Raw genomic sequence first — 144,179 nt, 5'->3', positions numbered from 1 at the left:
CACCTTTACAAAGATGATCGATTATGTTTTTGATATCTGCATGATTTTCTCTGATGAAAGAATGATTGAAAAATCTTCTGTGCATTCTTTTACTCTTCCAGAGTTCTATAAACCATGTACAAGTATTTTGTATGTGTACAAATTAGGACAAATATCATCATCAATAATTTGGTTTAATAGTATAACTGCCTTGCCAAGTTGCTGTCTGTCGCATAATGCGTGTAACAATATATTGTAAGTTTCAATATTTGGATCCAAATTCTTGAACATATCTTGTAAAAGATTCATGGCTCCATCTAATCTTTTATTCTTGCAATAACCACTAATCAAGATATTGTAACTCCAAACATTTGGAACAAAACGTCTTTCAAACACGAGACTTTTAAATAATCTAATTGCCTCATCAAGATGCTGGTTTTTGCACACGAAATCTAAAATGATATTATAAGTGGTTACATTAGGGAATGGTTGACCGCAATAATGCATTTCATTAACAATCTCCCTTGCAGACGAGATTCTACCAGCTTTGCACAAGCCATCAACTAGAGTATTGTAAGTTACAATGTTTGGAACTATGTTCTTACGAAACATATCTTTCATCAAATTCCTGGCCTCATCCACTCTGTTAATCTTGCAATAACCTTTAATCAAGATGTTATAACTCCAAACATCAGGCACAACACCCCTTTCAATTACCATATCAAATAAGTTTCTTGCCTCATCAACTTTATTGTTCAAACAATATCCATTCATCAAAATTGTGTAAGTAATAATGTTTGGTTGTTGGCCCCTTAGAATCATCACATCGCACAAATCGTGGGCTTGTAATAGCATCTCTTCTTTGCATAATGCATCAATTATTATGTTAAAGGTATACACATCTAGGCTGATGTCTTTAACAAAAATCTCATTCAGCAATAATCCAGCTTCTTTCCATTGGCCCGCATGACAAAAACCATATATTAATGAAGTGTAAGTAACAATATCAGGGGAAATTCCTCGACCAAGCATATTAAAATATAAATCCAGTGCATCATTCAAAAGTCCATCTTTGCACAAACCATCAACAACAATATTGTACATTACAAGATTCGGCTTAACAAACTGACCCTCCATTTTCCAAAGCCTTTGAAGAGCAACTCTTGTTTCTCCAGACTTGCACAGTCCATTGATTAAAGTTCCGTACATAACTTCATCAAACCAAAATCCTTTTGCAACTATTTTACCATAAATGTAGAGTGCATCCAAAATCTTACCATTAAGACACAACCCCTTCATTAGTGTAGTAAAAGTTACAGCACTTGGCTTAAAACCCCACTTAACAAACTTGCTCATTACCGAGAGTGCAAAACCCATCTGACCTGCATGGCCATAACAATTGATCATGATGTTCAAAGTAACACTAAATGGTAGGATGCCCTTTGACTCCATATGGGTATAAAGATGAATAGCCGTGGCATAATACTTCATCTTTACAATCGTTCCCAAGATTTTGGTCAATTCCACAATCGATGGCTGCGGATGCATATCAACCTTGCAATTAAATAAAGCTACAGCATCTTCAACATTATCAAATTTGTAAGCGTCTCGTGATGGAAGTGGTTGTGAATGAAGAAGACATAGCCTTGTACGGTAGGCATATGGCATAAAAGCAAGTAAGTTCGATGATGGCAGAAGAAAGCGATGGAGTTTAAGGATTGCATACCTCGTTGCATACAACATATCCTCTTAACATAAAAAATGATGATACTTCACAAAACACAATTCTCCACTCTATGATTATCAGTATTGCCTGAAACCGTTTAGCTACCTTAAGAATGAAGAAGACGACTTTAGATATTTAATACAATACAACTTTCATATTTGTATTAAGAATGTTTTAGCGCAACAACTACAATTCATTGATCTCAATAGAAATTAAAAGCTAAGTAGTTGCCACAAACAAGTAAATAAATATCAAAGAAAACTCAAAATTAGCACCTTAAAGCGAGAACAGCAGAAGCAGAGGCAAAGTGGCGGACGCAGCAATGGTGAAATCGAAAGCGGAAGCAGAACACGGAAAAGAGAGAACTGAGAAGAGTTGCAAAATCGAACTGGAGAGGCATGTTATTGTTAGGGTTCTGTTTCACAATTGGTTTTTTTTTTTTCATTTTAAATATTTTATAATCATGCTAGTCACTCAAATTAATTACTAATATAAAATATATACTAAAATATAAAATATATATTAAAAATAAGTTAAATCACTTATATTTTTATAAAAAATTGTATGATAACTGATTTTAGTATATAAATAATATTTTAGTATAATATATTTTTCTAAATATTACATGACATTTTCAAATCTCTTCTATTTCAAAATTTTTAATAATTCAACCCAATGTTCTGAAAACCAGTTCGAACCGGAAACTATTAGCAAACACGGTTCGGACCAAGGTTAGGAAAACCGGACCGGTCATCAAACCGCTCTAGCTACTAGTTCACTGGTTCTTTGATCCAACCGGTTCAACTGGAAAAACCGTTTCAGAATAAAATAATAAATAAATTATAAATAAACATCATAAATTATCCCTAAATTAATTCAAAACAGCAGCATAACAAATAATCACGCCTAAATTAATTCAAAACAGCAGCTTAACAAATCACTAATCACAAATCACTTATCACAAATTCAAAATTCAAAACACTCGGTGCCATAAGTCCATAACAAAACAGCAGCATAAGTGCATAACAACAACAGCAGCTTAACAAGTCACTAATCAATAATCACAAATTCCAAACTCAAATCAATAGCATTACAAAAGACTCGAGCAATCACAAATCACAAATTCAACCTCAAATCCTTGAAACAGAGTAACACAGGCTCAACTTTTCACTAACCTCAAATAAGTAAATTAGTAATCACAAATTCCAAACTCAAATCAGTAGCATTACAAAAGACCCAAGAAATCACAAATCACAAATTCAACCTCAAATCCCTGAAACAGAGTAACACAGACTCAACTTTCCACTAACCCCAAATCAGTAACCAATAATCATCAACAAGACCATATCTGAATTCCGCCTACAGCATTCCGCAATAAACAAACCAAAACATTAACCAATAATCACAAAACACTAAACCTTCACCCAGCAATTACAAACAAACAAAGCTAGCAATTACAAACATTAGCACATTATAAAACATTCCAAAACACTAAACCTTCACCCAGAAAAACCAGCAATTACAAAACAAAGCCATCGGTAAATTTGAACAAAAAAATTAAGAGCCATCAGCAACTAGTAATTACAAAACAGCGCCATCAGTAAATTTGGACAAAAATTTCAGACTAAATCAGTAAATTTGAAACAAGAGTTGGAAGAAGATGCTAAAAAAATAAGTCAGCATCATCAGGAGGTGCAGTTACTACAGGAGGAGATTAAAGAACACTTTGAGGCTGGCTCTCATACAACTCTCACTGTGACAGAAATGGCAGAGAAGATTGAGGAGCTGGTCAACAAAGTGGTCAGCTTAGAATCCGCTGTTTCCTCATAGTCAGCTCTTGTAGCGAGATGGAAAGCACAAACTGATGAACTTAATGCTCTTATTAAAGTTCTTGAATGTGATAACAGTAAAACAAGTTAATGCTTTTATTAAAGTTTTTGACAAAAATTTCAGACTAAATCCAGCAATTACAAAACAGTAAAACACTAAATCAGACTAACAGAGCCAGCCATCCGTAAATTTGAAAAAAAAATTTACAGCCATCAGCAACCAGCAAATACAAGACAGATCCATCAGCAACAAGCAATTACAGAAGATTACAAGAAAAATGGAACCACCATGATTGAACAACAATTTCAGAACTTCAAAAGAAGAAGCGGAGGCCACTAACCTTCGACGGACGGCAACAGGCGAGACGACGGCAAGTGGCGACCCGACGGCGAGCTACTCCAAGCCACGAACAGAGAAGCCAACGAAGATGAAGACAGACGTGCTGAGCTATCTGGGTTCTGCAAAACGGGGAAGAGGAAGAAGCGACGGCGCTGAGGACCTGGGGACGGCGGCGGCGCTGAGGAGCTTGGGACGGCGGCGGTGCTGAGGAGCTTGGGACAGCGGCGGAAATGAGCGGCTAGGGTTTTGCACTTTCAATTTGCTTCAGGTAGGTTTTGCACTTTCAATTTGCTTCAGGTCTCGCTCTCAGGGAGTGCACGTTGGGGGAAAACCGGGGTCTGTAATCTGTATTTCAATTTTTTTTTTTTTCAAATAAACAAAACAATGTTGTTTTATCCGAACCGGCCTTACCGGTTCGGTTCAACCGGCTGGTTCTGGGCCAATTCAGTAATTTTCAAGCAATTCTCTCTCTAGTGGTTATAGACAGTGGACCGGATTGTTTTTATCATCGGTTTCTGATTAAACCGATTTTCTTCCCAGAACCTTGATTGAATTATTAAAAATTTTGAAATAGAAGAGATTTGAAAATGTCATGTAATATTTAGAAAAATATATTATACTAAAATATTATTTATATACTAAAATCAGTTATCATATAATTTTATATAAAAGTATAAGTGATTTAACTTATCTTTTATATATTTTTTATATTTTAATATATATTTTATATTAATAATTAATTTGAGTAACTAGCATGATTATAAAATATTTAAAATGAAAAAAAAAACAATTGTAAAACAAAATCCTAACAATAACATGCCTCTCCAATTCAATTCTACAACTCTTCTCAGTTTTCTATTTTCCGTGTTCTACTTCCGCTTTCGCTTTCGGTTTCACCATTGTTGCCTTCGCCACTTTGTCTCTACTTTTGCTGTTCTCGCTTTAAGGTGCTAATTTTGCGTATTCTTTTATTTTTATTTATTTGTTTGTGGCAACTACTTAGCTTTTAATTTCTATTCAAACCAATGAATTGTAGTTGTTGCTAAGGGTGTTCATGGTTCAGTTTTTTCATAAACTGAACTGAAACTGTACTAAATCATTTTAAATGATTTAGAAACTGAACTAAACTACTTTATCATATAAAAAACTGATTTAACAATACAGTACACCAGTTTAAACCAGTTCATAAAAATAAAATCAGTTTTAATTGAAAAAATCAGTATAAACTGGTTTATAGGCTAAAACTAGTTTTAATTTTTAACATATAAAAAATTAGTTTTTAGGGCAAAACACTAAAATAAGCCAAGGGGAAGAAATTTTTACGTAAATCCGCCAAACCAAAATTTAGTTCATGAATCAACCAATGCATGTTTATATGTAGTTCGAATCAATTAGATTCGAACTCAGTCTACACATAATTCGAATCATATTGCTTCGAATTATACACAAAAGTCACACACACTAATTCGAATCAACTTGATTCGAATTACACACATAAAATAATTCGAATCAAGTTGATTCGAATTACATCCTGATTTATTAAAAAAATTAATAATTTATTAAAAATTTATTAAAAAATAATAATTTAAAATAAAAAATATATTTTTTATTTCATGCATTAAAAAAAATCTAACAAAATATTTAATTACGAGACTTTTTTTAAATATTAATGAGCTATCAATTCAAATTTCATAAAATACTCTTTTGTCCATTTTTAATAGCTCATGAATATTTTTTAATAAATTTTTTTAAATTATATGGTGAAATATTACATGATTCGAATTACGCATGGAAAGTTCAATCACTCTGATTCGAATTATACGGTGAGCAATTCGAATTCTATACAATACTCTTCTGCCCATTCTTGATAGCTCATGAATATTTTTTAATAAATTTATTTTAATTATATAAACCACAAAAAAATAATGCAAAATAATTTAAAAAATGACTTAAAAAATATTAGGAATACTATAAAAATTTGTAATGTTCTAATGATTTAGGTAAATACATGCATGTACACAAATTTTAAATAAAATACTCTAGATAGTCAATAATAATTTAAAAATTAAAGAAAATATTTTATTCCATCCAAAATAATTAAAAAATATATTTTATTCTATACAAAATAATTTAAAAAAATGGCTTAAAAATGTTACGAGTACTATAAAAGTTTGTAATATTCTAGTGATTTAGGTAAATACATGATAAAAATATATTTTCTTTAATTTCTAAATTATTAATGTCCTAAGTCATTGCAAATTTTTATAGTACTCCTAACATCTTTTAAGCCATTTTTAAATTATTTTGCATAGAATAAAATATTTTTTGTGGTATAATTAAAATAAATTTATTAAAAAGTATTCATGAGCTATCAAGAATGGACAGAAGAGTATTGTATAGAATTCGAATTGCTCACCATATAATTCGAATCAGAGTGATTGAACTTTCCATGCGTAATTCGAATCATGTAATATCTCACCATATAATTTAAAAAAATTTATTAAAAAATATTCATGAGCTATTACAAATGGACAAAAGAGTATTGTATGGAATTTGAATTGATAGCTCATTAATATTTAAAAAAAGTCTCGTAATTAAATATTTTGTTAGATTTTTTTTAATACATGAAATAGAATATATATTTTTTTAATTTTAAATTATTATTTTTTAATAAATTTTTTAATAAATTATTAATTTTTTTAATAAATCAGGGTGTAATTCGAATCAACTTGATTCGAATTATTGTATGTGTGTAATTCGAATCAAGTTGATTCGAATTAGTGTGTGTGAGTTTTGGGTATAATTCGAAGCAATATGATTCGAATTATGTGTAGATTGAGTTCGAATCTAGTTGATTCGAACTACATATAAACATGCATTGGTTCATTCATGAAATAAATTTTAGTTTGGCGGATTTGCGTAAAAATTTCTTTCCCTTGGCTTATTTTAGTGTTTTGCCCTAGTTTTTACATTTTCTCTCTCTCCCCTTCTCTCTCCCACTCTCTCTCTCTCCTCCTCTCCCCCTCTCCCTCTCTCCCTCTCCCTATTCTCTCTCTCTCCCTCTCTCTTTCTCCTTCCCTTCTCCCTCTCTCCTCTCTCCTCTCTCTCTCTCTCTTCTTCTCTCCCTCCTTTCTCTCTTTCCTTCTTTCCCCCTCCTCTCTCTATCTCCCTTCTCTCCCTCTCTCTCCTTCCCCTCTTCCTCTCTCTCTTCTTCTCTCCCTCACTCCCCCTATTTTCTCTCTCTCCCTCCTCTCTCTTTTCCTTTTCTCTCTCTCCTCCTTCCCCTCTTTCTCCCCTCCCCTCTCTTTGTCTTCCTCTCTCTCTCCTTCTCTCCCTCTCTCTCCCCCTCCTCTCTCCCCCCTCTCTCTCTCCCTTTTCTCCCTTTCTATCCCTTTCTCTTATTCTCTCTCTCCCCTATCCCTCTCTCTCTCTCCCTCTCTCTCTTTTCCTCTCCCACTCCTCTCTCTCTTTCTCTCCCTATCTCCTTCTCTCTTTCTCTCTCTCCCTCTCTCTCTTAACATATATAAAATTAGATTTTACATTCTCTTTCTTTCCCTCTCTCTCCTTCTCTCCCTCTCTCTCCTTGTCCTCTCTCTCCCTTTCCCTCTCTCTCTCCCTTTCTCTCTTTTCTTCCCATCTTCCTCTCTTTCTCTTCTTCTCTCCCTTTCTCCTCCTCTTTTCTCTCTCTCTCTCCTTATCTCCCTTTCTCTCTCTCCTTCCCCTCTATCTCTTCCTCTTCTCTCTCTCCTTTTTTCTGCCCCTCCCCTCTCTTTTTCTTCCTCTCTCTCCCTTTTCCTTTTCTCTCTCTCCTTATCTCTCTCTCTCCCCCTCCCCCTCTTTCTCCCCCTCCCTTTTCTTTCTCTCTCCCTTTTTTCCCTCTCTATCCCTTTCTCTCATTCTCTCTCTCCCCTATCCCTCTTCCTCTCTATCTCTCTCTCCCTCTCTCTCCTTTCCTCTCCTCCTCCTCTCGCCCTCTCTCTCTTTCTCTCTCACTTTCTCTCCCTCTCTCTCTTCCTCTCTCTCTCTCCTTGCGCTCTTTCTCCCCCTCCCTTCTCTTTCTTCCTCTCTCTCTTCCTCCCCTCTCTCTCTTTTCCCTATCTATCCTCCTTCCTTTTTTCTCTTTTCTCTCTCTTTTTCTCTCTTATTTTGGAAAAAAGAGGGAGAGAGAGAGAAGAGGGATATAGAGTGAGAGAAGGCTGAGAGAGAAAGAGAAAAGAGAGAAAAGAAGGGGAGAAAAAGGAGAAAGAGAGAGAAGATGAAAGAGAAAGAAGGGAAGGGGAGAGAGAGGAATAAGAGAGAGAAAAAGAGAAAAGTGAAAAAGGAGAGAGAGAGAGAGAGAGAGAGGAGAGAGAGAAACAAAAGGGGAAAGAGAGGAAAAAGAGGGAGAGAGAGAGAGAGAGAGAGAAGGGGGAAGGAAGGGGAGCGAGGGAGAGGGGAGAAAAAGGAAAGAGAGCGAGAGGAAGAAAGAGGGGAAGGAGAGAGAGAGCGAGAGGATGGAGAGGAGAGAGAGAAAGAAAAAGGGAGAGAGAGATGAAGGAAGGGGGAGAGAGGGAGAGGGGGAAAAGGAGAGAGAGAGAGAGAGAGGAAGAAAGATGGGAGGGGGAAAGAGAGAGAGAGGAGGGAGAGGAGAGAGAGAGAAAGAAAGGGGAAGAGAGGAAAAGGAGGGAGGGAGAGAGAGAGGAAGAGAAACGGGAATGAGAGGGAGAGAGAGAGAGAGAGAGAAAGAGAGAGAAGGGAGAGAAGGAAGAAAGGGGAAAGAGAGAGAAGGGAGAGAGGAGGGGGAGAAAGAGGAGAGAGAGAGAAAAGGGAGAGAGAGAGAGAAAGAGTATGTAAAAACTAATTTTGGAGTTTAAATAAAACAAGTTTTAATTTGGTTTAAAACTAAACTAAATCATAAAAACTGGTTTTTAATAAACTAGTTTTCATAAAAATTATGGTTTCAGTTCAGTTTTTTATTTAAAAAATTAGTTTATTTAAAATAGTTTCAGTTCAGTTTCAATTCAGTTGAGTGAAACCAGTTTTTTGCACTAAAACATTCTTAATACGAATAGGAAAGTTGATTTATATTAAATATCTAAAGTCGTCTTCTTCATTCTTAAGGTAGCTAAACGGTTTCAGGCAATACTGATAATCATAGAGTGGAGAATTGTGTTTCGTGAAGTATCATCAGTTTTTATGTTAAGAGGACATGTTGTTTGCAACGCAGTATGCATCCCTAAACTCCATCGCTTTCTTCTGCCATCATCGAACTTACTTGCTTTTATGCCATATGCCCACCGTACAAGGCTATGTCTTCTTCATTCATAGCCGCTTCCATCACGAGATACTTACAAATTTGATAATCTTGAAGATGCTGTAGCTTTATTTAATTGCAAGGTTGATATGCATCCGCAGCCATCGATTGTGGAATTAACCAAAATCTTGGGAACGATTGTAAAGATGAAGTATTATGCCACGACTATTCATCTTTATACCTAGATGGAGTCAAAGGGCATTCTACCATTTAGTATTACTTTGAACATCTTGATCAATTGTTATGGCCATGCAGGTCAGATGGGTTTTGCACTCTTGGTAATAAGCAAGTTTGTATAGGGTTTTAAGCCAAGTGCGGTAATTTTTACTACACTAATGAAGGGGTTGTATCTTAATGGTAAGATTTTGGATGCACTCTACATTTATGGTAAAATAGTTGCAAAAGGATTTTGGTTTGATGAAGTTATGTACGAAACCTTAATCAATGGGCTGTGTAAGTCTGGAGAAACAAGAGTTGCTCTCCAAAGGCTTTGGAAAATGGAGGGTCAGTTTGTTAAGGCAAATCTTGTAATGTACAATATTGTTGTTGATGGTTTGTGCAAAGGTGGACTTTTGAATGATGCACTGGATTTATATTTTAATATGCTTGGTCGAGGAATTTCCCCTGATATTGTTACTTACACTTCAATAATATATGGTTTTTGTTATGTGAGCCAATAGAAAGAAGCTGGATTATTGCTGAATGAGATTTTTGTTAAAGACATCAGCCTAGATGTGTATACCTTTAACATAATAATTGATGCATTATGCAAAGAAGAGATGCTATTACAAGTCCACGATTTGTGCGATGTGATGATTCTAAGGGGCCAGCAACCAAACATTATTACTTACACAATTTTGATAAATGGATATTGTTTGAACAATAAAGTTGATGAGGCAAGAAAATTATTTGATATGGTAATTGAAAGGGGGGTTGTGCTTGATGTTTGGAGTTATAACATCTTGATTAAAGGTTATTGCAAGATTAACAGAGTGGATGAGGCCATGAATTTGAGGAAAGATATGTTTCTTAAGAACATAGTTTCAAACATTGTAACTTACAATTCTCTAGTTGATAGCTTGTGCAAAGCTGGTAGAATCTCGTCTGCATGGGAGATTGTTAATGAAATGCATTATTGCGGTCAACCATTCCTTGATGTAAACACTTATAATATCCTTTTAGATTTCGTGTGCAAAAACCAGCATCTTGATGAGGCAATTGCATTATTTAAAAGTCTCATCTATGAAAGAAGTTTTGTTCCAAATATTTGGAGTTACAATATCTTGATTAGTGGTTATTACAAGAATAAAAGATTTGATGAAGCCATGAAGCTTTTCCTATATATGTGTTCCAAGAATTTGGATCCAAATATTGAAACTTACAATATATTGTTACATGCATTATACGACAGGCAGCAACTTGGCAAGGCAATTATACTATTAAACCAAATTGTTGATGATGATATTTGTCCTAATTTGTACACATACAAAATACTTATATATGGTTTATAGAACTCTGGAAGAGTAGAAGAATGCACAGAAGATTTTTCAATCATTTTTTCATCAGAGGAAATCATGCATATGTCAAAAACATAATCGATCATCTTTGTAAAGGTGGATTATCAGAATAGGGAAGCCCTTGATTTTACAATGGGAAGACAACTAAAACCTCTCTAATGTTGTCACTTATAGATAAAAGAAAAAGAATGAGGCACAAACTTTTCTGGAAATGATCATTAGATGCATGGCAAGGAATAAGGTCAGTTGTTTTAATTTCCAAGTTAATTTCTGAAGTGACCTACATGGTTCGAAAATGCTTTTTCTTTTGGCCTTAGGTATTGGACTAGCTGTTTCAATTGATTAGTTAGTTCTAAGTTGGAAAATGTTTTCAATTTCTAAGTTGATTTCTGAAGTTACCTACATAAGCCTTTTAATTAGATTATTTTCAACATACAAAAAAGCATTCTTACTGTTAAAAGATAAACTTGCAGATACCTAAGAATTGGAAAAGTGGCATATAGTTCTTTCGACCACAACATTTTTGTTGAGGCGGCAGTGATGGAGACTTTACCTGTTGAGTCACAATTGAGTAGTTAGTTCTTTTTTCTTCACTAAACTTGTTCCATTTCTCATTGTTTGGTGATAATGCCAGTCGTTTGGTTACTTCAATTTTGTCTAATGTACCAAGCACGAAAAAGTCCTCTGATTCATCCTTTATGATTTCCCTCACATCATTGGTGCGCAAACTGAGTACACAAGAGGCAGAAACAACTTACTCCGGTAAAAAAATCCCAGGAATGCTGAATTTGTTGGCAATGTGGATTGTATATGGCAAACACGTATCAGAAACTATGCAGCTCGGCAGCGGCACCAACTCTTTGAAAAGCTTCTCCACCGGTTCCCATAAAAATGCTTGTCGCATTCAACAAATTAATGGTATTGCCAAGTGAAGGTAACATATCAAAATTCTCACACCCTTCTGGCAAACCAGCCTCTTGATGTGGAAATTGATGATAAATTAATCAAATCTGATAACTGGATTCATTTTAACGAGCAAAGGTTTGGGGTTTATGTGATTCTTGCTGCATTTTGTGGGGTTGTGACTACCGTGACAACAACACTCTGCTGAAGCAGTATTTTTTGCAATGTCCATCACTGGAATCATGTGGCCAGGTGCCACTAATAGGAACACAACGAAATGGAGATGTGGTGTTATAGAATCCATTTTTGTTTTGGTGGATATCTTCACTGGGTTTAGTCCACTGAATTTGGGTGGGTTTAATTCGTTTACTTATGTGACATTTATAACTAACATTCCTTTCTTGGTATGTGTGTCTGCTTTATTATTCACCACACTTTATTTATATTATTTATATTATTTATAAACAAATTTGCCCGGGATAAACACAATCTCTTAAACATTTTTCAATTGCTTGTCGAAATAAGTGGCAGCAGCGAGTTTATTATTTGTATTCCAATGAGCTGATTGAGGGAAGAATTGGACCTATCAACCTTTTCAAGAGTTATATCTTGATGAGGATTAAGGCATATCTACTGCAAAAAAAAATAGAGATAACACACTTTTTTATAACATCAGTATATTTCTGCATAAGCTTATTCAGCTTTTGTCGTCCCTTCTTCAACTTTCTAATTGATGAATAACTCATACTGTCATCCTTTCTTTCCTAAAATAAGGCTTGTATGTATTATGTAATGTGAGCTTTCATTTTCATCCTTTGTAATGTGTCCAACCATTTGGATTAAGACAATCACATTGGAAAAGAAGACGAGGGCGGATTGAGTTGTCTTCACGTCCTAAAGTACTTTGTCTGCTCCACCGCCTCTCGATTCATCACCACTTCAATTATAGTTGAGTGCTCTATGATGATTTTATTACCCAATTTTGATAATCTTCAGATCAAAGATCAAATCAAATACTATTTAGGATTTGAGCTTAATATAATTAGTTGAGATTCTAGGATTTATCGTTTTAACTACATACATAAATTATTTTACACATTAATTATTTTTAAATTACATATAAAAATGGATTAATATTTAATAAGCAAGATCATTCTTGGATTCCAAGTGCAAACCGCATATTATACATTGAAGAACCCTATAGTCAAATATTTGGATATTCCAAACACACAAAGCAAAAATTAAGCATACTAAAAACTCTCACACATTTGCAATTACATTGTTTGCCATTAGTTTGGAAAATCATATTATCATATACCTCCCATTTTTTTATTTAAAATTTCTTGGATAAATACAGTCAAGTTACTATGAGAAGATCCACCTTCTTCTATAGATCTTTTAGCTATTTCCGCTAACTTTCTTATCCTTTCTCTTTTTCTTCACATTCACCATTATTCTCATCCATTAACTCCTCTATTACTATTTTAATATCCTCTTTCTTAGCCAGTTCACCAACCTCCTCCTCCTTCCCCCAAGCAGTAGGACTTTTCACACCAACCATCACTCCAACTTTTAGTACTTTGACAACTAGTTTTTCATTCAGAAACTGGTCTGCGAATAACGGCCACGTCAGCATCGGCATGCTGGTGCATATAGCTTTCAAAGTAGAGTTCCAGCCACAGTGTGTCAAGAACCCTCCACTTGAAGGATGTGACAGTATTAGTAGATGAGGAGCCTAACCTCGAATTATAAGACTCTTACCTTTGATTCTTTCTTCAAAACCATCTTCCTTAATCCACTTTTCTAGCGCCTCTAATTGATTCCCTTCTCTAATTACCCAAATGAAGGGTCTTATAGATTCTTCTAGGGCTAAACCAATCTCAATCAATTGAATTGTAGTTACATTACTTAAGCTTCCAAGGCATGCATAAATCACACTCTTTGGCTTTTGAGAATCAGGCCAATTTTGATGCTTCCACTCTTCAACTGAAACATTATTTCCTCTTTGAACCTTCTTCAACTGATCCTTGTTGATCAGTGACACCGGACCAACACACCACACTTTATCCTTTTTAACCTTCTTGTACATTCTTTCATATTCAAGCTCCAATTCTTGAAACGAATTCATGATTACTCCAAAAGAATCACTTTCAACTGCATAAATCTCTTCACCAAACCTGCTCCAATTCTCGTCCACCTGTGCCCGTACCTGCGATTTAGTGACTTCAATTTCATCCGGTAAATCCGGTATAACGAAGTACTCTGTTTCATCCTCAACACTATTCCTCACATTACTTGTATGCAAAGTGTTTCGTCCAGAGTATGCTTCCGAAGTATGGTCAGCGTCACGACAGTGAGAGGATTCGGAAGCGTTCTCCTGCGAACCTTTGACCTCGGCGTAGACCCTGCAAAAAGGACTCCGATGCTTAAGTCAATTACGAGAATAACAAACTTAAAAGCAATAACGTTAAGAAAATGAAACTGGGAAGTGATGAGTAGGTGGTGATTGCCCTGTATATCCTGTTTTGGCGAGTTAAGCTCGTCTGGTTAAATAAGTTGGACCTCGAGTAATGCTCGGTGCTGTTGTTAGTAGGATTTGATTTCGAAATTCTGTTACACAAGGATCTCGGTATGATTTGAATTAATGGGTTTATTCTCGGTTGTATGGTTTGTTTGTCGAAGATATTGGAAGATTTGGCCGAGGATATCGGTGAGGTACACAGCCGCCAAGCTCGGCATGAGGAACATGTTGAGCTTTTCTATATCTTCGGCCTGTTTGTTTTTGGAGTTTTAATGTGGATGTATTGCCTGGGTAGCCCCCAAGCTTAACGTGTTTCTCTTGCTAAGCTGCTTTGGGCCTAGATAATTGGGCTTTGCGCAAACTATGTTTTGTTTTTGTGTGTTGTTGGTGTTTGTGTTTTTTTTTTTTTCGTAGGCGGGAAGTGGGGAGACGCCAGTTGTGATTAATGGGGAAGTGGGAGGGTTACGTGGAGTAATGTGTCGAAGTAACTCCTTGTCCCCTTATCCGTTAGGCTTCTGCGAGTTTGGTTTTTGTTTTTGAGTAGCAAGATGAGTAAGAAAGGTAACTTTCTTTCATTTTTCGTTTGTCTTTTTCGTTACTGTTTGTAGTTAGTTTGCATGGGTAAGAAGAGAGTTGATGTGGATGAAAATGACCCTTATGGCTGGGTTGATAGCGACGATAAGTCACGGGCTTCAGTGTTCAGTAGTTCTGATATGCTGTCGCAGTTGAACAATGCGAGGTGGGTCACGGGTGGAGACAGTTTGAGGGTTAGGTTCTTGCCTTGCGAGAAGAGTGATAGGGTGTGTGAGAAAAGGGGTGACTGGGCATACTTTTACATGTATACTTGCTTGTTGACGGAATTGAGTGTTCGCTTTCCCTTTACTAATTTTGAATGTGGTGTGTTATCTCTGTTAAATTGTGCTCCCACGCAGCTTCACCCTAATTCGTGGGCTTTTGTTCGTGCCTTTGAGTGTCTTATGGAGTATCTGGATTGTTATCCTTCCCTTGGGGTGTTCTTTTCGCTATTTCAAGCGAAGGGTGTTTGGAAGGGTGGCTGGGTGAACTTAAGTAGTCACCCTAGACGAGCTATCTTTAGCCTGTACAAGTCCTCTTTTAAGGATTTCAAAGAGTTTTTTGTGAAGGTTTAGATTTTTGAAAAGTGTTATCCTTTTTATCTTGATGCTATGATGGAAGAGAGGTTTCCGATTTTCTGGTCTCCTGATCCTCGGCAGGTTTTAGAGTGCGAGGATAGGGTGAAGAGTGAGGATTATCTTATCGGTTTTCTTATGTCTGCTATGTCGTCCTCCGAGCTTTTGTCTATTCAGGCCTTGCTGAGGCTCGAGGGGGATAGGGAGGCTTTAGATGAATATCTAGGTATGCCTTTTGTTGGTTTTCTCATGTTAATATTTTCAAGAGTTATCTGATTTTGTTGGTTGTTTTTGCTAGGTGAAAAGGCTTCAACTTTAACTACTGCTAATTTGAAGGCTTTCGTTTCTAAGGCTAAGAAGAAGGAAAAAGAAGGATCTTCAACAAATGTGGGAAAAGAGGGTGGGGGTTCTGTTGGTCAGGAGATTCCTCTTAAGAGGAAAAGAGGTGGGGGACCTTCAAAGGTGGTGGATCTGACCGGGGTGAAGGAGGATAATGCTGTCTTTACGGCAGAGGAGATTGAGTCTACCTACCAGAGTCAACTTGTCCTTCATGGTTATAGGGATGGGCCGAGTAACTCTATATGGTCGGCTTCGTTTTCGTTCATGGCAGTGGCTGATGAGTTCGCCCAGGTTGATGCTGATGTGAAGACGATTCATGATGCTGGGAAGATAGGAGTCGCACGTTATCTGCAGGTTTGCTTTACTTGTGGTGTTAGTTCTTTTGTTTTACTTGATTTGAGTATTGATTGACGACCTTTGTTATTTTAGGTCATGGGTGCTTGTTTGCTATCGATTGGGCGCACCTTTGAATTGGACGCTATCTTAGATGCAGATAATGTGGCTGCTGTGAAGAAGCTTAAGGAATCATTGCAGGAGAGGGATTCAAAGATTGAGAAATTAAGGGCTGAGGTAAAGAATGTGAAGAAGGCTTCTGAAACTGAAGTTGTTAAGCTGAAGGGTGACTTGGAGGCAAATGTTACCGAGCTGGTGGGATTGAAGGCAAGAGTTGCCGAGCTTGAAGAGGAAGTTTTGACTGCCTTTACTCTTGGCTTTGATCGGGCTGTAGCTCAGATTGGTGTTGTCGCTCCGGATGCTGATGTGAGTTTGCTTGATGTAACAAAAATTGTAAGCAATGGTCGCCTCATGGATGATGGTACCCTGCCTGAGAATCAGGGTGAAAGTGAATCAGTGGAGAAGGGAGCAGATTAGAGGACTGCTTTGGTAATTTATTTTGTTTAATTGGACTTAGATATTTTGTACCCGTATAGGGAGTTTGATGTTTTGATTGTAGATGTGCGCACATTATCTCAGTATTTGACACTATTAATGTAGTGGTTATGATAATTAGATATTCTGGCTAGAAGTGTATATTTGATTATTTCTATTGAGTACATGACTGATATGGGGTGGGGGACCTCATTAAAACCTCTCCAAGAAAAACCCTTGTTTTTTGGAAAAACCTTGTGAGTAGGAAAAAGAGTGTCTCCCGATGTCCATATCTTCTTATGATAAGTAGGATTTAAGAGATGATACATTCCATATTCCAGGGATGTCATTTCCTTGTAATGTTTGAAGTTTGTATGCTCCGTTGCCGAGGACTTTTGTTATTCTGTAAGGACTTTCCCATGTTGTGGCGAGCTTTCCGTGTGCTTGTGGTTTCCTTGCCTCCTCTGTTTGTCTTAAGACGAGGTCCTCCTCTGCGAAAGACCTGGATTTGACCATTTTGTTGTATTTCCTTCTTATTATGTTTTGCATTGCCTTGTGTCTTATCTCGGCCTTGTATCTGTCTTCCTCTATTGTATCCAGTTCTATTTGTCTGACGTCATCATTGTTTGGTGCCGAGGTTTCTTTTGCTCTTGCTGATGTTAAGGCGATTTCGACTGGGATCATTGCGTCGGCGCCGTAAACGAGTCGGTAGGGGGTCTCCTTGGTGGTTGTTTGTTTCATTGTGTTGTAAATCCACAATATTTCTGGGATCAACTCTGCCCACTCTCCTTTAGCTTCGCCGAGTTTTTTCTTGAGTGCCATAAGAATTACCTTGTTAGCTGCCTCGGTGAGTCCGTTTGTTTGCGGGTGTTCCACTGATGAAAAATGATGCTTAATTTTGAAACCCTGCAAAAATTCTGCCAGGCTTTGATCGGTAAACTGCCGACTATTGTCAGTTATAATGGCATGTGGTATGCCGAAACGACAAATGATGTTTTTCCAAAGAAAAGCTCGGACTTTTTCAGCCCCTATTTTTGCTAGAGGTGTGGCTTCTATCCATTTCGAAAAATAATCAATTGCTACAAGTAAATATTTTACCTGCTCGGGAGCTTTGGGGAATGGGCCGAGAATATCAAGCCCCCATTTATAAAACGGCCAGCTTACCTCCGAGCTATGTAGGTTCTTGGCTGGGTTGTGTATTGATGGTGCGTGCTTTTGGCAGCTGTCGCATCTTCTTACCTTTTCAATGCAATCACTCTTCATTGTTGGCCAATAGTAGCCCGCTCTGGCGACCTTAGATGCCAGGCTTATTCCTCCAATGTGGTTACCGCATACTCCTTCGTGGGTTTCATCCATGGCAATCTTAGCTTCATCCGTGCTTAGACATCTTAGTAGTGGTTGGGAGAAGCCTCTCTTGTATAAATCGGTTCCTATCAATGTGAAAGATGTTGCTCACCTTTTAAATGCCCGTTCGTCCTTGATGGTTGTTGGTATGGTTCCAGTTTGTAGGTATTGCTTGTATGGTGTTCGCCAGTCTTGTTCCTGTGAGATAGAAAATATTCTTTTGCCAAAGCTCGGTTCAGCGAGGGTTAGCTGAGATATAACAGAATCATGCGTACTCTTCCTAGTTGTTGCTAGTTTTGATAAAGCATCTGCTCGGGTGTTTTGTTCCTGAGCTATATGTGTGATTTGTATGGAAGTGAAGTGAGGTATGAGTTCTCTTACCAGTGTGTGATATTTTTCTAACAATTGGTCCTTTACCTGAAAATTCCCGGTCACCTGCTGTACCACCAGTTGTGAGTCGCAATATACCTGTAGGTGTGTTATGTTTAGGGATTGTGCAAGTCGAAGGCTGGCGAGTAAGGCTTCGTACTCGGCTTGGTTGTTACTTGTTTGAAATGAGAATTTGATTGACTGTTCTGCTTGGAGGTCGGATTTGTCTGTTAAGTATACTCCTGCCCCCGATCCTTCTGAGTTTGAAGCCCCATCTACGTAGAGCTCCCATGTGTGTTCATGATCTGCTTGGTCTGTTAACTCGGCTACAAAATCTGCCAAGAATTGTGCCCTTACTGTCGTCCTCGGCTCGTATGTTATGTCAAATTCAGATAATTCTATCGACCATTTGGTGAGTCTTCCTGAGACCTCGGGTCGGGTAAGAATCTATCGCAAGGGCTGATTTGTTCTAACGATGACTTTATTGCTTTGGAAGTAATGCCTTAATCTTCTTGCTGTAAGTATCAGTGCATACGCTAGTTTCTCCATCGGTGGATATCTGAGTTTGGCATTTTGCAATGTTTTACTAACGAAGTAGACTGGTTCCTGCTTATCCTTTATCTCCGTGGCGAGTACTGAACTGATAGCCTTTGGAGATACTGACAAGTATAACAGTAGTGGCTTCTCGGGGTTCAGCTTCTGTAAGATCGGTGGGGACGAGATTATGGGCTTCAATTTCTGAAAAGCTGTTTCACACTCCGTATTCCAGTTAAACTTTGTTTGCCTTTTTAGTATGTTGAAAAAATGCTGAGAATGTGTTGATACACTTGGTAGGAATCGAGAAAGTGTGGCCAGCCTTCCATTTAGTCTCTGGACCTCCTTTACTGTTTGGGGATGTCTCATGTTAATGATTGCTTCACATTTTTCAGAATTTGCCTCGATGCCTCTTGATGTCAGCATGAAGCCTAAGAACTTCCCCCCTTAACTCCAAAGGCGCACTTCTTCGGGTTGAGTCGCATGTTGTGTTTCCTTAACTGACCGAACACTTTTTCTAGGTCGGCATCATGGGTGTGCTCTTGTTGACTTTTGACGACCATGTCGTCAACATATGCCTCCAGATTTTTCCCTATTTGTTTGTTGAAGACTTTGTCCATGAGGCGTTGGTAGGTAGCCCCTGCATTCTTAAGGCCAAAAGGCATAACAGTATAACAGTAATTTTCCAGTTCAGTTATGAAAGCTGTCTTATCCTTATCTTTTGGATGCATTAATATCTGATTGTAGCCAGAATATGCATCTAAAAAACTTAAAACATTATATCCTGATGCATTATCTACCAATTTATCTATGCATGGGAGTGGATAGGCATCCTTGGGGCATGCTTTGTTCAAGTTAGTGAAATCTACGCACATTCGCCACTTACCTGAGGCCTTTCTTACCATAACCACGTTTGATAGCCACGTTGTGAATCGGAGCTCTTCTATGAATCCTGGTCGGAGGAGCTTCTGGGTTTCCTCGAGACATGCTGCGCGCTTCTCGTCTCCCATGTTTCGTTTCTTTTGGGAGACAGGTCGTGCCCTTGGATCAATTTGCAATTTGTGGCATATGAGGTTCGGGTCAATGTCGGGCATATCTGCTGGTGTCCAGGCAAAGAGATCGGCATTTCGCCGAAGTAGGCTTGTTATCTTTTATTTTGTTCCTGAAAGGAGAGAAGAGCTGATGTGAGTGTAGTGGTTAACATTGTTATCCAATTGTACCTTTTCAAGCTCGTCTATTTGTGCTGGCTTGTCATGGAGATCTCCTCGTGGATCGAGCTTGGCAATGCCCGATATGTTAGCGACGTTGTATGTGCTTTGGGTTGGCCTAGGTCTTTGCCGGATATCTGTTCTGATTTTCAAGCTTTCATTGTAACACCTGCGAGCTTCAATGTGGTCAGAATGTATGGTGGCTATTTGGTTCTCTTGTACCTGGAATTTGACACATAAATGAAGCGTGGAAACAATGGCACCAAAAGAATTTAGAAAAGGTCTACCCAAAATAATATTGTATGGGCTAATGCAATCGACTACGAGGAACTGCACGTCCTTGGTTTTGCTCATGGGATGTTCGCCTAAGGTCGTCTTTAGCCAAATGCTACCGAGAATTGACACGCGCTCCCCTGAAAATCCGATCAACTCCCCCGTAGAGGGTAGCAGGTTTCGTTCGCTGAGCTTCATTTTTTTGAAAGTTGAATAAAAAAGGACGCCGGCACTACTACCGGGGTCGAGGAGGGCTTTCTTCACTAGGAGGTCCCCTGCTTGAATGGAGATCATTACGGGGTTGTCCAGATTATCTGAGTTGGTTTGACAGTCTGACTGTTTGAAATATATGTTAGGTATTCTCGGTTTGGCTGTCGATACATCGGCCGTTCGCTGGAGTGTTAGCATATCCCTGTATCGTTGCTTTCGCGCTGAACTGGTTTCACCTCCGCTTGCGAATCCCCCAGAGATGCAATTGATGATTCCCCTGGTCGGTGGGGGTTGGGCTCCGGCTTTATCCAAGGTGTGCGAAGCTCGCTCTTGGCGTCGATCGCTAGGGGTCGTCGGAGGTCCCCCTTGTTTTGCTACTGATGTACTTGTCTAGGTGCCCTTGTCTTGCTAGTCTTTCCAAGAGGTCCTTTGTGACTACACATTCATCAGTGGTGTGGCCGAACTTCTGATGAAAGGCGCAGCGTTTGGATTTGTCCACATAACGTTGGTCTTGGTATGAGCCGGCTCTGCTCGGTGGCTTTATCAGTTTGTTATGTAGTATCTCCTTGATGATGTCTTCTCTCCTGGCATTGAATCTGGTGTACGAGTCATATTTGGGTGTTAGCCTGAAGGGCTTCTTAGTGTCTTTGGCAGTTGGCCTATCCTCGTCCCTTTTGTTCGGCTGCCTTTCACTCCTCCGATTTTCTTGTAATTCTTCTATTTCGATTTGCCCAGTCGCTTTTTCTCGAAACTCCTCCAATGTCTTTGGCTTTGCTACTGCTATTGCTTCTTGGAATTTCCCTGGGCGCAAACCACTCTTTATGGCGTGTAGTTTGACTTCTGGATTAAGGTCAAGGATCTCCATAGCCGTCGTCGTGAAGCGAGTCATATAGTCCTTCAGGCTCTCGTGCGTTCCTTGTTTGATAGTACTGAGATAGTCTGAGTCTCGTACGTAAATCTTGGAGGCCGCAAACTGATTAATAAAGAGCTTGGAGAAGTCGTCGAAACTCGTTATTGAACCTGCAGGCAAATTAGAAAACCACAACAGCGCAGCACCATCCAAAAAAGTAGGAAAAGAACGACATAATATGAGATCGGAGTCACTATTGAGGAACATCATAGACTCAAATTTAGTAACATGAATCTTGGGATCTCCGATCCCTTTATAAGGTACCAGCGTCATAGGAAGCATGAAGTTTTGAGGCATCTTAAAGCTCATAATTTCTTCAGAAAAGGGGTTAGCTCGCCCCATCCCGGTCTTCAGGGTTTTCTCCTCCGTTTTGGCATTGGACTCTGATTGGTGTTCGTCTTGCTGATCAGTGTTTACTTCTTTGTTGACGTTTTTCCTTTCACCTTTATTCTGCAAGGTGGCTAATAGCTCAGCCATTCGCTGATTTTCTGCGAGTAATGCCGCGTTTACTGCCACAAGGTCGGGACCGGCATGCTGATGGGTGCCCGATTGATCCGTCATGCTTCAGTTCCTGAAAAAATAAGAAAGAGCACAAGGTGTATGGGGTTACACTTGAAAATGAAGAAAAAATTGGGCCCCACGGTGAGCGCCAATTGTTCCGTCCAGAGTATGCTTCCGAAGTATGGTCGGCGTCACGACAGTGAGAGGATTCGGAAGCATTCTCCTGCGAACCTTTGACCTCGGCGTGGACCCTGCAAAAAGGACTCCGACGCTCAAGTCAATTACGAGAATAACAAACTTAAAAGCAATAACGTTAAGAAAATGAAACTGGGAAGTGATGAGTAGGTGGTGATTGCCCTGTATATCCTGTTTTGGCGAGTTAAGCTCGTCTGGTTAAATAGGTTGGACCTCGAGTAATGCTCGGTTCTGTTGTTAGTAGGATTTGATTTTGAAATTCTGTTACACAAGGATCTCGGTATGATTTGAATTAATGGGTTTATTCTCGGTTGTATGGTTTGTTTGCCGAAGATATTGGAAGATTTGGCCAAGAATATCAGTGAGGTACACAAAGCATCATAACACATTAAACAGAAGCAACTAACTCCAGCAAAAGAAACCCTTGGAATCTTGAATTTCTTAGCGACGTGGATCGTGTACGGTAGATTCATATTGGAGACTATGCAGCATGCCGGCGGCGACAACTCTTTGAAGATCTTTTCCACCGGTTCCTTAGAAGACTTGCTGCGTTGAAAAAATTGAAAGCATTGCCAAGTGAATGAAGCATGTCAAGATTCTCACATCCTTCTGGCAAGCCGGTTTCTTGATATGGAAACTGAAGCTGGATTTGTCGAATCTGGTAACCGGAATGAATGTAGCGAGCGAAGGTTGATGTGAATCTTGCTGCGTTTTGCGGGGTTGTGATAATCGTGACAATAATATTGTTATTGTGCTGAAGTAATAACTTTGCTAATGAATACGTTTTTTTAAAAAATATTTTTATTAAAAAATCAAATTATTTGTTTTTTTTAAAGCCAATAATTTGTGCCTATCAAAAATATAAAAAAAAGTAAATATAAAAAAATTCAATTTAAACTTACACTATATCTATTATCAGTTATGCTACGCATACAAGTTTTTTTGGCTTACAAGTCTTACAAGTTGAGCCAAACCCAACGTCACCCACAAAAGCGTGTTAACACGCGCATCACGTTTCCAAAGCGCTCCTTCACCATTATGAACGACTCTTCTTCTTCTTCCTCGATGAAAACCACAACTGTCTTTTTTTCTTCGCGTTTCTCCTTCTCCTCCTCTTCTTCCTTCTTCTTCTCCTTTTTTTTGTGTTTCTCCTCCTTTCTCTTCGCGTGTTTCATCTTCATCGTTGTGTTTCTCCTTCTTCTTCTTTTTATTTTGCAACATTATATATTTTTTCTTTTTTGTTTGATTTTTTCCTCCTAAAAAGAATTATGAGAATATGAAATAAGAAGATGAAGAAGAAGAAACAGCAGAAGATAAGGAGGAGGAATATGAAGAGTTCTGAATTATGCAGAACTTATCAGAATAAAAATACACCAAAATATCCTCGTGTTACCCCCAAATATCTTCGTTTTACACCCAAATTTACTACAAATACAGAAATGAGTTATGCTACGTGTACACTAAAATCAGCCACCAAAGTATACTAGAATACAAATATACATTGAAAATAAATTAAAGCGCACATGTATTTATACACAAATATATTGGTGGCTGATTTTAGTGTACAAATAGTATTTTTGTACAAAAAATGTTTCCTCTAATGCTGCATTTTTTCTTCTTCTTCTTTTCCTTATTTCTTTCTTTCTTTTAGTTAAATGAATGTAAGTTCATCCTCTTCCAAGTAATTTTGCAGCATTATGTGTTTCTTCTTCTTCTTTGTTTGATTTTTTTATTTTTATTCTTGTTAAGAGAGTAAAACATGAAAAAACTTGAGAAGGTAAAACAAAAAGAAAAAGATGAATAAGAAAAAAAGAAGAAAATAGTGATGATGATGAAAAAAAAAGAAGCAGCAGCAACAGAAGATGATGATGATGAAGAAGAAGAGTTCTGAATTATGCAGAACTTATTAGAATAAAAATACACCCAAATATATTCGTTTTACACCCAAATATCTTCATTTTACACCCAAATTTGCCGCAAATACAGAAATGAGTCGTGCACACTAAAATCAACCACCAAAATCAGCTACCAGTATAAAATACATACTGGAATACAAATATACATTGAAAATAAATTAAAGTACACATGTATTTATACACAAATACATTGGTGGCTGATTTTAGTGTACCAATAGCATTTTTGTACGGAAAAATATTTTTTCTAATGCTGTACTTTTTTTCTTCTTCTTTTTTTCCTTATTTCTTTCTTTCTTTTAGTTAAATGAATGTAAATTCATCATCTTCCAAGTAATTTTACAGCATTATGTGTTTCTTCTTCTTTATTTGATTTTTTTGGTTTTTATTCTTGTTAAGATAGTAAAACAAGAAGAAACTTGAGAAGGTAAAACAAAAAAGAAAAGATGAATAAAAGAAAAAAGAAGAAGAAGATAGTGATGATGATAAAAAAAGAAGCAGAAGAGGAAGAGTTTTAAGTTATGCAGAACTTATCAAAATAAAAATACACCCAAAATTCTTACAAATATACCCAAATATCTTCGTCTTATACCCAAATATTTTCGTGTTACACCCAAATTTGCTGCAAATACAGAAAAATATTTCCTCTAATGCTACATTTTTTCTTCTGAATTGAACCACACCTCAACCACTTGATTTTTCAAAACAATATAAAAATTTTTGATTTCCCTACTTCAAATCCAGCTGAGAGATTTGTCTTCTCAGTCGGAGATATTTTCAATTTCCATTTTTTCTCTATGCTACATGTAATCAATTGATTCTTAATTTCGTTTTCCTTTTTATTTGTGCTCCGAACTCTTATAAAAAAAACCTACAGCCTTCGCATAATCCTTGTAGAATTTTACAGCATTTTCAAGGGTGTTAAAGGTCATCCTAATCTTGGATACAAACTGCTCATCAACACCATAGATTTGCTGCGAAATATACCTAAATTACACCATGTTAAAACAAGCATAAACTATAGAATGCAAATACAACTATAAAACCATAATAAAAAATAACAAAAATCAGATTCATGAATCATTAATAAACAGAAACTAAAACAATTCAACTAAAACAATAAGGCAATTTACCCTCAGTGAGATAAAAAGTCATAAACTGTAAATATACCCAAACTTTCCTGAAATACACCTAAATATTCTTGATTTACACTCCTGATATAAAATATAGAAAATTCATCAGAACTAGTACATTAAATTCAATTCAAACAAGGAACAATGAACAACAAATTTCACAGACAAAGTTCACGCATTATTCAGCTACATAATCATAAACTACTAACTGGATTCAAATTTAGATTCAATTATTAACTAGAATTAAACCACACCTCAGAAACTTCATTGAATTCAAATTCAAAATCCACTTCGCACTGGTTTAACTGATAATCTGAAGTTGAATCATTCATTATCTTCAAAACAATTTCAGAGCTTGATTTCAGAAACAATGGAAAACAAGAAAAATGAAGAAAGAGAACAGAGAGAAAAACTTACGTAAACAGCAAAGGAGAAGGGAAAGAGAAACGCACGAAAGAGATCGAAGAGAGAAGGCAAGAAAACACAGAAGGAATTCATAAAAAGAAACGAAATCCTTTCGAAAAAGGAAGTTATATATTCGCGCGTTGATTGATTGAAAAATCTGTTAAAAATGCGCGTGAAATATACGTGCCATAAGAGGCGTTTTAGGGATTAAGAATTTTCAAGACTTATATAACTTGTATAGAAAAAAGGCTTGTACGTGGAGATTAATTCATCTATTATTTTATTCAAACTTTTGATAATCAATTTAAAACTTACCTTTAATAATTAATACTACATCTAATAGTATCATGACAAACTACGATGTTACCCTTCTCTCTATCCGTCATGATGATTACCATCACCATCCATCATAGTTAAATTATTTGTAGTTTTATAAAAAAAATTTAATTGTTTTTTATGGTTTAAAAATTTTAAATTAAATATCTATATTAAATTAAAACCAATTAGATCATTTTTAATTATATTTTGTTGAAAAATATTTTTTTAAATATTATTTCTCTATTTGACGTAAAATAAATTATGATTCATTAAGTTTTCCAAGGGACCAGAGAGATTCATGCACCTTAGCCAAACTTGTACATTGTTCAAGATCAAGATATTCTAGATTTAAGATCCTTGAAAAATCTGGCGTAGTTTCCAATTTTGTACAACCTGAAAGATGTAGAACTATAAGAGAACTTAACTTGCATTCATCACTGCCAAAGTTGAGGGTAACCAAACTACTACAATTCCGCAAATTCAAGTAAACAAGTCGTGCAAGAAGGCCAATTGAAGGGTGAACATGTTGTAGTTTTGTGCATCCTGAAAGATCTAATCGCTTAAGACTTGTGCACCATTCAAAATTTGGAGTTTCTATAAGCTTTTTCGAGTTGCTCAAATCTAATATTGTCAGGCGAACAAATATCTGTGAAATAGAACAACGATCAGCAAGTCAGTTTGTTAAATCAAAGCTTTAAAATCTCCACCAACGAATCAGTTTTCTACCAAAATTTTTTATTTTTTTAAGAGAGAAAGAAAAACTTTCGACCATCAATATATAATAAGGCTTAAAATACTATACTATTTTCTTGTCATAATCGCATTAGTTTAAATAAAACTTTGGTGGGTGATTAGAAAAAATTGCTTATAATGTAAAGGAAGTATTTTTTACAAATTAAAATATATTTTGAAAATAAAATTTGGTTACATTTACTCATGTAGGACAATGAAATTTGGTTACATTGACAATGAAATTTGAACTTCTAAAAATCTAGAGTAATTTAATATTAATATTTTAATTATTCCAGTAAAAAAGTTTAATTATTCTGCTGTAAAAATTATTTTGTAGTTTATTATTCTACTAAACATCTAGAAAACATATATAAATATACACAACTACATGATAGTGGATTTCTAATGTTCAGAAAATATTTTTGAAAAAACAAGACGTTAAAAAATGCTTTTGACATTGTTCATAAACCTGATTTGAATAAAAAATATTCTTCCGTTTCAAATATAACGATTTACTAACATTTCAAAAGAAAGGATTAGTTTTAAACTGAAAAATAATCTATAACAAGTAATTCGTTTTGTATTCAGTAAATAAAATATATCATGTACTTATATTAATAGTTTTTTTAAAAATTGAGTACTTTTAAAAGTAATTAAAAAATATTTTTTAAAGTTAATTTTTTATTAAAATAAAAAAATCTAGTATAATCTTATATATTAATAAATATTTAAATTTATTTTAATATTTATATCTATTATGATTTTTTTAAAATTTTAATAATTATTTTACTAAATTTAATTATTATTATTATTTATACTTATTAAAAATATTTTTTAGTTTAATTTATTAAACATACATATTACAATTTTTAAAAAAATTATCTCTTAAAATTTAACTTTAATAAGCTACCTTAAAAAAATAGTACTTTTATCAATCCTACCCTTAGCGTAAGAAAATAGAACGATAATTTTTTTTCTCACAACCAAGGTATATATCAACCATTAAATATGGTATTTAATTTGTCATTGACTCGTAAAAGTGAAATAACTTGTCCAAAATTTAAAATTTCTTCCCATCTAAACATAAAATTCAGAAGTTTCAATCCATGATTAAGGAAAGATGAGTCCTTTTGGACATTTAAATCCCACCTATAAAAAGCCTATCTATTCTATCTATTCTATTATATAAAAATCAGATGTCTGCATTTAATGATGAAACTGACGTGGCATGCTTCAGAGAGTGTTTTCCAATTTAATTGTTTTAATTTTATAAAGCAAATCAATTATAACTAATTAATGATATCAATTAATTAATTTGATTAGACATTCAAATCTTACAATTTATTATCATTTATATAAATTGATTAATTATAATTAATTGTATAAATTAATTAATTTAGATAATTATATTAATTATTTGATTTGATTTTATTAGAGTAAATATCATATTATTTCAGTAAATAATAAATATGATAACGAAATATATGAATTAATTTAATTAGTTTATTTTTTTCAATATCATCTATTTATACGAGATCATAATGTGTTTTTTACTCATTTGTTTTCTTTTCTCTTTTTCTCTCTCTCTTGTGTTTAGGGTACAATTTTTGTAATTTATTTAATTTTTATTTCTTTTATCTTTACTTATACATTTTATTTTTTATATTTTTTAAATATTTTTGTCTATTTTAGTTGCTCATTATTAGGCACATATTTTTTTTCTTCTGGCTTTTGATTAACAAAAGAGATATATATTTTTTACGGTATTTTTGAATAATCTTACTATAATTTTGTTTTGTAATATTCTCTTTTATCATGTGTATTTCATGTATTTAAGGAGTTGGCTTAAAGTTATAATATGATATATAAACTTATAGTATGATTTATAGCATGCTAAAATATTAGGACATTATCGTATAGATATTTTTGGATTTGTCCATTAAATTCAATCACATAGGATCTTAAAAATTATGTAATTATGTAATTATTTATTTTTTCATATAATTATTGTATTGGTCATTTACATTAGTGAAACTATTTTTATTATTAATATTTATAAATATACTATTATCTGTATAATTAATTGAATTATCTTATTCATTTAAGTTTAATTCTATTGAATTAATTATTTGAAGTGTGATCGCTACTTTTATTTTTAAAGATTTTTTTAAATATTATTTAACAATTATAATAATATAATAATAGTTAAAAAAAGGCAAATCAAAAAATTTTTTGATGTGAAAATAAGGCAAAAAGAATAAATTTATTTAATAACTTTTTCAGAATATATATATATATATATATATATAGATAATTATTGTAAGGGGTCAAAAACTCTAACCATTATTAAGAATAAATGATCATTATAAAAACAATGCCAATTTAAATGATATATAAATAAACCATGCGAAACATAATGTACAATTTAAAAGGGTTACTTATGAAAGAATATAGTTTATAACTTTTTTTTTACTATTTATTTAAAAAACAATCATAATTACTTAACAATCTTTATTTTTTAAATTCACTATATATATATATATGTGCAATTTTACTCTTTTTTTATAAAAATCTACTTGTGATGCTAATTATTCTAATGAATTCATCTAAAGTTTAATTATTCTGTTGGTCCCTTTAGTTTTACAAAATATTTAATTAGGTTTCTGTACTTTTTTTTATTTTTAATTGAGTCCTTGCACCAATTTTTTTTAGTTGGGTCTTTACACCTTTTTTTTTTATTTGGATCCCTGCACCAAATGTTTTTTAGTTAGGTCCTTATAAAATTAAGCTAATTACTGCCAAGAGGGACCTAATTGAAAAAAAATGGTGGAGGGACTCAATTAAAAGGAAAAAAATATAGGACCTAATTGAAAATTTCGCAAAACTATAGAGATTAACAGAATAATTAAACCTTCATTTCATTTAATTTATTATCTTATTATTTTATACATATAAAATAAAGGTTTGATTATTTTGTTGGTCCTTATAGTTTTGCAAAATTTTTAATTAGTTTCCTATACTTTTTTCCCTTTTAATTGAGTCCTTGCACCAAATTTTTTTTAATTCGGTCTCTATACTTTTTTTTTATTTGGGTCCTTGCACCATTTTTTTAATTGGGTCTCTATATAATTAAACCAATTACTACAAAAAAGAACCTAATTGAAAAAAAAATTGGTGCAAAGACCAAATTAAAAGGAAAAAAAGTATAGGGACCTAATTGAAAATTTTGCGAAACTATTGAGACCAATAAAGTAATTAAACCTAAAATAAAATGAGTATTAATTAATTGATAATTAAATAAAACGAGTATTAATTATTGAAAAAATAACGAGTTTATATTACGTATTAATTAATTGATACTTAAATAAATTAATTAAACTGGTCACATATATTTTTAATTATTCTCTTATTAATACGATCCAGTAAATAAAACGGATATTAATCATTGTAGTTAATGAATATTTATTATTTTTAAATAAATTCATTAAATTCATTTAAAAATATCAAAGGATTCCAATTCTATATGCTACGATTTTATTTTGTTATTAATGTATATATACTTCTATATTATATATTCTACGATTCCTATATTCTCAGATAATATTTTTAATTTTTTTTATTTTAATTTATTATTTTTAGTCATTAGAATTGATTGTTTATAGTCATAAATTCAATTTCTTTAATTTAATAATTCAACAATATATTTTAATTATATATAATTAGAATGTATTTTTTATCTCTTTCTTCTCTATTTTGTGCTTGAATGTAATGTTTGTAATTTTTTTATTTTTGTTTTTTCTATCTTAATTTTGCTATTTTTTTTTTATTTTGTTTTATATCAATTTTTTTTATGTATTTTGATTAACAGATTATTTTATTTAAAGACATTTTAAAAATATTTTTATAAAAGTTGATTAATAGGTTCTTTTTCAAAAAAAATTCTTGAAATTTGTTTAATGAGATTGTATTTTAATTTTTTTTATCTTTTATATTCATTGATTATATTAATCTTCCATTACAATATATTTTTTTATTCCACACATTATTTATTTTACCTTCTTTTACTTCTTTTAATTGTTCTCTTTATTTTATTTTTAATTTTTTATTTTATTTTTACTCCTCATATATAAATTTATTATAATTCATCACATGTATGTTCTTTTTGAATTTAAGTAATTTATTTAATATTTAACCACTTATTTTTTATTAATATTATTATATATATATATATATATAATATGATATTAATGTGATCGATATTATAACAATGTGATATTTTTTAATTTAATGCGATATTAGCCATTATTATAAATATGAAAATTTTGACTTATTTAGTGTTTAATCACTTATTCTCGATTAATATTGTTATAACAATGATACATGTGACTTTATGAGAATGATATAGCTTAAACTTTAGTTATCTAAGAATTTACTAAATGGCTAGAGTAATTTCAGGTCATGAACTAACAAATGCTAGCAATTAAAATGATAAAAAAGACCATCCAAATGGATATCGGATTACTTGCAATATAATTTAGAATTAAATGGGGATTTGTAAAAATTTTACGGTCTCCCTGTTCACGTGAAATAGAGTGGGATGGGGACATAAGTACCCTTTTTAAGAGATCCATTAAATCCACGCAAATATAATTAGTAATCTTATTTTCTGTCTCTAATTTAAACTCTTTTTTTTTCTTTTAAAGTCATCCTTAACCTTGATTTTGTATCTACTATTCCTCTAACTCACTTTTTATGTCTTTTAAGTTTGTTACTATGTCGTTCAGTCTCGCCCTAAAATATTATATTATGTTATTATATTGGAAGATGTTTTTATATTTTTTTTGAAATGTTACTTTTTATAATGAATATATTATGAGTTGTGTTGAATTATATATATTGAATGGATTATTTTATTATTATAATATTACAATTTTTTTGTTAATTTTTAAAAAAATTTCAAAGAATATCTATAGATAATTGTGGTATTTGCATTCGGTAAGTAGATAATTAAATAGGGGGACTTGCGATGAAAATCGAGAGCGGACGAGGGATATTTTTTTTTTAAATGGGAGTGAAGGACGGGAAAAGGAGTCCGCCTGCCCACACGAGTATCTATTACTATATCTAACTAAAAACGGAAATTCAATTTGAGCCGATTTGAGATAGGACACGTGAACTTTATCTGCATTGAATTTTTTTGTGTGACTATCTACATTGAGTTTTAAGACAATGAACCTAATTCGGATTTAGAATCCTAACAATAGACCTAGGTTGATCTTACTCATTTGAGTTAATATTTTGAGTCGTTGCTGTAATAAATATTATACTATTAAATATGATTATATTTAGTATATATAAAAGATAGGTATACTTACAGTAGATTTTATAATCAAACAAAAAAAATTCTAATTATCTTTTTTTATTATTTTAAATATTATTTACTATCTTAATGAAAAAGTGAATAATAATAATCACTTACATAATTAAAATAGATCATCCTAATATATACATGACACTACATATATCAAAGATTATTATATGTGATAAATTATTTCTTTATTTTTTTAAAGATAATTTATATGTAAATCAACTAATCTTTATAACATACGATGTATTGCATAATTTTTCTCCTCTTAATATAGATAAATTAATAAATTTAATATACAAAATATAATTTATAGTATTTAACATAAGAAATAAATAACTTAAGCCATTATCTAAGACAATAAATATAATACCTACATATTTATTAGTATTAAAAAATATACAAATAATATAAACATGATTTTTTTGGTAGCAAAGTAATAATAAAGGTTATTAATTAAATTAATGACATAACAAAAAATTATGAATAATTTCTTAAATAATAATAAAAATAAGATCACTATTTTTACATATTACAAAATTTATAAAAAAAATTTAGACAATAAATCAATTCTCAATAAATTATAGATTAGCTCTGTTAAAAAAATTAAATTATATGTTAGATATTATTATTTGTATACTAATATATATGTATTATCGATTATTAAGTTATAATTGATTTCTAACTCAATTTTTGGTAATTAAAATTTAAAATGATTGAAATTATTAAATGTTGAATATTTTGTACCTAACTAATTTTATTTTTGTTATTAAAATTTTTAAAAAGATGAGTTGTTAATTAATTTTGAATTTAAATTTAAGTTTAAATTTGTGTAAGAAAATATTTTGAATTGTTTTCACTAACTGGAATTAATTTTGAAATAAAAAATTATTTTGTACATCATATTATAAGATAATATAGTTATTCATTTTTTTAATGGAAATTATTGCCAAATAAAATGATATAAAAATAGAAAAAAATATATTTAGCAATCTAGGAATAATAATTTATTTTTCAATAGAATAAATTATATATTGAATAACAAAATTTATTATAGTTTCTTTTTACACAAACTAATATTCAATGATGGTATTTTGATAATATTACCAAGAAATATTAATCAATCTAATACCTTTTTTAATGACATAAGTTTATAAGTTTAGAAGTTTAAAAATTATGCCATAAAATATAAAATTTTAATGCATATTGTTTGACTTCTTGAATGAATATGATACTAATAAATAAAACTGTCACAGTTAAATTTCAATAAAGGCAAATCTTTATAAGTATTACTATCATCAATAAGAATTGTTCTACTTTCAAGACAAATACTGTTACGGTCTGGCCCAAGCTACGTACAGGTCGGCCCGACCCATCGAGAACCCGACCCGAACGGTCAAGCTCTCAGCATTCGCCACGACACCTGGACACGCGTCCTCACATTCCCCCAGCACAGCTGGGGGGAATCTTCGTGGAAAGTGGGCTCGTCCCCTCTGGGCCCACCTCTGACAAGTATAAATGGGGAAGGACCTGCCCTTCCCAAGGTACGTCATATCCTTTCACCTAACCATTTTGCCCGCCTGCACATCGCTGACTTGAGCGTCGGAGTGTTTTTGCAGGTGGCACCCCCCTCATTCTCTCTCTGCAACAAGTGCTCGGCTACTCGGCAAACCCAATTCCAGTACGACCAAAGCAAGGGCGTCCTCACTCCCTCACCTACTCACCCGATCTGTCCGGAAACCGACTACCGAACATTGGCGCCGTCTGTGGGGAATTCGACCTAAATGGAAGTCGCGCTGGGTCCCGGAGACCAGGCCCGAGCAGCCGGAGCGGAGGGGGCAGCTTCCGTCGCCTCGCTAAGGGGGCGGCGGAGGTCCTCCCAACAACACGCGAGAACACGGCCATTCGGGGGAACGGGCGGCGATAGCGCCATAATAATGCAGGAGCTACGCCACAGGGTCCAGAACCTAGAACGACAGCTGGCCGACCGGGAGCGGGATGGACGAACTACCGATCCCAGCTACACCCCGTCTCCTGGAAGCGAGGAGGAAGACTCTCACCGAAGCCGCCCGCGGCGTACATCCATATCCCGAACGGAAGCGGAGAGCACGCGGGAGGAGTCTCCCATACCGAGAAGACGAAATGACACAATCATCTACTCCCGCGGCAGACTAACCCGCCGAGCGGCAAGAGGTCGCGAAGACGGGGAAGGGAGATCCGAGAAAACACGACAACCTGTGATAATGGGCGTCACCCCATTCCACCGATCTATCCTCGAGGTCCGGTTGCCGAAACACTTCGACAAACCAACGGACATGAGGTACGACGGAACTCAAGACCCTCTAGAACACCTCACGGCCTTTGAGGCCAGGATGAATCTGGAGGGAGTGGGGGACGAAGTAAGATGCCGCGCCTTCCCGGTAACCTTAGCAGGGCCAGCGATCAGATGGTTTAACGGCCTCCCGCAAGGTTCCATCTACAGTTTCTCGGACATCAGCCGTGCATTCCTGGCCCAATTTACAACACGGATAGCGAAGGCCAAGCACCCTATCAACCTTCTAGGGGTAACCCAGAGACAAGGAGAACCGATCAGGAGGTACCTAGATCGGTTCAACGACGAATGCCTGGAAATCGATGGCTTAACCGACTCGGTGGCCAGTCTTTGCCTGACAAACGGCCTCCTCAACGAGAACTTCCGAAAACACCTTACCACGAAACCGGTTTGGACAATGCATGAAATCCAGACGGTGGCCAAGGAGTACATAAACGACGAGGAAGTCAGCCGAGTTGTGGCCGCCAACAAACGGCAGCCCAGCTACAATCAAGCCCGGCAACAGGGCAATGGGGAAAGGCCAAAGGGACAAACCAGGGAATAGGCGCTGAGTAAGGCACCAAGGACATTCCCCCGAGTCGAAAAATTCACCAACTACACTCCGCTCAATCTCCCCATCGTGGAAGTCTACCAACAAATAGCCGAGAAAGGAATCCTGCCGAATCCCCGACCACTCAAAGACCGCACCGGAGGGAACAAGAACCTTTATTGTGACTACCACAAGGGTTACGGTCACCTAACGCAGGATTGTTTCGACCTGAAGGATGCATTGGAACAAGCGATAAGGGAAGGTAAACTAGCGGCCTTCTCCCACCTAATCAGAGAGCCAAGGAGGCGCTACCGCGACCAAGATGAGGAAGGCAAAACCCGTTCGGCAAAAAGGCGACAAGAGCCAGAAGGTGGAGAACACGGCCTCACCGTGATAAACGTAGTGACGGCCAAAAACGCCGCACCAAGATCCAAATCCGCACATAAGAAGGACGCCAAGATATTGTCGATCTCCTCCTCGTCGACGCGAAACTCTAAGAAGCCTCCGTTCATTTCTTTCGGCCCAGAAGACCAATGGTTCGACGACGTCCCGGAAAACCCACCCATGGTCATAACGGCCAGAGTAGGGACCGGTCTCGTCAAACGCATCCTTGTTGACACGGGAGCAGATTCAAACATCATGTTCCGCAACGTGTTTGATGCGCTGGGATTAAAGGATGCCGATCTGACGACTCACCAACACGGGGTAATTGGATTGGGCGACCACTTCATCAAACCGGATGGAATAATATCCCTGCCAATCTCAGTAGGGCAATCCCAGGGCAGGAGATCGGCGATGGCCGAGTTCGTGATCCTCCGAGACTCCACCGCCTATAATATCATTCTGGGAAGAAAAACGATCAATGATTTCGAAGCCATAATCAACACAAAGCTGCTGATCATGAAATTCGTTACCGATGACGGATCCATAGGGTCCATAAGGGGAGACCTTGAGACGGCGGTCGCTTGCGACAATGCCAGCCTCTCCCTCAGAAAGAAGTCTAAGGAGGCGTCCGGTGTGTTCCTAGCCGACCTGGATGCCAGAGTAGACGACAAGCCTAGACCGGAACCAGAAGGGGATCTGGAGAAGTTCAGAATCGGTGACGAAGAGGGAAGATTCACATTCGTTAACAAAAACCTCCCACACGAGTTGAAGGAGCCTTTGGTCGAAATGATAAGAGCCAACAGGGACTTATTTGCTTGGACTCCAGCCGACATGCCGGGCATAGACCCAAAGATCATCTCGCATCATCTAGCCGTCAAGGCGGAAGCACGCCCGGTGGCCCAACGGAGGAGAAAGATGTCGGCGGAAAGGGCGGAGGAGGTGGCCAGACAGACGGCCAGCCTCCTAGAAGCAGGCTTCATACGGGAAGTGGACTACTCGACATGGCTCTCGAATGTGGTATTGGTAAAAAAGCACAACGGCAAGTGGAGAATGTGCGTAGACTATTCCGACCTTAACAAAGCATGTCCCAAAGATTGCTTCCCCCTCCCTAACATAGATGCGCTCGTCGACGCCGCGGCGGGATACCGGTATCTAAGCTTCATGGACGCCTACTCCGGTTACAACCAGATACCGATGCACCGTCCAGACGAAGACAAGACGGCGTTCATAACGCCAGGAGGAACCTTCTGTTATAAGGTAATGCCATTCGGCCTAAAAAACGTGGGGGCAACATATCAGAGGCTAATGAACAGGATATTCCACGACCTCATAGGAAAGACAGTCGAAGTCTACGTGGACGACATCCTCGCAAAGACAACACGACCTGACGACCTTCTGAACGACTTGGCGAGTGTATTCGCATCCCTCCGACAACACGGTATGAGGCTGAATCCCCTCAAGTGTGCTTTCGCCATGGAAGCTGGAAAGTTTCTCGGATTCATGATAACCCAAAGAGGGGTGGAAGCCAACCCGGAGAAATGTCAAGCGATACTCCGAATGAAGAGCCCAGGCAGTATTAAGGAAGTCCAAAGGTTGGTAGGTCGGCTGGCTTCATTGTCACGTTTCCTTGGAGCATCGGCAACAAAGGCCCTACCGTTCTTCAATCTCATGAAGAGAGGAATAGCGTTCGAATGGACACCCGCATGCGAGGAAGCCTTTCAACGCTTCAAAGAAATCCTGGCGACACCACCTATCCTCGGAAAGCCAAAAGAAGGGGAGCCATTGTACCTGTACCTCGCCATAACGGGAGAAGCCTTGGCCTCAGTTTTAGTACGAGAAGAAGGAAGGACACAACAACCAGTCTATTTTGTCAGTAGGGCCTTACAAGGGGCAGAGTTGAGATATAACAAATTGGAGAAGTTAGCTCTGGCACTCTTGACCTCTTCGAGGAGATTAAAGCAATACTTCCAAAGCCACCAGATCGTCGTGAGAACGGATCATGGAATCCGGCAAGTGCTTCAAAAACCCGACTTGGCGGGGAGAATGATGACCTGGTCGATTGAACTCTCTCAATACGACATACGATATGAACCCCGGCAGGCCATCAAAGCCCAGGCAATGGCGGATTTTCTAGTGGAAGTAGCGGGGGACCCAGCCGAAGACACGAACACACGGTGGAAACTCCATGTAGACGGAGCCTCCAACCAGACGTTCGGGGGTGCCGGGGTTATCCTGGAAAGCCCGGCTGGAGTCGTATACGAGCAATCAATTAAGTTCGATTTCCCCGTTTCAAACAACCAAGCAGAGTACGAAGCCCTCATAGGAGGCCTAACCTTAGCAGCAGAGGTCGGGGCAACAAGGTTGGAGATATGCAGCGATTCGCAAATCGTCACCTCCCAAGTAAACGGGAGCTATCAAGCTAGGGACTCGCTGCTACAGAAATACTTGGAAAAAGTCAAGGACTTGAGCCGAAAGTTTGAAGAAGTCACGATCCAGCACGTCCCGAGAGAAAAGAACACACGGGCAGATCTCTTGTCAAAGTTGGCTAGCACCAAACCGGGAGAGGGTAACCGGTCTCTAATCCAAGGAAAATTGAAAGAGCCAGCAGTCACATTACACCTCTCGAAGCTAAGCCCCTCCTGGCTGGATCCCATTATCGACTTCTTAGAAAGCGGCAAGCTCCCCGACGACGAAAAAGATGCCAAAAAGCTAAGAAGGGAAGCCGCCAGATACGCCATCATCCAGGGTCAGCTTTTCAGGAAGGGATTCAATCATCCCCTGCTGAAGTGTTTACATCCCGACCAGACGGACTACGTCCTCAGGGAAGTCCATGAAGGATGCTGCGGCCACCATATAGGTGGCAAAGCCCTAGCGAGGAAGTTAATCCGAGCAGGATATTACTGGCCATCCATGATGGCTGACTCCAAGGAGTTCGTTAAGAAGTGTGTCAAGTGCCAAGAAAACGCCAACTTCCATCGTGCACCCGCCTCTGAGCTCAACTTGCTAACGGCCTCTCGACCATTCTCGCAGTGGGGAGTCGATCTCTTAGGACCTTTTCCCGTCGGCCCGGGACAAGTCAAGTACCTCATAGTCGCTATCGACTATTACACAAAATGGATAGAGGCTGAACCGCTGGCCAGCATATCCTCATCTAATTGCAGGAAATTCATGTGGAGACAAGTCATAACACGATTTGGTATCCCAGAGGTCGTCATCTCGGACAACGGGACACAATTCACCGACAAAAAGTTCACAGAATTTCTCACCGGCCTGGGTATAAAGCAGAGATTCTCCTTGGTAGAGCACCCACAGACAAACGGGCAGGTCGAGTCCGCAAATAAGGTCATCTTGCAAGGGCTCAAGAAGAGGCTAGATAGCAAGAAAGGCGCGTGGGCCGACGAGCTAGCCTCGGTCCTATGGTCCTACCGAACAACCGAACAATCCTCCACTAAAGAGACACCCTTCCGACTAACCTACGGGTCAGATGCAGTGATACCCGTAGAGATCGGAGAGCCAAGTCCACGGTTACTCATGAAGGGAGTAGACGAAGCCGTCGAGAAGGACCTAATAAAAGAAACCAGGGAAATGGCCCATCTGGCAGAAGCAGCGCTAAAACAAAGAATGGCCTTACGCTACAACGCCAAAGCGCTCAAAAGGAAGTTTGAAGAAAACGACCTCGTCCTGAGGCGTAAGGACATCGGCCCATCGACCCCGGGAGAAGGCAAACTAGCGGCGAACTGGGAGGGACCATACCGAATCAAGGAGGTAATCGGAAGAGGAGCATACAAGCTAGAAAAACTCAACGGCAAAGAGGTCCCGAGAACATGGAATGCGGGTAACTTAAGGAGGTTTTATTCATAAGCTATCTATTTCGTAATAGCATTTCAGTGTCCATGATATAATGATTGAACCCGCCCAACTTCTACATGCTATATTTGCCTATGTTATTTTCTAAACTTCTAACTTTCTACATGCCATATTTGCCTATGTTATTTTCTAAATTCTAACTCTCTGAGCGACCACTATGAGAGCAATGATACGCGGCCTCGGGACTGATCACCCCGGGAGCCACTCAGTTCAAAAACACGGTGAACAACCACGACAAGAACGCGCGCCATAAACGGCTGAAGCGAGTAAACGGAAACACGACGTAAATCGACGACAAGTAAAACAAGAAACCGAACATGCGGGAAAACGATCCCATAAACCCTTTAACGGGCACCAAAAGTCACAATACGAAGTCTCAACAAAAAGAAAATATCAATAATACAAACACTTATTTTTTCGGCACATCAACAATCTTCCCATCCTTGATGGTCTTGAATATACCAATTGCCGACACATCGAAGTCCGGAGAGACGATCTTTACTTGAGCCTTGAGAGCATCTTCAGTAACGAAAATTGCGTTCTTGCCCTGCTCTTTAACCTCCTTATGCTTCCGCTTGAACAACTCGGCTTCCTCCCGAGCAACCTTGGCAGCCGCCGCTGCTTCGTCCCGCTCTTTCTCCAGAGCGGACACCCGACTCTGCGCGGCACTCAATTGGCTCTTCAAGGTTGTCTCTTGCTCCGTTAAACGGGATACAGAGGCATCGACAGTCTTCAATTTCTCCTCTGCCAAAGCAGCCTTCTTCTCAGCAGCATCAACCTTATTTCCCGCTTCAACCAGCTGATCCTGAAGAGTTTTAACTTGAGTTTTGTACTTATTATTGGCACCAACAGCGGACTCGAGCTTCCGACGAAGCGAGGCCATACCAGAAAGTTCGAACTCCGCCTTCCGGGCTATGGCCGCGCCGCGAAGAAGGGTGCGGTACATCCACCGAGCCTGCCCCGAGAGGTCGGTACCATGGAAATGATCCTCTGTGCCCGGAAGCAGCTGGGCGTCTATGAACGTCCCGACATCAAAGTTCCTTTCCATAACAGTCAAAACACCCTCAGGACTAGACTGGGACCTCTGTCTCTTGGGAGTAGGGATGACGGACAAATCTTCCTCCTCCTCCCGACGAGAGGAAGAAGAGTGCCCAGGAATAACAATTTCTGGAGGAATCGGAGTCGCGGAAGTCGGGGTGGCGGCGGAGGTCGGGGTGGCGGCCTTTGCGGACGCTTCGACGTCGGCAGCGGGCACTTCTGGAGGAACCGTTGCCTGTTGTCCTACGGTCTCCTCACCCTCGTCATCCTGAAGAAAGGTTTGATACAAGTTGTCCATGCCGGTCACTTCGGCAGAAAGTCCCACTACAAAACAATTTGAAAAACGAACAAGTCAAATAAAAGAAGCAATAGGAAAATTTAAACAAGTGACCACATGGCAAGAGGAACTCACAGACATAATCTCTGGCAGCCTCACGATTTCCCATAAGGAGATGGGGATTCACGTTATTTTTTCCAAGAACTGCCAACAAGATGTCGGCTACCCGCCGATCCACGGCCGACATCCCTTTATAAGTAACCTTGATAAAAGGATTAGACCCCGCCCCGAAACTCCAATACGTCGGGATGAGGCGCTCCCTTTCCAAAGATAACCAAAAAGCGTGACGACCCTTAGCCAGACGGACCTTAAAGTACTTGTCCTTGAACCCATGATAGGAGTCCTCGAACAAGCCAAAGATCCTCCGACCCTGGGCAGACCGGAAGGACATGAACCCCTTCTTGTGTTTCCCCTCCTTGGAAGGATTAGTTAGATTAAAGAAAAAAAGGAAGACGTCGACAGAGGTCGGTAGCTCTAGATATTCGCACACCATCTCAAAGCAGCGAATGGACGCCCAGCTGTTCAGATGCAATTGAGATGGTGCCACGGAAATCCGATTTAGAAGGCTCATCTGGAAGGGGGAAAAGGGGATGCGGACCCCGACCTGAGTGAACATGGCCTTGTAGAACCAAATCCAATCGGCAACCCGGGGGGCATTGAAATTAATTTCATAAAGCCGTTCGTGAGGGGCGGGGACATAAACATCATAGTTCGCCTCCTCGTCGGTACCCCCACAGAGATATTCGGCCTGACGAAACTCCGTTAGCTCCTCCTCACCCATTTGATTGGGAGAGTTCCTGAGGTCGGAAACCACCCACGCGTACGGGTCATAACCCGCGGCGGAGCTTGAAGCTCAGCTAACGACACGAGGCATACCTACAGTGGGGGCACCGCGCGGTTAGTCTGTGAGGCCGGAACCCGGGAAAGACCCAAAGAAACCCCTCGTGCCGTGACCACAGGGGGGAGACCAAACAAACCAAAACCAAGGCAAAAACATAAACCCCCCATGACACACCACGGTCAGCAAAAGAAAAAGAGAGTGCATCCACAAGAATGTGCCCATGAACAACAGAAAAAAGAACAAGCACAGGAAAAATGATCATGGCAGACATGCAAACACTCAACAAAGTAAAAAGGAAAAGAAGTAGTTACCTGGATGAATTGAGGAAGTTCAAATAGGGACGGAGCGCGCTAGAGCAATGGAAACAGCCTTTGTGTGATGGGAGCAAAGAAGGGACGAATGGGCAGTATGATCAGGGAGGCAAATAAATGGAAGAAGAAGAGAAGCATAAAACTGTTCAAAACCGCTCTAGTGGAAGCGCGAAAGACCTGGGGGCAGAACCGTCTTTGCACACACGGGATTTTTCAATCTTTTATGGGCATTTAATGCCCCGCGCGAAAAACGAGGCGACGAAGGAACGCCCCGAACCACGAACGGGCACGCATGTGGGCAGCGCGTCACTCACACGAGCGGTCGACTAAACGACAACGATGATAGAAGACTCGCCGCCAACAGCCTATACGGCTGATTATCGGCGCGTGGGGGCACTGTTACGGTCTGGCCCAAGCTACGTACGGGTCGGCCCGACCCATCGAGAACCCGACCCGAACGGTCAAGCTCTCAGCGTTCGCCACGACACCTGGACACGCGTCCTCACATTCCCCCAGCACAGCTGGGGGGAATCTTCGTGGAAAGTGGGCTCGTCCCCTCTGGGCCCACCTCTGACAAGTATAAATGGGGAAGGACCTGCCCTTCCCAAGGTACGTCATATCCTTTCACCTAACCATTTTGCCCGCCTGCACATCGCTGACTTGAGCGTCGGAGTGTCTTTGCAGGTGGCACCCCCCTCATTCTCTCTCTGCAACAAGTGCTCGGCTACTCGGCAAACCCAATTTCAGTACGACCAAAGCAAGGGCGTCCTCACTCCCTCACCTACTCACCCGATCTGTCCGGAAACCGACTACCGAACAAATACTATTTTCTTTCACTATATTTTTCAACTCGGCAGGTCAAGAACTAATCCTCCACGGATTGAAGCTCCATTTATTAATGGTGTGCTGCTAGCCAATGAGTTATTACATACACAAGGCGGGATTCGAAACTCTAATACTTACTTAAGTAGACAAGTGAGATGACCACTCAACCAATTCAAATCAGTTAAGACAAATATTAATTATTTTAAATATTTTTAACATTAAAAAAAATTAAACTTTGATTTTAATTATAACTTTATAAAATATTTATAATAATAATTATTATATATATATTTTTAATCTATTTTAATAAAAAATATTTTTTTATTAATTATCCCGTATAGTGTACGGAAACATACACTAGTTCCATTTTATTTTTGGTTAGCATTTTGTAATCATGCCACCTCATGACCTAAAGTAAATTTTGATATAGGTTTTAACGGTTATTAGATATTTTAGAAATATAGTTATTTCATAATTTGAACCATTAATTTTATTATAAAAAATATATATAATTATTTAACGACTAAAATTATTAAAACATTAATATTTCTAGAATACTTTGATAACTTTTCTATAAATTTAAATATTAGGAGAGCGATATTATCAATTTTTTAGAATTCTTTAAATTATTCTTTATATTTATTATTTTATTTTTTATGGTGATAAAAAAAAAGTTTATCATAAAAATATCATATGAGTTTATTTAGGTGAATTTCTATCAAAAGATTATTTTAATTTTTCAAATGATCCTTTTTAAAAAAATTTTAAAAAAATAAAAATAATTTTATATTTGGATATCTTATGTAAAAAGTATTTTTATATCTGATAATTATATTTGGGTACAATAATATAAAAATATTTTTATTTATTTATTATGTTAAAATATTTTTTAAGAATAAATATAAATTATAACTTATAAAAGAATATTTTTCTAATAATTTAATAGTATTCAAACAAACTCATAATATAGAAGTGACATTATCAATTAAAAAATAACAATATATTTATTTCCTAAATCCTATTAAATTAAATAATTGCCTAATATAAATTATAAATAATTTGCATTGTACATGTTTAGGGACTTACATATAAAATTGAATTTTTAAAATTTGAAAAATAAAATTTGAATCTACGTTTTATTATTATTATTTTTTTCGTTAATTTTTTGGTGACTATTTTCTTTCGTTAATTAATAATACTTTACTTCTGCAATTGTCTTATGCAGGAAAAAAGAGAAAGAAAAAGACAAGAAAATTATTGTAGTAACTAATAGTCTAATAATACCTTGTGGCCTTCCCATAGGCTTTTGATACTGCTAGCAGACAAATTCATTTCAACGAGACATTCTGAAGGGTGAAACACTGATGGCAAAGAAGGAAAAGGGTAACCATGCCATGAAAGATACTTCAGACAACTAGAAAGAGATTTGAGTCTACTTTCTGAATGGTTGTTCTTTTGATGTACAATGAGCAGCTTGAGATCCTTCATTTTGGACAACCCTTCAACCATCTGACTGCAATCAGTGATATCCTCTTTTATATCAACAACTATGGCTTTGATCTTATTTGTTCCCTGACAAACATGAAATTTTAGTAAACAAGAATGGAAGTACTTTAAAAATGTTAAATTTTGTAGTTTTGTCAAATTTGCACACAAGTATCTCTGTAATTTAAAATTTGAAATGGCATTTCTATATTTAATAAAAAAATTTAATTTGGTTCCTCTTTACTATTGTGTTATGATAATAAATATTTTTAGAATATTTCATTTCAGATTCAAAAAATAAATATTCTAAGAATATTAATTTTTTAAACAATCCGGATATGTAATCAACAAATATTTTTGACCTGCACTCCATACTAATTAATTATTATTAATTAATGATTATTTAAATTTTATTTTTAAAAAAATATAAAATTAATAATTATTAATCACAGTTGTTTAAAATTGACTGGTTAAAAAGGTATTTTTACCTATAGTTTTTCTTTTTCAAATAATAACTAATAAGTACTTAATTAAAAATAAATTTATGGTATAAAAGTCTAAGTGAACAATGCTAAGGAGTCAACAATTTTTGTGATTGGTAGCCATCAAATAGCCATCAATGATGATTTAATGGTGTGAGATTGGTGTGAGATTTCATCCAATAGCTCAGCTTTCTCTGCTAGTTACATGCTGGCCAAAATTCAATAAAATTGCTGGCCCCTAGACTTTTCCTAAGTCTAATTGCAAAACTGCAAGAATTTAATTGAAAATTTAACAAAAAGTAAAAGTTTCAAAGTAATTAAACAAAAAACAAGAAAAAAAACGGGATCATCGGCATATATATGTTCAATCACTTAGAAAAGTGAAAATTAAAATTTTCTCGTGAAACTAAGGGTGACTCATTACCGTTTCTGACATCAAGACATGATGGAAATCCTTGTAACTCCATATCCTACTCCATGATCCAGGTTCTTGAGGATATTTCTCCCGAACAATTTTCTTTCCCAACTCTTGCAGCATTTCGTGCATATGAATTTCTTGGTTTCTAATGGTTATGAGTGATTTCTGCGCAATAACTGAAATTCCAATAATAGGATATAATCCAAGAGAATCTAGTATTCGCTTTACATAGTCCTCCCTCTCCCCTCTGAAAAAACAAGCAATGTGTAGAAATATTTCTTGCTCCTCATATTTTAGCCCGTCATAACTAATCCGAAGCACGTTTGTAATTTCGTCTTCTTGATTATTCCTTAATCTATCCAAGGCATCTCTCCATTGGGCAGCATTGCGGGAACACAAGAAAGCACCCACCACTTTAATTGTTAGTGGATGTCTTTGAGCGTATTTAAGTACCTCAGGAATCAGCTCCTCACAATTGTTGCTTGGACCCTCTCTCTTGAAGGCTTTTCTACCAAACAACTCTCGGGCTTCTTTATCACTTAACAGGGGAACATTGTGAACTTCATCGGCTTCATACACTTTTAAAATATGCGCATCCCTCGTGGTTATGATTATTCTACTCCCTTCACAAAGTAATTTAGGTTTGATAGCCAATTCTTCTAATTGCTTCAGGTGATCAACATTGTCCAACACAACAAGGACCTTTATACTATGAAGCCTATTTGTTATAATCCCAGATATCTCGGAAGGACTGTAAGTATCTAAATTCTTTTCGTCCAGAGCTTGACGAAGAATTTGTTTTTGTATGGCCATAGCACCACCATCATTGTAAAGTCTGCTCACGTTCTCAACAAAACAAGAAGCATCAAATTGATAAGAGATTCTATCATATAAGGCCGTAGCATGAGTTGTCTTTCCTATACCGCCCATCCCCCATAATCCTAAAACTCGAAAGCCATCATCCTCTGATCTTAACTTGAGAAGCTTTTCCAATCCTTCCACACGAGGCTGCATCCCAATTAAGTCATCAACAAACCCAGAGAATTTATGATTCAATGTTTTCACTATTTTCTGAACAATTTTTTCAATCTCTCCAAACTCTGGCCTGAAAGAAAGACAAACATATGATACTTTACTGTTTTCGCTTTTTCCTTCACAAAATTCAGAAAATAAAAAACACTAAAAATAAAAACACTAAATGAAAACGCAAACGCACCTTTAGATTTCTAGCAATCTGTCCTAATCAAATTTTATTGATGGATAATTCCTATGCCCAAGCATGGAAAACACCCGATGTTGATGTGAATATAAATACAAAAACAACGTGAGCGAAGAATTAATAATGGTTAGTGTTGTACGTACTTATTTGTAACATCCCAGCCAACAGAATTGGCCAAAGTGGTCATAGCACTCTTCCAGCGTTGGACCTTTGCTGGGTCTTGTGTGAATTTCTGTGAATGGGAGATAAAAGCTTCCTGGTACACACCGTTCTGTTTGCGCACATGAGAGGGATCCACATCATAGAAAACCGGGAAGACAGCTTGATTGAACTCTCTTTGGCAGTCAACAATAGCAGCCATTTCATCTAAACACCAAGTGGAGGCTGCATAATCTGGTGAGAAGACAACAATGGAAATCCTTGAATCCCTAATTGCTTGCAGGAGCTGAGATGAAATGGGTTGACCTTGCTCCAGCGTCTTGTCATCCTTGAAGGTGAAGATGCCTTTTCGGATGAGGTGATTGTAGAGATGATCAACCAAAGTGTTGCGGGTGTCGGGACCCCTGAAACTGATGAACACGTCGCATTTGCAGATCCGCCGAGGTGCGGTGGCGCTGCTGCTTTCGATGCGGTTGCTGGAATCCATCGGGCGAGAGGTAATGTGAGGTTGACTTGACTTGGCTGGTTGGCTTGGCTTTTTAGTCAATCAATGATGCAGCAAGCAGGTGGATATATACAAATAGAAAAAGTTTCACATGTGAAGTTTATTTAAAAAACGTGAGATGATTTGATAAAAATTTAATTTAATTTATATAAAAATAACTATATGTGAATTTTCACCTTATTTCATTTATCCACAAACCACAATTATATTAATATACGTTATAAGTTATACAACGATTTTTTTTAAAACAAACTTTTTCTTTAATGTAAGTAATCTGGATTCAATAAACTAATTAAAGTGGCATGAATAGCAGTCACAAACCCACGCCTTGCCACCTGGATTTTTTTAGTAATAATGTAGGCCCCGATGTTATCTACAGCAATAACTTTGGTGATCTCTCTAGGAGGGTCATTCCAGAATTGTAATCATTGATGAAGAGTTGCGTCCATTTTTGCCATTAAATCAGCACTTCTGTTGGCTTCCTGGTAGATATGTAACACTTCCAGTCTCCAAGACTTTCTTTTCCAGTAATATATCTGCTTGATGGGTGAATTAGAGTGGTTTTTAAACTCGTTTCTTTTTCTAAGGATTGCGAAAACAGCCAGAGAATCACACTCCAGTTAACTTGGAATTCCATAAATACAAGAACCAGATTACATCAGATCAGAGGCATCATGTCCACTCAAGTTAAAATTTCTTTTGGATCGGTAAAATTCGAGACACACGATAAAGATTGTACCTACGCAACACTGTTTAAATGTGATCATTTCCAATGGCTGTGAAATAATGTAAATTGAGTAATAAGGGTTGATGAAGTGATGAACAAATTAAGTAACTGTTGTAAATGGGCCTGACAACATATTTGTTTGCTACTGTAGTTAGAGGGTCGAGCTTAATGAGGACATTGGTTGCATTGGGGGTACTATTTAACAAACAATGTGTATGCACTATGCAGTGTATATATTACATCAAAATGTCACAATACATTATAGACATCTATTACTTTTGCCAATACATTTGGCAGATCAGAAGATGGAAGCAGCAAGCTAAGCAATCGGCAATGTCAGATCCTATTTTATCTCTCCATATGAGCAAAGCTTTGGTATCAAAAGAACAAAATTTGAATGATTGAAGGCATAATTTACCTTGGGGAAGCTGAAGATGTATATTTTTAAGATTGCCTGTGTGTATCTATATAAAGCCCAAATTTGAGAGATTATCTTCTTTGGCCTTTGCCTCCATCTTCTCATTTTCTTCTTCGTCGGTAACTAACCAATTATAAGGAAGCATAATCTTGGACTGCGAGCTGCTATTTCCGCCTTCATCAACACATTCAGTGACGACCAGTCTGGAAGAATCAGAGATAGGACTCTGCTTTTTATTATCCACTCTTTGTAACCTCCTCTTCAGTTTCTCTATATCTTGTTTGAACACCATGCGCAACCCCCATTTGTGCAACTTCATTCCCTTGCAGGATTTAAATCTTATACGGGCTCCTGTTTTCACAAAATGGCAATGCACCCGAGAGATATAGATTATCCAAGCATGTGTTCCATCAATATCCCGATCAGTTTCAACTGAAGAAGGCATATCAAAATATTCTTCCGTGTGCTCACTTTCAAAGGAAAGATAAAAATGACGCAGCAGCTCAGATGAATCACAATCATTTTTAACATGCTCAAATGTAACACAAAATGAAAATCCAAGCCAGTTGTCATCTGCATCAGCATAGTCCGCTACCCTTACAGTTGATCCACCTTGAAACTGATGATTAAAATACCATCCTGGAATGCCACTACTCTCATTTTCAGGAATTATGATGTCAAACCCACATCGGAAATGACAGGATTGCTGCTTCCACATAAAACAAAGGAAATTGAGATATATTAGTGAAAAAGCGAATAGGAAAGCATGGAGAATACTTACCTCAACAAGTCTAGCAAACCATGAAAGCGCAGCCGGCATATAGTTAAAGGTTTTTTTCATAACCTTATTGTAGGTTGTAACATACAATCCCGACCTATGGTTACGAGATGCAGATACTGTTTGAAAATACCTTCCCCCTGACGGTGCACTATCAAATGGGAGCTCAGGCAATCTTTCAAGATATGAGCAATCCGCCAAATTCAAATATGCCAGTCTGGAAAGCTTCTTGATGGTATCAGGTAAATGACTACACTGACATTCCTCCAAGTTTAATCTTTCTAAACAAGTCAACACTCCAATGGAATCAGGAATATTGTCTATAAAATGGCAGGTGCCAAGGTCCAGAGATATCAAAGATTCTAGGTAAGATGAATAAATCTGTCCGAGGGGATACCTCAGTCGTAGACAGCGGCTTAAATCTAGGGTTTGAAGAGATATCATATTGTTGACTTCTTTGGGCATAGAAATAATTATACAGCCTCTCAAACTCAAGAACTTTAACATTACAAGAGCACCAATAGATTCATGAACTGTGGATAAACTTGTACAATTTTCAAGATCGAGGTACTCAAGATTTGAAAGCCCTGTGAAATCTGGACTCTTATTAAGGTTTGTGCAGCCAGAAAGGCATAGAACTCTAAGAGAACTTAAATTACAATCATCGCCAAGATTGAGGTTGGACAAACTGCTACAGTTTTGCAAACTCAAGTATGCAAGCTGGTTAAGAAGTCCAATTGAGGGATGAATGTGGATCAGGTTTGTGCACCCTGTAAAATCTAGTTGCTTAAGTTTTGCGTTCCATTCAAAATTTGGTGTCTCTATGAGATCCACTGAGTAGCTCAAGTCCACCTTTTCCAAGTGTGGGATATTCTGTGAAGGATAATATATCAATAAATGGAGGTTAGCTTGCTATAAAAGAAAAGTTTTGGATATAATTTCTACATCATCGTAAACATGTTTTACATATACATATATAAGTAAAATTAATGCCCACCGCATGAACCATTATTTACAAGAACAAATATTCTACACTATCAACCTATCATTATATCAAATTCTTTTTAAGAGTTTCTTAACATTTTAAGCATAATAAGATCTTTTCTAGTAGATTGATTTGATTTTAATATTTATGTTTCCTATGACATCATAGAGTAAAAAAAAATCTCTTAAATTACAAAAAATTTCAAAACAGAGCCACATTTTTTAAACATATTTAAGAGGTACCTTTTTTTCTTTTTCTTTTTCTATTTTTTAAGAAAGAAGTTTGATTTCTTGCAGAACAATATTTTCTGAGAAAGAATTGAGATCATTATTAGTTAATCAAATTGTTTCCTTAAACCAAAAACTAAAAATCAGATGAAAAAGTCATAACTACCTTGTTGCCTTCCCATAGTCGTTTAACATTGCTATAAGGCAGGTTCAGTTCAACAAGCCTACTATAAGGCTGAAACGATGGTAAAGAAGGGAAAGGATAGCCATGCCAAGCAAGATACTGCAGATTAGGAGAAAGAAAATCAAGGCTTCCTAAAAAGTTTTTATGGTATAATATAAGCAATTTAAGATCCCTCAATTTTGACAATCCTCTGATCCTCAACTGACTGCACTCGGGCATCTCCTCTCTCTGATCTAAGACTATGGCTTTGACATGATTTGTTCCCTGAAAAATAACAATGGAACTTTCAGTTGATTATTAAGTCGATAATATGATGAATATCCTCCATTAGACCTCCCCTAAACACATATGGGGCGATAAGAAATAGAAAAGAGATTTCGAATAGAAGGAGGAAAGCATGTCGCTTTTGCGGCATGGATAGCAACCGATGGATTGATATTACCTGACCCACTAGACCAGTACCATATTTTTATTCATGTCCTACTTAATAAAAATTAAACACTTGTTAACTAAATTAATAATGAGTAAAATTTAGATAGAGACATGTTTAATTTTTATTGGGGGGACATGAATAAAAACATGGTAGTGGAACAGGTGATCTCAATCCACAACGGACCTATCCTACAACATCACCAACTTAATTAAGAACAGAGATTAAAGGTGCAGATGGACCAGATCCAATCGGTTTGGGTCCAGACGAAATTTAGGATCACTCTTGTGCAACCCTCACGGAGAAGAATAAGAAAAAGAGTCAGTTGTCTTACAAATGTGAGACCTAAAGTCTAACAAAAATTCTATGGAGACTAAAATATCTTAGCAAAAATTCTTTAGAAAAAAATATGGGTATTATTCTAAAATTTCTAACGGAAATGGGAAAAACTCACAATATTAAATTTGAGAACATTACCGTCTCAGCTGACATCAGAGCATTTTCAAAATCGCTACAACGCCATAATCTGCTCCATAATGCTGGCTCTTCTGGATATCTTTCCCAAACAAGTTTCTTCCCCAATTCTTGTAACATGTCATGCATATGAATCTCTTGGTTCTTAATGGTTATGAGTGATCTCTCCTCTAGAACTGGAATTCCAATGTTAGGTTGTAGTCACAAGTAGCTAGAATTCGCTTTACATAATCTTCCCTGTCTCATCTAAAAAAGCAAGCAATGTGCAAAAATATTTCTTTATCATCATTTTGCAGGTCTTCAAAACTTACTTGAAGCACATCTGTAAGTTTTTTGTCCGGATATTTCTTCAATCTTTCTAAATAAGCCCTCCATTGGGAAGCATTCCGTTTGTCCAAGAAAGAACCCACTACTTTGATTGCTAATGGAAGACCTTGAGCATATTCCAGTATGATGGGAGTTAGCTCCATACAAGTGCTGCTACTAGGATGATCACTTTTGAAGGCCTTTCTAAAAAAAAGTTCTGAAGCATCTTGAGAATTCAATAAGGAAACGTTGTGAATTGCATCTATTCCATAACTTTCAAGAATATGTTTATCCCTGGACGTTATGATTATTCTGCTTCCTCTTCCAAGTAATTTAGTATTTATAGCCAATTGATCTAATTGTTCTCTTTCATCAACATTATCAAGAACTATAAGGAGCTTTCTGGAAGATAGCCTATTTCTGATTATCCCAGCTATTTCAGAAGGACTATATTTATCTAGATCTTGTTCCTCTAGAGTTCGACGAAGAATTTGTCTTTGAACGGAAATAGCACTGCCCTCTCTATAACTTTTGCTCACATTCTCGATAAAGCAATGTGCGTCAAACATCTAAGAGATTTTGTCATACAAGACACTGGCAAGAGTTGTCTTTCCTATTCCACCCATTCCCCAGATTCCAAGAACTCGAACATCTTCGTCCTTTGGGTTTATCTTTAGAACTTGTTCTAATTCTTTTACACATGGTTGTATCCCTACTAGATCATCAGCAAACCCAGAAAATCTATGATCCAATTCTTTTATTACCTTTTGAATGATTTTATCAATCTCTGTGAATTCTGGCCTGAAAGAGAAAAGAAAAATAAAATCCCTAAAGCATCACATGTACTACGGTATGTTATTCATTCAAGAATTAGACTTCAATTCTTTGATTTCAAGCGACTTAATAGTATAAAATCCAATTCTTTCCAGAAAAATCAGAACAAAATATGCATGCTTTTCAAATTAATTCTTGACGGACTTCAACTCAAATCAACTATCAACCACTACAACAAAAAGAAATCAAGTCCCAATTAATTTTCAATTCATGATTTGGTCAATTTACTTGTTCTATGCAGTAATTGAGTTCAATTATCTAATTTACCAATGTAGTATTCAAACATCTATAATAAATTAAAACATGATACATACTTATCTCTAACATCCCATCCAGCAGAATTGGCCAAATCCGTCATAGCTCTCTTCCAGCGTTTAATCTTGCTAAGATCCTTTTGGAACCTCTTTGTATGTGAAGCAAAAGCATCCCCGTACACCCCACTCTGCTTTCGAACATCAGAAGGATCCACATCATAGAAAACGGAGAAAACCTTCTGTCCGAACTCTTTCTTGCATTGAGCTATGGTAGCCATTTCATCGAGGCACCATGTGGAGGCAGCATAATCACGTGAGAAGACAATGATAGAAACGCGGGAATCTCTGATGGCTTGCAGAAGCTGAGAAGAGATAGATTCCCCTTTCTGAAGCCTCTCGTTGTCCTTGAAGGCAAAAACTCCTTTCCTGATGAGATTATGATAAAGATGATCGATGAAATTGTTGCGGGTGTCGGTGCCTCTGAAATTCAGAAACACATCGTGCTTATATAACCGCCTGTTCCTGTTGGGATCCGTTGACTGATGAGTGGAACTGCAAGCTGAATCTTGCAGCTTGGAATCCATGGGAGAAGGAGATTGCAAGCAACAGAGTAGGGCCTTAAACTTGGGTCTCCAAACCCACGCCTTCTCGCTTGGATCTTTCGACCCCATTCTTTACTGCTCTATTGTAAATTGCAAATGTTGTCAGCTCCAACTTTCCAAAGAAAAACAGTTGACAGCATAAGAGCTCGACTGGAAATTATTTGAAGGTTATGAAAAAATTCTTTTTTTTTAAATTAGGATTTATTTTTATTTGAGATTTAATTCTATAATTTACAATAATTTTATTATATTAATAGAATATAATTTAATTTTTTAATTTAGAATATTTTTATAAGAGTTATTTTTTATAATTTTGTTCTTTGACAAAATTATTTTATTAAATATTTATTTATTATTAAAATATATAAATAGAAATATTTTTTATACTTGACATATTAAATTTATTTGGTGTGAGGATTAATTTCCAAATCAGATTATTTTTGGTTTGATTTGTAAATAAGAAAAAAAAGTGAGAATTAAAATTTTTAAAGGAATTTAAGTTTTTTTTGTTTTAAAACAAAAAAAAAATTGAATGAATTTTAATTTATAGATTTTCAAATAAGTTCTAAGGGAAGAAGAATCAAATTGAAAACTCACACTAATTGATTCACAAGTCAACGATCTTGCTAGACGCAATGACTGTGGTGGAGTTAATATTTGAATTCCAACTCAAATTCCAAAATTTTAATTGACCCGAATTTAATTTTTAAATAAGTATATGTTTAAATATATTTTTTTAAAAATTTGTGTCAATATTTTAGTCTAAAAAAATATTATATTAAAATTTTTAAATTTTATAAAAATAAGATATATAAATTTTTTTATTATTTTTTTAAAAATTTATTAGTCTAAATAAAATTGATAGAATCTCACTAGAGTAGAAACTTATATATTCTATTTTTATAAAGTTCAGAAAATTTAAATACAATAAAAAAATTTTAAAAACAAAAACGTCTCACGCAAAATTTTTTAAAAATCTATTTGAATATATGCTTTTTTAAATTTATAATCTTAAGTTGCGTTATTCATTTATCCATCAGTTTCTCTCAGTAAATGATTTGCACACTTACACATTTATTTGTCACATTAGATAAAATAAAATGACCTCTTTTATATTAACACTCAATTTTCACATAAATGATCTCGTTTCACAGTAATATAGAATAAAATATATATTACTTTATTATCACCAGCGGTGAGAATGAGATACATTTTAATAACATTTATGTGAAATGATGTCATTTCATTAAAAATTAGATGTCAATGTAAAATGACCTCATTTCGATTTACCTAACATAACAAATTAACTTGCCGTCCGGAATAGTAATGGATATAAATTTAGGGACAAATTTAAATTACGATTATAGTCTGACTTCAAATTTTAGAAGCTAAATAGAATAGTTACTCATCGCAGTCTTCTTTATATTTTGTAAATTTAAATTGATCCCAAAATTTTGATAGGATATTTTACTTTTTAATAAAATTTTGTTTTCTAAAATTTGTTAGAATGAATGCTTCTATAGGGTATGTTGGTTTTCTTATTATCTTATACTAAAATTTATTAAAAATTTGATTTTAAAAAAATCAATTTTTTTATTTTCTGAATAAAAATTTATTACGAAGTAAAATGTTTCATTTGAATTTTTTTGAGATCAAAATTAAGTGATTACTACTTGTTCATACCCTGACCTAACGCTAAGGCCCAGGTCCAAACGACAGGCCCAACCCACAGGGTTGAGCCTCACAGTACACCGACCTTTCCATAAGAAGTCGGCTCCCCACAACTTGCTCCAACGAAGTCGGAATTTAGATTAGCTGGCAGATAATAACTGCCCCTAAAATCTCTCAACCCACTTCCAGGAGCCATATCGCAACCTCCCTAAAATAAAGGGATGGTTATCCACCTTAAAAGGTGGAACTACTCTAACGGTGGTTATTAGTTCACCACTATAAATACATTGACACCCCTCAGGTATCTCTAAGTCCCAATACTCTTTAGACCTGCTCACACCCTTGCTGACTTAGGCATTGGAGTGTCTTTGTAGGTACCACCCCCCTCATTCTCTCACACTCACAAGTCGGACGGAGGCCCCAGAGACGCGAACCCGCTCGAGGGCTTCCTTCCTCAGACGATTGGGCCAACCTAACGAGTCCAGCCCATTAATCTCCGGTTACCCAACGTAACATTGGCGTCGTTGCCAGGGACCCGAGAGATCAACCAGTAATGGCGGACAACTCACCAGAAGATGGTCATACATCGTCTGATTCCGAACAAGAAAATCCAGATACCGAAAACAATGACGCGGACCTTACCCTTCACCAAGGAACCAACGACCAGCATAGAGAAGGTACCTCTGGGCTCAAGAATCCAAAGGTAAATTCCTCAGAAGGACGAGAATCCAGAAAGGAAGGGCCGCCCCATGCAACTGAGCTAATAGGGCTGGTCCACGGTCACCAAGGTCGTTTGGAACAACTGGAACAAGAATTAGAACGACAACGAGAGGCAGAGCGAAATCTCAGGGAAGAGATAGAGTGACGAAAAGAGTTGGAAGAAAAACTCTTGAAGCTCGAATCTTCCCTTAGAAGTCAAAACTACCGTGGCGACAGAGAAGAGTCGCCCCTGGAGGGAGAAGACCCGTTCAGTGAGGACATAATGCGGGCAAAAGTTCCAAGAAACTTTAAAAGCCCTGATATGAACCTCTATGATGGAACCACAGATCCGAAGCATCATTTAAGCAATTTCAAAAGTCGGATGTATCTGGCTGATGCTTCTGATGCGACTCGCTGCAAAGCTTTCCCGACCACCCTGTCGAAAGCAGCGATGAAATGGTTTGAGAGCCTCCCCCCAAGGTCGGTTACCAGCTTTGAGGACCTCTCGAGAAAGTTCTTAATGAGGTTCTCCATCCAGAAGGATAAAGTAAAGCACGCACCGAGTCTCTTGGGAGTTAAACAGGAGGTCGGAGAACCTCTACGAGACTACATGGAAAGGTTCAACAAAGCGTGCTTGGAGATTCAAGACCTGCCCACAGAGGCAATTATCATGGGGCTAGTAAATGGACTTAGAGAGGGCCCCTTCTCCCAGTCCATATCAAAAAGGCACCCCACCTCCTTGAGTGATGTACAAGAGAGAGCAGAAAAGTACATCAACATGGAGGAAAATGCCAGATTACGAGAGCCAAGCTGGCGACAGGGACCCCCTCACTCAGTAAAAGAGAAAGAAAGGGAACCAAAGAAAAAAGAGGAGGTCGGTCCCGACAGGCCGAGGAGATATCACTACTATACTCCTCTAAAGGTTTTCCTAGTGGACGTACACAGAGAAATCTGTAATACTGAAAGGTTGCCGCCCCCTAGACCCATCAAAAACAAAAAGGGAGGAAGCCACGACGACTACTGTGAGTACCATAAGATGTATGGCCACTCAACAAATGATTGCTACGACCTTAAAAATGTGATAGAAAGGTTGGGCAGAGAAGGCCGACTTGATAGATATCTCATGGAAAGGTTGGACAACCATGGGAAAAGAAAGCGAGATGACGAGGATAGAAGAGACCCACCACCACAAACCCCCGAGAGGCATATACATATGAACTCTGGAGGATTCGCGGGAGAAGGACTCACTAAATCATCTCGCAAACGACACCTAAAGCGAGTATACCAAGTCGGGAATGAATCCCCCGACCTCCCAACCATCTCATTCACCAAAGAGGATGGACAAGGGATCATGCCCAGGCATGACGACCCGGTGGTGATAACCATGATCTTGACAAATGCCAACCTCCACAGGACCTTGGTAGACTAAGGAAGTTCGGCTGATATACTCTTTAAGCTTGCATTCGACAAGTTAGGGATGGATGAAAGGGAGCTAAAAGCTTACCCGGACACCTTGTATGGACTGGAGATATGCCAATTAGGCCACTGGGATACATCCCCCTCCACACTACCTTCGGAAAGGGGAAAAATTTCAAAACTCTGAGCATCGACTTTATCGTCATCAATGTCGGATCGGCGTAGAACGCCTTGATCGGCAGGAGTATGCTAAATCGGCTCGGAGTGGTGATGTCAACCCCTCACCTTTGCATGAAGTTCCCAACACCTAAAGGAATAGCAATGGTACGGAGAGACCAGAAGTTAGCAAGAAAATGCTACAATGAAAGCTTGAACTTCCGAGGAAAGAGCAAGGAAGTTCATACCATAGTGCTCGATGGAATAAAAGCTAAAGAAGAGCTGCGGCCACAGCCGGGGGAAAGAACTGAAGAGGTTCAAATCGGAAAAGAAGAAGGAAAAAATACCAACATAGGGGCCAACCTAGACGGAGATCTGAAACAAAGGTTGATAAAACTCCTGCGAGATAATTCCTACCTCTTTGCTTGGAAAGCTTCCGACATGCCAGGGATAGACCCTTAGCTCATGTCCCACAAGCTTTCAGTACACCCCGGATCACGACCCGTACAATAGCGCAGGCGCAAGCTCGGAACAGAATGAGCTCAGGTAGTGGAGGAGCAAGTGCAAGCCCTCTTGGAGGCCGTCTTCATCCGAGAGGTCAAGTATCCGACATGGCTAGCAAATGTAGTGCTAGTAAAAAAGCAAAACGGCAAGTGGAGGATGTGTGTCGACTACACCGACCTGAATAAAGCGTGCCCTAAAGACCCGTATCCACTTCCCAGTATTGACACCCTAGTAGATGCAAGCTCAGGGTATTAGTACTTGTCATTTATGGATGCTTATTCGGGATACAACCAAATCCCGATGTACAAGCCGGATGAGAAAAAAACTTCATTCATCACACCTAGAGCAAACTACTGCTATGTGGTAATGCCTTTTGGATTGAAAAATGCTGGGGCCACATATCAAAGGTTGATGAACAAAGTTTTTTCTCCACAGCTCGGAAACTTAATGGAGGTCTACATAGACGACATGCTGGTGAAAACCAAGGAGGAAACCGACCTCTTAACAGACCTCTCGCAAGTTTTCAACACCATAAGGTTTCATGGGATGAGACTAAATCCCACAAAATGTACCTTCGCGGTGGAGGCAGGAAAGTTTCTAGGGTTCATGCTAACACAAAGAGGAATCGAAGCAAACCCCAATAAGTGCAAAGCTATCCTGGAAATGAAAAGTCCTACTTGTCTAAAGGAGGTCCAACAATTAAATGGAAGGCTCGCCGCCCTTTCCAGATTCCTGGCAGAATCGGCACTAAGATCCCTTCCACTATTCTCCCTACTAAGAAAAGGATGCCAGTACAAATGGACTCCAGAATGCGAAGAAGCTTTCCAGGAGTTCAAAAATTTCTTGAGCCAGCCCCCAATCCTGACCCGACCCGTACTCGAGGAAGAGCTCGTCCTATACCTGTCAGTAGCAGACAGAGCTATAGCATCAGCTCTAATACGGGAAAATAAAGTCGGGCAGCATCCTGTGTACTTCACCAGCAAAGTTCTACAAGGCCCAAAACTAAAGTATCAAAAACTTGAAAAGTTTGCATACTCCTTAGTAATAGCCTCACGCCGATTACGGCCGTATTTCCAAGCGCACACGATAAAGGTCCGAACGAACCAGCCCATAAAGTAGATCCTCCAGAAGACAGACATTGCGGGCAGAATGGTTCAATAGGCAATAGAGCTCTCCGAGTTCGACCTGAAATACGAAGCCTGAACGGCAATAAAAGCTCAATGCCTCACCGACTTTCTATCAGAATACGCCAGAGATCAAGAGGAGAAATCCACTACATGGGAATTGTATGTAGACGGGTCCTCCAATAAGGTTGCAAGCGGGGCAGGCATAATACTGGTCAGCGAAGAGGGAACGCAAATTGAAGTTTTCCTCAAGTTCGAGTTCCCAGCTTCCAATAATCAGGCAGAATATGAAGCCTTGATTGCAGGGTTAAAGCTGGCAGAAGAAGTCGGTGCAACCAAAGTAATGATATTCAGCGACTCTCAGGTGGTGACCTCCCAAATAAACGGAGAGTATCAGGCCAAAGATCCCAACATGAAAAAGTACTTGGACAAAACCTTGGAGCACCTTAGGCGCTTTGAGGAGACCGAGGTAAAGCATATAACTCGGGACCTCAACAGTAGAGCAGACGTCCTCTCCAAGCTAGCAAGTACCAAACCAGGAGGGAACAACAGAAGCCTGATCCAAGAAACTCTCCCTGAACTCTCTGTGGCCAAAACGGAGGTTGTTCAAGACGTCTTTGAAATCACCGGGTTAGACCTCGGGTGGATGAAGCCCTGAGTCGAATACCTGAAATTTGACATCCTCCTCAAAGAGTAAAAAGAGGCCAAGAAAATCCGGAGGGAAGCACAAAACTACACGCTGGTGAAAAATATCATCTATAAAAGGGGGATATCAACACCACTACTAAAGTGCGTCCCGACCTTAAAGACAACCGAGGTGCTAGAGGAGGTGCACAATGGAATCTGCGGGAACCATCTTGGAGCAAGGTCGTTAGCTAGAAAGGTAATCCGAGCTGGATTCTACTGGCCGATCTTACAAAAAGATTCCACGAAATTTGTGAAAAAGTGCCAACCATGCCAAATGCATGCAAACTTCCATGTAGCCCCTCCCGATGAACTCATTAGTATAACTTCCCCATGGCCTTTCACAAAATAGGGATTGGACTTGCTAGGACCATTCCCCCAAGTGCCAGGGCAAGTAAAATATCTAATAGTGGGAGTGGATTACTTCACAAAGTGGATAGAAGCAGAACCATTGGCCACCATCACCGCTCAGAGAAGTCGTAAGTTTCTCTACAAGAACATTATCACTAGGTATGGGATATCCCACTCCATCACCACTGATAATGGCACCCAGTTCACCGACTCAACCTTTAAAAACCTGGTAGCCAGCATGAAAATCAAACATCACCTTACATCGGTGGAACATCCACAAGCAAATGGATAAGTCGAGGCAGCAAACAAGGTCATACTGTCAGGGTTGAAGAAAAGGTTACAGGACGCAAATGGAGCCTGGGCCGAGGAACTCCCACAAGTACTTTGGGCTTATCGGACCACACCTCAGTCTGCCACAGGAGAAACACCCTTCCAACTTGCTTATGGCATAGAAGCCATGATACCGGTTGAAATCAACGAGCAAAGCCCAAGGGTGAGCTTCTACGACGAGGTTGGAAATATAAAGAGACACAAAGAAGAATTTGAGCTACTCCCTAAAGTCCGAGAATGAGCCCATATTAGAGAAGCAGTATTAAAACAAAGGATGACCACCAGATACAACCAAAAAGTCATTCGAAGGAGCTTCGCCCCAGACGACTTGGTTTTAATCAGGAACGACATAGGAGTCAACAAGTCTGGGGAAGGAAAGCTCGCTACTAATTGGAAGGGACCATACAAGATTAGTGAGGTCTTAGGAAAAGGTTATTACAACGTGACCGACTTAAACGGCACCGAGCTACCTAGGTCGTGGCATGCTTGTAATATGAAAAGGTACTACAGTTAAAAGCGAACTCTACTCCCTGATGTACTCTTGTCCCGACTTCATGATTTTTTTTCCCAAAAGAAAATTATTTTTTCTGAAGAAAGGTTTTCAACGAGGCATCACAGTAAAGACTAAGGGGTCATAGATAGCCCAAAACCCTTAGTAGCGATAAAGTACCTTTGCAAATAAATAAAGATCTTTTACAAATATCTCTTATAAATTCCTTCTCGCTTTCTTTTTTCTATGAAACGCGCCGACTTAAGCTCGACAAAGTGTGAAAATTCCATGTACCAACCTAGATGGTCGTCAGGATAAAACGACGAGGTACAAGTCAGTGTAAAGAGGTTATAAAAGTCGATCATAAATAAACTCGGAAATTAACTGATTAACAAGTCGGAAAAATCGAGAAACAAAGAAATGCATCGCAAGAATAACCTAAGTTATAAAAACTCAATATATCAAAAAAATGAGTATAAGAAATACCGAAAAAAGATCAGAAAACCTATTGAAAGCACTAAAAACTGTCCTAAGCCTTCAAGGAAAATTCGAGAAAAATTTAGAAAAAGGGACAGCCAGTCAAGAAAAGATTTTTCAGAACAAAAGATCAAAAAAAGGGTTTTTCGAAATCTAAAGCAGAAAAAGCATGCACACAGCCAACAAAAATAACTTAAACCCTTGTCCAAAAAAGAGTATTTTTAAATATTTTGTTTACGGCCATAAAAGGCCAAGAAAGTGTTAGCAACATACCACCACAACATAAAAATAAATAGTTTAAAAAAGGGGGACCCACAGGCCCGGTCCCCATATAACCGAAGATAATTTTCAGTTTGGAAGGACGTCACCACCAGAACCAGGGAGAGTAGTCGGAGCACCACCAGAGACAGAGAGAGAAACATCCATAGGATATGGAGGGGAAGTCTCAGGAGCCTTCGAAGAACTCGGAGCATCATCTGGTCGGGGAGGGGACTCTATAATTCTCTGGCCCCGAGTCTTCAACTCAGATTCAGACACAGGTCGGGGAGGAGATACAATGGCCCCATCGATTACGACCTTATCAGGATCCAAAGGGGAGAGATCTAGGTCGGGAGCAATAACCCCGACCTGCTCCTTAAAGACCCTCTACGGCTCCTCGGATCCCTCAGCAATGGAGTCCTCCAGATCCGCATAAGTGTCCCGAGCTCTTACCAGATCCTTTTTTACCTCCACAAGGTCCTAGAACAAGTTTGAGTAGCTCTGCTCCGCCTTCTTTCGTAGACCCTCCGCCATAGAACACTGGCCCCTCAACTTCTCCTCCTCCTTCCAGAGATTATCCCTCTCCTCCCTCAACTTGGCGACCTCCTCCTTCAGGCTCTTCTCAGCCTCCTGATACAAGAGAATCCTCCCCTCTAGCTCTTCAACCCTCAGGGATGAACCCAAAGAGCTAAGGGGAGTCTTCTCAAAAATATCAAGAAACTTGGTGTACACCCCCGCCGCCCTGATACTTTCCTGAGCCAGAATAGTAAGGTGGTTTCGAAGAGAAGCATCATCCATACTTATATGAGTATAAGGATAGATATGCTCCCGGATAAATTGAGGCGCATCCACATTGGCCTCACCTTCAAAGGGAGAGCCAGACTCTAAAGTCTTGCGCTTCTTCCTTTCTAGCTCAGGAGAAGGTCGGGAAGGAGAAGGCGGCAGAGAAGAGGTTGAGGAAAAAATGACAATAGGTTGAGTAGGGGTCCCCAAGTTGTGAGAAGAAGGGGGAGGGGAAGGAAGAGAGGGACCAGTTGCCCTGGCACCACCGACTCTGGCGCGGGATCTCACTTTGGCCTCCTGAACCCTCTGGTAAGACTCCCTCGAATTCTTTTTCGCCATTTCTGCAAAAGCAAGCTAAAATCAGCAAAACATGTTAGGAAAAACAAGTCATGCAAGCATCAAGTCGGAAAATATGATAAAATAAACAAAAGCTACCTAGTTGAGCCTGGATAGAGGTCGGAGAACCCTGGAGAAACTTTTTTGTATCCAGGTAGGGGACTCTCCCCCATACTTCTCGAAAAAATTCCACAACGGCCGTCTCCACCTCATCCAAATCATCCAGACCGTACTTTTCACAAGGAGAGGCCTCCAACCAATACAGGGAGAAGCAAGAAGAAAAATTTTAATAAAGGAAAAAGGGGTAGTGACCCTCTACAGATTGAACTTTGAAAAAGAAGTTTTTGAAGTCATAGAAAGATTCATCAAAAAGGGTAAAAACTCTCCGACCTTGTATGGCCTGGAAAGATACCCACTGCTGTTTATTATTTTGCCCACTGAAGGGCTTAGTCATATGAAAGAGATAAAAAAAATCTTTAAAGAAGTCGGAAAGTCTAAAACATGACTGATAAATTGGTAAATTTTCAAAAAACCCCAAGAGTTGAGGTGGAGCTGGGTAGGAGCAACACGACAGTAACCTAAAACATCCATCTCAAAGTCGGAAAAAGGGAGAAAAATGCCTAGGCGGGTAATCATACTCTCATACATATAAAAAAAATGAGGGGCTGCCTCAGAAGCCCTCCCAAAGCAAACCCGGTCTTCCGGACCCGGGGCAATCAGTTCATATTTCGGCTTGTCCTCATCAGAAGTACAAAGCCTATGATGAGTGCGGAGGTTGGTGATGAAGTCAGTGTCAACAAGGGGTTCTTTCCCCAAAATTGTAACATCCACCCATTGAGTAAGAGTTTCAACAGAAGACAGTTTGTTTTTCTAGGAAAACCTACAAAGGAAAAAGAAAGGGATAAAAAATAGGGTTTCTAAGGGTTCGAAGCAAGTCTCTCAAAACTAAACATAAAAACACCAAAACTACCATCCACACTCTACAGAACAAAACATGTAACTCTATAAAGGAAGAGTAAGAAAAGAAACTGACATTTTTTCTCGCAGAAGGATGGAAGCAACAACACTCGAAAAGGAAGGAGCTTTTTTCTTTCAATCAACAAAGGGTGCAGGCAGAAAAGTTTTCAAAAACGAAACAAGCGAGGAGAGGAAAAAGTATTTATAAACACGTTAGGGGCATAAAGGTAAAACGACGCAAGCCATTTAAGAGTTGCACCGTTACCAATGTAACCGCTCCCGCGTATGAATACTCAAACCTTTAAGAGACGCGACGTTTGATTAGACGCAACTGTTGAAAGCTTTTTTAAAAAAAAACACGTCTGTTCCGAAAAATCACGTCGGTTCCCTATCAGGTCGGCTACGGTCCCGAGTTATAATACTCGACCCCAACTCTTTAAAGAAATAGGGCTCGAGTAGGGGCACTGTTCATATCCTGGCCCAACGCTAAGGCCCAGGTCCAAACGACAGGCCCAACCCATATGGTTGAGCCTCACAGTACACCGACCTTCCCCTAAGAAGTCGGTGCTTCCCACGACTTGCTCCAACGAAGTCGGAAGTTTAGATTAGCTGACAGATAATAACTGCCCCTAAAATCTCTCAACCCACTTCCAGGAGTCATATCGCAACCTCCCTAAGATAAAGGGATGGTTATCCACCTTAAAAGGTGGAACTACTCCAACGGTGGTTATTGGTTCACCACTATAAATACACTGACACCCTTCAGGTATCTGTAAATCCCAATACTCTTTAGACCTGCTCACACCCTTGCTGACTTAGGCATCGGAGTGTCTTTGCAGGTACCACCCCCCATTCTCTCACACTCACAAGTCGGACGGAGGCCCCAGAGACGCGAACCTGCTCGAGGGCTTCCTTCCTCAGACGATTGGGCCAACCTAACGAGTCTAGCCCATTAATATCCGGTTACCCAACATAACACTACTTTTATAATAGGAGTATTTTTTTATTGTTCAAGATATCTCTAATTCAATAAATTAAAAATTAATTTATTATGGATATGAACTTTATTTAAAAATCTATAATTGATCAATGAATTATTATATACACAAGATATCTATTTAAGTAGATAAATAAACTAATCAACTTGACCAACTTAAATTGATTCATAGTAATAGTATTTGTTTCTTTCTTTCTTATTTATCAAATATTTAAGCAACAGTATTAGTTCCTATTACTTTTTGTCTCAAACATAATAATAATAATTATTAATCGTATTAATTAAGTTTTCATACGAAAATAATTACAGTTTATCTCTTTATGTAATTTCTTTATTATTAATATGACTTTTTTTTATTATGAGATAGAAATTAATATAAATAGGAATATCACTTTTAAAATTTAAAATTGATCTAAAGACAATATTCTTAAATTAAAAACAAAGAATAATAAATAATTTTTTTAACATTTTTGTAAATTAAGAGTATAAATTTATGTGTCAAAAAGTGAGAGATGCAATGTACAAATAAGAAATGTTAGAATTATCAGAATTTATTATTTGAATAATACTACATATCTAAATATTTTTATGAATTAAGTCTGTTGAATTTAGAAAATTTGTATTTTTGTGATGATCAAACATTATTAATATATTAATTAAAAATTATAAAATTATTATTTGTTTCAAATTGTTGGGCTGATGAATATTGTTCTGTGTACAGAAAATTAAAACAAGTTTTTAATTTGGGCTAAAAACCAATATAAGCCCAATATGATATAAACGTAATCGGTCTTTGTGCAATATTAATCCATACAATATGGCTGAATCATTTAAGTGGATAGCAGAAGATAATTGGGCCAAGATATTTGTAAATAGTTCAAAACAAATTTTCTCTCTAGAGTTCACCAAAATTTTTTTTTCTCTAGACCAACAAGCCTTAGTCCGAATTGAAGAAGAAGAGAATGGAGTAAAATGGTTCGGTTACCTACTCCTCATTGTGGAATGGAATTCAAAATTCAAATAGATTAATTGTTTGCATAGGTAACTATAACATAAAATTAAATTGAGTTAATATTACATTGAATGCTTTGTCTCTTCTCTCTCTTCTCTCTCTTGTTTTTGGTTGTCACTTCAATCAGAGAAAGAAAGTAAGAGCAAGTTATCAGAGAAATTACAGTGAAGCTTTGAAGAATAAAAAGACTATGTTGATGATGGCCTTTACAAAAGGAAGATCCGAAGTATGGCGTGGCTAAAATCTTTGCCATTGAAGGCAAGATTTCAAGAAGAAACTTCAAGATCTTCATGCCAAGAATAGGAAGGATCCGTCTCAGTCAGAGAGAAAGATCTCTGTGGCTAAAGCTCATTTCCATTTTTGTTCATCCAAGAGAAAAGGTAGCTATTGGAGCTACAAATAGGAAGAAGCAAATATGGAAAGGAATGAGCTGTCAATGATCAGAGAATCATCAAGGGTTGGAATTCATAGTTGGGGCCAAAGTCAAGATAAAAGGCTCAGATTGAAGAAGTTTTATAAAAAGGGTTGAGAGAGGTATATGCATGTTGATTTGATTTCGGTTTTCTCTCTCTCTTCCCTCTGTCCGAACCGGCTGTGTGTTGGAGAAGATGTTGGTGGCTTGGTTGAACCAGTTTCAACATTGGAAGCTTACTCTTCTATAATAAAGGTGAACGGCCAAGGGTTGAGACAAGGAGAATAAGTATAGAGTTTTCATAACTACCCTAAGCTAACAGAAGTTTTTCTCCTTCAATGGATTTTATCTTGTTTTCTTTTCTTTAGTTTTGTCTGTCTGTGGCTCATAGTGAAAAAAGGCAAACAGAGTGAGGTTTGTAAGAAAAAGCCAGTGAGAGAAAAAAGGCAATGAGCAAAATTAAAGAAAAAATCATAGATGTCTCAGAGTTTCTTTATACATTTGTATGTTGTGTTTCATGATTCTGTGGGAATTCTCTTGCAAGTTGGGTTAACACTTTACGGTTGAAAACTTGGTAGGTGTCCAATTCAAGTTCAATTTTGGGGATAGAATCTGGACTTGTCCCAGATAGGAATGGGTAGTTCCTAAGGAAGAATTGGTATATGTAATCTGATGATTATAGTGAAATTCTGTCACTGTTGTGATAGAGACTGGATGTAGGTTGCATTGTACTTAGCCGCTGAACCAGGATATTTCTGGGTGTGATTCTCTCTTTCTCTCCTACTCTTATTCTGTTTCTGTTGCGTTGGAGACAAAATTGAAAAATATCTCTTAATCGATTACGAGATAGGAAGAAAATGTCTCTTGGCTTGTTATGAGACAAAAAAATAGAAATATCTCCTGATGCTAATTTAAAAGGTAGAAAGTAATATTCAGAAAAAAAGGTTAAGATTCAACCTCTCCTTATCTTAGCCACTGATTACCATCAAAGTCTAATCAAATTAAACAATAAGACTTAAAATAATACTAGTCATAACTATTTTTTATTATGTTAGACCAATTTAGTTGGACTTGATTAATAAAAAAACTTAAATGTGTAGTATTATTTTTATTATTTTTTACTATGATTTAACTATTAACTTAATTCTTTTAGGCTCGTTTTTTTTTATCTAATAATCTAACAACATATTTTATCATATATTTTTAAACATTAGTCGTTAATTAATAACACAAAATAAAAAATTCTGATTGTTCTTTAGCATTTTTTGTTGCAAATATTTGATTCAAAAATAGCAACAAAGAAATCACTTTTGCAGGTACACTTTCTCTCAAAATGTGGCAACTTCTAGTAGCTATGAAATAACAAAAACAGAGTACATAAGGTCGAACCAAAAAGAGGTTAATTTTACTCAGTATTTGATCCAACCATCAATATATATAGCAAGATGAATATGACGAGAGTCATGGTTGCATTGGGATATAAGTCAATAACAAATGGGTAATTTTCACCATCAAAATACAGAATAAGAACACTCACGTTTTCAGAGTTCTCAACTTCCCATACAACTTTTTTTTATGATTGGACTAGCTAGGGTTAGCCACAAACCTAACAGTAATACGAAGAACGACTCATCAAATTTACAATAAAACAACAGAGTTTCCATTTTTCCCGCCTTGTTTTGCTTCTTCAATCTTCATATGTGCTTGGAGAATGGCAAAGCAAAAGAATAAGTGATTGTTGAAGAATCCTCTTTCTATTAAAGGAAAAAAAAATAACAAACATATAAAAAATGAGTAAAAGAAGGATAATTACCTCAAGGAAGATGGTCCTGTAGTGTGTGTGGTTGGCCTCACTTAAAGGCCAATATTTGCGAGATTAATTTCTTTGCTTTTGGCTTCTAGATTCTCCTTTTCCTCCTCATCAGTTACATACCAATTGTAAGGAAGCTGGACTTTAGGCCCAATGCTACTGTTGTTGCTTTCAGGCACTTCTTCAATAACCAACCCATGATCTTGAAGTAGGATTTCAGACGGACACACAAACATGGAGATTTCCAGTTGATATTGTGAGTTTCTTTGAATTATTTCTATATCTTGCTTGAATACCATGCGCAGTCCCCATTTCCTCATCTCAATGCCTGGGCAGGCTTTAAATGTGATATTGGCTCCTGTTTTCACAAAATGGCAGTGTGGCCGAGAAATATAGATAATCCAGACATGTTCTAAGTTTTGGGTCTTAGGAGGTTGGGACCCACCTTTAAAGTCTAAACGGCATGGCATACAGAAGGTTTCTTCTGCCTGTTCACTTTCAAAAGAAAGATAAAATGGACTCGGCAATGACGTGGACAACCGGTTATGAGAAGAACCAGTAATCGCTGAAGGATCGGTTACACAAAATGCTACACAAAAGGTAAAGCCTATCCAATTGTCATCCATATTATTAGAGTCCACTATCCTTATTGTTGATCCACCCACAAATAAACGATTGAACCACCATGGAATACTACTCCCAGGAATAACAATGTCAAAGCCACACCTGAAATGACAAGGTTGCTGGTACCAGAGGAAACACACAAAGATATATCAGTGAGATAGAGATTGTTTGGAAGTAGTGATAGACTTAGCATAGCATATAATTTCGCACCTTAATTAATCTTGTTAGCCAGACAAATGCCCAATTTAGACAACGCTGTATATCAACTATGGGACAGTAAAGCATATATAGTCCTGAACCGTGATTCCTTGATCCAGATATTGTTTTAAAATATCGTCCTCCTGATGAGTTATTGACAAATGGGAGTGTAGGCAATGAAGAAAGATTAAAGCAATGCTCCAAGTTCAAATATGCTAGGCTGGAAAGACTCTCAATGGTACAGGGTAAACTATTGAATTTGTTACCCTGTAAATTCAGTCTTTCTAACCCCTTTAATTCCCCGATAGTATCAGGGACTTTCCCTAGATTGCAAAAGCCAAGATCTAGAAATGTCAAAGCTTTCGAAATTCGAGGAGAAATGATGGACTTGCCAAGAGTTTGGTGAAGTTTGGATCTTTCATATTTGTTCAAAATAAGCTGAAGTTTCAAAAGCCTTGAGCACCCCTGAAAATCTAGAGTTTGAAGAGATGTCATCCAACTGATATCGTTGGGTCCCTCCTTCAGCCCTAGACAACCTCTCAAACTCAAAGATCTAAGTTTTCCAAGGGACCAGAGAGATTCATGCACCTTAGCCAAACTTGTACATTGTTCAAGATCAAGATATTCTAGATTTAAGATCCTTGAAAAATCTAGCATAGTTTCCAATTTTGTACAGCCTGAGAGATGTAGAACTATGAGAGAACTTAACTTGCATTCATCACCGCCAAAGTAGAGGGTAACCAAACTACTACAATTTCGCAAATTCAAGTAGACAAGTCGTGCAAGAAGGCCAATTGAAGGGTGAACATGTTGTAGGTTTGTGCATCCTGAAAGATCTAGTCGCTTAAGACTTGTGCACCATTCAAAATTTGGAGTTTCCATAAGCTTTTTCGAGTTGCTCAAATCTAATATTGTTAGGCGAAAAAATGTCTGTGAAATAGAACAACGATCAGCGAGTCAGTTTGTTAAATCAAAGCTTTAAAATCTTCATCAGCAAGTCAGTTTTCTGCCAAAATTTTCAATTCTTCTAAGGGAGAAAGAAAAAATTTCGACCATTAATATATAATAAGGCTTAAAATACTATACTATTTTCTTGCCATAATCACATTAGTTTAAATAAAACTTTAGTGGGTGGTTAGAAAAAATTGCTTATAATGTAAAGGAAATATTTTTTACAAATTAAAATATATTTTGAAAATAAAATTTGGTTACATTTACCCATGTAGGATAAAGAAATTTAATTTCATTTACTCATTTAGGAGAATGAAATTTGAACTTCTAAAAATATTAATAATAAATTTCCATATTCTGTTATATTCATGACTCTTATTAATTTAGTTTTTCAAATTCCAATTATACTATAGTGGTTCTTATAATTGAATTCAAAATACTATAGTGGTGCATAAACTCATTTTTAACATTGAATAAGCAAATTCAGTAATAATCTCGTATTCTTTTTATCACAATAAACTAGCGTAAAACGACTAACGTTTTAATTTGGGGCTAGTGAAGGCCCAAACAACGGTAGAAATTGCTTATAGATATCTATAGAATCAACACGACTATTATTAGATACCAAATAAAAATGTTGTAGTTTTACACTAATTATTTACTCTAATACTAAAGTTTAATTATTCTGCTGTAAAAAATTTAATTATTTTGTAGTTTATTATTCTACTAAACATGTGAAAAACATATATAAATATAAACAACTATGGATTTCTAGTATTCAAAAAATATTTTTGAAAAACAAAACGTTAAAAAATGTTTTTGACATTGTTCATAAACCTGATTTGAATAAAAAATATTCTTACGTTCCAAATATAACGATTTACTACAATTTTAAAAGAAAGGATTAGTTTTAAACTGAACAATAGATCACACACGGACACGGGTTTTTTAATCTATAACAAATACTTCGTTTTATATTTAGTAAATAAAACATATTATGTACTTACATTCATAATTTTTTAAAAAATTGAGTACTTTTAAAGACACTTAAAAATATTTTTTAAAATTAATTTTCTTATTAAAATTAAAAAATATAGTATAATCTTATATATTAATAAATATTTAAATTTATTTTAATATTTATATCTATTATGTTTTTTTAATTTTAATAATTATTTTACTAAATTTAATTGTTATTATTTATACTTATTAAAAATATTTTTAATTTAATTTATTAAACATATAATAAATTACAATGATTAAAAAATTATCTTTTAAAATTTAACTTTAATAAACTACCTTAAAAAAATAATACTTTTATCAATTCTACCTTAACGTAAGAAAATAGAACCATAAGTTTTTTTCCTCACAACCAAGGTATTAACCATTAAATATGGTATTTAATTTGTCATTGACTTGTAAAGGAGAAATAACTGGGCCAAAATTTAAAATTTCTTCCCGTCTAAAATAAAATTCAAAAGTTTAAATCTTGATTAAGGAAAGATGAATCCTTTTGGCAATTAAATCCCACCTATAAAAAGCCTATTCCATTTTGTTTGGTTAGCATTTTATAATCATGCCACCTCATGACTTATAAGTAAATTTTGTTATAATTTTTAGAGGTTATTAGATATTTTAGAAATATTGTTATTTCATAATTTTAACCATTAATTTTATTATAAAATATATATAATTATTTAACGATTAAAATTATTAAAACATTAATATTTTTAGAATACTTGATAATTTTTCTATAAGTTTAAATATTAGGAGAGCGATATTATCAATTTTTAGAATTCTTTAATTATTCTTTATATTTATTATTTTATTTTTTAGGGTAATAAAAAAAAGTTTATTATGAGAATATCATATGAGTTTGTTTGGGTGACTTTCTCATAATAAAAAGGTCTTTTTTAATTGTTCAAATGGTTCTTTTTAAAAAAAATTTTAAAAGAGTAAAAATAATTTTATGTTTAGATATCTCATGTAAAAATATTTTTTTATTTGATAAATTTATTTAAGTACAATAATATAAAAGTATTTTTTATTTATTTATTATGTTAAAAATATTTTTAAGTAAAAATTATTTTAAAAATAAATATAAATTATAACTTTTAAAAATATATATTTTTAATTTTTTAGTATTTTTACTTTTATTATTAAAATATTGTCAAACATAAAATAAAAAATATCTTTTTATTAAAAAAATATTTTTCTAACAATTTAATAGTATTCAAACAAACTCATAATATAGAAGTGATATTATCAATTAAAAAATAACAATATATTTATTTCCTAAATCCTATTAAATTAAGTAATTGCCTAATGTAAATAATTTGCATTGTGTATGTTTAGGGACTTACATATAAAATTGAATTTTTAAAATTCAAAATAAAATTTGAATCTAGGTCTGATTATTATTTTTCTTTCGTTAATTTTTTGGTGACTATTTTCTTTCGTTAATTAATGATGCTTTACTTCTGCAATTGTGTCTTATGCAGGAAAAAAGAGAAAGAAAAGGACAAGAAAATCATTGTAGTAACTAATAGTCTAATAATACCTTGCGGCCTTCCCATAGGCTTTTGATACTGCTACCAGACAAATTCATTTCAACGAGACATTCTGAAGGGTGAAACACTGATGGCAAAGAAGGAAAAGGGTAACCATGCCATGAAAGATACTTCAGACAACTAGAAAGACATTTGAGTTTACTTTCTGAAGGGTGAAACAGTGATGGCAAAGAAGGGAAAGGATAACCATGCGATGAAAGATAATGCTTCATACAACTAGAAAGAGATTTGAGTCTACTTTCTGAATGGTTGTTCTTTTGATGTACAATGAGCATCTTGAGATCCTTCATTTTGGCCAACCCTTCAACCATCTGATTGCAATCGCTGATATCCTCTTTTATATCAACAACTATGGCTTTAATCTCATTTGTTCCCTGACAAACATGAATTTTTAGTAAACAACAATGGAAGTACTTTAAAAATGTTTAATTTTGTAGTTTTGACAAATTTGCACACAAGTATCTCTGTAATTTAAAATTTGAAATGGCATTTCTATATTTAATAAAAAAATTTAATTTGGTTCCTCTTTACAATTGTGTTATGATAATAAATATCTTTAGAATATTTTATTTCAAATTAAAAAAAATTAATATTCTAAGAATATTTATTAATTTTTTAAACAATTTCGTTAGACAACCAACAAAGAACTAACTAAAAACAAATTAACAAACATTATCGAACTATTCTCCATAATAATTAATTGTTATTAATTAGTGATTATTTAAATTTTATTTATAAGAAAATATAAAATTAATAATTATTAACTACAGTTGTTTAAATTTGATTGATTAAGAGTTATTTACCTATATTTTCTTTTTTTCAAATAACAAGTAAGAACTTAATTAAAAATAAATTTATGTTATAAAAGTCTAATTGCAAAACTGCAAGAATTTAATTGAAAGTTTAACAAAAACATAAAAAGTTTCAAAGTAATTAAACAGAAAAAAGAAAACCGGATCATCGGCATATATATGTTCAATCACTTAGAAACGTGAAAATTAAAATTTTCTAATGAAACTAAGGGTGACGCATTACCGTTTCTGACATCAAGACATGATGGAAATCCTTGTAACTCCATATCCTACTCCATGATCCAGGTTCTTGAGGATATTTCTCCCGAACAATTTTCTTTCCCAACTCTTGCAGCATTTCGTGCATATGAATTTCTTGGTTTCTAATGGTTATGAATGATTTTTCCGCAATAACTGAAATTCCAATATGAGGATATAATCCAAGAGAATCTAGTATTCGCTTTACATAATCCTCCCTCTCCCCTCTGAAAAAACAAGCAATGTGTAGAAATATTTCTTTCTCCTCAAATTGTAGCCCCTCATAACTTATCCGAAGCACATTTGCAATTTCGTCTTCTAGATTATTCCTTAATCTATCCAAAGCATCTTTCCATTGGGTAGCATTGCGGGAACACAAGAAAGAACCCACCACTCTAATTGTCAGTGGATGTCTTTGAGCGTATTTAAGTACTTCAGGAATCAGCTCCTCACAATTGTTGCTTGGACCCTCTCTCTTGAAGGCTTTTCTACTAAACAGTTCATAAGCTTCTTTATCACTCAATAGGGGAACATTGTGAACTTCATCCGCTCCATACAACAACAACAACAACAACAACAAAGCCTTGTCCCACTAGGTGGGGTCGGCTACATGAATCAAACGACGCCATTGTGCTCTGTCATGTATCATGTCTACAGAGAGACCGTTTACATGTAGATCTCGTTTGACCACCTCATGGATGGTCTTCTTAGGTCTTCCTCTGCCTTTCGCCCTTTGTCCATCTTCCATCTCATCCACCCTCCTGACTGGATGTTCTATCGGTCTTCTTCTCACATGTCCAAACCACCTGAGACGCGATTCAACCATCTTTTCCACAATAGGTGCTACTCCAACTCTCTCTCTTATATCTTCATTCCTTATTTTATCCAATCGCGTATGACCACTCATCCATCTCAACATCTTCATCTCTGCCACACTCAGCTTATGTTCGTGCTCCCCTTTAGCCGCCCAACACTCCGTACCATACAGCATAGCCGGTCTTATAGCGGTGCGATAGAATTTACCTTTAAGTTTTAAAGGCACTTTTTTGTCGCATATAAAACCAGATGCACTCCGCCATTTTGACCAACCTGCTTGGATCCTATGATTTACATCATGTTCAATCTCTCCATTATCCTGTATGATGCACCCAAGATACTTAAAACTTTTAACTTTTCGTAGAGTGTTCTCTCCAATTTTCACCTCTATATTGGAGTTTTCCCTTCTCAGACTGAACTTACATTCCATATATTCCGTCTTGCTACGGCTTATGCGCAGACCATACACTTCTAGAGCTTCTCTCCATAACTCCAACTTCTTATTTAGGTCTTCCCTTGACTCTCCCATAAGGACGATATCATCAGCAAAAAGCATGCACCATGGCACAGGCTCTTGGATGTGCTCTGTGAGTACTTCTAAGACTAATGTGAAAAGGTATGGACTTAAGGATGATCTCTGGTGTAATCCTATACCAATAGGGAATTCCTCTGTCACACCACCTTGAGTCTTCACACTAGTTGTGGCTCCATCATACATGTCTTTAATTGCCCGAATATATGCGATCCTTACTCTCCTCTTTTCTAAAACCTTCCATAAGACCTCCCTTGGTACCCTATCATACGCTTTTTCCAAATCAATAAACACCATGTGTAGATCCCTTTTATTACTACGATACTTCTCCATCATCCTTCTTAATAGGTATATCGCTTCAGTGGTAGATCTGCCTGGCATAAATCCAAATTGGTTCTCTGTTACTTGTGTCTCTTTTCTCAACCTCCGTTCTATCACCCTTTCCCATAACTTCATAGTATGACTCATAAGCTTAATCCCTCTATAATTTCCGCAACTTTGTATATCCCCCTTATTCTTGTAGATAGGTACCAAGGTGCTCTTTCTCCACTCATCAGGCATCTTCTTTGACCTTAAAATCTCATTAAAAAGCTTGGTTAACCAGTTGATGCCTTTTCCTCCAAGACCCTTCCAAACCTCAATCGGGATATTATCAGGTCCTACTGCCCTGCCATTTTTCATCTGCTTTAGAGCCTCTTTTACCTCGAAGTCTCGAATCCTTCGATAGTAGTCAAAGTTTTGATCTTCTTCCCTTGTGCATAATCGACCAAGGCTCGGAAGAGTCTTCTGTCCCTCATTAAATAACTCGTAGAAGTAGCTCTTCCACCTTTCATTAATCTTCTCCTTTTGAGCCAACACCTCTCCATCCTTATCCTTTATGCACTTAACCTGATCCAAATCTCTCGTTCTTCTTTCCCGGCTCTTTGCAATTCTATATATACCTTTTTCTCCTTCTTTCGTGCCCAAAGACTGGTAGAGACCCTCATATGCTCTTGTTCTTGCTTCACTTACAGCCACTTTTGTCTCTTTCTTAGCCGCCTTATATTTTTCCCAGTTATCTGCATTGCGGCATAAAGACCACTCTTTAAAGCATTCCCTTTTTATCTTTATCTTTTCTTGTATACTCGCATTCCACCACCAGGACTCCTTGTCTCTTGGTCCTATTCCTTTAGATTCACCAAAACTTTCTTTTGCTGTTCTTCTAATAACTTCTGCCATCTCCCTCCACATCTCTTCCGCGCTTCCATTCCCATCCCACTTTGCCTCTTCTCCTACCCGTCTTAGGAAGCTTCTTTGTTCCTCACCTTTCATCCGCCACCACCTCGTCCTTGGGTTCTTTGTATGATGTCTTTTCCTCAACTTTTGCTCAACGCGAAAATCCATGACGAGCACCCTATGTTGTGTTGTCAAACTCTCTCCCGGGATAATTTTACAGTTAATGCAAAATTTCCGGTCGACTCTCCTCAACAAGAAGAAGTCGATTTGAGAGCTTGTCATGCCACTCTTATAGGTTATAAGATGTTCGTCTCTCTTTTTAAAACATGTATTTGCGATGAGAAGATCAAAAGTTGAGGAAAAGTCCAAAATAGTTTTACCTTCGGCATTGATCACCCCGAAACCATGGCCTCAGTGAATACTCCCATATCCAGTCACTTCTCTCCCAACATGGCCATTTAAATCTCCTCCTAAGAAAATCTTATCTCCCAAAGGTATGCCTTGAACCAAACTCTCTAGATCCTCCCAAAACCTTATCTTGTGTTGTTCGTCCGAACCCACTTGCGGTGCATAGGCGCTAATCACATGGAAAGCACCTCCCTCCACCACAAGTTTGATAGAGATGATCCGATCTCCCACCCTCTTGACATCAACTACGTCCTTCTTCCACTGCTTATCCACAATTATTCCAACTCCATTCCTATTCTTCACCTTTCCTGTATACCAAAGTTTGAAATCAGAAGAATCCAACTCCCTAGCCTTTGCACCAACCCATTTCGTTTCTTATAGACACATAATGTTAATCTTCCTCCTTGTCATGGTGTCCACCACCTCCATGGACTTTCCTGTTAGAGTGCCTATGTTCCATGTCCCAAATCTCAACCTTTTGTCGCTTCGACCTTTACCTTTTCCTTTGTGAACTAGCTTATTTACCCTCGTTCGTTCACGAAAACGCGAGAACCCTTGCTTATTTAACACTACATCCGGGCACCGATGCAGCGGCTCTTGCTTTGACACCGTACTCGAGCCATACGGCGCGTTACTTCCGGGTAACGACCTAGCTTTAGCGCAATAATGTCTTTGATTCATGTCATGGGGGGTTCGGCTATATTTTTACGTTGGTTGCCAAAGACCTAACACAACCCTCCTCCTTTATCCGGGCTTGGGACCGGCTATGTACCGCAAGTGTAACTTCATCCGCTCCATACGCTTTTAAAATATGCTCATCCCTGGTGGTTATGATTATTCTACTCCCTTCACAAAGTAATTTAGGATTGATAGCCAACTCTTCTAATTGCTTTAGGTGATCAACATTGTCCAACACAATAAGGACCTTTATACTGTGTAGCCTATTTATTATAATCCCAGATATCTCAGAAGGACTTTTAGTATCTAATCTTTTTACCTCCAAAGCTTGGCGAAGAATTTGTTTTTGTATGGCCATAGCACCACCATCCTTGTAAAGTTTGCTCACATTCTCCACAAAACAAGAAGCATCAAATTGATAAGAGATTCTATCATATAAGGCAGTAGCATGAGTTGTCTTTCCTATACCGCCCATCCCCCATAATCCTAAAACTCGAAAGCCATCATCCTCTGATCTTAACTTGAGAAGCTTTTCCAATTCTTCCACACGAGGTTGCATCCCAATCAAGTCATCAGCAAACCCAGAGAATTTATGATTCAATGTTTTCACTATTTTCTGAACAATATTTTCAACCTCTTTGAACTCTGGCCTGAAATAGAAACAAAAATATAATACTGATGAGAAGTAAGAACATAACGGAACTAATATAAATTAGATTTCTAGCCTATCCAAACTTGATCGATTAATAAGTACATGCACAACGATGGAAAAGAAAAATTAATAAGAATGGTTTGTGTGGTAGTATACGTACTTATTTCTAACATCCCAACCAACAGAATTTGCCAAAGTCGTCATAGCACTCTTCCAGCGACGGACCTTATTTAGCTGTTGTCTCTGTGAATGGGAAATAAAAGCATCGTGGTACACACCGTTCTGTTTGCGCACATGAGAAGGATCCACATCATAGAAAACTGGCAAGATAGCTTGATTGAACTCTCTCTGGCAGTCAACAATAGCAGCCATTTCATCTAAACACCAAGTGGAAGTGGGGTACTCCTTTGAGAAGACAACAATGGAAACCCGTGAATCCCTAATTGCCTGCATCAGCTGAGATGAAATGGGTTGACCTTGCTCCAGCGTCTTGTCATCCTTGAAGATGAAGATACCTTTTCGGATGAGGTGATTGTAGAGATGATCGACGAAGGTGTTGCGGGTGTCTGCACCCCTGAAACTGATGAAAACGTCGTATTTGCAAATTCGCTGAGGCGGTGTGGTGCTGATTCTTTCCATCGGATGAGAGGTGATGTGAGGTTCACTTGGCAATGAAGCAAGCAGTGATGGAGAAATGATAGCGTTTTAGACTAGAGCAAGAGATGTAAAAAACAATGCAAATGAATGAAATAGCGACAGGTTACTTTTTGAATTTCGTGGACAGAGCAAGTCAATTGGGTTGACTCTGTGAATGTCGCCTAAACATTGAAATGTGGACAACACAAGAATTGGGGAAAGGCTCTTGGCTAGCTCTTGCCTTCTTGGATCGAAAATTGGAACGCATGCACCATGCATTAAGCGTTCTTAATGACCACTCCTTGAAAAAATCGAATATGCAAATCAAAACAAAACAAGACCGTGTACGACCAAGAATTTTATAGGAAAACAAAATAGGTGGATAGTGAAAAGGTTCTGAAAACCGAACCGGTCATCGAACCGCTCTAGTTACTGGTTTACTAGTTTCAGGTTCAACCGGTTCAACCGTGGTTGAACCAAAAAAACCGTTTTCTAATAAAATAATAAATAAAATATAAATAAACACACCAAAACTATATGATCTTATCAATTTACAAACTCAAAAGTTTTTTTTTAAACTCTTAAAATATATGTTTCCAAGCACTTTTGTCATCATCATATTCAGCTTTACATTCATCACTCAATTAAAGAATCCACAATCCTAATCCTCTATGATTTCTTTTGGAAAAATAAAATTCCATTCAAGAAGGAAACCATAGCTCTAAGTAATTGAGAATATTTGTGAAACTCAGCACCAAGACATAGAACAAGTATACATATAGAGTAGTACCAAACAATCCAATTCTCAATTCCATGAATCATAAATAAAAGGGTGTCTAAATATTCACAGAATCAATCAAATTCAACATTAAAAAGCATCAAAAATCAAATTCAAGAAACAACATCCAAACAATTAATCTTGCTAGTGTGACTTAATACTAATGCTAACAACATCCTAAATATAATGTATTACTGTAACAGAGTAATAGATTCTGCACAAATTGAAATTTTCATTCTTGTAAACATTATATATAATTATCTTTTTTGGTTTCTTGGACCTGCTCTATAATGATTATATTATATGTGACAGATTTTTTTTTTTATTGTAAGTCCAACACATGTAAAAACCTGAACACGCCCAATATAGCATACAGAATCAGACATAAATGAACATTTTTTGCACTATGAAATCAACAATGAGAGTAACATTAATGATATAAACATATAAACAATGTCATTGATGCTAACATAATACTTACAATTGCTTCAAGTCAGTTTCAAATTAACAACAATCAAATACTACTCAAAATTAAACAATATTAGAAAACTTCTTCAGCCAAATCCACATAAAGAAGTTGTTATCTTCAAAATCTTCTTCCCTAAGAACCAAACATGTGAGATCCTTCAACAATAGATTTTCCTCTGTGCAATAATGTGTCAATGAATGGCCACACAAGTTTATTTTCCAGTGAGATCCTTCAACAACTAATATTTTTTTGTGTGAAATAGTCCTCACATATACACACATCAACACGGAAAGATCAATCACAAAATGAAAATCATTTAATAATGCTTCAAATGGGTGTTGACCCGGTCTGTATACGAATGGTGTTGCTGAATGAAATGATGAATGTAGAAGCAACAATTAATCATACTTCAAGTAATAATAGCAAGGTTTAGAAGTTAGAACCAAGAATTAATCATACTTCAATAATTATTATTACAACAAATTAGATTTATACCTAGGGTTAGTGGAAGACAGGGAAGAATGTAGAGCTGGCGGCGACAGGGACAGTGACTGGGGTGGAAGGGTAAAACAGAGCAGGCGCCAGCAGGAAGACACTCGCGACGACAAGGAGTGGTGGCGGTGGCTGCGATTTCCACGGATGACTTCTCGATGGAAAGGGCTGTGCGAATCTCCAAAGAACTTGCGACGGTGAGTGACTTCCACGGAACTTGCGACGGCTGCGGTGGCTGGACGGAGGTTGCGCCGGAAGCTCAAGGTGGAGACTCGAGGCGTGGGAACTGAGTGCGAGAGATGAGAGTGGAGGGTGGAGGGTGGAGGCTCGACAGTTGGGTGAAGACTGAAAACTGAAAGGCTAGGGTTCATTTTTGGATTTGTGGGCAAAACGCAGCGTTTTTGACAAAATTTTAAAAACCGGCCGGGTCACGGTTCGGTTTGACCGACCGGTTCTCGACCGGTTCAACGGTTTAACAACGGTTTTTAAATTTAGCGGTTTTACCTTTTGTTCGAACCGTATTTGCTAACGGTTTCCGGTTCGACCGATTCGACCGGCCGGTTCGAACCGGTTTTCAGAACATTACTGGATACTACACAGTAGATTGAAGATTTTATAATTAGGAGTTACTCGTATAAAGACGCTTAAAACATCTTTTTTAAAAGATGATTTTTAGTAATTAAAATTTAATATATATAATTAATTAAATAAATCGTGTTATTTTTGTCAAAATTAGATCAGATAAATTGATTTAGCCGAAAAATCAGTAAACCAAATTTTGAATTGACTAAATTAATATTCTCTTTTATAGAAATGACTACAATAACTCTATTATAGAAAATGACTAAAATATTTCTATATATATATATTTTTTTTTCTTTTAATTTTAAGAACCCTAAATCCTAATTCTATAATAGTACAGAGATAAGAGAAGAATTAGGATTTTCGATTCTCAAAATTTATATAATAATAATAATAATGAGTATTTTAGTTATTTTTTATAATAGAATAGATATTGTAGTCATTTTTTATATTAAAAAATATTAATTTAGACCAGTTCAAAGTGTAATTCACTGATTTTTTTGGCTAAAATCAATTTGTCTAATCTAATTTTGATAAAAATAACATGATTTAATCAATTATATGTATTGAATTTTAATTATTGAAAAATATCTTTAAAAAAAAGACATTTTAAGCGTCTTTATCTGAGTGGCTCCTTTTATAATTATCTTAATGTAAAAATATTTTTTTTATTCTCATATTTTTTTAGAGTTTGAGTTCCCTCTTAACTTTAAAAAAAAATTATAAGATTTAATTTTAATATATTATAAAAGTGTTACTTTTATTTAAAATATAGCTAAACAAACAAATCATACTTTTAAGTTTTAAAACAAATATTTTTATAAAAAAATATTTGTAACATCTCTATTTGAGTAGAATAGTAGATACTAAAAAAATATTGTTGTTATTTTTTTTTGTCTATGATATAGATAAATGAGTATTATTACTTTTTGTTGTATTTCTATTATTAATTTTATTTCATTTAAGTTTTCTCTCAAAAGTCAAATTTAGGATATCAAAAATTGACTTGAATTCATTTTGTTGGCAAATTTTATTTCCATTATTCTGTGGGACCAAATAATCTTATCTGTAGTTCTATTCACATTAATGAATACTTATATTTTATTTTATTTATTTTTAAAAGAAATCCTCCTTTGTTTTTTTTTTTAATGCTCTAGAATCAATTTTGGCGCCATCACTTGAAAAAATTATAGCAAATTTATAATTTTTATTTTAATCTAGATATTTTTAATCTTTAAATTGAATTGTATTTTTTTCAATGGTGGAAACTCAAATACAATCAATTTCACGTGAAATTAATATTGAGATATCAACTTCATCTAAGGCTTTGAGATATCAACTTAACGTGAACTCGACTTTACCTGAGTTTTCATCCTTTTCAATAGTTTAATGATTTGGCTAGACTCACCTACAGTCTCAAATTGGACAAACAAATACAATTCAAAGAACCCACCAGAGGCATTATGCCATCCAAATCAAAGCACCTATCATAAGAACAAAACAATTATTCTAATTTTTAAGTATACCCGAATTACATAAAACTCGAATAATCTTCAGTAGCTCAAGTTGATAATTTCTTTCCTTCTATATTCATTTCTAATAGATGTTCCACACTTCCACTTCTCATTTCTTTCTTCACATTTTCCTATTTTAGTGGCAGTTCATAATAATAGAAATAATTCTTGCTTCATTCTATACCTGTTCCAGTAACTGCAGCCACTTGTTCCATAAAGTGTACCAGTTCTTCAATTCTTGGGACATATCTATTTCTCTGAAGTCTGAACCACTCCTTCTTGGCCGTGACTTTTTATTCTGGTCGTACCTCTGTGGCTCTGTCCTCTGTTCCCAAACACCTTTTCCTTCATCTTTTATCCAATGAAATCCCTTTAAATTGAATTAAATTTCTATTAAACTTACTTAGATATGCAATAACACCACTCCCCCCCCCCCCCCTCTCCAAATGGTTTAATAACAATCAAATTTTTTTTAGTGAATTTTTTTTTTAAACTGAAATCAAAGATAACACAGGATGAGAAATTGAGAATGTTTCGTTGTTGCTGATGTAAGATTCTGAAGTTTGGATTTCTTCATGAGAAATTCTTATTGGAGAGATAGCAATGATAGTGAAAGAGAACCAGGGGAAAATGATGATTAATTTAATTGATCACAAAACTCGTATATATATAAAGAGAGTGGTTGCAACTTGCATCAACTCAGCAAAACAGAAAAACAGAAAAGTAACTATCAGTGTAACTAACTTCCAAGTATAGCTAAGTTAACTGTCATCGGCTTCTAGGTTCTAAGTTCTAACTGTGGCCAAGTACAAATACTCTCCTTAGTTTCTAATATGCAATAAATCATTATGAGTACTTAAAAGAAGGATAATTACCTGAAAAAGAAGAGATGTGCACAGACCAATAAATTGGAGTAGTTGTTTTCTTCCGCCCAGGCCTCTTTCATATAGTGTTTTACCTCTTACATCAAGTGCCACTCACACAGTAGAAGCTGAAAATATATAATCTTGACCAATGACTGAAAGTTGTGGATACCGTTCTAAAGTGCCTTTCATCTCATGAAGACCATGAAATGAAGCCTCGGGAAATCTTCTAAGCTCATGACAGTGCGCCAAGTTTAAATATGCTAGCTTAGAACAAATCCACTCCCCATCGAAAAACATCAACTCTCCAACAAAATCAAGAATTCTTTGTGGCTCAAGGAAGACAGGACTCAAAAACATCAAAGATTCCAGGCAGGAGGAAGGCGCAAATTTTCGTCTGCAGCGGGGAAGGTTGGTTATCATCATGCAACCGCTCAAATCAAGAATTAGGAGGGATGAGTTGCCATTGAGAATGTAAGGTGCATGAACAAGATTTTTGCAGCCTCTCAGACTCAAGTACTTAAGCGTTGCAAGAGTACCAATAGACTCATGCATTGTGGACAAACTTGTGCATCGCTCAAGATCAAGGTACCTAAGATTTGAAAGTTCTGTGAAATCTGGTGTTTGTTGGAGGTTGGTGCAGCCAGAGAGCAGTAGAGTTCTTAGGGAACTTAACTGGCAATTAGGGCCGAAATCAAGAAGGGATAGACTGCTACATTCTCGCAAACTCAAGTAATTAAGCTCTCTGAGAAGTCCGATTGAATCATGGACTTCAGTTAGGTTTATGCATCCTGTAAGATCCAGCCGCACAAGTCCTTGGCAGCATGCAAAATTTGGAGTGATTACAAGATCTCTCGAGTTCCTCAGATTCATCCTTTTTAGATTTGGAATTGCCTGTGAGGAAAGAATTGACTACAAACATATCAGATTTAGTTGTCAATTCTAGCTGGAAATTCAGTAAAATTATTAAGACTTTTAAAACAAGTAAACAACTAAATCTGTTTTTTTAATATTAGAATCAATACTTTTTATTAATATTAACTAATATTTTTAACAAACATCTTATTTTTATATTATTAGGATTTAAAATTTAATACTCATGGTATAAAATGTTAGCCAACATTTGACCAAAAATAATAAATTTTTTTGTTATATTGGCTATAACATTACTCTTTTTTTCTAAAACTTTCAAATATTCAATAAATCTCAAATGTCAAAAAAAAATAGTAAGAAAAAGGCTTTTATATGGTCTTTAACCCCACCGTTAATAAAAAAATAAAGGCATGCATTTATAATTTCAGGTAAAAATATTTGTGGACTTTTTTTTTTTGACATTATTATCGAAGGAATTTTGTAGGTTTATCCCGTTTAACAACTAGTAGTCACGATAATATCAATGAATCAATTCACTAAAAAGTTATTTTAACATTCAACAGTGAAGGTGGCCAGGCAAAATGAAGCAGTTAAAAACTTAAAATTTTCATTTTGTGAAGAATGATGTTACGTGTACATCAAAATCAGTTACTGGTATAAAATACATGAAATATAAATATATGTTGAAAATAAATTAAATTACACATATATTTATACAAAAATACATTGATAGCTGATTTTAGTGAGTAATTTTAGTATACGAATAACATTTTTGTTCTGGGAATAATCTTCCAAAGCAGAGTCAAACACCCGAGTAAAATTTACTAAATTCTGAAATCAAAAGACCGTATGCTTAACAAACTCAAGGCCCTTCAGCACGGGCCAACACCATGGTTCACTTTCTAAAGTTTGGAAATAATAATACAATCATATTACCTGGCTGCCTTCCCATAGTCGTCGGATGCTGCTATTAGGTAAATTCAATTCAGCAAGATTAGACCATATGCATAGTGACAAAGAAGTGTAAGAGAAACCATGCCATGAAAGATAGCATAACTTATTGAAACGAAAAGTGAGCTTTTCTGAGGAGCTCTTATGATGATGTAATATCAACAGTCTAAGATCCCTCAGTTCTGACAATCCGCCAATTTTCATGTATTTGGAGACATCTTCATCCAAAACTATGGCCTGAACTTTGTTTCCTTCCTGAAAAGATCTTAAGCTGTTACCATTTTTGTATGATAAAAGTACAAAAATGTTATATGTACATTAAAAATCAATCACAAAATAACATTGTAGAAACACAAAAATCATAAAATGAATTTCGCGATGACTTGTTACCATATCTATCAAGACTTCTTGGAAATCCTCTGCATTCCACAATCTAGACCAGCATTTTGGCTCGTCTTTATTATTGCCCCGAACAATTTTTTTGCCCAAATCTTGTAATATTTGATGCATATGAATTTCGTGATTCCTAATTTTTATGAGAGATTTCTTCCGGATCTCTTGAATTGCAAGGTGGGGATCCGATATTCTACTCCCTAGAATGTGCTCCACATACTTCTTGTTTTTTCCCGTAAAGAAACAAGCTATATCTAGAAAGATCATCTTCTCATCTTCATTCAGAACTTCGTAATCTTTTTCCTGCAGAGAGTTCATATATTTTTCTTCTGGATATTCTCTCCATCTCTGGAAGCATCTTTCCCAATGTGCTTCAGCTTTTTGATTGAAGTAGTAACCCAGTTTTATAATTGCTGAAGGAAGACATTGAGCATTTTCTATTATCCTACGAGATACATCACTGATAGCCAGGCTATGACAATCAATTTTGAAGGCTTTTCTTTGAAAAAGTTCAAGAGCTTCATCATCATTCAATAGTTGAACCTCGTGAATTTCATACGCTGTATTCACATTGAGAATATGCTGAAATCTAGTAGTTATGACAACTCTGCTTCCTAATCCAAGTGAGTCAGGAACTATACCCAAATCATCCCATTGTTTTGGATCACCAACATCGTCAAGAACTATAAGAACCCTTTTAGGAAGATTTCGGTTACACATTCTATTTTGTAGCATCTTGGCTATTTCGGCAGGATCGTCAGACTCAACTTGTTCCTGAAACAGTTGAAGAAGAATTTGTTTTTGAACGTTTGTAGTAGCAGTCTCGCAGGCATTGGCATGCCTTGTATAAATACCGTTTACGCCCTGGATAAAACAACAAGCATCAAATTGATGAGATATTCTATCGTACAAGATCATGGCAAGAACTGTCTTTCCTATGCCGCTCATGCCCCAAATTTCAAGAATTTGAAAAGCAACATTCCCTGATGTCAAGTTGAGTCGTCTTTCGAGCTCTGCTACTCGGGGCTGTATCCCAATTAGATCACTGGCAAGTAATGTGAATCTATGATTCAATTCCTTTGCCACAAAACTAGTAATCTCTTCCAGGTGTGTAGTCTCAGGTCTGAAAAAGGGGAGGAAAAATCACGTCCGTGAAACAGGCATAACGAAAAATATATAGGATTATGACTTATTTTGGTAAAAATATATAGTTTGCCTAACAAGAACGACCAATTGACCATGAAACACTAAGAGAATTTAGAAACAAGAAAAGGTCGTTTTGGGTACATACCTGTTCGAGTCTACAATAGAGAACCCGCATACTTTAGCCAAATACTTCATATCAACCTTCCATCGGGCAACCCTATTGGAAAATTTCCTGAATCGCTCTGAATTGAAGTGGACTTCGTACGGGCCCGTTTGACTTCCAACATCAGAAGAAGGAACGTCATAGAAAACTGGGACAACAATTTGTTTATTTTGTCGGTGGAGATCAGCTATCGTGGACATTTCATCGAGACACCATGTGGAGGTCGGGTATGTGCTAGAGAAGACTACAATAGCAAGCCTTGAATCTCTAATTGCATCCATTAGCTCGGCTTTAATGCGTTTTCCTTTCTTGAGCCTTACATTATCCTTGAACGTGAAAATGCCTCTTCTTTCGAGACGTTCGAAAAGATGATCAACGAAAGTGTTGCGGACGTCGGGACCACGGAAGCTTAGGAACACATCGTATCTATAGACCTGTTTATGGGAATCCACGCATTCTTCGCTGTTGTTTGAATCCAGAGAATGAACGGGAGGAGTATCTTCCTCGCATAAAGAACTGACTTCGCTGATGTTTGAATCCACAGAATGATAGGAAGATGAATCTTCGTCGTCGCTCAGGGTGGAAGTTATAACTTGCTGGTCACCATGGACGTTGTCGGATTCCAGGGGAGGAGCAGAAGCTCCATCTCGATGTCCCAACTGACCCGCCAGAGTCCAAATCTTGCTTTCCAGTGAGGATTTCCAAGTGGATAACCTGTCTGATATTAATAGACTCAAAATCATACCTGCTATGAAAGAGCTAACTAAAGGTAACCAATTACCCAAATCTGTTGATATGTCACCTGAATATTTTGAGCTCATTTTCTCTGCTATTCTACAGACTATGATGATCATTGATGGGAGATGAGTGGAATTTGGTCCAGTTAAGCGAGGAACAATCACCGGACTAAAACTCAGTGAACTTTTAAAAATAAAAAAAAAAGTCAACGTCAATGGTCTAGCAGGACCGGCTGGTGCTCTTGTATTTTCTGGCTTGGAGAGTATGGGGATGGCGGACAATATTTTTATTTTGGAGGATATATGGAAGAACATCTTTAAATCGTCTTTTTTTTTAAGATATTTTTTAATAATTAAATTTAATATATATAATTAATTAAAGGGTAGTGTTAGGGAGCCAACGGTTTAAGTATACATTGTGTACAATAGGCTATTGAGTTATAAAATAAACATCACATATACTATCCAGAATAACCATCCGAGTACTAACGATAATAAACATCTCAGTCCTTATCCAAAAAATTTAAATCTCTATTATACACATTGTACAGATATTCCATTGATTCCCTATACTTTCTTTTAATTAAATTATATTATTTTTATTAAAATTAAATTTGATAAATTAATTTGATTAAAAAATCAGTAAATTAAATATTAAATTATTCTAAATTAATATTTTTTTATAAAAATAACTATAATTATTTTATTATATAAAATGACTAAAATATTTTTAATTTTAAAAACCCTAAATTCTTCATTTGATAGTAGAAAGAAAAAAATTAGAATTTAGGATATTTATAATAATAATAATAATAATAATAATAATAATAATAATAATAACAATAATAATAATAATAAGAGTATTTTAGTCATTTTTTATAATAGAGGTATTGTAGTTATTTTTTATAAAAAATATTAATTTAGACTAGTTTAAAGTGTAATTTACTAATGTTTTGGCCAAATCAATTTATTTGATCTAATTTTAAAAAAATAACATAATTTATTAATTATATATTAAATTTTAATTACTAAAAAATATTTTAAAAAAAAACATTTTAAGCATTTTTGAGTGACTCCCATTTTATTTTTATTATAAAATATTATTACTAAGTTCCTAAACTCCTAAAGTGGTTCTGAGATTCACGTTTTTCATTATTTTAGTTATCAAATTTAAAATTTATTACACTAGATCTGAGATTCAGCTTTAGACACCGCATTTATCTTTGGATTTTTTTTTTAATTACTATTGAATCAATAAATAAAATGTTAAACTAGTTCTAACTTGTTATGTTAGATATACGATTAAATGATGTGGTTTTATTTTAGCGCATAATCAAATAAAAAGTGAGATTATTTTGGATAATAAGAATTAAATAAAATAGTTTGTACATTATATAAATTTTTCTATTTTTTTGTTTTTATTTTGTTTGACAATATTGTTTAGCTTTGCATCTAATGTAAACCAACTCAATACTTTATTTGCTGATTGAATATTAGAAAGTGCCTAAAAATTCATATAATGTCTAACTGAATTTTGGAATTAATATAATAAATTTTAAATTTAAAAATTAAAATAGTAAAAATCCTGAAAATAAAAAATCACCTCGAAAATTTAGTAAAAATATTACTCTTCAGTCTTCAACGAATTGATAACCACCCTACCATGATTTCTATGTTTTCAATTGTGATAGAACCATGGAACTTTTTATAAAATTAGAACAGTAAATTTAATTAACAAAATATAAAAAAATATCATGTATATGCCTAAAATTATCCACCAAATCTGTCTTAATGTATATATGTATATTTATATTATTATATTTTATATTTTAATATATATTTTATAAGATAATTAATTTTTAGTATATATAATATAATTATATAAAATATAGAAAAATTAAATTACTAATATTTTTTATTTTATTTTATATTTAAATCAAGAATAAGTAATTATTTATTTTTTATACTAAAAATATTAATTTCTTAATATTTTTCTAACATAAAATTTTATCATAATTTAAATTACAATAAATTTTAATTTAATAAATAATTTAAATTTATTATCTAACTTAGGAGTGTAATATTAAAAAATTTTAAGTTTTAAATTAAAAATTTAGCTATTTAAATCTTGATTGTTATTGTTATTAATTATTTTTAGGATAATACCATCAGTTTTATTAAAAAATATTATTTAATCAATAAAAAATATAATTGTTGATTGAAGAGAGAAAATATTTATTTTTATATTTTTTAAATATTAAATGCGTGAATAATTCTAAATCAAATCACCAAGAAAAAAAAGAGGACACTGCTTCAATGTTCGTGTATTTTTTTTATATTTTTAGGAAATGTTTTTTTCATAAAACCAGTCCTTTTTTATGTTTGGGTTTGTTTAGTTATGTTTTTTAAAATTTAATACATTATGACACAATAAATACATAAATAATTCTAGGATAAAATATTATTTGAATTTGTATTAATTTTATTCTTCAATTTTTTAAATAATACCAATTATATTCTTAACTTCTATCAACATTAAAATTGCAAGCGGACATTAGTGATATGAACTGATGTGACTCGCTAAGTTAAAAAATTTTAAAAATGTCCTTGCTAACGAAAACAAAACTTATTTATTATCTCAACTTGTATCGGTAATAGCAAAAAAAAATAATATTTTTATAAAAATATTTTTCGTGGAGTAAGAAAGACCGGAGAGACGCGATGTTTTTAGTAAAATGAAAAATTATACAACCTCCCAAAAAAGTAGGAGGTTTGAAGTTGGTGATACGATAATTCGAAATATTATCTTCCTATTCAAGTGGTTGTGAAGGTCAGGGATGGTAACACTACCCAAACCTGCAGATATCCACCTTATCTATATTGTATTAAGACGAATTTTAATGGGACAGATTCTTGGGCAAGACGAATTTTAATGGGACGGATTCTTGGGCGGGACAAAACGGAGTCGAATTTAGGTTAAATCCGTCCCTACCCATCCCGGTATATATATATATATATATATATATATATATATATATATATATATATATATATATATATAATCATCTGCTTTTCACGTTCCATGAATAGTCGGCACATTGAAGAATATCCAGAGAGGCATTTAAGGAATCTGTTCTAATACTCTATTCGAGAGTTATCAATATTTATCAAATATGTTCCTATCTAACGGAACGCTATTGGATCAAATGACAAAGACATTGTTGAGAAAAAGATGACTTTTCCTGGATGAAATTGGTTGAAATTGAAACCATTTAAATTGAAAGCCATATATTATATGGGTTGCCCGGGACTCGAACCCGGAACTAGTCGGATGGAGTAGAAATTGGATTTGAAGAAATTCGTCCACCCCCAATATATTTTATGGCCTCTCCCATAAAAAAACTTAAGATACTAATATAGATAGTATCTATATATATATATATATAAAATAATTAATAATATTGTATCATATTTAAATTTTTACTTTAATTTATGTTATGTATGTAAATAATGGTTATATAATTTTTAAAATTTAATTTTATTTGTTGGATTTAATAATTATAGGGGCAGGGGCGGGTTAGGGTTTAACATTTTACTACCTGCGGGTAGAAGCGGAGCGGGTTCGATGTGAGTTTTTGTAGGGTGGGGCGGGGTCGGATAGAGCAAAAATCCGTCCCTACCCTCCCATTGCCACCCTTAGTGGAGGTTTTCGAAAGAGGATTGTCCACTTTAAAAGAAAGTTGTATGTTCTTGTAATAACATGAATCCTCTGAGATGATTTGTGATCAACCTGTACCTACAAGAAGGAGTCCTTGAAAGAATATTTGTCAACGACAAATCAGGAAGCTGTAAGTGAGAAAAAAGATGATCAAAGGCTTGGTTATATAACTAGGGGATGGCAGGATAATCAGCTTTTGGGAGAATGGTTGGTTACCTTGTGGTACTCTGAAAGTTATTTTTTCAAAACTTTTTTCGATCTCAAATCTTTAAGGATCTGTCATAGGCGATTGTGAGTTCTGAGATTGGTTAGAGTGGATTTGAAATTTCCAGTGGCAACAAGAGTTATTTCAATGGGAGCTGGAACTAGTAAACCAGTTTTATGCGGGTCTACAATCGGTGAAACTGACAACTAAAAGAGAGGACAGAGTGGTCTGAAAAATTTGATAAAAAAAAGTGTTTATTCTACTAACTTCTTTATACAGGTGTTGCAGGCAGAGGTACTTCCGACAGATATCACAAGCTATAGCTTCACTAGTACTATTTGGAGAGGATTCGTCCCACCAAGGGTTGAGTTGTTTACTTGGTTTGCACTGGTTGGTAGAGAGAATACAAGAAAAAGACTGTGTAGATTAGGTGTTATTGGTCAAAATGATAACATGTGCGTTTTATGTCATAAGTTTCTTGAAACTGCTTTTCACTTGTTTATTGGTTGTGAGCTCACTTGACAGGTATGATGTGCTTGGTTGTTCGTTCTTGTAAAGATATTGATTATTCCAGGTACGCTCAAGCAACACTATAAAAGTTAGACGGATATATCAACAAGAAAGATGGAACGAAAGCGGTGGTTGGTTGACTTTTTTGCGGTCATATGGACAATTTGACTAGAAAGGAATGATAGAATCTTCAAAAATCAAGGTTCAAGTGTGGTGTATATTGTTAACAAATTCTTTACAAGTTACGATGAGTGGATTGATGGTGAACCCTGTGGTTGTTTATGGTAATGTTAGAGATGGCTAAGAGTTGTTATTTTTAGCATTATGAATTTTTGTTTTTTTTCTTTTGCTCCATCTTATTGTGTTAAGTTTTTTTACTTCAAAAAAAAAAAAGAATTAGTTTCATCGAATTTTCAAATAAGAGAATCTAAAATTAATAGCCCTTTAAGTTTATCTAAGTTAAAAATTAAAGAAGAAAATTCTGAAATAAAAGAACCAACAAAAAAGGTCGAAAAATTAAATGAAACCCTAAACACTAAATTATGACAATAAATAAAGAAATATATGTAACTTATCAAGACAAGAAACAAGAGCTATTTGAAAGAAAAAATCGTTTGAATTATTTACAGTTTTCTGAAATAAATCAAAGAGCATTTGAAGCCCTAAAAATAATCTATGACAAGTTGAAAAGAGAAGTTGAAGAGTTAGAGAAATTAATAGAATCTTTAGAAAATAATAATGAATCAATGATAGAGTTTGCAGAAATTTTAAAATAAATAATGAAGCATAAAAAGATTGAAAAACCAGAAAATAAAATAAAAAGAAATAGGACGAGAAAATTAAAAGGTAAAATAAAGGAGTATAAAAGGGAATTAAACAATCTTCAGATTGAAATTGATGATCTTATAATAAAAAGGATAGAAATAAGAATAAATATAAACAAGTTGGAATTAAACTTAAAAAATTTATAAATGCCTGGAAAACCATATTATGACTTAAAAGAATTAAAGCTGTTGAAAGAAAAAATGGAGAATGAAATTGAAAAATTAAACAGATATTTAGAAACAGGAGAAAGTGTAGAAATAAAAGAAGTTATTGAAGATTTGAGAAATTATAGAAAAAGACAAACAGATAAAAAATTTTATATACAATAATCTATGCAAAAAAGAATATTATAAATTAAAACAAGATTGAAAAGTTATGAATCAAAACATCAAAGACTAGTAATAACTGCAAGAAAAATAGTAGAAATGGTCAATACTTTTTATCAAAATTCTTTAAATAAAGCACCTATACAAATTATAAACTTGTTCAAAGTAAAATATGAAGAATTAATAGAAATTTCGAAAAAGAAATTAAAATCAAAGCCAGAAATTAAAATTGGTATCAGAGCCAAGTTAACGATTAAAGGTAACACTTTTTCTTTAAACAACACTTTTAGTGATACACTTTTAAATCAATAAAAACAAAAATCTATAAATCTGTACCAAAACACATCTGTACATTAGATGGACCCATTACTTTATTATCACCAGTGGTGAGAATGAGATACATTTTAATAACATTTATGTGAAATGATGTCATTTCATTAAAAATTAGATGTCAATGTAAAATGACCTCATTTCGTTTTATCTAACATAACAAATTAACTTCCCATCCGAAATAGTAATGGATATAAATTTAGGGACTAATTTAAATTACGATTATAGTCTGACTTCAAATTTTAGAAGCTAAATAGAATAGTTACTTATCGCAGTCTTCTTTATATTTTTTAAATTTAAATTGATCCCAAAACTTTGATCGATTGATAAGTACATGCACAACGATGGAAAAGAAAATTAATAAGAATGGTTTGTGTGATAGTATACGTACTTATTTCTAACATCCCAACCAACAGAATTTGCCAAAGTCGTCATAGCACTCTTCCAGCGACGGAGCTTATTTAGCTGTTGTGTCTGTGAATGGGAAATAAAAGCATCGTGGTACACACCGTTCTGTTTGCGCACATGAGAAGGATCCACATCATAGAAAACTGGCAAGATAGCTTGATTGAACTCTCTCTGGCAGTCAACAATAGCAGCCATTTCGTCTAAACACCAAGAGGAGGTGGGGTACTCCTTTGAGAAGACAACAATGGAAACCCGTGAATCCCTAATTGCCTGCATCAGCTGAGATGAAATGGGTTGACCTTGCTCCAGCGTCTTGTCATCCTTGAAGGTGAAGATGCCTTTTCGGATGAGGTGATTGTAGAGATGATCAACGATGGTGTTGCGGGTGTCGGCACCTCTGAAACTGATGAACACGTCGTATTTGCAAATTCGCTGAGGTGGTGTGGTGCTGATTCTTTCCATCGGATGAGAGGTGATGTGAGGTTCACCTGGCAATGAAGCAGGCAGTAATGGAGATATGATAGCTCTTTAGTTTAGAGCAAGGGATGTGAAAACCAATGCAATGAAAAGGAGAAAAATGAATGGAAAAAGGCAGAGGTTACTTTTTGAGTTTCGTGGAGACGTGGACAGAGCAAGTCAAATGGGTTGACTTTGTGCATGTCGCCTGAACATTGAAATGTGGACAACACCTTGGCCAGCTCTTGCCTTCTTGGATTGAAAATTGGAACGCATGCATGTATTAAGTGTTCTTAATGATCACTCCTTGAAAAAATCCAATATGTAGCTCAAGTGGCACAAGTTCTCCTTTCCTACTAAGAGGTCTCAAGTTCAAACTTCATTTTGTGAATTTTATAGGGGAAAAAAATATTGTCATTGTTTTTTTCTCTCTATTATAAATTAATGAGTATTATTACTTTTTGTTGTATTTCTATTATTAATTTTATTTCATTTAAGTTTATCTCTCAGAAGTCAAATTTAGGATATCAAAAGTTGACTTGAATTCATTTTGTTGGCAAATTTTATTTCTATTATTAACTGTTGGACCAAATAATCTTATTTGTAGTTCTATTCACATTAATGAATACTCCTTTGTTTTTTTTTTTTCACTGCTCTAGAATCTATTTTGGCACCATCACTTGAATAAAATTATAGCAAATTTGTCATTTCTATTCGTGTGGATATTTTTTAATCTTTAATTTGAATTGGATTTTTTTTTTTTCACTAGTCTATGATTTGGCTATACTCACATACAATGTCACATTGGACGAAACAAATACAACTCAAAGAACCTACCAGACTCCAGAGGCACTATGCCATCCAAATCAAAGCACCTATCATAGAACAAAATAATTAATCCAATTTTTATGTACACCCGAATTACATAAAACTCAAATAATCTTCATTAGCTCAAGTTGATAATTTCTTTCCTTCTATATTCATTTCTCATAGATGTTCCACACTTCCACTTCTCATTTCTTTCTTCAAATTTTCCTATTTTAGTGTCAGTTCATAATAATAGCAAATAATTCTTCCTTCGTTCTATACCTGTTCCATCCAGTAACTTCAGCCACTTGTTCCATAAAGTGTACCAGTTCTTCGATTCTTGGGACATATCTATCTCTCTAAACCACTCCTTCTTGGCCATGACTTTTGTCCTCTCTCCTCTGTTCCCAAACACCTTCTCCTTCACCTTTTATCCAATGAAATCCCTTTAGTTTGAATTGAATTTCTATTAAACTTACTTAGATATGCAATAACACCACTTGTTTTTTCCGTCTCCAAATGGTTTAGTAACAACCAAATATTATTACCCTCTACTTTTTACCTGAGAGAAGAAGATTTGCACTGATCTAAACTGAATGACCCATAGTAATTTGAATTAAGTGACTCAGATTTTTCAATGCCTTTAACTTGCAATTATGGAAAAGGAAGGATATTCTAAGAAAATATTGCTTGGAAAAGGAAGGATATTCTTTGTGTCATTTCTCTTCCTCTTCTCTGTTTCTAGTTCTGTACTATAGAAGACAAAACAAGATAATCTCCTGTATATCATATCCAGCATTACTTCACTGGAACTTACTTTGCTTGTAATTCTGTTTTGGCTCCTACCTCGATAAGAGACAAAACTAAAGTATCTCCTATTTTTTACTCATAGTATCTCAACAGAATCCCAGTTTAAAAGCAAAATAAAAAGAGGCCAAAGTTCAACCCCCTTTCTCTTAACCACTGATATCCATCAAACACATTTTGAAGAATCGAATTGTCACTTTATAATGAGAAATAACAAAACAAGAAATTAGTTACTTCCGAGATAAGTCACTCATAGAGGCAATCATTCACTTCCCTCACCATTCATGCCTTCCTGTTCTTCCTCATGGCCAAAATTAAAAAGATAAATATCAGTATTATGAGAAATGCATGTGGCCTCCTTGCGCTGCTGAGAACTACATTCTCAGTAGTCAGTACTATGAGATCTCATGAAAACCGTGAATTTTGAACGACAGAAGAATTGGTATAAAGCCACTTGGTTCTTGCCTTCTTGGAACATGTCTGTCACTGTGTATCAAGCATTCTTAATTATCGCTGTTTTTCGCTTGAAGGAAAGTCTTCTTGTTTGTTCTTTTTTTGTACTCTAGAATCTATTTTGCCACCATCACTTAAATGAAATTATAGCGAATTTATAGTGTCTATTTTAATCTATTTTAATTTTTTTTTCAAATCTAAACTGAATTGGATTATTTCAGACAGTTCAAAGATATAGTTATGAACATTCCTTTACAATCAAACAAAAACAAATCAGAAGAACCACCAAGGGCATTATGGATTATGCCTTCATAATCAAAGCCCCTGTCATAAGAACAAAATAATAATTATCCCCCGAATTACATAAATCATCTTCAGTAGCTCAACTTGAGGCTTCTAATAATTCTTCCTTCATCCCATACATGTACCAGTAGTTGCAGCCATTGTCTCCATAAAAGTGTACTAGATCTTCATTGCTTGGGACATCTCCAAATCTTTGAACCACTCCTTCTTGGCCATGATTTTGTTCCGCTCAAACCTGTGTTCCCAAACAGCTTTCCCTTCACCTTTTATCCAATAAGAGATCCCTATGAATCTAATTGGATGTCTATTAGACTTAGATATACAAATAGTAACGCCACTTTAATATATATGAAAGATTTAGTGACAACAAAGAACTATTTCCCTTTTTGTTTGTGAATATATTAAATTTTTTTATTTTAATATTATTTAAAAAGAAATTATTTAAGTAAAGTTAAAGATGACATAGGATGGGAATGTTTCTTTGTTGTTGAAATAAGATTCTGAATGCTTGCTTCACGAGGAATTCTCTTATTGGAGAGAGAGCAAGTTAAAGAAGGATAATTACCTGAGACGTGTGAGTCCATAGCAGCCGTTATTTTCTTCCGCCTTGGCCTCCTTTCTATTCTGTTTTACCTCTTCCATCAAGTGCCATTCCCACAGTAGAAACTGAAAATAGATAATCTTGAACCATTGAGAGTTGCGGATGCCGTTGATGAAGACCACGAGATGAAACCTCGGGAAATCTTGTAAGCTCATGACAGTGTGCCAAGTTTAAATATGTTAGCTTAGAACAAAGCCACTTCCAATCTAATACAGAATTAAAATTCTGTTTCTCGGGATTTAGCCCTTCGAGAAACATCAACTCTCCAAAAAAATCAAAAGTTCTTGGCTCAAGGAAGTCAGGACTCAGAAATATGAAAGATTTTAAACAAGAGGAATGCACAAATTTTCTTTTGCGGCCGGGAAGGTTGGTTATCATCATGCAACCGCTCAAATCAAGAATTAGGAGGGACGAGCTGCCATTGAGAATGTAAGGTGCATGAACAAGATTTTTGCAGCCTCTCAGGCTCAAGTACTTAAGCCTTGCAAGAGCAGCAATAGACTCGTGTACTTTGGACAAACTTGTACATCGCTCAAGATCAAGGAACCTAAGATTTGAAAGCACTGTGAAATCTGGTGTTCGCTTAAGGTTGGTGCAGCCAGAGAGCAGTAGAGTTCTTAGAGAACTTAACTGGCAATTAGTACCGAAATCAAGAAAGGCTAGACTGCTACATTCTCGCAAACTCAAGTAATCAAGTTTTCTCAGAAGTCCAATTGAGTCATGGACTTCAGTTAGGTTTGTGCATCTTGTAAGATCCAGCCGCACAAGTCCTCGGCAGCATGCAAAGTTAGGAGTGATTATAAGATTTCTCGAGTTCCTCAGATTCATCCTTTTTAGGGTTGGAATTGCCTGTGAAGAAAGAATGGACTACAAGCAATCAGATTTAGTTGTGAATTCTAGCTGGAAATTCAGTAAAATTATGAAACTTTTGTAACAAGCAAAAAGATATTTTAACATTCAACAGTGAAGGTGGCCATGCAAAATGCAGCAGTTAAAATTTTCATTTTGTTAATAATCTCCCAAAGTAGAGTCAAACACCCGGGTAAGTTTACTTAATTCTCAAATCAAAAGACCGTATGCTTAACAAATTCAAGGCCCTTCAGCACGGGCCAACACCATGGTTTGCTTTCTAAAGTTTGGAAATGCAGAAGCAGAGTAATTAAACAAAATAATAATAATAATAATAATACGTTATATTACCTGGCTGCCATCCCATAGTCGTTGGATGCTGCTATTAGGTAAATTCAATTCAGCAAGATTAGACCATATGTATAGTGACAAAGAAGTGTAAGAGAAACCATGCCATGAAAGATAGCATAACTTATTGAAACGAAAAGTGAGGTTTTCTGAGGAGCTCTTATGATGACGTAATATCAACAATCTAAGATCCCTCAGATCTGACAATCCGCCAATTTTCTTGCATTTGGAGACATCTTCATCCAAAACTATGGCCTGAACTTTGTTTCCTTCCTGAAAATATCATAATTTTTTTTATCATAAAAATACAAAAATGTTACGTGTAGATTGAAAATCAACCACATGTATTTAATACACTTAGCATGGTTGATAAAAATAACATTGTGGAAAAATGAATTTCGCGATGTCCTGTTACCGTATCTATCAAGACTTCTTGGAAATCCTCCGCATTCCACAATCTAGACCAGCATTTTGGCTCATCTTTATTATTGCCCCGAACAATTTTCTTGCCCAAATCTTGTAATATTTGATGCATATGAATTTCGCTGTTCCTAATTTTTACGAGTGATTTCTTCCGGATCCCTTGAATTGCGAGGTAAGGATCTGATATTCTACTCGCTAGAATGTGCTCCACATACTTCTTCCTTTTTCCCGCAAGGAAACAGGCTATATCTAGAAAGATCATCTTCTCATCTTCATTCAGAAATTGGTAATTTTTTTCCTGCAGAGAATTCATATATTTTTCTTCCGGATATTCTCTCCATCTCTGGAAGCATCTTTCCCAAAGCTCTTCAGCATTTTGATTGAAGTAGTTACCCAGTTTTACAATTGCTGAAGGAAGATATTGAGCATATTCTATTATCTTACCAGATACATCACTGATAGCGGGACTATGACAATCAATTTTGAAGGCTGTTCTTTGAAAAAGTTCAAGAGCTTCATCATCATTCAATAGTTGAACCTCGTGAATTTCATACGGTGCATTCACATTAAGAATATGCTCAAATCTAGTAGTTATGACAACTCTGCTTCCCGACCCAAGTAAGTTAGGAACTATACCCAAAATAAAATATTTTAGAAGATATTATTTGGAATAACTATATTAGATTAACACCAAAATCAACTATTAGTCCATAGTATACTTTGAAATATATAAAATATATAGTAACTGATTTTGTAAAAAAAATACATAGTGACTGATTATATTTTTTTTTGTGTCCAAATTTAAGAGTGAGACTCGAATCAAAGATTTCTAGATGAGAATGGAGAGATTATACCATTTGAATTATAACTCGTTAGCAACATAGGTTATATTGTTGATGACATAAATCTGTTCATTTTTATATACGCATCATATCATAGGATATTTTTAAACAAAAGGCTTGAATAAAATTACTAAAAAATCTAACCCAAAACTGAGAACATTCAGATTAAGGCCAAAAAAAAAAAAAAGATTCACTTGTTAGTTTTAACTCTCATAATTTGTGTTAAATGTTACCACTCAAACTTGAAGATCATTTTTACGGCATAATTAGGCAACCAATATTTTATAAGACTGAATATTAGACAATAAAAAAGTAACAAGAAAATAAGCTCAATATCAAGAGACGATGATGTTGAGATGGATAAGAGAATATATCACTATATTAGGCCAGATAAAGATAAAGATATATTTGGAGAAGGGCTAAAGGCTTCAATTAGGAGAGATGATCAAATGGAAAGTAAGTTTACAATTAGCAAAGGGTAGAGAACTATCCAAGAAAACTATGGATAAAATTGTTAAAGTGAATTAAAATATAAATGATTTTAAATTGGATATCAGATACATAATATATTGAGCATTGTGGCATCATTTGATCATGTTGTCATACTACACCAAATCAACAATGATATTGTTCATTAATGCTTTAGTGATAATATAAAACAATATTGATAATGTATCAGAATTAAACTATTTTGTCATAATATTGTTTCCAATTATATAATGAGAGTGTTTTTATATCTTTTGCACCGACATGTACTATTTCTCATTTTATAATTATAATCTTTTTCTGCTTGGTATCAAAGTTAAGCGATTTAATATAACAAAATGACATGTTGGTAACTAATGATTCTTTGCACAGAACTTCCCACGTTTGGAAAGGGTGGATTTGAGTTACTCAGAAGAGCTCATAGAGACGCCAAATTTTGAAGGGAGCTCAAGTCTTAAGCGGCTAGATCTCACGGGATGCACAAACCTAGTGCAAGTCCATCCATCTATCGGATATCTTAAAGAACTTGCTTACTTGAGTTTCCGTGACTGTTATAAGTTGGTCACCCTCAATCTTGATCATGAAAGCAAATTAAGTTCTTTGAGGGTTCTTGACCTCTATAATTGCAAAAATCTTAAGAACATACCAGATTTTACAGGACTACCCAATCTTGAGCACATTGATCTTGGAGATTGTACAAGTTTATCTACTATTCATCATTCTATTGTGAATCTTAAAAAGCTTAGGTTCTTAAAGGTGCCAGCCACCATAAATCTTGAGTTAAGTGATGTCACAATTATTCAAACTCCATAAGGAGAAAAAGATAGTGATACCATTGAGGCTTGCCAGGCAAACATATCAAAACTTGATGTGTTATTGTGTGCTTACAAGATTGCATAAGCTCTCATTTGGTCTTAATTTGATTGCTACTGTACCATGACAAGGCAATTGACTGCATTGTTAGCAAGAAAAGTTGAGGTGCATACTCTCTCTCTCTCTGCCTTTCTTCTCTCAATCTTATCAGAGTTTCTTTATTATATTTTGTCTGTTTATTATACCTTTGCAAACCGCAGTTCTTTCACTTGCATTGTGGTTTTGCATTGCATTTCCTTTTATGGAGTGAATTTCCAGCTCGGTGTTTCAATTTGAGTTGACCTCTCATTTATGGAAGTGAATCTGTAGAAACAGTTAAAATGCTTCAGTGCTCTACCTTGCTTGGTGTTTAGTGTTTTATCTTTCCCAGTCAAGTTCTTTAGCGAGAGTACTTCAGAACCATGAGTAGTTTCAAATTGTAGAATATATTAAATTTGTTCATATACGGATTCAAAGTTGCATGATGAAATTATCATATCCTATCAAAGATTTCCTCTGTTAAGTGTTAAGATATCACAATCATATTTCAGAGTAATAGCTGAATAATCGTATGTCAACGTCCACACAGAAATTTGGAGAGGAAGAGCTTGACGAGTAACTTGCAATTGTTGACAACAAATCCACTGTGGAGTTTTATAGAGGTCAGTCAAAAATCGTAATGATAATTGATAAAACCTGTTCGAAGTCACAGATTATGATGCAAGAGGAGAAAAGAACAAGAATTAGAGAACCAGAATTCTTATTAGATGAAAAAAAGATCACGCACGTTTATAATGACTAAAACTCCTATTTTATAGCTTCAACTGAATCAAGTGATTATAGCAAAACTAAAACCAACAGCACTAACTAGCCAATAGTAATTAGCCAGCTACCAAATTAAATTAATAGACTTCTTTTTTACTAATCAAACTCTTAGGAACTAATAATATATTATAGATATTTCACGCACCAACAATAATTATTTTTTATTCCCTCCATTTCAAAGTATAACTGAATCGCGTGAAGAGTGCTTTACCTCTCTTTGAGCTTCCAAGAGATGTGAAAACCAATGCAAAAGGAAAAGAGGGAAATGTTAGGTACGAGAGTTAACAGACAAAATAAGGTAACTAAAGTTTGTGGATGAGAAATACATGAAACTGAAGAAGAATTTAGATAATAATAAAAATAATATGATAAAGGGGTGAAATTATAATCTTTCGTGATATATAGAAAAGTTTATAATACTCTTTTTTATATTATAGAAATTCATGCAAAGGAATTATATATATGAAAAATTTTATTATTTTTTTTTTAAATTTCATTCACTTATTCTATGTAAAATACGACATACATTAACAAATGTCTTAATTCTTTATATATATATTAGGACAATTTACTTGATTAAAATGATTGTAAAGATCCTTTACTCAAATGCAACAATTCCAAATCGTTTACGTATGTGTCTTTTTTCATACAATAACAGCTTTATAAATTTAATTGGATGTCTATTAGATTTACTTAGATATACAAATATCACCACTTTAATGTCTATAAAATATTTAGTAACAAGAAAGAATTATCTGCCTTTCTTTAGTGAATATGTTACATCTTTTTAATTTTGATATTATTTAAAAAGAAATTATTTAACTAAAATTAAAGATGACATAGGATGAGAATGTTTCTTTGTTGCTGAAATAAGATTCTGAATTTTGCCTTGCTTCACGAGGAATTCTCTTTTATAAGTAGGTGAAGAAGGATGATTACCTGAGAGGTGTGAGTCCACAGACCAGATGTTCTTTTCCTCCGCCTTGGCCTCCTTCATATTCTGTTTTACCTCTTCCATCAAGTACCATTCATACAGTAGAAGCTGAAAATATATAATCCTGACCTATGATGGAGAGTTGTGGATACCGTTCTAAAGTTCCTTTCATCTCATGAAGGCCATGAAATGATAGCTCAGGAAATCTTCTAAGCTCATGACAGTATGCCAGGTTTAAATATGTCAGCTTAGAACAAAGCCAGTCCCTGTCAAATACAGAACTGAAACACCTCATCTTTGCAACAAAATCAAGAGTTCTTGTTGGCTCAAGGAAGTCAGAACTCAGAAATATCAAAGATTCCAGGCAGGAGGAAGGTGCAAATTTTCGTCTGCGGCAGAGAAGGTTGGTTATCCTCATGCAACCGCTCAAATCTAGAATTAGGAGGGATGAGTTGCCATTGACAATGTCAGGTGGATGAACAAGATTTATGCAGCCTCTCAGACTCAAGTACTTGAGTGTTGCGTGCTCCCCAATAGACCTATGAACTGTGGACAAATTTGTACATCGCTCAAGATCCAGGTACCTAAGATTTGAAAGCCCAGACAAATCTGGCATGTCCTTGAGCTTGGTGCAGCCAGAGAGAAGTAGAGTTCTCAGAGAACGTAACTGACAATTAGTGCCAAAATCAAGAAGGGCTAGACTGGTACAGTCTTGCAAACTCAAACAATCAAGTTCTTTAAGAAGCCCAATTGATTCATGCACTTTCCCTAGGTTTGTGCATCCTGAAAGATTTAGTCTCACAAGTCTTCGGCAACCTTCAAAACTTGGCATCACTTTAAGATTTTTCGAGTTGCTCAAATCCACCTTTTTTAGATTTGGAATTGCCTGCCAAGAAAGAATTGGCTACAAGCATATTAGACTACAACTCTACAAGCAAACAGTAGTAATTAGAAAATGTAAAGCAGAAAAAAGATCTAACAGGTATTCTTAATGATGGAAACCCAGTTGAAGTTGGTATTCTTAACATATTTGACCAAATTTTCATCTAACGGTCTTTAACTATCAATTTGAAATGAAGACAACGACATGCGAGTTCACCTTTCTTAATAGTAAATATTTGCTGAAAAGAAAAATGAACAAATAACTTTTTACAATTATTTTAAATTTCAAGTGTCAACAAAAGTATCGTAAAACAAAAACTCTTTTAACACGAAGTAAAGTAACAGATGAAAAGAATTGTGAACTTCTTCTTTTTTAGTATTATTGATAGTAAAACAAACTTGTAAACTCATCCTTTTTAGATGATAGAAATATTACCAGGCTGCCTTCCCATAGTTGTTGGATTCTGCTATTAATTAGATTTAATTCAACAAGATTATTCCATATGGATAGTGAGAGAGAAGTGGAAGAGTAACCATGCCATAAAAGATAGTATAGCTCATTGAAACGAATAGTGAGGTTTTCTGAGGAGCTCTTATGATGTAATATAAGCAGTCTAAGATCCCTCATATTTGATAATCCTTCAATCTTCATGTCCTCGTGTTTGGAGACATCATCATCCAAAACTATGGTTTGAACTTTGTTTGCTTCCTGAAAAATATCCCAAAAACACGTTACAAAATGGAAACACAAAAATCATAGAATTAATTTGGTGAGGATAACTCAGCTTGTTACCATATCGGACATCAAGACTTTTCGGAAATCCTCAACATCCCACAATCTAGACCAATATTTTGGCTCTTCTGGATATTTGTCCCGAACAATGTTCTTTCCCAATTCTCGTAACATTTGATGCATATGAATTTCATGGTTCCTAATTGTTATGAGTGACTTCCTCCGAATCTCTTGAATCGCAAGGTAGGGATCTGACATTTTAGTCCCCAAAATATGCTCCACATATTTCTTCCTTTTCCCCCCAAAGAAACAGGCTATATCTAGAAATATCACCTTCTCATCTCTATTCAGTTCGTCATAACTTGTCTCCTGAAGAGACTTCATAAACCTTTCATTCGGATATTTTCTCCATTTCACCAATTCTCTTTCCCAGAGCTCTTCACCTATTGGATGGAAGGAGGAAGCCAGTTTTTCAATTGCTGAAGGAAGGCGTTGAGCATATTCTATTATCTTATGAGATACACCGCTGACAGTAGTGCTAGGATAGTCACTCTTGGAGACTTTTGTTAGAAAGAGTTTCAGTGCATCATCATCATTCAACAGTGGAGCCTCGTAAATTTCATATGCTGTAGTATTCACATTAAGAATATGCTCAAATCTAGTAGTTATGACAACTCTGCTTCCTGCACCAAGAGAGTTAGGCAATATTCCCAATTCATGCCATTGGTTTGGATCATCAACATCGTCAAGAACTATAAGAGCCCTTTTGGGGAGATTTTGGTTACATAACCTATTTTGTAGCATATTGCCTATTTCAGGAGAACTTAGAAATTGTAGATCTTCTTGCTGGAAAAGCTGATGAATAATCTGTTTTTGAATCTTAGTAGTAGCCCCTCTGCCATGCGTTTTATGAATGTGGTTGACGTCCTGAATAAAACAGCAAGCATCAAATTGATAAGAGATTCTGTCGAACAAGATCTTAGCAAGAACTGTCTTTCCTATCCCGCTCATGCCCAAAATTTCGAGAATTTGAAAGGGAACATCCTCTGATGTCAACTTGAGTCGTCTTTCTAGATCTGCCACACGGGGCTGTATCCCAATCAGATCACTGATGTCTATTGTGAATTTATGATTCAATTCCTTTGTAACAAAAGCAATAATCTCTTCCAGCTGTTTAGTCTCTGGTCTGAAAGAAAAATTACCAAACGATCACCCATCAAACAGATCAAGAGCGACAAGCAAACACTAAAATATTTGGAAATAAGAGAAGAACGTTTCTTATACATACCTCTCAGGGTTTATAGGGAAACCATACACTTTGGCTAAATATTTGGCATCAAACTTCCATCGGTCAACCCTATTGGGAATTTTGCTGTATTGCTCTGAATTGAAGTGGACATCGTATGGGCCTCCTCGTCTTCCAACATCAGAAGAAGTAATGCCGCAGAAAACTGGGACAACAATTTGTTTCTTTTGTCGATGGAGATCAGCTATAGCGGACATTTCATCGAGACACCACGTTGAGGTCGGGTATGTGCTAGAGAAGACAACGATAGCAAGGCGTGAATCTCTAATTGCATCCATTAGCTCGGGTTTAACGCGTTTTCCTCTCTTGAGCCTTACATTATCCTTGAATGTGAAAATGCCTTTTCTAGTGAGACGTTCGAAAAGATGATCAACGAAATTGTTGCGGACGTCAGGACCACGGAAGCTTAGGAACACATCGTATCTATAGACCTGCGAATGATAGGAAGATGAATCTTCGTCGTCGCTCAGGGCACTGACTTGGCTCATGTTTGAATCCGCAGAATGAGCAATTTGAGGCTGCTTGTTTTATTAAGGAGGTAAGCCAGGTTTACAGAATTGGTGGTGCTACTGCTGTTCAGAAACAAATCCTCCATGGAACATTAAACGAAAAACTTTCAGATGTGTACAGTCCTTTCGAAATATCTGGATTGGCAAGGAAAAGGCTATCTTGGAAACGGATCCTTATAGTCTTTGACAATGTTGATGAACTAATGCACTTGAAGGAATTGGCTATAAATCCTATAGTGCTTGGGATGGGAAGTAGGATTATCATAACCACTAGGAATAGGCAAATTTTGAATGCATATGGAGTAGATGACATTTACCGCATTCCACTATTGAATAAAGATGAAGCTCGTGAACTGTTCCTGAATGCTTGTCGTGGTGGTATTGTTAATGATCAGAGCTGTTCTGAGTTCATTACTAGAGTACTAGAATATGCTCATGATCTTCCGTTGGCAATCAAAGTACTGGCTTCTCTTTTGCAATACCGTGATGTAACCTTCTGGCAACATACCTTGAATAGACTGAGAAGAGGGCCATTTTTTGAAATCATGGACCCTCTTCAAACAAGTTTTGAGAGTTTAGACCAGGAAGAGAAAGCAATCTTTTTGCACATTGCTTGTTTCTTTCATGGGAAGAGGGGGGATTATGTAATCCAAGTTCTAAATTCTTGTGGATTTTTTGCTGAAATTGGCATTCAAGCTTTGTTGGACAAATCACTCATCACTATCCAAAATGAGGAAATTCATATGCACGGTCTGTTGCAAGATTTGGGAAAGAAAATTGTCCGTGAAGAAGATCCAAAAAATCCAGCATTGCGTAGTAGATTGTGGCTTAGCGAGGATTTTAGCATTGCCTTGAACTCAACAACGGTAAGGATTCCTCTCTGCAAGAGAAATACTTGCACAATTACATTTATTTGTTATGTGTTTATGGATAATTTTTATGATTTTGTCGAAAGAAGTCCTTCTAATTAAAGTTCTTCCATTTAGTAATATGTTTGTGCTCGTTTTTCAGAAGGGAAGCAAAGTTAAATCCATAGTTCTATATGAGGGTAACTCTGCCTCCCAACATGAATATTTGAACATTGAAGGATTGTCAAAAATGAGAAATCTTGTACTGCTCATATTATATGATCAAGACTTTGGGGGAAGTCTACCTTCTCTTCCCCACAGATTACGGTATCTTTGGTGGCAGGGATATTCTTTCTCTTCTTTGCCTTCATTTGAACCGTATAACCGTCTTGTTGAATTGAATTTGCCTAACAGCCGCATCGAACACCTATGGAATGGCTGCAAGGTAGTTTAATATCTTCCTCATCTTGTGTTTTTCTTTCTTTTTTGTTTTTTCCCTTTAATTAAAGAAATGGTGAAAACAATAATCATCTCAATTATTTTTTAAAAAAGGTAGAAAAAATTTTAAATAAAATAAACAAAAATAAAATATTTTAAAAGATATTATTTGGAATAACTATATTAGATTAACACCAAAATCAACCACTAGTCCATAGTATACATTGAAATATATAAAATATATAGTAACTGATTTTGTAAAAAAATACATATTGACTGATTATATTTTTTTTTTTGTGTCCAAATTTAAGAGTGAGACTCGAATCAAAGATTTCTAGATGAGAATGGAGAGATTATGCCATTTGAATTATAACTCGTTGGCAACATAGGTTATATTGTTGATGACATAAATCTGTTCATTTTTATATACGCATCATATCATAGGATATTTTTAAACAAAAGGCTTGAATAAAATTACTAAAAAATCTAACCCAATATAACAAAAATAATGAATACGGAACTTAAATTAAGCCAATATAACAAAAATAAGCACAAATTTTGACCATAACCTCTTGCAATATTTTCTCTCACCAATGGGCCACCAAGATGCAATCTTTTTTCAAATGTATGGTCCCCAGTTCCTACACAAGACGAAAGAAAAAGTTTACATAACAAGTAAAGGTCTTAAATACATAGTCACAGCAGGAAAAAAGTTTAGTCTTCTGGGTTTCTTTGTAATATGTGTCTGCTTAGTTATGTAACCTTTTCAAGCTTTTAACATAATTATTTTTTCCATTGTCCATGTCTTCAATGCAAAGAGTCAACAATATAGGAACCAAAATCATAATAATAAAACTAAGATAACAAAGCAGCGGTTACTCCATAGTTCTCTTGCAATCATTGTTTTATCTTCTGTTTGACCTATAACTCTTTAGAAAAGAGAAATTCCGGGAACATAATATTTCTAGGTTGTAATCCAAACTCTCTATGTGTCAAATCAAAAGTCTTCCACGTCTCACCAACTCTTGGATGCACCATTTTGTCATTTTCTCCCTTCGCTGTTGCATGCCATAACATATGCTCTGCAGTTTTACGACACATGAACAATCTTTGTAACCTTGGTTTCAACGGAAAATATCTCAAAACCTTGGCAGCTTGCTTTTTCTTCTTCTTCTTCTTAGAATTCCACCTAGAAGCACCACAATGACTACATGTTTGCTGGATGTTGTTTGGGTCTTCATCCTCGAACAACATACAATCATTGGGGAAAGCATCTATCTTAACATAGTCAAGACTTAGTTTTCGAATTAATTTTTTTGCCTGATCAAAAGTCGTAGGCAAATTCACACAACTAAAAGCATCCCTCACCAACTCAAGTATCATGGTAATGGCCTTGTCACTTAGTCCACACAAGACTTTAATATGATACAATTTGACTATGAATTCTAGCTTTGTGAAGTCGCTTCCTTCATGTAGCTTTTGATTGCCTTCCTTGAGAAACTCATCAAAGTCTTTACGATTTTCTCTTGGCTCATCGTTTACAAAATCTTCCGTGCCTGAATCCTCACCGCTCTCCTGATCCATATGTATCCCGAAAGCATCATTTACCATGTTATCTAGGGGATGTTCAGTTGCCAATGTCTCGCGCATGACATGTGCACTTGTTGAGAATTCGGTTACTTCTTTCTCGCCATGAAAGTTCCATACAACATAATTCTTAGGGAATGGTTTGTAAAGTAAATGATCTCTAACATCTTTTCGAGCATGCCATTTGCGAAACCCACAACTTGGACATGGACATATTATCTTACTATTCTCAATTGCTCCATGTTGAAATGCAAAATCCAAGAAGTTTTCTAGACCGACTATGTATTCATCTGAGTTTCGTGGCTTAGCAATCCAAGATTTATCCATTGTTTCTAGTTAAATTTCAAGTAGAAAAAAATAATTACTAGACGTGTACTACTAAAAATATATATGGGACTTCTAACATAATAAACTACAAAGCTATAATAGACTTCTAACATATTTAAAACAAAACAGGATATAATTATTATCTTACCTCAACAAGCGCTTGTTGAAAAGCAATAGCAAGAAACTGGTGAGAGAAAAATCAGTACCCACTTTAATCCCAGAAACATAAGAAACCTAAGTAAATACATAATAAAACCAGAAATAAAATCAGTACCCACTTCAATATTGAATTTTTCAAGCTAGAGTGACAACTAGTCCTCAAACTCAAGAATAAAAGCATCAGTTATTAAGTAGAACATAACTGTGATAGATAAATAAGCATAGATATAGAACGAGAATAATGAATTAAGGGAAAAACCATATATGAGGGTGAACTCACTTTAGCTATATAGATAGATGGGAGATATGCTTTTATATTACAGCTGTATAGGATCTCAAGCAAACAAAAGCAGTCAAAAAAGGTTTTAGACCCAGCTTTCTACCTTTTCTCTCAATCTTTTAATTCTATACTACTAAATTACAAATATACTTGAGTATCAAATCTCCCAGCAAGTACAGAAAAAGAATATTACCTAGACGACCAATGATTATGGTGGTGGCATCAGAAGTTTCAGGTTTCCTTTAACTGTAGATGAGGAAAACAACTTATCACATGAATAAGCACACAATAAAAAACTTGAATGAGCTAGAGAAAGTTTTTGCAACTCTATCAATGTGAAATAACTACTGCTAAGTCAAATATTGGAGAATGTCCTAAAAATCAGTATGGTTTGTCCAACCACATGAAAATTAAAACAGATCAAATTATATTTTTCTCCAAATAAATCCCCCTCCCACCAGAAATTTCAAAGCTGTATCTTTTTTAGGTTAAAAGTCATGTAGTTGTTTTCTGCATGGTAAACCAAGTAATTTTAAAGCTACAAACTCACCTCTTCCAGTTTTCTATTTTTGGCAAGATGGATAATCTTGTCTTTTTTGCTGTAGACATATGATCTCTCTTTCATGACAGTCTTTGTAATATCCAATGTCCTGCGGGATCTAGAAATAATAAGTACTTGCAAGCTAGTTTACTAATTAACTAAGAATAACTAAAAAGAAATTCAAAACCAAAATTTAACCATATAATTGAATTGGTGCCTCAAACAGTAAAAGAACATTACTATCAGTAAATTAAAAGAAAAAAGCATGGCTATAAAATCTTGTCAATCAGTTATGGCTAACTCAAATAGGAAGTTTAATTTGTTGTGTACATTATTATATAGCGCACGCAAACTTTAAAACTATAATGTATGCTTTCTGCTTCTTATATATGCTAGTAGCTCAATTAGCTTAGCTTATTGTTTTAGGCATCATTAATTATTATTAACCAATTAAGGTGCTTGAGGGTACCACAAAATCTGCGTTTATTGTGGCTTCAACTGAGTACACTATGAGAGATCCAAGATCACGATTCTGAAATCTGCAATTCTAATTACCAACGTAGTAGTACTTAGAAAATTAACTAATAAATATATATTGGGAGAAAATAAAAAATAATTAAACATAAAACAAAAAGAGAAGGGAACAATCATAAAGCAAAGCTACAGGTATATTTTTCTAATGGATTTGTGAGACTAAAAATTGGATTCTTTGTGATAATTGGCAAACAAACAGACAAAGCTTCTTTGATAACATTATACTTAATTTTCTATCTTAAAATACTCTTCAACATATATATTATATTTTCTAAAATAACATTATACATATGTTAGCATCTAATAAAAAATACTAGTGCTTGTTAATACTTAATACGCTAAGATAAAAAAGTTCTAGTTATGAGAGACATAAAAATTAAGTATAAAGGTATACTAATATAGTTAGTAATAGAGGACTAAAGAATATCAAGTGTTATCCAACAAGTGGAGTCAGCTATAATTAAAAAAGGTGATACAAGTGGAAGAAAGATAAAACACAGTGTGTATAAAATAAGAAGAATATGCTGGTTAAAAGAACTTCTAAAGTCTTAAATGAAACTGATTATCACCTTTCAAAATATTATAGAAAAGGAATATGTACTTTAAAATGATGCAACCAACCAATCAGTTCCTCAGTCCAATTTCAGCAGGAGACTTTAAGCTCCTTCAATCAAGGTGCATAAGTTCACAACAGATTTGTTAATAGAATTAATTTAAAGTTTTATTTACACAAAGCATACACCAGTTTGGTCTACTGGCAACCCAGCCTGGAGAATGGAACCAAAAAAACCCACTTGCATTCAAAGCCAAACAAATAATTAAAACTAATATTAAAATTGATATCATAATTCTTATCTTACCTCAACAAACTTTGTTCAAAAGCAATAGTAAGAAACTGGTGAAGTATAAAATTCTGCCTCTGCTATTATTATTAGTGGCTATCTTCTCATATGAGATCTGCTCTAATAAATAAATATTATTAATTAATAACATCATCAGCACTAACAATTAATAAAATTAAAACCATGTAAGAAGGAAACAATCAAAAAAGAAACCACACATGTGTCCATTAACTAAAGAAAAAGGGACAACATATAATTACTATATAATAAGATTTAACTAACAAATTATCTTATAACGGTATATAATACAACTTATGAAAACAAACAGCAACTTTAAAAGTTAAAATTGCCCTGTGAACACATTGGGATAGGGATGGGACCCATGGAAGCAAAAAAGCGCGCATGCTATCCCAAGATCTTCAAAAAAATGTTGATAAATTAAGTAACATTCAACAAAATAACAATGATCTTCCTTGTAGAAAAAAAAAAGCCTCATGAAAAAGAATCAAGTAATCGAGAAGTGATTGAAATTGAAGAAACAAACGTGACTGGCATTCTTTCCAATTCCTGTATGTTCGAACAATGCAATACTGAAATATAATAAATAACACAATCCTAAAATATATTCCATTAGAAAATACTAATATAACATAATTTTAATAATTTTTATCAATTATCATGTCTTCCCTGCCTCGTTTTCAAGATTTCTTATCAACACAAATGAAAAATAATAAAAAAATATATAGAACAAGAGGGAGTATCAATACAAAAGTTGCATCAGAACTGAAGAGGTGAAATATTGTTGTTAACAAAGAAGAAATATCAACAAATTAATTGGGAAGAAGAAGAAAAAGAAGTACCAGTAGCAGTTCAAAGGAGAAATTAGAGTGAGAGAAAGCGGCGTTGAAGAAGAAGCTCGGGAATGAACAGATCTAAAAATACGTTGTACCACGGCAACTACGGTGGCATCGACGGCAGAAACTGTGGCGACAACGATGGTGAAAACTGCGGTGGCAGCAGGGGCGACAGTATAGAGAAGAGAACTGATCCAAAAACACGTTGATAGAAGAGGTGGCTCGATCCAGAAGCTCTCTACTGCAATGAACATGACAGTGGTAATGGCGCCGTCAATGAAAACGGTAGCGGAAACGGCGGTGAACCTGGCAGTAGAAAATCTAAGGTTCCATAGCCACTCTCTCAGCTAACTAAACGCCTTTCATTTCGGAAATAAGGGAAAATGAGATTTGTTTCCTAAATTTTGTTTTAATTAATTATGGGTGGGGGTTTTTAAAATTGTCATAAATAAAATATATTGTGGAGGTTTTTAAAAACCTCCACTAAAATATTCTCACAAACAAATATTAATTTTGTAGTGATTATTGAGTGTATTTAAATTGCTTAAAATAATACAATATAAAAGAGTATTTATAGGTACTAAGAGAATTGTAATAATAAAAACGTAATCTTTTATAATAAATATTCAGATATACTAAATAATGCTAATTGATCCTAATTTATCATAATTATATCCTAACAATAGAAATAAAACCTTTTAATTTATGTAATCCAAAATCAAAGGGTCAGATTTTTATATTTTAAAAAATAAAAAATTTAATTTTTCTTATCCTAAATTAAATGTGGGATCACATTAAAAAAAATAAAAACTAGTAGGTCATAATCTTAAAAAATATCATTGTCGATCTAATATCAAAAATAATTTTTATATATGCGTGTCTCGTTATTTTAAAGATGTTATATATGTTAAATTTGAGAATTTCTCTTGCGACTAAAAATATAGAGCAAATATTTTAGTTATACGTTGAAAAAAAATACATTATACATAATATTTTTAATTTTTAATGTTTTTCTATTTTTCTCTTTCATATCATTATCCATTAAATTTTTTATTCGACATCTATAAATTATATTAAAGATGTTTTTAATTTAAAAAAAATATTTTAATATAATAAATAAATTATTATTTTAAATTATTATATTTAAATATAATTGATAAAAAATATTTTTATATAAAATATTTAAATATTAAATTGTTTTTCTTAAAATATGTTTTTAAAATTGATAACTTAAAAAAATATTTTTTATAAAATTCATACAAACAAGTCTATTGTCAGGAATCGAATTTTAAACATTGTTATATGTTTAGAATATAAGTTATAAACTTTTTTATTTTAAAATATTTTTGTATATTTTTACTTATGTTACGGCCTGGCCCAAGCATTACGCGGGCCGATCCGACCCGCAGACTACCCAACCCGAACGGCCGGGTGCGAGGCGCTTAACCATCGACCCGGACACGCGTCCAGGACAGCTCTCCATTACAGCTGTATGGGGAAGCTTCGATGAAGGTGGGTTTGTCCTTGCGGGACCCACCTCTGACACGGTATATAAGGGGAGGGTCCTACCCCTCCCCCAAGGTACGACACCTACCATTTTAACCCTTTTTCGCCTGCACACTAAACTGACTAGAACGTTGGAGTGTCTTTGCAGGTGACACCCCCCTTTGCATCAGGAGCTCGGAACGTCGGCTACACCTGCTTCACCCTCGCAACCCGATTCCAGGCCACACCCCACCAATCGACCCGAGGATCCCTTCGAACCATCCGGTACCCGACCTACCAAACATTGGCGCCGTCTGTGGGAAAGCCTAAATGGATATCGTGCAAGGTCCGGGGGACCATGGCCACGTGGCGGGCCTTGAGGGGGCAGCCTCCGTCGCTTCTCCCTGAGAGCGGCTGAGGTCTCCCCCGCGACGTACCGAGCCACAATCGAGAGCCCAAGAGAGACGCCCCTTTAGGGGAACTGGTAGTGACAACACTAGGATAATGCAAGAACTGCGTCATAGGGTGCAGAACCTGGAGCGCCAACTAGGGGATTAGGAGCATCGCCAACAAACTTCCGACCCTGACTACTCCCTATCTCCCGAAAGTCGAGGAAGAACCTCCCACCGAAGTCACTCCCGGCACACTCCCACCTCAAGATCGGAATCGAAAAGTAGCCGGGAAGATCAGGAACACCCGAGAAGACGACATGACACAATCATCTATGCCCGACGTAGGGGGACGCACGCCCGAGGCAAGATTGCGAAGACAATGAAGAAAGAACGAGGAGAGCACGACGACCTGTGATCATAGGAGCCACCCCTTTCCACCATTCCATCCTCGAGGTCCAGCTACCAAAGCACTTTGATAAGTCGACGGACATGAGGTATGATGAAACTCAAGACCCACAGGAACACCTGACGACCTTCGAGGCCATAATGAATTTGGAAAGGGTAGGCAACGAAGTCAGATGTCGCGCTTTCCTGGTCACTCTGGCTGGGCCCGCGATACGGTGGTTTAATAACCTCCTACAAGGCCCGGTGGCTAGGTTTTCGGACATCAGCCCCGCTTTCCTAGCCCAATTTACAACCAGAATTGCAAAGGCAAAGCACCCGATCAATTTACTCAGAGTGACACAGAGGACCGGCGAGCCGACTAGGAAATATCTAGACTGGTTCAACGACAAATGCTTGGAGATCGACGGGCTAACGGATTCGGTTGCTAGCCTGTGCTTGACGAACGGACTTCTAAACGAGGACTTCAGAAAATATCTCACCACGAAGCCGGTATGGACAATGCAAGAGATTCAAGGTGTAGCCAGAGAATACATTAACAATGAAGAAGTCAGCCAAGTCGTGGCTGCCAACAAGCGGCAGCCCTCTTACAATCAAACACGGCAGCACGGTAGCGGAGAAAGACAAAAGGAACACGCCAGGGACGGCGGTCCGAGCAAGACACCCAGGCCGTTTCCTTGAGTCGGGAGGTTAACCAATTACACCCCCTCACCGCCCCAATCGTAGAAGTTTACCAGCAGATAGCCGAGAAGAGAATTTTGTCGAAGCCCCGACCTTTGAAAGACCGGACCAGAGGAAACAAGAGCCTCTATTGTGATTACCGCAAAGGCTACGAGCACAAGACACGGGACTACTTCGACCTGAAGGACGCGCTGGAACAAGCGATCCGGGACGGAAAACTGGCCGAATTTTCCCATCTCATCAGGGAGCCAAGGAGGCGTGATCGCGACCGCGAGGGAGAGGACAAAACCCGCGCGGTAAAGCGACGTCACGAGCCGGAAGACAACGAGCACGGCCTTACCATAGTGAACGTGGTAACGGCAAGAGACGCACCTCCAAGGTCGAGGTCGGCACACAAGAAAGATGCCAAGGTCCTGGCAGTTTCCTCATCCTCGGAGCGAAGCTCCAAGAGGCTTCCACCCATTTCATTCGGTCCAGAGGACCAATAGTTTGATGAGGCCATGGACAACCCTCCCATGGTCATCACGGCCAGAGTGAGAACCGGCCTCATCAAACGGATACTCGTGGACACCGGGGCTGACTCGAATATCATGTTCCGCAATGTGTTCGATGCCTTGGGCCTACGGGATGCCGATTTAAAGATGCACTAACACGGTGTCATAGGTCTGGGCGACCACTTCATCAAGCCAGACGGGATAATCTCCCTACCAATATCTGTTGGAACGAGACAGGGGCGAAGGTCGGTAATGGCCGAGTTTGAGGTTCTACGGAACTCCACGGCCTATAATATCATCCTAGGGAGGAAGACCATCAACGACCTCAGAGCAGTAATCAGCACAAAAATGTTGATAATGAAGTTCATCGCTGATGACGGATCCGTGGGATCCATAAGAGGAGACTTGGAAATGACAGTCGCTTGCGACAATGCCAGCCACTCCTTAAGGAGGAAATCTAAAGAGGCATCGGGAGTGTTCCTCGCCGACTTGGACGCCAGAGTCAGCGACAAGCCGAGACCCGAGCCGGAAGGGAATTTGGAGAGGTTCAGAGTCGGGGACACGGAAGAAAAGTTCACTTTCGTGAACAGAAACCTCCCAAATAACCTGAAAGAACCTCTAATGGAAATGATCAGGGCTAACGGCGACCTATTCGCATGGACGCCAGCCGACATGCCAGGGATAGACCCCCAACTGATGTTACATCGCCTGGCCGTGATGGCGGAAGCCAGACCGGTAGCTCAAAGGAGAAGAAAAATGTCTCAAGAACGGGCAGAGGAGGTGGCCAGGCAGACGGCCAGCCTCCTTGAAGCGGGATTCATTCGAGAACTCGACTACTCGACCTGGCTGTCGAATGTAGTTCTGGTGAAAAAGCACAATGGAAAATGGAGGATTTGTGTCGATTATTCCGACCTCAACAAAGCATGCCCTAAGGACTGCTACCCCCTACCCAATATTGATGTGCTCGTCGACTCGGCAGCAGGATATCAATCTCTAAGCTTTATGGATGCTTACTCCGGCTATAATCAAATTCTAATGCACCGACCAGACGAAGAGAAGACAACGTTCATAACACCGGGAGGAATATATTGCTACAAGGTAATGCCGTTTGTCCTAAAGAACGCTGGGGCCACGTACCAAAGGTTAATGAACAAGATATTCAACAATCTCATAGGCAAAATGGTCGAAGTGTATGTGGATGATATCCTTGCAAAGACCACCCGACCCGATGACCTATTAAGCGATCTAGGAAACGTGTTCGTCTCCCTCCGACAACACGGTACGAGGCTCAACCCACACAAATGCACCTTTGCCATGGAAGCAAGAAAATTCCTAGGGTTCATGATAACCTAGAGGGGGGTCGAGGCCAACCCAGAAAAGTGCCAGGAGATACTCCAAATAAAGAGTCCGAGCTGTGTCAAGGATGTGCAGAGGTTGTCGGGCAGACTCACCGCCCTATCCCATTTCTTCAGAGCGTCGGCGGCTAGGGCGCTACCATTTTTCAACCTTATGAAAAAAGGGATAGTATTTGAGTGGACCCCGTCATGTGAGGAAGCATTTGAGCATTTCAAAAAGGTTCTCGCGACACAACCCGTACTCGGGAAGCCCAAGGTCGGAGAACCATTCTACCTGTACTTGGCCATAACGAAGGAAGCGCTGGCGGCAGTGTTGGTACGAGAGGAAGGGAAGGTTCAACAACCAATTTACTTTGTGAGTAGAGTATTGCAAGGAGCAGAACTAAGATACAGCAAATTAGAGAAGCTGGCACAGGCACTGCTAACCTCCTCCCACAGACTACGGCAATACTTTCAGGGTCACCAAGTGGTCGTGAGAACGGACCAGGGAATCCGCCAAGTGCTCCACAAACCCGACCTAGCGGGAAGAATGATGACTTGGGCCATTGAGCTATCTCAGTATGATTTACAATATGAACCCCAGCATGCGATTAAGGCACAAGCAATGACTGACTTCTTGGTAGAAGTAATGAGGGACCCAATCGAGGAGGCGGGCACACGGTGGAGGCTCCATGTGGACGAGGCCTCCAACCAGACGTCTGGAGGCACCGGGATCATCTTGGAAAGCCCTGCCGGGGACATATACAAACAATCAATCAAGTTTGAGTTTCTCGTGTCAAACAACCAAGTGGAGTATGAGGCCCTCCTAGGCGGCTTGATCTTAGCTCGGGAAGTCAGCGCAACGAAGCTGGAAGTGTGCAGTGATTCGCAGGTCGTCACCTCACAAGTGAATGGAAGTTACCAAGCCAGAGACTCGCTGTTGCAGAAATACTTGGAGAAGGTCAAGGAGCTGAGCAAACAATTCGAGGAGGTCGCAATCCAACATGTTCCAAGGGAAAGGAACATACGGGCAGACCTCCTATCCAAGCTGGCGAGCACGAAACCGGGAGTCAGCAACCGGTCCCTCATTCAAGGCATGATAAAAGAAGCAACAGTGGCAAATATGCAAAGATGAGAAGGAAGCTAAAGTGTTGAGAAGGGAGACAGCCAAATATGCGATCATACAAGGCCAACTATTCAAAAATGGACTTAGCCAGCTCTTGCTGAAGTGCCTGCATCCCGACCAGACAGACTACGTGCTAAAAGAAGTCTACGAGGGATGCTATGGCCACCACATCGGGGGCAAAGACCTAGCAAGAAATCTCATCCGAGCCGGATATTACTGGCCATCGATGATGATGGACTCGAAAGAGTTCGTAAGGAAATGCGTTAAGGGCCAAGAGAACGCCAACTTCCACAAAGCGCTGGCAACCGAACTAAGCCTATTGACGTCTTGCCGACCTTTTACACAGTGGGGAGTCGACCTACTCGGACCTTTCCTGGTCGGTCCAGGGCAAGTCAAATGCCTCATAGTCGCTATTGACTACTACACCAAATGGATAGAGGCTGAACCACTGGCCAGTATATCCTCAGCCAATTGTCAAAAGTTCATGTAGAGGCAAGTGATAACTCGATTTGGCATCCCGGAAGTCGTTGTTTTTGATAACGGGACGCAATTTTCCGACAAGAAGTTCGTGGAATTCTTCAGCGGTTTGGGCATAAAGCAGAAATTCTCCTCTATAGAGCATCCCCAGACGAACGGCCAAGTGGAGGCCGCAAACAAGGTCATCTTGCTGGGCCTCAAGAAGCGGTTGGATAACAAGAAAGGAGCATGGGCCGATGAACTAGCCTCGGTCCTCAAGTCCTACCAAAAAACCAAGCAATCGTCCACATGGGAAACCCCTTTCCGCCTGACGTACGGGGTGGACGCAATGATACCCGTAGAGATCGGCGAGCCGAGCCCACGATTACTTCTGAAGGGAGTAGAGGAAGCGGTGGAAAAGGACCTAGCAGATGAGGCTAGGGAGATAGCCCATTTGTCAGAAATAGCACTAAAGTAAAGAATGGCCCTGTGCTACAACACCAAAGTGCTCAAGAGGGAATTTGAGCAAAACGACCTCGTCCTACGGCGCGACGATATTGGGCTCCCGTTTCAGGGTGAAGGTAAACTGGCGGCAAACTGGGAAGGCCACTACAGAGTTAAAGAGGTGATTGATAAGGGCGCCTACAAAATTGGAGAAGCTCGATGGTAAAGAGGTCCCGAGAACTTAGAATGCAGTTAACATGAGAAGATTCTATTCCTAGCTCAAACACGCCGATCAAACGATCTGACGAGCTCAGCAATTTACACTTGTTAAGTACTTATTATGAAAATAGACTTGTTTAATCACCAACTTATGTTTTACTTGTTGAAAATTACCCTCTCATTTACTTTCGGTCATTTACGCGTCCCACGACGACAAGTTCCTCGTAATACACGTTAAATGGGACCACAGCATGGTGCCCCGGGACTGATCACCTCGGGAGCCAACTAAGCTAAAGCCATAACAAACAGCTACAGTAATAGCAAAGCCACGACTCAGCTTTGTCGAAATACCAGCACAACGGTAAACGAACGCCACGACAAGCCAACACCAACAAAACGGTAACAAAATAGAACAAGTACGTCCTACTAATAAGCAGTTAAATGATGATAATGACAAGCCGACCAAGCGACTACTACAGTATATTAAAAAAGTTCCACAAGCCTACAAACAAAAATACACAAGGTACATGAAATCACTTCCTGGGCATGTCGACAATCTTGCCATCCTTGATGGTTTTAAAGACCCCGATTGCCGACGTGTCGAAATCAGGAGCCACGATCTTCACCTGGGCTTTGCTAGCCTCTTCAGTCATGAGGATCGCGCTTTTTCCCTATTTCACGGTCTCTTTATACTTCTTCCTAAGCTCATCGGCCTCAGCTTGAGCAGACTTAGCCGACAAGACGGCCGCATCACGTTCCTTCTCCAAAGCGGCCACCCGACCTTGCGTGGCATTGAGCTGGTTCTCCAAAGTCATCTCCCGCTCGGTTAGACGGGACACGGTGGCATCAGAGGTCTTCAATTTCTCCTTGGTAGACGCGACTTTCTCCTCGGCAGCCTTAAGCTTCTCCCCAGCTTTGGACAGCTGCTCCCGAAGCGTTTCAACTTGAGTTTTGAATTCATTGTTGGCCTTGGTAGTAGATTCGAGCTTCCTGCACAGCGACTGCATCCCCGACAACTCAAACTCGGCCTTGCGAGCTATTGCAGCACCGCGGAGAAGGGTACGGTACATCCACCTCGCCTGCCCCGCAAGCTCGGTGCCAAGGAAGTGATCCTCCGTGCCAGGGAGCAATGAGAGTCTCTGAAGGCCCCAACGTCGAAGTTCCTCTCCATCACGGAGAGAACCCCTTTAGGGCTGGAGGATGCCCTCTGCCTCTTTGGGGTCGGGATAATCTTCAACTCATCATCCTCTTGTCGAGTGGAGGACGAATGCTCGATGCCGGCCGTCTCCTCACGAATAGGAGAAACGCGTGTCCCGTCAGTGTTTTTGTCCGACATCTCGGTGTCACGAGGTGAAGGCACCGCCTGATCCTTCTTGTCCTCAAGAGGGTTCTCCGGCTTCTCGCCAGCTTTCTCCTCATCGCTATCTGCCAAAAAAGTGTTGAACAAACCCTCAAGCCCCGTCACCGAAGCAGACATCTCCACTGCAACAAATAAGTAAACAAGTTAGTCATGAGGTCGGCGTAACCAATCGAAGCAACAGTAATGCAAAAAATACAAGTCAAAGCTACCCACAAATATAATTTTTGGCGACCTCCCGATCAGCCATAAGGAGGTGGGGATTCACATGATTCCTCCCAAAAATGGCCAACAGCACGTCGGCAACCTTTCTGTCCATAACGGACATTCCCTCGTAAGTCACCTTGATGAAGGAATTGGACCCCGCCCTGAAACTCCAATACGTCGGGATGAGGCGTTCCCCTTCTAATGACAACCAGAAGGGATGGGGACCTTTGACTGGATGCACCTTAAAATATTTATCCTTAAACCCATGGTAAGAGTCTTCAAACAAGCCAAAAATCCTTCGACCCTGGGCAGATCGGAAGGACATAAACCCTTTCCTCGCTTTCCCTTCCTTGGAAGGATTCGTATGGTTGAAAAAATAAAAAAAAAACATCGACGGACACCGGCAGCTCTAGATATTCACACACCATCTCGAAACAGCGGATGGAGGCCCAACTGTTCGGATGCAGCTGTGACGGCGCCACGAAAATCCGATTGAGGAGCGCCATCTGAAAGGCGGAAAAAGGAATACGGACCCCCACTTGGGTGAACATGGACTTATAAAATCAAATCCAATCGGGAATCCGGGGGGAGTGAAAGTTGAGCTCGTATATCCACTCATTGGGGGTAGGAACGTAAACATCATAGTTAGCCTCCTCGTCAGTCCCACCACACAAGTACTCGGCTTGGCAGAACTCGGTAAGCACCTCCTCGCCCATCTGGTTCGGGGATTCTTTTACGTCAGAAGACACCCAAGCGTACGGGTCGTAACCCGCGGCGGAGGTGGAAGCTCGAGAGACAATGCGAGACATACCTACAGCCGGGGTACCACTCGGTTAGTCTACGAGGTCGGGAGCTCGGAAAAAATCCAAAAACTACACTTAGCCTATTCAGTAACTAGAATCAAGCATGGTTGAGGCAAAATTCGAGTAAAAGACTAAAAAACTAATGCCCTGGAATGGTAACCCCCTAAACACACTTACTTAGCACTAAGGTCATCCAGCATACAAATCAAACCAAGAAAGCAGCATGCATACAGAAGAATTGATAATGAAGATAAAATGAACATGAAACAGAAAGCGAGGGACGAATGCTTACCAGGATTGGTTGTGATGATTCGAAAGAGAGTGAAAAGGGGCGAGTGTACACGAACGCACACGAACGCAGGAATGGCAGTAGGAAATTTGGTGAGAAGAAGACAGGGGATGGAGAGAATAAGGAAACGAAGTGGAAGCGAAATGGAAAACTGATTGGGATTAAGAAACTAACACAAAAGGCGCGAAAGGCAAGGGGCAGAATAGTCTTTGCACGCAGGGTTTCAAAATAACCCATTATGAGCATTTAATGCCTAGCACGAAGAACGAGGCGACGAACGGTTATCCCCAACAACGAACAGACACGCGCGCAAGAGGCACGTCCTCTCCACGAGCAACCGACCTAATGGCAACACACAAGAAATAACGTAACGCGCCAAGCAACGACCCTCACGGTCATTGCTGGCGCGTTGGGGGCACTGTTACGGCCTGACCCAAGCATCACGCAGGTCGACCCGACCCGCAGACTACCCGACCCGAACGGTCGGGTGCGAGGCGCTTAACCATCGACCCGGACACGCGTCCAGGGCAACTCTCCATTACAGCTGTATGGGGAAGCTTCGAGGAAGGTGGGTCTGTCCTTGTGGGACCTACCTCTGACATGGTATATAAGGGGAGGGTCCTACCCTCCCCCCAAGGTACGACACCTACTATTTTAACCCTTTTTCACCTACACACTAAACTGACTAGAGCGTCGGAGTGTCTTTGCAGGTGACACCCCCTTTGCATCAGAAGCTCGGAACGTCGGCTACCCTTACTTCACACTCGTGACCCGATTCCAGGCCACACCCCATCAATCGACCCGAGGATCCCTTCGAACCGTCCGGCACCCGACCTACCGAACAACTTATATATTTAATATAAAAATAAAATAAAAGAAAATCTTTATTTTAAATAATATAAAAAATCATAAAAATTAATAAATAATATTGTAAACATTGTTATTTTTTATTGTATGGATTGGCCGGTGGGAGGGCATATTTTATTTTATTATAATAAATATTACTCCCTTCGACGACTCTTTCTTTGATTGTTCTTCCTTTTTCAGGTCAACGTCAATGGTCTACCAGGAGCAAATAGCAGTGACTCAATGAGGTGCTATTTTTGTCGTGCTCTTTATCGTGTATACGTGGGTTAATTTTTTTTTTTTTTTTTTTGGATGGGTGGGATGAGTGATATACATTGTTGTAAATTTGTAATTTTGTGATTTTTAGTTTTTTAAAATGGTGAAATAGAATAAATTTGAATTAATTGAGTGGTCAGTTTATTTGTCACTTAAATAAGTATCAGGATTCGAATTTTATATTGTGCATGTAGTAATTTATTAATCAACGAAAAAAGTAGTAAAAAGATAAGGATTTAATTTTAATGTTTTTTTTAGAGAAAATGACAAATAGATCCCTGACCTTTTTTTTCGTAGACATTTTCGTCTCCAAAAATTGGAAAATACCTTCATGTCCTTGACTCCTTCAAAACGGAGATAAATTTATCCCTACATTGAAGTGACTCTGTTGGACCCAACGGAAAAGTTTGACGTGGCTCTCATGGCGCTGACCTGGTCATTATGGGAGCCCATGTGACATGTAGCTTTTGAAAATAGGACATAGAGCCCATTTGGAAAACTCTAGAAGTAATTTTTTTTTTAACTTTTGACTTATGAAAAGTAGTAGTATTAATGTCTGGTGCAATTTTCAAAACCAAATTGCAACTTTTTAAGAAGTTATTTAGGAACTTATAGAGAAGCTAAATAAAATGACTTCTCTTATAATACTTTTACTTTTCATCACATTTTTATAAAATAAGCATTTTTAGAGTTAAAAATCCAAACACAAAATAACTTATTTATAAGTTACTTTTAACAGAGCCATTTATTGTTTAAGTTATTTTATCAAAAGAAGATTAATTAAGTTGATTACCCAAACTGGGCCATATTAGTCCTCCGACACCAAAACGACGACGCTTCACCAAGGACCCTCGAGACACACTTTAATCCCCTTATGCAATACCAAAAACACCCATATCTGAGTTAGAGAATTGACTAGGTTATGGTGAAAAATCCTTCTTCTGTTGTCTCAAGTCTCAACTATTTCACCCTCCGCCACTAATAGTTGAGCTCTGTACCGTTATACTCGGCGGCAAGGGCTCCTCCTTCTCCTTCACCATCTCCGCCGTCGCCGCCAGCCTCGCCCATGTTCGCATCGACACATCCGCCCTCGACAGGCTTTCTGCCTCATCGTCCTTCGCAATGTCGTCGTTGAAGCACACCATCGCAATCCCTAGCTTCCTTTCCCTCTCGAAAACCAAAGCCTTCCTCCTCGTACTTCTCAACAAGCTCCTCCTCTCTCCGCCTCCTTTCGTAATCCTCAAGAAATGGCTCGGTCTTCGAGGAACCCCAAAGATTCCTTGCAATGCTGCTGGCTCTAATTCCCGTTATGTCGTCGTTTTGTTCTGTATTTTGAGAATTGCACTCATTTCGCCAAATGGGAAAGAAAGGGAAAATTTGAGGGGCGAAATTCCTAAGATTTCCTTGGGATTCGAGGTTTTTTGAAAAATACGTGTTTCTAGGGTTTCTTTGAGATGGTCTGAAGCTGACTGCGATTCTGCTGAGGTATTTATTTCTATTGGTCTTTCTTTTTCTTTTTTCGTGATTCCGGAGGTGGTTTTGAGCTGCGAGGTTCATTTCTCAACTATGGGATAAGCAAATGCAGCTCTTTGTTTTGTTTTCTTGAGGGTTTGAAAGTGCTTAGTTGAATTGAATTGGATTTTTGCATGGGGAGAAGCTCGAGGTTGGTGTACGGTGTTGTTTGTTTTTATTTGAGGTGTTGCTCAATTGGGTATTGGATTCATTCCTTGGAAGCACATGTTATTGCAATTTGAATGGCTGATCCTCAGAAAAGTTGGTCCTGTTGAGAGGGATATAGAGCAGGTTTGGAATCACTTGCTCTTTATTTTTTGGGTTTCGATTTTTCCGGGAGCTATAATGAATGTAGTTGCTGTTAGATTCTAGTATCACATTTTATTGAAATACATGATTCATTAGTGTGCCATTGTTATTTTGTTGGTTAAATAACTTGTAATTAATCTTCTTTGCTGACTGAGGAGATAACGAAGATTGAAGCTGTGATCATCCCTCATGCTTCACAGTTTTGCAGTTATAGATTCATAGAACTTTGAGAGAGCAAGTTAAATGGGTGTTTTGGGTATTGCATAAGGGGATTAAAGTTTGTCTGGAGGGTCCTTGGTGAAACGGCATCGTTTTGGTGTCAGAGGATTAATATGTCCTATTTTCAAAAGCTACATGCCACGTGGGCTACCGTAACGGCCATGTTAGCACCACGGGAGCCTCGTCAGACTTTTTCGTCAGGTCCAACAGAATCACTTCAACGGAGGGGTAAATTTGTCCACGTTTTAGAGGGGTTAGAGACATGAATGTATTTTCCAATTCTTGGGAACGAAAATATCCGAAAAAAATTGTTAGGGACCTATTTGTCCTTTTCTCTTTTTTTTAAAAAAAAATTTGAGAGAAAGATTTTTCTCTACTTTTTTTTAAATATAAATTAGATGATTTGATTTTGTACTATTAAAAATCATAAGATCTAATTTCTTTATCCTAAATCAAATTTTGTTACATTTGAAAAAAAAAGTTTCATAGTTCATAAAAAATATTGCTATCAATTCAATATAAAAATAATTTCTATGTATATGTGTCTCATTTATTTTAAAGATGTTATATTAGATGTATAAAATTTAAATTATTCTTTTAACAAGTTTAATCACCCGTGCCATGCACGTGATAAAATTGAAATTATAATTTTAAATTATTTTGTTAAAATTAATTTAAAGTATAATAATTTGATTAATAAAAATATACATGTTATGTATTATTTGTTTTTTCTTAAGCTAGTGTTAAATATATTAACTCTAAAATAGTTATTAATTAGTTTTAGTAATCTACTTTCTTCAATAAATCAAACATATATACTCAATGTGACCATAAATAACTTAATAATATTTAGACCCACCAACAAAGTTTTATATGTTGTTTTACTGTCAAGTAAGAACATATCAAAATTAGCTCAAAATAAATAAGAAATTATTAGAGAATTCTAATGCATAAAATTCTCTAATAAACAATAAATAATCTAAATCTACTAAAAAACAACTTAACACTTTTCTTTGATGCCTGCAAAACATATACGTGAAATAATATTATATCAATGTTAGTATACATTTTTACAATTATCGACCGTATTTACTATACATGACTCATTCTTAAAAGTTATTCTATACACGTGTGCAGTCAGAAGATAAATTATTGGACTTTATTTTACTTTTCTAAATTATTATAATTATGCATTATTCATTAAATGCTAATTGTAATATTGTAATATAATTATAATAAATATATTTTTCTAAAATAAATTTAGAAGAGAGAATAGTACTTTCATTTTGGAGGAAAAATGAATTCATGAGAAATTGACACTTCACTTTTATTAGTTGATAATGTATCAAATATTGATTTTATATAATTATAATAAAAATGTTTCTCTAAATTAGTATAATCATGCATTATTCGTTAAATGTTAATTGTAATATAATTATAATAAATATATTTTTCTAAAATAAATTTAGAAAAGAAAATAGTGATTTTATTTTAGAGAAAAAATGAATTCATGAGGAATTAACACCTCACTTTTATTAGTTGGAGAAAAAATTCAGTTTTAGTATATTTTGTCATTATTATACATTTTTCTCTAATCATATATCCACTGTTTTCTTTTTGTTTTAGCATTTTGAACTTGGGTTAAACTTCTATTATATGATAGAATTAATATAAGTATATTTTATTATTAAATAAATAAAGTTAATATAAAATAAAATTATACATAAAAAAAAGCAAAGAAAATAAAATTAAAATAGCAAAAGTGATAAAAAGATTATTTTTATAATTTTGTTTTGTCATTTTTATGTATAGAAGATTATAAAATATTAAATTTTTAACTAAATTAATTTATATTTGTTGTATTCAATTTAAATAAGTAATAAATTATCTTATTTTAATTTATTCCTTAAATTTATATATAATAAAAATTAAATCAAATAATTAATATACATAATTTTAAATTGTGTAATACTTAAATATCTATTCAAATCAATTAGTTGATATAATTAATTCATCATAATGAATTGACTTTAATGAGTTAAACAAAATAAAGCAGAAGCATGCTACATTGATTCTATCATTAAAGATAAAAATTCGATTTTTATATAATAGAATAGATAGAATAGATAATATAATAAACAGCGAGAAAGAGAAAGATAAAGATTTTAAATCCTAAGTTGTTTCATTTGGATATTGCAATATGGGTATCACATTATTTTACTTATTCTACCCTATGGACCCTTTTGTAACTTTATTTCAGTATTAATGAAATTTCACTACCTTTAAGTACTAAATTAAAATTCAAAATGAAACTGAAAAAAAAAGTAAAGAGTATAAAATTATTGATTGAAAAATACTCTAAATAATAAAAAGCCAAATTAACTTTAATATTAAACTCATTAATACGATTTTAATTTTATATAATAGTTAGAAAATAGATTAGTAAAAGCAAATGGAAGAATGACTTTAATTAGTATTTGATATTATTAAAAATAATACATTTTTATGGTAAAAAATTATATTTAAATAAAATATTTATAAAATATAAAATATAAAATTATATTAATATAATTAAAATCAATATAATTAAAATAGTTAAAAATATTTTTGATTGATAATTAGGTTAATAATGCATAAATTATTGATTTTATATAATTATAATAGAGATATTTTTCTAAATTAATATAATTATGAATTATTCGTTAAATGCTAAGTATAATATTGTTATATAATTATAAAGATAATTTTCTGAAATAAATTTAAAAGAGATTAGTATAATTATAATAAAGAGATTATCTTAAATTAGTATAATTATGTATCATTCATTACATACTAATTATAATATAATTATATCAATTAAAGAAAATTTTTAAAAATAAATTTAAAAGAGAGAAATAGTACAATCATTTTGGAAGAAAAATGGGTTCACGAGAAAGTGACACCTTACTTTCATTAGTTGGAGAAAAACACAATTTTAGTATATTAAACAGAAGTAGATTGGTATAAATTATGATAGATTACATAACATTTGAAAAGAAAATAAAATGAATAAGAAGAAAATAAAAATAAATAGAATAGATAGAAGACTACAATAAAATAAATTAAATGTGAGAATTTTTTTGGTACATTTCATATCACATTCGTTTCAATAATAATAATAATAATAAATAAAAATACGTCAACTTGATATCTAAGAAAAAAATGATGAGATAAAATCATAATACAGTTCTAAAGTAAAAGCTTAAATTAGAACATAATATCATTACATAACACATATTAAAAGTAATTTCACACTACAATATATCACAAACAGGTAAATGACTTAAATTTAAATACAAAACAGTTTTTATTTATAGATACATGATAACACCATGGTCTATAAATACTTCATAGATAACATATCTTATAGAGCTCCGAATGATAAGCACGAAAGTTGGAGAGTGTGGTAGTTTGTATCCACGACAGTTGTCTTCTTGCAACGATGCCTCATAGGAAGAAAAAGAATTGTTGTAAAAGCTATCAAATGAAAGAGTAATTGGTAAACGAATGATATTTTCTTCTAGCATACATGGTCTTTTATAGTGGTAAAATAAAAATGGAAGGAATCAAATTTTATATTTTTATATTAGGAATAGAATTTGATAGTTATCCTAATAAAATTATTATTATTATCAATATAAATGGGTTAACAACTTGCCACTAATAAAATCATTGGATAATGAATAAGAATTAGAAGGATATGAATATAATTAAAATGAATATACTTAAAATATTTAAAAATATTTTTGATTGATAATTAGTTTAATGATGCATTAAATATTGATTTTATATAATTATAATAAAGATATTTTCTTAAATTAGTATAATTATGTATTATTCATTAAAATAATAAAAAATATTTCTAATTAATAATTGATAAGTAGTTTAATAATAAATTAAATATTGATTTTATATAATTAAAATAAAGATATTTTCCTAAATTAGTATAATTATGCATGATTCATTAAATGCATTCATTTTGGAGGGAAAATGGGTTCACGAGAAAGTGACACCTCACTTTCATTAGTCGGAAAAAAAACTCAGTTTCAGTGAAGACAACTCGATGAGGTATTTTATGGATGTGATGCATTGTAAATGATTGTGGCAAAAGACAATCGAACTGGAACATTAGACGATAAGAATAACTTAGAGTAACAACAAATAAAAAATTATTAAAAGAATAATATAATAGAATGAGTATATGAAAAATATTATAAAAAATTATAAATTGTACCTTAAAAGGATCAACTTCAATAAAAAACGAAAAATACATTCTTATTCTATGAAGTAGTAAAAAAGAAAAAACACTAAATATAAAATTATGAATTGCTCTCAAATTTAGATTCATGTACCACAGAAAAACACTATATATAGACTTTAGTAAAACAAAAATAAATATGTAAATTACCTATTATTAAGGTAATTTTTTAATAATGCATTAAATATTGATTTGATACAATTATAATGAATATATGTTCCTAAATTAGTATAATTGTATATTAATTTCATCATATCACGGGTAACAAAGATTTTTTATTATTAGTATTACTATTACTGATATTATTATTATCATTAAAATGAATAAAAGTATTTTTAATTGATAATTGATAAGTAGTTTAATAGTGCATTAAATTTTGATTTGATACAATTATAATGAAGATATGTTTCTAAATTAGTATAATTATATATTATTCATTAAATATTAATTACAATATAATTATATTAAAGATATTTTTTATAAAATAATTTAGAAAAATTATTTGATATACTTGAATCGAGTAACAAAGATTTATTATTATTATTATTATTACTATTATTGATATTATTATTATCATTAAAATTATTAAAAGTATTTTTAATTGATAATTGATAAATAGTTTAATAATGCATTAAATATTGATTTGATATAATTATAATGAAGATATGTTGCTAAATTAGTATACTTATATATTATTCATTTAGTATTAATTATAATATAATTACAATAAAATAATTTAGAATATAAAAAATTTTTTATTCGTTTTGGAAGGAAAACGGAGGCATGAGAGATCGACACGTTATCTTTAGTAGCCGAGGGAAAACCCAGTTTTAGTATATTAAGTAGATTAGTATAAGTTTTATATTTTTGGAAGCCTCAATTTTATATAAGGTTATAATATTTAATAATTTTTTAGGCTGCCAAAGTTTTACAAACTTGATGGAATGCCGATGCGACCTAGCAACTTTGCCAGGCTATTTCTCAAACAAGCAGGCTTCGAACATGTGCCTTATATGTTTGAGTGGGATGATGATTGAGCGTTGATGTTTGTTTTGATCAAGAGTTGACGGCTGGAGTCACACACGATTCACCGGGCATTTAGGAAGATGAGTATTACTCTCTAGGATATAGTTTATCTGTTAGAACTTTCAATTGATGGGCATCCTGTTAATGACTTTAGACAAGTTGAAAGATTTTTTTATTAGGAATAGACCATGATGAACATATGTCAGTAGTTGTTTAAAGCTATATCAAGACTCACTAACAAACAGGGTTAGAATAGGTGGGACGTCAATTTATAATGATTTAGAGTTGCCATATGTCGGGAATTAGAAGAGGATAAAGTAGTGAACGAACTCTTAACGCAATTTCATATATGCTGCGATGACAAGTATCTTTTTTTAAGTCTTTGTTCTTGATGTATTTTATGAAGTTAGCCGCAATATATCCTGTGTAAGAAGTCTCGAAGGTAAAAAGTCTCGAAGGTATGAGGTTCTTGTCAGCCACTTCCATCAGCGTTTAGTGCAGAATCAATTAATTTGTGCTGGTTAGAAATCCCCAATATGTTAGACTGAGGTGTGACTTGTTGTTTGTGGTAAGATAAAAAAAATGACCAAATCTTCTTTATCTATCTCTCAATTACTGCAAATACAATAGATAACATATTTAAATTTTCATCTTGGACGATAGCTATAAAGCAAGTGCCTCTATATTGACCATACAAATGAATTTCATTAATATAGATGAGTGATTTGTAAAGTTTAAAAATCTCAACACAAGATAAAAATATCCAAAACACTTGAAGAAATCTAACATTGTCTTAATTACTACAATATGATTGAGTTACAAATTAAACCTAAGTACCTAATTCACGATAACTAGTAGAACATAATATCATTTAAAAATGCATATGTAACTAAAATCAATGTAATGATACATATCGGGTAAGTGCATTTACATTATAAATAGCTACATGGAAAGTTCGATGTATCTTCGTATCTTCTAGCAATTATTTTCTATTTTGCAATTCAAACATTTTTATAGGATTTTTTTGTAATCGAAGTGGTTCTCAACAGATCCTTAAAGAATTCTTATGCTAATGGTTGGATCTGTTTTTACCATTGTGAAGATCATTTAAATCATCACTTTCGAATCCAATCTTTGATGGTTTTTTCACATTGATATTTGCATACAAGAATAACGACCGTTGTATCTTGTCATGGTCTATTTTTTTTTATGTCATACGTCTTAATTGCCATAAGAATTTTTTTATTCTCAAACTGTTGTTCAATCTCGAACTTATTGGTGAATCATTATTGGGACTTTCCTAAACAAAAGAACATTCTTGATTCATTGCTTCAAGATTCAACGTGAAAAAATGGATAAAATGGTTGTACCATTGAGTTATAAGTCTGTAAAATAATTTATCTCTCTATCCTCTTCAATCAAATATATCTATAAGTTTAACCTTTACCTCCTCACCATCAGATACAAAATTAATTTGATATGATTAATTAAATTTGACCCTTCAATAATATCCTAAGATAATAGAGTTAAATATTACTTTTGTCTCTAAGGTTTGAAGCTAACATCAAAATCGTCTCCAACTTTTTTTGTTATTAAAATCATCCTCAACGTCACAAAATGTTATAAAATCGTTCTTTTTTATTTTAATTTATTCTTTTTACCAAATTACCCTTAATAATTAATATAAATAATATTGAAAACAAAATCCCCCCGCCCCACCTGCTTCCCTTCCTCATATCCCCTGACAAAAAATATATCTTTGTTTGGAAGTGAATTATTTATTGGGTATAAAATGGTGGTATAAGATGGTGGTTTGTTATGGTCTTCTGGAAGTGAACATGGGAAAGCCAATGGACACCTCACAAAATCCAGAGTCCGGATCGTAAAATGAGCGAAAAGGCAAAGCCAACGGCCTCATTTAGAATCCTAAACACATCTTCTACTACCTTCCTCTTACTCAAAATCACCCATGGCAAACCGCTTCTTCCCCAATTCCATGCCCGAATTCGTACCCAAAACGGCGCTGTCTACCCCTCTTGAACAACAAGAAGCCGCCCCACTCTGGGAGCGTCTCAAACGCGTTGCCTCCTTGGCACAACTTTTCTTATGGTGTGAGAAATATGGGTTACGGGAGTAGGGTGCCGCCGAGGGGGGAGGGAGAGAGTTATGAGAAAGGGGACGGGAGTGGGTGCAGGGGAAGGGGGATATTGTTTTTATTTTTTAATATTATTTATATTAATTATTAAAAATAATTTAATAAAAAAATTAAATAAAAATAAAAAAAACGATTTTATAATATTTTGTAATATTGAGAATAATTTTAATAACAAAAAAAATCAAAAACGATTTTAATTTTGACCTCAAACTTTAAAGACCAAAACAATACTTAACCTAAGATAATATGTTTAGATTAACTATCAATCTTCTAATATTTATTTTGATTGCTCTATTTAACTAGGTCTCCTCATATAAATAACTCCAACATATGAATTGTTGGATAATGAATGTGATAACCTCTTATTAGTGCTACTTCCTCATCATTACATAACCGGTATTTGTGCCAAACAAGATAGAATAATGCTATTAAGCAGTCTAACACAATAAAATTGTAAATCAATTTTTACTTCTTAAAGTGTGATGCACAAGAATAAACAATAAAATAATATATTTTATAATAAAAAAATATTATCTACTTTTATCGAATATTTGTAATAAAATTTTTTTCACTTATTTTGTATGTTGTTTACTATTTTAAAAAGAATCAAATCGCAAGACGCAGATCACTAAAATCCACAACTAACTGTATGTTCAAGAGCCAGATCGCTCCCTTCCTAGACAATTTGCAACCAAACCCCAAAAGAAAATTGGATTTACGTAACTATTTTTTTAAAATATTTTTTATTTTATATAATAAAAAAATCTTATATTTTATCTGGTATGATTTTTTTTATTCGAATAATTTTTAGATTGAATTTAAGTTATATTTTGGATAGATTTTGTCTCGTCTAAAATCTTATTTTACAAATAAAATATATTTTTTAAGATTGAATTATTAATAAAAGATTATAATATTTTTGTTTTAAAATAATTTATGTTAATATAAATATTGTTCTTGTATGGATACCTGAAGGGAGAGCTCGATCCCTGAGAGTCGACATCGAGTTGTTATCTTTGGTACCAACCTTTAAGCTTTTGTGGAAGTCCGAACTTTTTTTCAAGGAGATGTCCAATTGCGCATAGCGTGAGTAGGGGTGGAAATAGGTCAGGCGGCCTGCCAGGGGCCTGCAGCCTGGCCTGTGTTTGGCCTGGCCTAGCCTGGCCTGATAGGAAATAGGCCCAGGCTCAGGCTATTAAAAAAGCCTATATTCTTTAAAAGGCCAGGCCTAGGCTTTTGAAATAGCCTGTTGGGCCTGTCAGGCCGGCCTGAGCCTGCAAATATATATATATATTTTATTATACTAGTAAAAATGTTATTAAAAGGATTTGAACTTGGGTCTTTTATCTTATAATAATACCTTTATCCACTCAGCCATTTGTCTCTTTAATTATATATGTGTATTTTGTATCAATATTATTCATAAATTTATTATTTTATATTTTATAATTTTAAAAATTAAATTATATCTTAAATTTAATTATTATTTAAAAAAAAAAACAGGCCTATTGACAGGCTTCAGGCCAGGCCAGATTTAACAACAGGCCAGGCTCAGTACTCATTAAAAAGCCTATACTAGGCTACAGGCCAGGCTAAGGCCAATATACTCTATTACAGGCCTGGCCTGTTAAGAGTAAAGCCTGGCCTGGCCTGGCCTGTTTCCACCCCTAAGCGTGAGCAAGGAACAAAGGGGGGAGTGTACCTGCAAAGGCACTCCGAAGATTAAATCAGTATTGATAATTCAATGTCCAATTTGAAGATAAAATATCATACCTTTATAGGTGAGATAAAATAGCTCAGTTACGTTTCTATTGATCATCTAAATTGAAGAGCAATTAATAGGTTTTAACAAGTGATAATGTCTGATTGTAACGTATAACGCCGAGTTATAACGTAAAGTGCCGAGTTATTGTATATAATGCCGAATTATGACATCGGATTTGTAACGGCCGTATTATAGCCCCCAAGCTTAACCTGGCTATATTTTGATAAAGCAGGTTGAGCTTTTTTTTAGTTATAACTCGACGATTTGAGTTATAGGTATGGAGCCCCAAATCAACTTACTTTATTAAAATAATGAATAATTTGAATTTTCAGACGTAATTTAAAGTTAACGTGTATTGGAAAATGTAGTAGTCTTGTCATTGATTGTGCCTTTGATTTTTCCAATGAAATTTTGAACCGTTGATTTAATAGATGCAATGGTTAGGTTTTTTCATGGAACCGAGTAGTTAATTTGAATAGTTGCTGAGACGATGTTGATAAAAGTGAATTGGTTGGGCGAGAATATTGAGTTAGTTCACCGTTGTTTGGTGATTTGATTGAGTTTGATTGCGCATGTGTAAACGATGCGACTTTGAATTGAAGAGTTGTTGCGAATGGATAAGTATTTGTACTTGTATCATATGTGATTGAGTTTGTTGACTGTTTATAGTCATAGTTCGAAATTGAAGACTGAGTTTGATTGCGCATGTGTAAACGATGCGACTTTGATAGTTGATATAGATTTGACAAAGAGTGATAATGATTGATATAGAAACGACAATGATTGATATAGCTCGGATAATTATTGATATAAATCTAAAAACAAAGATAATAGATATAGATTTGAAAATAGAAAAACAGATATAGGTCAGCAAATAAGGATAACAGATATAGGTCGGCAAATAGAGATGACAGATATAGATCGGCAAATAGAGATAACAGATGTAGGTCGACAAATAGTGATAACAGATATAGATCTGCAAATAGAGATGATAGATATGGATCGAAAAATAGACATAACAGATATAAATTGGCAAATAGAGATAACAGATATAAATCGGCAAATAGAGATGACAGATATAGATTGGCAAATAGATATAACAGATATAGATCAAAAAATTAGATTTAGATCAGCAAATAGAGATATCAGATATAATTTGGCAAATAGAGATATCAGATATAAATGGGCAACTAGAGATAGCTGATAAAGATCGACAAATACAAATAACAGATATAAATCAGATAATAGAGTGATTGTTATAGATAGGCAAATAGAGATTTTTTATATAAATCGGCAATTAGAGATGATTGATATAAATCGGACAATAGATATAACATATAAGTTGGCAAATAGGGATAACAGATATAAATCGGAATATAGAGATGATTGATATAAATCGAAAAATAGAGTGACTGTTATAGATCGCAAATAGAGATTTTTTATATGAATCAGAAATTAGAGATGACTGATATAAATTAGAAAGTAGAGATGACAGATATAGATCAGAAAACAGATATAGATCGAAAAACAGATATAGATTGGCAAAACAGATATAGATCGACAAAACAGATATAGATCGGCAAATAGATAAACCAGAGATGAATTGAAAAATAGAGAGATGACAGATAATGATCGGAAAAATAGATATAGATCGGAAAAATAGATATAGATCGGCAAATAGATATACCATAGATGAATTGAAAAATAAAGATGACAGATATTGATCGGAAAAGCAGATATAGATTGGTAAATAAATATATCAGATGATTTAAAAAATACAGAGATGACAGATAATGATCGAAAAAGTAGATATAGATCGAAAAAACAGATATAGATCGGCAAATAGATCAAGCAAAGATGAATTGAAAAATAGAGAGATGACAGATAATGATCGAAAAAACAGATATAGATCAGAAAAATAGATATAGATCAACAAATAGATATACCATAGATGAATTGAAAAATAAAGATGACAGATATTGATCGGAATAGCAGATATAGATCGACAAATAAATATATCAGATGATTTGAAAAATGCAGAGATGACAGATAATGATCGAGAAAAGCAGATATAGATCGACAAAATAGATATAGATCGGCAAATAGATAAACCAGAGATGAATTGAAAAATAGAGAGAAGACAGATAATGATCGAAAAAACAGATATAGATCGGAAAAACAGATATAGATCGACAAATAGATACACCATAGATGAATTGAAAAATAAAAATGACAGATATTGATCGGAAGAGCAGATATAGATCGACAAATAAATATATCAGATGATTTGAAAAATACAGAGATGACAGATAATGATCGAAAAAGCAGATATAGATCAGAAAACAGATATAGATTCGGCAAAACAGATATAGATCGACAAATAGATAACCCACAGATGAATTGAAAAATAGAGAGATGACAAAAAATGATCGAAAAATAGATATAGATCGAAAAAATAGATATTGATCGGCAAATAGATATACCATAGATGAATTAAAAAATAAAGATGACAGATATTGATCGGAAGAGCAGATATAGATCAGCAAATAAATATATCATAAGATTTGAAAAATACAGAGATGACAGATAATGATCGAAAAAGCAGATATAGATCGAAAAAATAGATATAGATCGGCAAAACAGATATAGATCGGTAAATAGATAAACCAGAGATGAATTGAAAAATAGAGAGATGACAAATAATGATCGAAAAAACAGATATAGATCGGCCTTTTTCGGGCCTTAATTATTTACTATATGACCTTTGTTTACAAAGGTGCAGGTAAGTTTGAAGCCATTGGAAGGAAATGGGGCCTATAGAAAGAAGAGTGTTTATTTCGAGGCCCCACGGTGGGCGTCAATTGTTCTTGTATGGATACCTGAAGGGAGAGCTCGGTCCCTGAGAGTCGACGTCGAGTTGTTATCTTCGGTGCCGACCTTTGAGCTTTTGTGGAAGTCCGAGCTTTTTTCCAATGAGATGTCCAATTGCGCAGAGCGTGAGCAAGGAACAAGGTGGGAGTGTACCTGCAAAGGCACTCCGAAGATTAAGTCAGTATTGATAATTCAATGTCCAATTTAAAGATAAAATATCATACTTTTATAGGTGAGATAAAATAGGTCGGTTACGTTTCTATTGATCATCTGAATTGAAGAGCAATTAATAGGTTTTAACAAGTGATAATGTCTGATTGTAACGTATAACGCCGAGTTATAACGTAAAGTGCCGAGTTATGGTACATAATGCCGAGTTATTGTATATAATACCGAATTATGACATCGGATTTGTAACGGTCATATCAAATATAATATAATATTAATTAAATTTGATATTAATTAATGTTAGATAATTATATTCAATCTTTATAATAATTTGATAAAATATTAAAATTGTGTCAAAATTTAATTAAATTTGGTCTTACCTATATACACCTCTAATGCATGATAAGGGAGAGTTTTGAGACAAAACGAAGAGAAAATGTTTTTCAACGAGAATATAATATGTGATATGATTTATAATTTGTCAGATTCATTTTTTTTTACTAAACAAAAAACGACCAAACCAATTGAATGGATTTTTTAATAAAAAAAGTTAGTTAAGTCATTATTGATTCAACTATTTTTAGTTTAACAAAAAGAAAAAATTGACGAACAGTAAAATTAAGTCATATATCATATTTTCATTATTCGACGATAATAATTCATTTGAAAAGTATTTTAAAAATATTTTTTATCTTTGAATAAGTACTAAGGTTTAATTTAGTTTAATATTATTTTTAATGTTTCAAATAAGTTAAACTTTATTATATTATTAAAGTTTTAATTAATAATTAACGATGAACTTTTTGTATGTCCAAACCATATCATTATTATAACCACCATTAAAAATAATAAAATGAGTTAAATTTTAACCGATTCGCCAAGAAAAAATAAAAGAGATCGGTCTTGCTAATCTCAAATTTGGCTCATGACCGAACTCAATAAAACCAGTTTAATTTTAAAATTCAAATTCAATTCATCAAAAAGACTAATGAAAAAAAAAGAGATAATAATATTATTTTTATTTTAATAATATTGTTCTCTTTGACAAATTTATATAGAATATAATACAAAAAAATTGTGAGTAGTATTATAAAAATTAAGAATGATATTATATTTTTCTATAATAATTTATGTGAATAATAATATATACATAAAAGAAAACTATAAATGATATATTTCATTTGGTAGTATACATTTTTTTTGTTATAATTTATTCTTGAACACTCTTTATCAAGTAAAAAATGTTCAACTCTTATGTTAGTTAAATAAAATTTAGAATTAAGAAGAATTTTTGTTCTTCTTCTTTTATCTTTAATAACAAGTTAATATTTAGTGAATTTTAACCTCCATATTTCTTTAGAACACATTAATATTTGTCAAAATATAATATCTTTCTAATAGATTAATATATATTTTTAAAGATAAAACAATTCTAGATTAGCAATGTTTTTTTTATTTTGTTGTGTATTTGAATCAATACTGTTACGTTGGATAATTGGAGATTGATGGACTAGACTCGCGTGGTTGGCCCAATCGTCTGGGAAAAAAGATCTTCAGGCTTTCTTCCGTGTTTGATACCTTCGTCCGACTTGTATTCGTGGAAAAAGGGGGTGGTACCTGCAAAGACACTCCGATGCCTAAGTCAGCAAGGGTCTAAGCAAGTTTAGAGAGTATGAGAACTTAGAGATACCTGAGGGTTGTCAGTGTACTTATAGTGGTGAACCCATAACCACCGTTGGAGTGGTTCCACCTTTTAAGGAGGATAACCGTCCCTTTATCTTAGGGAGGTTGAGGTATGACTCCTGGAAGTGGGTTGAGAGATTTTAGGGGCAGTTACTTATTTTGAATAAGTGTTATCTGCTAGCTAATCCAACTTCCGACTTCCTTTTAGTGGAGTTTGCGTAGAAACCGACCTCTTCGATGGAAGTCGGTTGCGAGCGGAGGCTAACCTTCGGATTGGGCCTCTTTATCTTATTTGGTCCTGGGCCTTAGTATTGGGTCAGGGTATGAACAGTGCCCCTACTCGAGTCCAAGCCCTTTTAGGAGTTGGGCTCGAGTATGCAGCTCGGGGTCGTAGCCGACTTGCTGAAGAACCGACGTGATTTTCAGGAGCCGACGTGATTTAAATTTCCTTAACCGTCGCGTCTAATCAAACGTCGCGTCTCTTAGAGGTTTGAGCATTTATACGCGGGGCGGTTACATTGGTAACGGTGCAACTCTTAAATAGTTGTGTCGTTTTACTTTTATGCCCCTAACGTACTTATAAATACTTTTCCTCTTCTTCCCCTGTTTCGTTTCTGAAAACTTACTTATGCACTCTGCACTAAAAGAAAGCTTCTTTTCTCTTTGATCAACTGCCTCTGATCCTTCGAAAGTAAAGGTCAGTTTTTTCTCTTATCCTCTTTTACAAATGCTTTTATTTGCATGTTTTTTTTTTGTTTTGAGAGGAGTGCTGACCGTAGGTTTAGTGATCATGTTTTGTTGAGGATCTAACCCCAGGTCCCTTAGAGACCCTGTTTTTTTTATCCTTTTTTCTTTCCCCTTTGTAGGTTTCGCGATCCTTTTCGTTTTAGGAAAAAGATGTCTTCTGTAGAATCCCTCGTTCAATGGGTAGATGTTACGGTTCTTGGGGAAGAACCCCTTGTGGATACTGACTATATTACCGATCTTTGTACGCATCATAGGATTTGTACTTCTGATGACGATGAGTCGAGATATGAACTGATAGCCCCGGGTCCGGAAGACCGGGTTTGTTTTGAAAGAGCTTCTAAGGGAGACCCCCATTTTATTTTTATGTATGAGAGTTTTTTCACCCGTTTAGGCGTTCTTCTTCCTTTTTTGACTTTGAGATAGCCGTTTTATCTCATTGCCGGATAGTCCCTACCCAGCTTCACCCCAACTCTTGGGGTTTTTTGAAAATTTATCAATTCATCAGCCATGCACTAGTTTTTCCAACTTTTTTGAGAATTTTCTTCTTTCTCTTTCACGTGACCAAGCCCTTTAGTGAGTAAAATAACAAACAGCAATGGGTGTCTTTCCGGGCCATACAAGGCCGGAGAGTTTTCACCCTTTTTGACGAATCTTTTCATGATTTCAAAATTTTTTTTAAAGTGCAATCTGTTGAGGGTCACCACCCTTTCTTTCTGGATCAAAATTTTTCTCCCCGCTTTTCCCTGTACTGGCTAGAGGCCTTTTCTTGTGAAAAATATAACTTGGAAGATTTGGACGAGGTGGAGGTGGCCATTGTGGGGTTCTTCCAAGAAGTATGGGGGAGAGCCCCTTATCTGGATACGAAAAATTCCTCCAGGGGTCTCCGACCTTTGTCCAAGCCCAATTAGGTAGCGTCCTATTTGTTTGTTTTTAGTCTGATGATCGCCGGAGTTGTGTTACTCCGACTTGTTCACTGACTTTATTACCTAATGGTTTTTGCAGAGATCGTAAAGAAGAATTCCAGAGAATCTTACCAGAGAGTCCAGGAGGTCAAGGCGAGGTCCCGCGCCAGGGTTGGCGGCGCCAGGGCTGCTGGCCCTCCTCCTCGTCCCCCTCCTCCTCCTCCTCACAACCTGGGGACCCTCTCCCGACCTATTGTCATATCCTCGTCAGTATCTTCTCTTCCTTCCCCTCCTCCTCGACCTTCCCCTGAGCCAGAGATGAAGAAGCGCAAGACTTCAGGGTCTAGCTCTTCTTTTGAAGGTGAGGCTAAGTCTGATGCGCCTCAGTTTGTTCGGAATTATATCTATCCTCATACTCGTATAAGTATAGATGATGCTTCCGTTTGAAACCACCTTAATCTACTGGTTCAGGAGAGTGTTAGGGCGGCAAGGGTGTGCACTAGCTTCTGAATATTTTTGAGAAGACTCCCCTCAGCTCTTTGGATTCATCCCTGATGGTTGAGGAGCTAGAGGGGAGGATTCTTTTATATCAAGAAGGGGAGAAGAGGTTGAAGGAGGAGGTCGCCGAGTTGGAGGAGGAGAGGAATTGTCTCCGGGAGAGGGAGAGGAAGCTACAGGCCCAGTGTGCCATGGCGGAGGGTCTGAGGGAGAAGGCGGAGCAGAGTTATACGAGTTTGTTCGAGGATCTCGTGGAAGTGAAGAAGGATTTGGTGAGAGCTCGGAATGCCTACGTGGAGCTGGAGGACTCTATTACCGAAGGGGCCGAGGAGGCGTGGGGGATCTTCAAGGAACAGGTTGGGGTTATTGCTCCCGACCTGGATCTCTCTCCCTTAGATTCTGATAAGATCGTGGTCAATGGGGTTATTGTTTCTCCTCCCCGACCTGTGTTCAAATTCGAGCTGAAGACTCGGGGACAGAGAATAATAGAGTCCCCTCCCTGACCAGGAGATGTCCTGAGTTCCTCGAAGGCTTCCGAGAAGGGTTCCGACCAACTTGCCTCGTCTTCCATTGGTGCTGCCCCAACTTCTCTCCCCGGTCCTGATGGTGCTCCAACTGCTCTCCCTGGCTCTGGCGATGATCTTCCTCTTGGTGGTGGTGGCCTTCCTTCTTCTAACTAATTTTATGATGGCTATATGGGGTCCGGCCTGTGGGTCCCCCATTTTTAAACAATTTTTGTATTTATTGTTTTTGTTGTGGTGGTTGTTTCCTAACATTTCTTGGCCCTTTGTGGCCGCAAACAAAAATTAAAAATACCCTTTTTTGGATAAAGGTTTTTAGGTTTACGTTTGCCTGCATGCTTTCTGTTTAGGTTTTGAGAAAACCTTTTTGATCTTTTTCCTTTGTTTTGGAAAATCCTTTGTTTTGGAAAAACTTTTGCCTTGGTCAGCTGCCTTTTGTCTAAGTTATCTTGAAATTTTCTTAAAGACTTGGGGACAGTTTCTGCCTTTGGTTTTTGATGGATTTTCCTATCTCTTTTTGATATTCCTCGTACTCAATTTTCTTATTGAGTTTCTATAACTTAGGTTATTTCCGCGATGCATTTCATTCTTCTCGGACTCTACAACTTGTAAGTCAGCTAGGTTCCGAGTTTTTTCATGATCTACTTTTATAACCTCTTTGCACCGACTTGTACCTTGTCGCTTTATCCTGACGACCATCCAGGTCGATTCATGGGATTTTTGCATTTTGTCGAGTTTAAGTCGGTGTGTTTCGTAGAATAATAACATATGAAGGAATTTTATAAAGATATATTTTAAAGGAAGAGATCTTTTATTTATTTGCAGTGGTACGTTTTTTGCTACTAAGGGTTTTGACAATTTTGTTGCCCCCTAGTCCCCACTTTGATGCCTCGTTAAAAACCCTACTTCAGGAAAACCCTTTCTTTGGGAAAAAATCATGAAGTTGGGAAAAGAGTACATCATGGAGTGGAGTTCGCTTTTAACTATAGTACCTTTTCATGTTACAAGCATGCCACGACCTATGTAGCTCGGTGCTGTTTAAGTCGGTCACTTTATAGTAGCCTTTTCCTAAGACCTCTTTAATTTTATATGGTCCTTTCCAATTGGCAGCAAGCTTTCCTTCCCCAGACTTGTTGATTCCTATATCGTATCTGATCAAGACCAAATCATCTGGGGTGAAGCTTCTTCGAATGACCTTTTTGTTATATCTGTTTGTCATCCTTTGTTTCAATGCTGCTTCTCTAATTTGGGCTTGTTCTCAAAATTCGAGGAGTAGCTCAAGTTCTTCTTTGTGTCCTTGTATGTTTCCAACTTCATCGTAGAAGCTCTCCCTTGGGCTTTGCCCGTTGATTTCCACCGGTATCATGGCTTCTACGCCGTAAGCAAGTCGGAAGGGTGTTTCCCCTGTGGCAGATTAAGGTGTAGTCCGATAAGCCCAAAGTACTTGTGGGAGCTCTTCGGCCCAGGCTCCCTTTGCGTCCTGTAACCTTTTCTTCAACCCTTCCAGTATGACCTTGTTTTCTGCCTCAGCTTGTCCATTTGCTTGTGGATGTTCCACCAATGTAAACTGATGTTTGATCTTCATGTTGGATACCAGGTTTTTGAAAGTTGAGTCGGTGAACTGAGTGCCATTATCGGTAGTGATGGAGTGGGGTACTCCATACCTAGTGATAATGTTTCTGTAGAGGAACCTTCGACTTCTCTGAGCAGTGATAATGGCCAATGGTTCTACTTCTATTCACTTTGTGAAATAATCCACTCCCACTATTAGGTATTTTACTTGCCTCGGCGCTTGGGGGAATGGTCCTAGCAAGTCCAACCCTCATTTTGCGAAAGACCATGGGGAAGTTATACTAATGAGCTCTTCGGGGGGAGTTACATGGAACTTTGCATGCATTGGCATGGTTGGCATTTCTTCACAAATTCTATGGAATCTTTTTGCAAGGTCGGTCAGTAGAACCCAGCTCGGATTATTTTTCTGGCTAACGACCTAGCCCCAAGATGGTTCGCGCAGATTCCATTGTGAACTTCTTCTAGCACATCGGTTGTTCTTGAGGTCGGGACGCACTTTAGTAGTGGTGTTGATATTTTCCTTTTATAGAGGATATTTTTCACCAGGGTGTAGTTTTGTGCTTCCCTCCGGATCTTTTTGGCCTCTTTTTTCTTTTTGGGGAGGATGTCGAATTTTAGGTATTCGACTAAGGGCTTCATCCACCTGAGGTCTAACCCGGTGACTTCAAGGATATCTTGAACAGCCTCTATTTTGACCACAGAGGATTCTGGGAGAGTTTCTTGGATTAGGCTTTTGTTGTTCCCTCCTAGTTTAGTACTTGCAAGCTTGGAGAGGGCGTCTGCCCTGCTGTTGAGGTCCGAGTTATATGCTTTATCTCAGTCTCTTCAAAGTGCCTAAGATGCTCCAAGGTTTTGTCTAAGTACCTTTTTATATTGGGATCTTTGGCCTGATACTCTCTGTTTATTTGGGAAGTCACCACCTAAGAGTCGCTGAATACCATTACTTTGGTTGCACCAACTTCTTCTGCCAATTTTAACCCTGCAATCAAGGCTTCATATTCTGCCTGATTGTTGGAAGTTGGGAACTCAAACTTGAGGGAGACTTTTATTTGCGTTCTCCCTTCACTGACCAGTATTATGCCTGCACCGCTTCCAACCTTGTTGGAAGATCCATCTACATATAACTCCCATGTAGTGGATTTTTCCTCTTGATCTCCTACATATTCTGCTATGAAGTCGGTGAGGCATTGGGATTTTATTGCCGTCCGAGTTTCGTACTTCAGGTTGAACTCGGAGAGCTCTATTGCCCATTGAACCATTCTGCCCGCAATGTCTGTCTTCTGAAGGATCTGCTTCATGGGCTGGTTCGTTCGTATCTTTATTGTGTGTGCTTGAAAATAAGGCCGTAGCCGTCGTGAGGCTACTACTAAGGAGTATGCAAATTTTTCAAGTTTT

The 144,179-nt window shown here is 36.0% G+C and overlaps 10 protein-coding genes, 1 long non-coding RNA gene and 2 pseudogenes across 28 annotated transcripts in view; 2 read left to right on the top strand and 11 right to left on the bottom strand.

The window, feature by feature from the left end:
• LOC112707229 (uncharacterized) overlaps positions 1–4,228 on the bottom strand; it is a 7,324-nt gene extending 3,096 nt beyond the window's left edge. For 11 of the 17 annotated variants that reach the window (XM_072201236.1, XM_072201233.1, XM_072201237.1 and 8 more), the window contains exons 1-3: positions 3,876–4,228; positions 1,981–2,093; positions 1–1,810 (exon numbers count right to left, since the gene is read on the bottom strand). The exon at positions 1–1,810 is cut by the window's left edge. In XM_072201236.1, the coding sequence (XP_072057337.1) occupies positions 106–1,722 (1,617 nt within the window). In that variant the 5' untranslated portion in view covers positions 1,723–1,810; positions 1,981–2,093; positions 3,876–4,228 and the 3' untranslated portion in view covers positions 1–105. Of the gene's footprint in view, positions 1,811–1,980; positions 2,121–3,875 lie in introns of all 17 variants that reach the window. The other 6 variants (XM_072201241.1, XM_072201247.1, XM_029288507.2 and 3 more) reach the window with 4 other exon arrangements.
• A 7,280-nt stretch (positions 4,229–11,508) lies between these two features.
• Positions 11,509–25,384, bottom strand: LOC112705315 (UDP-glycosyltransferase 73C6-like; annotated as a pseudogene).
• A 634-nt stretch (positions 25,385–26,018) lies between these two features.
• On the bottom strand, positions 26,019–47,054 carry LOC112707228 (disease resistance protein RPV1). Of its 2 annotated transcripts, none has more exons than XM_025758888.3 (4): positions 46,084–47,054; positions 44,728–45,826; positions 43,621–43,908; positions 26,019–26,421 (listed from the first exon to the last, which is right to left on the bottom strand). In XM_025758888.3, exons 1-4 carry the CDS (start codon positions 46,584–46,586, stop codon positions 26,035–26,037), a joined length of 2,277 nt encoding a protein of 758 aa, XP_025614673.2. In that variant the 5' UTR covers positions 46,587–47,054; the 3' UTR covers positions 26,019–26,034. The 2 variants fall into 2 exon arrangements, with proteins under 2 accessions (XP_025614673.2, XP_072057333.1); XM_072201232.1 differs by lacking the exon at positions 26,019–26,421 and adding an exon at positions 40,219–40,346.
• Positions 47,055–47,496: 442 nt separating this feature from the next.
• LOC112707227 (disease resistance protein RPV1-like) lies at positions 47,497–52,962 on the bottom strand (annotated as a pseudogene).
• Positions 52,963–66,895: 13,933 nt separating this feature from the next.
• Positions 66,896–79,495, bottom strand: LOC112707226 (TMV resistance protein N). The gene is made up of 9 exons (XM_029288500.2): positions 79,362–79,495; positions 77,144–77,647; positions 76,438–76,981; position 75,758; positions 72,669–73,222; positions 71,624–72,007; positions 68,125–69,042; positions 67,294–68,033; positions 66,896–67,183 (listed from the first exon to the last, which is right to left on the bottom strand). Exons 2-8 carry the CDS (start codon positions 77,620–77,622, stop codon positions 67,335–67,337), a joined length of 3,579 nt encoding a protein of 1,192 aa, XP_029144333.1. The 5' UTR covers positions 77,623–77,647; positions 79,362–79,495; the 3' UTR covers positions 66,896–67,183; positions 67,294–67,334.
• Positions 79,496–81,404: 1,909 nt separating this feature from the next.
• LOC112707225 (disease resistance protein Roq1) lies at positions 81,405–86,868 on the bottom strand. Its single transcript, XM_072201231.1, has 6 exons — positions 86,646–86,868; positions 85,826–86,561; positions 84,532–85,657; positions 84,127–84,396; positions 82,330–83,211; positions 81,405–81,824 (listed from the first exon to the last, which is right to left on the bottom strand). Exons 1-5 carry the CDS (start codon positions 86,695–86,697, stop codon positions 82,432–82,434), a joined length of 2,964 nt encoding a protein of 987 aa, XP_072057332.1. The 5' UTR covers positions 86,698–86,868; the 3' UTR covers positions 81,405–81,824; positions 82,330–82,431.
• An 8,886-nt stretch (positions 86,869–95,754) lies between these two features.
• On the bottom strand, positions 95,755–101,972 carry LOC112705314 (disease resistance protein Roq1). The gene is made up of 5 exons (XM_072200220.1): positions 101,894–101,972; positions 97,942–98,579; positions 97,530–97,799; positions 96,294–97,178; positions 95,755–96,020 (listed from the first exon to the last, which is right to left on the bottom strand). Exons 1-4 carry the CDS (start codon positions 101,970–101,972, stop codon positions 96,348–96,350), a joined length of 1,818 nt encoding a protein of 605 aa, XP_072056321.1. The 3' UTR covers positions 95,755–96,020; positions 96,294–96,347.
• A 10-nt stretch (positions 101,973–101,982) lies between these two features.
• Positions 101,983–102,720, bottom strand: LOC114924383 (uncharacterized). Its single transcript, XM_029288790.2, has one exon. The coding sequence runs from the start codon at positions 102,718–102,720 to the stop codon at positions 101,983–101,985; it is 738 nt and encodes a 245-aa protein (XP_029144623.1).
• Positions 102,721–102,813: 93 nt separating this feature from the next.
• Positions 102,814–105,391, bottom strand: LOC112705313 (disease resistance protein RUN1-like). The gene is made up of 2 exons (XM_029288498.2): positions 104,792–105,391; positions 102,814–104,689 (listed from the first exon to the last, which is right to left on the bottom strand). The coding sequence occupies exons 1-2, from the start codon at positions 105,295–105,297 to the stop codon at positions 103,552–103,554; spliced, it is 1,644 nt and encodes a 547-aa protein (XP_029144331.1). The 5' UTR covers positions 105,298–105,391; the 3' UTR covers positions 102,814–103,551.
• On the top strand, positions 105,313–106,620 carry LOC114924355 (disease resistance protein Roq1-like). Its single transcript, XM_029288740.1, has 3 exons — positions 105,313–105,347; positions 105,440–106,184; positions 106,330–106,620. Exons 1-3 carry the CDS (start codon positions 105,313–105,315, stop codon positions 106,618–106,620), a joined length of 1,071 nt encoding a protein of 356 aa, XP_029144573.1.
• A 905-nt stretch (positions 106,621–107,525) lies between these two features.
• Positions 107,526–108,518, bottom strand: LOC140174719 (uncharacterized). The gene has a single exon (XM_072200219.1). The coding sequence runs from the start codon at positions 108,516–108,518 to the stop codon at positions 107,526–107,528; it is 993 nt and encodes a 330-aa protein (XP_072056320.1).
• Positions 108,519–108,665: 147 nt separating this feature from the next.
• Positions 108,666–112,086, bottom strand: LOC114924382 (uncharacterized). The gene is made up of 5 exons (XR_003811544.2): positions 111,735–112,086; positions 110,893–110,989; positions 109,508–109,607; positions 109,151–109,203; positions 108,666–108,752 (listed from the first exon to the last, which is right to left on the bottom strand). It is a non-coding gene; the product is annotated as an uncharacterized lncRNA (long non-coding RNA).
• A 2,008-nt stretch (positions 112,087–114,094) lies between these two features.
• Positions 114,095–115,176, top strand: LOC112705312 (uncharacterized). Its single transcript, XM_025756146.1, has 2 exons — positions 114,095–114,617; positions 114,734–115,176. The coding sequence occupies exons 1-2, from the start codon at positions 114,095–114,097 to the stop codon at positions 115,174–115,176; spliced, it is 966 nt and encodes a 321-aa protein (XP_025611931.1).
• The last annotated feature ends 29,003 nt before the right edge of the window (positions 115,177–144,179 follow it).

Source organism: Arachis hypogaea, chromosome 8 (genome assembly GCF_003086295.3).
Source record: "Arachis hypogaea cultivar Tifrunner chromosome 8, arahy.Tifrunner.gnm2.J5K5, whole genome shotgun sequence".
Lineage (NCBI taxonomy): Eukaryota > Viridiplantae > Streptophyta > Magnoliopsida > Fabales > Fabaceae > Arachis > Arachis hypogaea.
The sequence above is the reverse complement of the archived record's forward strand: the minus strand, read 5'-3'. Positions and strand labels throughout refer to the sequence as shown.

What these genes read in the sequence shown, in the direction of transcription:
- LOC112705314 (XM_072200220.1), bottom strand. Translation starts at nt 101,972, where the DNA reads ATGGAAGAGGTAAAACAGAATATGAAGGAGGCCAAGGCGGAGGAAAAG. An exon ending in TGTGGACTCACACCTCTCAG is followed by an intron (nt 98,580 to 101,893) that starts GTAATCATCCTT and finishes TTTTGGGTATAG; the next exon opens with TTCCTAACTTACTTGGGTCG. An exon ending in GACTATGGGATGGCAGCCAG is followed by an intron (nt 97,179 to 97,529) that starts GTAATATAACGT and finishes CTTTCTTCACAG; the next exon opens with GCAATTCCAACCCTAAAAAG.
- LOC112705313 (XM_029288498.2), bottom strand. Translation starts at nt 105,297, where the DNA reads ATGAGCCAAGTCAGTGCCCTGAGCGACGACGAAGATTCATCTTCCTAT. An exon ending in TTCCCTATAAACCCTGAGAG is followed by an intron (nt 104,690 to 104,791) that starts GTATGTATAAGA and finishes TTTTTCTTTCAG; the next exon opens with ACCAGAGACTAAACAGCTGG.
- LOC112705312 (XM_025756146.1), top strand. Translation starts at nt 114,095, where the DNA reads ATGAGGTATGATGAAACTCAAGACCCACAGGAACACCTGACGACCTTC. An exon ending in CAATCAAACACGGCAGCACG is followed by an intron (nt 114,618 to 114,733) that starts GTAGCGGAGAAA and finishes CCCCAATCGTAG; the next exon opens with AAGTTTACCAGCAGATAGCC.
- LOC114924383 (XM_029288790.2), bottom strand. Translation starts at nt 102,720, where the DNA reads ATGCCAAGTTTTGAAGGTTGCCGAAGACTTGTGAGACTAAATCTTTCA.
- LOC112707225 (XM_072201231.1), bottom strand. Translation starts at nt 86,697, where the DNA reads ATGATCATCATAGTCTGTAGAATAGCAGAGAAAATGAGCTCAAAATAT. An exon ending in TCTATTGTAGACTCGAACAG is followed by an intron (nt 85,658 to 85,825) that starts GTATGTACCCAA and finishes CCCCTTTTTCAG; the next exon opens with ACCTGAGACTACACACCTGG. An exon ending in GACTATGGGAAGGCAGCCAG is followed by an intron (nt 83,212 to 84,126) that starts GTAATATGATTG and finishes CTTTCCTCACAG; the next exon opens with GCAATTCCAAATCTAAAAAG.
- LOC114924355 (XM_029288740.1), top strand. Translation starts at nt 105,313, where the DNA reads ATGAGCAATTTGAGGCTGCTTGTTTTATTAAGGAG. An exon ending in CTGCTTGTTTTATTAAGGAG is followed by an intron (nt 105,348 to 105,439) that starts GTAAGCCAGGTT and finishes AGATGTGTACAG; the next exon opens with TCCTTTCGAAATATCTGGAT. An exon ending in TTGCCTTGAACTCAACAACG is followed by an intron (nt 106,185 to 106,329) that starts GTAAGGATTCCT and finishes CTCGTTTTTCAG; the next exon opens with AAGGGAAGCAAAGTTAAATC.
- LOC112707228 (XM_025758888.3), bottom strand. Translation starts at nt 46,586, where the DNA reads ATGGATTCCAGCAACCGCATCGAAAGCAGCAGCGCCACCGCACCTCGG. An exon ending in ATGTCTTGATGTCAGAAACG is followed by an intron (nt 43,909 to 44,727) that starts GTAATGAGTCAC and finishes CATGTTTGTCAG; the next exon opens with GGAACAAATAAGATCAAAGC. An exon ending in GCCTATGGGAAGGCCACAAG is followed by an intron (nt 26,422 to 43,620) that starts GTATTATTAGAC and finishes TCTATTTCACAG; the next exon opens with ATATTTGTTCGCCTGACAAT.
- LOC140174719 (XM_072200219.1), bottom strand. Translation starts at nt 108,518, where the DNA reads ATGGATAAATCTTGGATTGCTAAGCCACGAAACTCAGATGAATACATA.
- LOC112707226 (XM_029288500.2), bottom strand. Translation starts at nt 77,622, where the DNA reads ATGGAAAGAATCAGCACCACACCGCCTCAGCGAATTTGCAAATACGAC. An exon ending in GCCTATGGGAAGGCCGCAAG is followed by an intron (nt 69,043 to 71,623) that starts GTATTATTAGAC and finishes TCTATTTCACAG; the next exon opens with ACATTTTTTCGCCTAACAAT. An exon ending in GGCTAACAAGATTAATTAAG is followed by an intron (nt 68,034 to 68,124) that starts GTGCGAAATTAT and finishes CTCTGGTACCAG; the next exon opens with CAACCTTGTCATTTCAGGTG.